The 144,179-nt window shown below is 43.5% G+C and overlaps 5 protein-coding genes across 5 annotated transcripts; 3 read left to right on the top strand and 2 right to left on the bottom strand.

The window, feature by feature from the left end:
* Positions 1 to 9,614: 9,614 nt before the first annotated feature.
* Positions 9,615 to 28,541, bottom strand: chmp1a (charged multivesicular body protein 1A). The gene is made up of 7 exons (XM_084335585.1): positions 28,411 to 28,541; positions 27,553 to 27,572; positions 27,357 to 27,434; positions 18,955 to 19,101; positions 17,578 to 17,706; positions 16,142 to 16,335; positions 9,615 to 12,416 (listed from the first exon to the last, which is right to left on the bottom strand). Exons 1-7 carry the CDS (start codon positions 28,415 to 28,417, stop codon positions 12,395 to 12,397), a joined length of 597 nt encoding a protein of 198 aa, XP_084191711.1. The 5' UTR covers positions 28,418 to 28,541; the 3' UTR covers positions 9,615 to 12,394.
* Positions 28,542 to 41,793: 13,252 nt separating this feature from the next.
* Positions 41,794 to 71,862, top strand: cdk10 (cyclin dependent kinase 10). The gene is made up of 13 exons (XM_084334547.1): positions 41,794 to 42,001; positions 51,710 to 51,782; positions 51,918 to 51,989; positions 54,700 to 54,802; positions 55,538 to 55,619; positions 56,427 to 56,494; positions 59,525 to 59,577; positions 60,435 to 60,504; positions 61,982 to 62,041; positions 63,479 to 63,602; positions 65,564 to 65,703; positions 68,079 to 68,131; positions 70,672 to 71,862. Exons 1-13 carry the CDS (start codon positions 41,912 to 41,914, stop codon positions 70,764 to 70,766), a joined length of 1,083 nt encoding a protein of 360 aa, XP_084190673.1. The 5' UTR covers positions 41,794 to 41,911; the 3' UTR covers positions 70,767 to 71,862.
* A 6,099-nt stretch (positions 71,863 to 77,961) lies between these two features.
* On the top strand, positions 77,962 to 85,972 carry LOC311244937 (large ribosomal subunit protein uL3). Its single transcript, XM_084334644.1, has 10 exons — positions 77,962 to 77,979; positions 78,305 to 78,497; positions 80,780 to 80,948; positions 81,330 to 81,465; positions 81,701 to 81,887; positions 82,030 to 82,190; positions 84,250 to 84,351; positions 84,440 to 84,535; positions 85,409 to 85,528; positions 85,852 to 85,972. The coding sequence occupies exons 1-10, from the start codon at positions 77,977 to 77,979 to the stop codon at positions 85,894 to 85,896; spliced, it is 1,212 nt and encodes a 403-aa protein (XP_084190770.1). The 5' UTR covers positions 77,962 to 77,976; the 3' UTR covers positions 85,897 to 85,972.
* A 7,626-nt stretch (positions 85,973 to 93,598) lies between these two features.
* Positions 93,599 to 110,333, top strand: LOC311245263 (proteinase-activated receptor 3-like; the record flags this gene model as incomplete). Its single annotated transcript, XM_084335099.1, has 2 exons — positions 93,599 to 93,668; positions 109,366 to 110,333. The coding sequence occupies 2 exons, from the start codon at positions 93,599 to 93,601 to the stop codon at positions 110,331 to 110,333; spliced, it is 1,038 nt and encodes a 345-aa protein (XP_084191225.1).
* Positions 110,334 to 123,465: 13,132 nt separating this feature from the next.
* LOC311244936 (tripartite motif-containing protein 16-like) lies at positions 123,466 to 126,152 on the bottom strand. The gene has a single exon (XM_084334643.1). The coding sequence runs from the start codon at positions 125,963 to 125,965 to the stop codon at positions 124,259 to 124,261; it is 1,707 nt and encodes a 568-aa protein (XP_084190769.1). The 5' UTR covers positions 125,966 to 126,152; the 3' UTR covers positions 123,466 to 124,258.
* Positions 126,153 to 144,179: the final 18,027 nt, after the last annotated feature.

Consider the following 144,179-nt stretch of genomic DNA (forward strand, 5'->3'; position numbering starts at 1 on the left):
AGCGGACGAGGCACTCCCTCCACTCCTGGCCTTCTTCGCCGAAGGTCCAGCAGCGGCGGCGGTGGTGGCGGAGGCAACGGTCGCGGTCCTCTGCCGGCGTTGCTTCTTCCGGACATCACCGGTGGCATCAGGTCGGGGGAAATGGGGTTGGAGCACGGAGCGCTCCTCCTCCATCTCCCTGCAGGCAGCCGTCATCTGTTGCATGGCCGACCCGAATAGCCCAGCATCGGAGAGGGGGGCCGTGAGCAGCGGAATCCTCCTCTGTTCCGGCACCCGCGCCTACTCCAGCCAAAGGTGGCGCTGGGAGAGAGTGGCCAGGGCGCGCTCCTTCCCGGCGGCTATCGCCTGCAGCTGGGTTAGGTGCAGGATGGATCCAGCCGCCTGGGTGTGACGAATCATATTGGTCTGCGTTGTGTTTGATGTTAAATGTAATGTCCCGAGGGGGAGTCGAACAGGGGGCTCCCACGTCCGCGGGCGACGACACAGGCCGCTGCACTAAGAAGTGAATTCACTCCTAACTACCGTACCTATGCGTCTGTTAACCCTGTCATGGGGAAGTGAGTAATTTACCAGCCCGCACTGCCACAGTCACTCGTCAACACACCTGTTTCCGTGACTGTGGACATACCCACGGGCTTCCCCGTTACACTCACCTCCCTAAACTCACGCCCCTCAGGACATCCGGGTCACGGCACCACTGTGACGAATCACATTGGTCTGCGTTGTGTTTGATGTTAAATGTAATGTCCCGAGGGGGAGTCGAACAGGGGGCTCCCGCGTCCGCGGGCGACGACACAGGCCGCTGCACTAAGAAGTGAATTCACTCCTAACTACCGTACCTATGCGTCTGTTAACCCTGTTATGGGGAAGTGAGTTTAATTTACCAGCCCGCACTGCCACAGTCACTCGTCAACACACCTGTTTCCGTGACTGTGGACATACCCACGGGCTTCCCCGTTACACTGGCGTGAAGGTATCGTTGATGGTCATCCAGCCCCGACATGTAGCGCGCTAGCTGCGCAATGTTGGAGGTCGCAGCTAGGCTCTGAGTCGCGGCGATGTACACCTGGTCACTCCAATTAGCCAACTGCCTAGCCGATTTCCCTTGGGGAACCGGCTTTCGCAACGGCTCCCACACCATTTCGGGACAAAGTATGGATGCCATCGGGCTATCAAGCCGAGGCACCCCATCCTTTAGCCCCTGGACCAAACCCACCACCCACGTGACTGGCACGTAGGCGGGGTAAGGCCAACAATGCGGGAGATTACCTGTCCCTGTGTCACGTAGGCCTCCATTGCTGGGAAGAATGGGCAGACAACGCCCGTCTCTCTCACAGGACGACGTTGCCAGAGATGACCTATCATGTCATCAGGAACAGGTGCTGGCAGTGGCTGCGGCAACGCCACGCCATTAGCGGCTGCGGCGGCCGCCATGAGCTCGGGGAACAAGGCAAGCAACTCCCCTTGCGTACCTCCCTCCACGTCACTCGCGTCCCTCGTACAGGAGGCTGCCACGGGCGCCACCATCCGACGCAGCAGATAGATGGGCATCTTGTCTCGGGGTCGGAGGTTCTAACCCAACCCTGGAGTACAAGGGACCCCAAGGAGACGCAACACTCCCTGCCACTCCCAGAGGGGGAGAGTGATACGTCTCTACTGGGGCTTCGAACAAGAGAGCTCTCGCCCCCTTCATATAATCCTGGAGATTATATGGAACAAGAGAGCTCTCGTCCGGCTCCAGCACAACATCAAAGCCAGCCCGTTCGCCCCTGCTGCTCGTCGCCTTAGGACGAGAGCGAGCTGAGGCAATGAGTCTGCATCGCAAATCCCCTGCCACCAGAGGAGCTGTCGGTCTACCGGTTGACTGTCCACTGGCGGGGGAACCAGGGGCGGAACCAGGCCATCTCACGGGAGATGGAGGCTCAACGGCCCCTCGGCGAGGCAAACTCACCACGGGGAGCCGCCCAGGCGTATCTGGCTGCCATGACCGCGGAGCCAGAGACGCCCCACGACGCACGGAGGACGCGCCGATGGTGAAGCGCTGGTGAAGGGTGACGTTGCGAGCGTCCAAACCCTCCGAAGGTGCAAACATTATTTCTTAGCTTTTCTCGTAAAATTGCGAGAGAGAGAAAAATAAGATATAATGTCCACGTAGCTCCTTTCCAACAACTATTTCGGCACTAAACTGAAAGTGGTATATACAGTCACTTCTACGGTGGTGAAAATAGGGAAGGAGCTGTTAGTATGGCCACAACCCCGCTTATGTAGAGGAGCGGATGTGGGTGTGGCCAGGCGGATGGGTGTGTACATGTGAAGACAATTATTCAGTATTAGATTGATAAGGGCTGCGGTTCCACTAGAGTGCAGAGCGTAAGCTATACGATAATATAACTGCAAATTTCAGACAGATTTCTAGTTCCAGGGATCCAATTTCCCTCAGTTTGTTTATTCAGTTATGAAAACATATCATGTCGTTTTTTTTCCAGTTTAAAATGTCTCTCCCAAAGCTGCATAGTGCTCCTTTAAACTAAACTACAGACATTCCAGACAGACCATCTTTCAACCAGACATTTCTATTGTTCAGTAGTCTATATTTAGGAATAATCAGTTAACTCAATATTGTTATCGTACACCTGTAGTATCATCCATTTATGGTTTCTATTGCTACTTTCTATTGACCATAGAAATGTATGCGCTCATTTACTCATTGGGGATGACAGTGGCTCTGGAGGTAGAGTGGTCGTCTGGTAATCGGAAGGTTCCTGGTTAGATTCTGGCTTCTCCTGGCAGTGTGTCGAAATGACCTTGAGCAAGACACTTAACCCCTAACTGCTCCCGATGAGCAGGTTGGCACCTTGCATGGTTGCCTCTGCCGTCGGTGTGTGAATGTGTGGCATAAGTTGTAAAGCACTTTGGATAAAAGTGTTATATAAATGCAGCCCATTTACCATGTGTGTGTGTGTGTGTGTGTGTGTTTGCACATGCTTAACAAACAATGGAAGTTTATATTGCTTCTTCATATCATCCAGTCAATCCAGATTGTACACACTACTGCAACAGCGTGGTTCACCAGTAGGCAAGTGTAGTTGTGGGTATAGGTAGGTATACAGAATATAGCCACCTCTTGTATATTACCCACTTAAAAGCCTACTTATTGAACCACACAGGGCCAGGGCCACAGCAGTATAGCCACCTCCTTGATTCAGTCAATTCACGAAGAGGGGTGTCTTCAAAATGTCAACGCTGGAAATGGATTAATCTAAGTTGGGAACATAAATGAATGGAAGCAGATACGGACCACTAGCCTAGCTGTTGGCCAAAAACACCTCTCCAAGAGTTTTAAGCTATAGGCTAGTGGTTCTTATCGGCTTCCATTCATTTATGTTCCCAACTTTGACAACGGTATGCACATTTCCCATCATTTGTGTTCCTTTATGTGATGATTAAGAGGGATTATTTTTAATTTTTTTGATAATTGTACTCATTATACCTTTAAAGATTAGTATTCAGAAGGAAATCACTTCATTTATTATGTAAATTGGGTTTCAATTTACATTTTGAATCGAGTGAATTCCGGGCACTCTGTATGAAAACATTGCACGATGTGAGAACTGAGACCTATCAGCAGAGCTGCACACGGTCGGTACCCACAGTATCATATTCCCCGGCCTGCCAAGTAGGCTGTCGTTGCTCATTTGTAACTTGTATACGGCGACAAAAACAACAGTGAAATGTGATACAGCCAACCATACCACTTTTAAGGGGAAGTCCTTTCTGTCAGCATATCTAGGACGGGTCACAAAGGGCTTTGTTGTACCTGCCCTATTTCTGTCTTTTATCCTGACTCTATTGATTCTGGTTTGAATTAATCGGATAACATTTTTTTTATCACAATCTGTGATTTTCCTTTACCATATGAATGTGGAGGATATTCACTTGTACATTCATGACGAGTTTGATCATCTGGAGATTTCTTGGAACTTTTTTCTGGAACTTTCTTAACCCATTATAAAGCTACTATAAAGTTTACACACATTACCAATCTAAACAAAACGATTACAGTCACAAATACAATTCAAAAGTAATATTTAACCATTGTGTGTTAGTCCTCATTTCAAGAACTCAGTCAATCAACTAGAGAATAAAACATGTCTCCATTGTTATTGCTTATTTTCTGGTGGTGGGGCTACCCATTTTGTTTTTAAACCTTGGACCTTTAATGTAAAAAATAAAGATAAAAAAGGGAGTACACGTGAAGAACAGTGCAGGGTGTAAACCACACACAGGCCCACTGCATACAAAATGACAATAACAGGCCTAACTAGTCCATCAGTAAGAATAATGCCTTTTATCACAGTGGAAACAAATAATAGACATTAATAATCATCATAATAAATTGGATTTATGTAGCACTTTTCTCAAACTCAAAGTCACTTTACACTAAGGGGGGGGGGAGAGGTTGTGAGACAAACAACAGACAAGCATAACATAATTACACAAAGATGGAGGGGGGGGGGGCTAAGAGATGGGTCTTGAGGCGAGTCTGGAAAATGAAGATGGACCCTGCGGGTCTCTAATGTCTTTGGGTAGTCAGTTCCAGAGCCTGAGAGCTACCCTGGATAAGAGCTCTGTCCCCAAAAGACTGGGGAGGTTGGACATGGGGGAGGAGAGAAGGCAGGCTGAGGTAGATCTGAGAGTGTTGGTAGGAGGAGAGAAGGAAGGCTGAGGTAGATCTGAGAGGGTTGGTAGGAGGAGAGAAGGCAGGCTGAGGTAGATCTGAGAGGGTTGGTATAGGAGGAGAGAAGGCAGGCTGAGGTAGATCTGAGAGGGTTGGTAGGAGGAGAGAAGGCAGGCTGAGGTAGATCTGAGAGGGTTGGTAGGAGGAGAGAAGGGAGGTGGAGGTAGATCTGAGAGGGTTGGTAGGAGGAGAGAAGGCAGGCTGAGGTAGATCTGAGAGGGTTGGTAGGAGGAGAGAAGGCAGGCTGAAGTAGATCTGAGAGGGTTGGTAGGAGGAGAGAAGGCAGGCTGAGGTAGATCTGAGAGGGTTGGTAGGGCGAGAGGAGGGAGGTCAGTGAGATATGGGAGGGTGGGCAGCTGGTAAAGGGCTTTGTAGGTGAGGACCAGGACAAGGAAAAACACTATATAATGAAGAACAAACAATAGTAATACCAATAAAACAAATACACATAGGATAGGCATGAAGGTGATGGGGTTTGTTGTTTAATCCATTAGTGATGATAAAAAAAATCTTTTTGCTCCCAGCTAGACATACTGTAGCTAGTACTGTATGTATCCACCACAACAACAACAGAAAAGGTCAGTAACTTCAGTGGGTATTTTCCAGAGAGAAAAGCCACCCGAGGCCAGCCGGCCTGGATACTGGGTGTCACAGCGACTCAAACAACGTAAATAAGCACTAAACCAGTAGCCCTTTATCATCCATTGTGTGTCTGTGATGTGTGGCCTATACTTTCTGTCATCAGCATGACTCAGGTCAGGGCCCTTCCAGAAAAAGAAAGAAGGGGGGTGGGGTGGGTTGGTGGAAACATTATGGTGTATGGTGGTGAGACAACCTGCTGGTGAGGCTGTTAGGGGCCCTCTCTGTGTGCTGCTGACATTTAACAGAGCGACAGGCAGTTGTTGCCCCCCCCCCCCCCCCCCCCCACACACTACCCACCCACCCACCCCGCCTGATATTTTTCTGTTGCCCTGTCCGGGTTGGCTGGCTGGTTGGATGCCTGGTTGGCTGGTTGGCTGTGGTATGATCATTTACCTCCTTGCTAAGAAAGATAGAGGGTTGGGTGTGGATGGGGCAATGGGGGGTGATCATTTACCACACAATTCACTTCCTTGCAGAGAAGGAAGAAAGAGGAGAGGGAGGGAATGAGAGAAATGATAATTTACCACCACCTCCTTGCAGAGAGGGAAGGAGGGAGAGAGAGAGAGAGAGAGAGAGAGAGAGAGAGAGGAAACGAGAAGAATAAAAAGCCCTTGGGTTTAATTCCACCCACTCCCCATCTTGACAGTTTTTCCAGTAATAGCTTCAGTGAGAAATTACAAGAACATTTGCTGTAGCCACAGATATTGTGTGACTCAAACGGTTTATTTTCTGCACACACTGAATGGCTGTGTGTGAACAGAGGCTTGTATTAGCACTAGCGCGTGAGCATAGGACCTCCAAGTATTTATTTGAAGCCTCTCAAAATAGGAGCCCTGGCAGGGGGAGGCGTGTTTCATGAAGCAGCCAGATAACTTTCCAGAAATATTATTGAGTAACCTCTGCTATTTTGTTTTTAATTAACAATGATCAAAATGTATGACTGAATCACATTCCTAAACCTAATATTCAGTTTTACAAATTCATTGACCATAGTCACACAGTGGACATTTTGCTCAGCCTTACTGTCTCAATAAAGAACCTTCTCTCCTGTGTCTCTCCTACTGTTGTCTCCCTCTCAGCCTGTCTCAATAAAAAACCTTCTCTCCTGTGTCTGTCCTACTCTTGTCTGCCTCTAACCTTCTTACTGTCTCAATAAAGAACCTTCTCTCCTGTGTCTGTCCTACTGTTGTCTCCCTCAGCCTGTCTCAATAAAGAACCTTCTCTCCTGTGTCTGTCCTACTCTTGTCTGCCTCTAACCTTCTTACTGTCTCAATAAAGAACCTTCTCTCCTGTGTCTCTCCTACTGTTGTCTCCCTCTCAGCCTGTCTCAATAAAGAACCTTCTCTCCTGTGTCTCTCCTACTCTTGTCTCCCTCTAACCTTCTTACTGTCTCAATAAAGAACCTTCTCTCCTGTGTCTGTCCTACTCTTGTCTCCCTCAGCCTGTCTCAATAAAGAACCTTCTCTCCTGTGTCTGTCCTACTCGTCTCCCTCTAACCTTCTTACTGTCTCAATAAAGAACCTTCTCTCCTGTGTCTCTCCTAATTCTCCCTCATAGCCTTTATACTGTCTCAATAAATAACCTCTCCTGTGTCTCCCCTACTCTCTCCCTATTTGCCATCCTACTGTCTGAATAAAGAACATTCTCTCCTGTGTCTCCCCTATTCTCTCTCCATATTTGCCATCCTACTGTCTGAATAAAGAACATTCTCTCCTGTGTCTCCCTCAGCCTTTCTACTGTCTCAATAAAGAACCTCCTCTTCTACAGTAGGTCCCTCCTACTCTGTCTCCGTCTCAGAGGGACACACAAATGGGGGATCCCGATGTAAACAAGACGAAAGTCTTTTTCTGGCCTGCATCCTCTTAGCAGTTGTTTTGTATTGAGCCGTACTGTATTGTACCCATTCTGCAATCTGTTAATAAAGTTTTCAATCAATCAATCAATCACACTACTGTCTAAATAGAGACAATAAAAATACCAAGGGGAGTGGACTTCCCACTCTCATTCACAAACAAAACAAGAACATTCTTTGAAATATAGACCACCGTTGCTGCTTCCCTTTTCTCCACAGCATCAGCGGTCAGGTTTCGCCCACCAGCCTCTTGGTGTGAATGGATGAATGAAGATGATCTTTTGAGAATGATCCCCACCCATCCGGCCATACTGGTTTCTCCCTCTAACCTTCTTATTGTCTCAATAAAGAACCTTCTCTCCTGTGTCTGTCCTACTCTTGTCTCCCTCTAACCTTCCTACTGTCTCAATAAAGAACCTTCTCTCCTGTGTCTCCCACACCTTCCTGTCTCAATAAAAAAAACTTCTTTCCTGCGTCTGTCCTACTGTCTTCCTTTCAGTGTTCTGAAAAATTTAAAGGGGTTTGGACTCTTTTTGAGGCAAAAAATTACCATGGTGAGACCAAACCAAACTGTTAATAACACATTCTAAAATACATTTCCATCAATACGAAAACCAACCAGCATCAATCAATTCCTTAAAAGTAAAATGTTCTATTGAGGAAATGGTTGCAAACCATACATTGTATCAAAGGTTATGAGTTTCATATGCCAGTTAGGCATGTAACTGGGCAACCTAGAGATCACCTAGAGATCACTCGTTATTTTAGCTACAATGTAGTTTGCAACCATTTCCTCTGTAGAACATTATGAAGACACATCCGATTATACTGTGAACTTCCCGTTTTAGAAAAGGATGAACCATGGGGCTAAAACACGTTTTGCCTGTATTGGAGCCTGGTGAGAGGGCGCAGCACAGTGCTTCAATTTCTCAACACTAAAAACGATCTGTGAAATGATGGCCTATACTAGTCAATATCATGTCAGGCAATGTTTAAATAGGGCCTGTCTTTTTTCAATGGGGGACTTTTACCTAGTTGACACTAGACAGAATAGGAGAAGTGTCATGAGGGGGAAGTAAGATCAAAATCTAAGAAAACAATGAAGTAGAGACTAAACTGTGGAAAGGAAGAGGTTGAAATGTTGAAACCTTACGTGTGAACATTTGTGTGCAATCTACTGTTCACATCACGCAAAACCTTACGAGTCAGACATAACGGATTTACATGCAACGTGACTAGGGATGCATTGATATCGGATATCAGCCCCGATATGACTAAAATAGCTAGATCGGGTATCGGAGACAATTAAATGATTTTCTTTATATATATATATATATTTTTTTTATTATATATAATCTATGTGTTAATTTGTTACATTTTGTTTCACTAAGTTAGGAAAGTAATGTTTTAAGTCAAGCCTGATGTTGCCTTGCACAAAAGAATGATCCCAGTCTCAAGGCATACAGTTTATTAATACAATGGGTATCGGATCGGTACTCGGTATTGGCCGATACATGTATCGGTATCGGGACTGAAAGTCGGATCGGTGGCTCAATATAAAATCATGAAACACAAGTATTCCACTGTGAGGTGCGTCTTCATGAAAACAACTCGAGTCGTAATTAAAGATGGTGCATCAGAGGGCTGTTTATTTTTTATTTTCACAGGATAAATGTACAAAATGAAAGCGCTGCAAAGTCTGCTTATCGCTGGAGTATAAATAACCCTCCCTGTGGTACAATGGAAGAAAAGGAATCTCCTGGGGGGGGTGAAGTTGCTCCATCAAGAGGCTCAGATCTCATCGTCAGTCTGTCTCCACAATACTCTCCTAGATCAAAGACTCAAAGAGGGAAGCATCAGATACTGTGGATTAGGGGAGTAACGACACACACGTTTTCAGATTCAATACCAATAGTTCAATTTTGAGGTCAAGATTCAATTTGAGATTTTATGCGTTTAAATGTATTCATGCGACAAGAGCTTTATTTATATATTATACGTATATATACACACTACACCGCTTGGTTTGGCTTGGATCAGAAGAATACACATTTTATGTACAGTATGTGTGTGTGTGTATACCGTACCCTTCCCTCCCACTCTACACTGATAGGACGCAGGCAGATGCCTATTAGTTTAGACACCAAATGAGGAAAGAGACATAGGGAAGAGGAGAGTTGTCGATGTGGTTTTAAATTCCTATACACTGTATTGAACATATGTACATTTACGTCTGAATTTTCAATTCCGTATCGACATTGTTCCACCCCTACTTTGCATGCAGCTCAATGGTCCCATGTGGATCTATTGGCACGTGAGGAGCAGAAAATCAATGAGAAGAAATCACAATCCTTTTACACTTATTTCTTGGCACAGTGTGTCCTTGACACGAGTATAACCACCAAATGTTTAGAACCCAGAACGTGACCCAAGATCAGCCTACAGTAAGTGACAACTCCACCCCTACGCCAGAGATTATGGGCTTTACCTCCACCTATACGACAGCCACGGTATGAAGATCTGGGCCTGCACTTATCAAGCATCTCGAAAGAAGGAGCGCAGATCTGAGAAGTCATATTGAGGTGTAAACAGTCACGTGAACCTGAAGAGTCTGATCCTTGATCAGTACTCCCTATTCATTAGAAGTTTGACAACTACGGGGGTCCAGGATCTGAAGTTTCTCTCAATAGGAATACAGATCGGTTTAGCCCCTCGGATAATAATAAATAACATAACCAACAGGACTCTGGCAAAGCTTTGATAAATACAGGCTCAGACACCAAACCCTCAGGTTCACAAGGATCAGGGACAGAAATGGGAATTTCTGTCTTCTATTCTTCGGTTCCGAATTCCGTAATCTTTTTTCTTTCACCGCGGTGACACGCAACATTGTGGGTGAATATGAGGCATATAACTGTACAACTAAAACTACCATCCTTCAGGCACTGTGGGGGAAGCACCTAATGCAAGCACCTGCATCCCAAAAGGCGTACAATGTTCAAAGCAAAGTATCAAAGCAAACATAGGCAATGGTTGTAGCAATAATAATCAACATCTGAATAAAAATAAAGATGATGTATAGAAAAAAATATGTATGATTGAGGATTGTCAGTCTTTTTCTGTACACAGAAATATAAGATACGTGATATTATCTGGACTTTTCTGAAAACAGACTTATTTGAATTTGTGTGCGTGTCCGTTTGCACCATATCTCGAAAAGTAAAAGGAAAAAAGGTTGCCATGAAATTTTCCAAAAGTGTGCATTCATGACCCCAAGACAAACTCCTAGAGGGAGAAACCCACTGCTTTTGGTGACCCCCATAACTGTTGCTCTAGCGCCACCATCAGGCACAAATGTTTTAGTCTGTCCATGGCAGAGGGAGCTCACAAAGTGTTTGAATTCCAGATTAGACGCTGCCCTACATCAGTGCATATACAACGCTAATCCCTCCCCAGTCTACTGTGTCAAGTCTCCCTCTCTCATCTACCACAGCCAACGCCTCCCTCTCTCATCTACCACAGCCAACGTCTCCCTCCCTCATCTACCACAGCCAACGTCTCCCTCCCTCATCTACCACAGCCAACGTCTCCCTCTCTCATCTACCACAGCCAACGTCTCCCGCTCTCATCTACCACAGCCGACGTCTCCCTCTCTCATCTACCACAGCCAACGTCTCCCTCTCTCATCTACCACAGCCAACGTCTCCCTCTCTCATCTACCACAGCCAACGTCTCCCTCTCTCATCTACCACAGCCGACGTCTCCCTCTCTCATCTACCACAGCCAACGTCTCCCTCTCTCATCTACCACAGCCAACGTCTCCCTCTCTCATCTACCACAGCCGACGTCTCCCTCTCTCATCTACCACAGCCAATGTCTCCCTCTAGTATCAAGGCGACCTCGGACTGTGTGATTTCAGAGCCGATTTGTGCCCAGACTAAACAAAGCCCACCGACATTTTCAAAACCGCACCTCAATCGCACCTGCCAGTAAGTGTCTTGCCGTTCATTCATTAATTCACACACCTCTGACTGCAAAGTGTTTGTCATTTAGAATTATAGAATGGGTTCCATTGGATCAGAATAGGTTTGACTGAACCACCTCAATCATACAGTATATAACAAATGTCCGCCTGAGAAAAAAAGCAATGAAAAAAAAAAATAGAAAATTTGAATCAACATTAAAAATAGATACAACATATTTGAACATCTTTGAACCCACCCAACACACATTAAGAGTCAGGGAGGACAACCCCCCCTATGTTAACCTGTCTAACTTGTTAGTAAAACCTCTTTCTTTTCTTTTTTATCATCATTGCACATTTTGGAAAATGTTTTTTTGTACAAAGAAAAATAGATACATCCAAGTGTGTGTGTCTGTGTGTGACTCAGGGTTTGAACAGTGAAACTGCAAGAGAACATTGTTAAGAGGTGATGGGTATGTGAGAGAGAGACAAGAGAGAGACAGAAAGACGAGAGAGAGAGCAAGGCAAGAGAGGGCAAATGGAGGAAAATAAATTGTGTGTGTGACTCAAAGTTTGAACAGTGAAACTGCAAGAGCACATTGTTAAGAGGTATGTGAGAGAGAGGGAGGGAGAGAGAGCAAGGCAAGAGAGGGCAAATGGAGGAAAATAAAGTCCTCAGAGGTCAAGACAGAAATTGTGGAAAATTTCCAAAAGAGAGGTAAGGTGAGACACAACAGGGAATTAGAAGAGAGCAAAGAGCGAGGGAGTGGACAGATGAGAATGTGAAAGAGAGAGAAAGAGAAAAAGAGGGGAAGAATCAGAGAGAGAGAGAGAGAGAGAGCAAGAACATTATGCCTTCTCCAGTGTTCTAACTAGTGGAGAATGAGAGAAAGAGACAAGGAAAGAGAGAGAGAGAGAGAGAGAGAGAGAGAGAGAGAGAGAGAGAGAGAGAGAGATATTGAAAGAGTGCCGTGCCTTCTCAGGTGTTTGGAGCGAGTGTGTGTATTTTTAGACCAGAGGGGATGGTAATCAATAGGCTCATTACGTCCTCACGGTTGGGACAGTTCGATAGAAAGAAACACACACACACACACACACACACACACACACACGCACAACACTCCCGTCTTCAGATCCGTCTGCCTCCGATCAGCGGTGAAGCTCCGCCTCCTCTCCTGAACACGCGGCCAACAGCTCTTCAGTTCCGCAGAGCAGCCAACCTGCAACGGGAGACAAGAATGATCCGACTGAAGGGTTTTGAAAATGTGTTCAGAGCCACGACACTAAGTTCATAAGTTGTCTAGTAGGGCAGTCAAACAATATCGAAGAATATAATCAATATTGAATAGTGTTATTTGAATGGAATCAATTCTTAAAACCCCCTCAAGATCGGTCTTTTAATCGGTGCCTTTCCTCGGTGGATGTGTGAAGGTTTCCGCTAAATGTTACTTCTAACTGGCCTTCTGTCCGGCTGCATATGTCTCGAGTTTGCCTTGCGCCGAGTTTACGCTGAACTCCTGCTGATCTGCTACGGAAACTCGGTTGATCAAATGACATCTTTACACGACGGGACCTTGTGAATCAAAATCGAATTGAACGGGGTAACATCAGTGCTGATACCCGGCCCTATTGTTTAGTATGGGTGGCCGTTGCAGTGGTTCTCAAACTACGGGTCGCGACCCAAATTGGGGTCGCGGTTAGGCGACAGCGCATTGGAAATCCTTTTTTTTTATTTTTTTATTATGATGTTCTGGCAACATATTTTGGCTAAATATGCCTAGTTTTACAAATGTGTATTGATAACATAGTGCTGTAATTACATTTTCTAATAAATATACATGATCAAGTTCAACAATGTGTGCTTTTACTTTGGCATTCCTTAATTCCACATTGAAATTACGCGATGTGGGGTCCCCAAAAAAATTCATAAATAAAATGGGGTAATGGTATGAAAAAGTTTGAGAACCCCTGCCGTAGAGGGAGGTTTTATAGACTATAGTTGATAGTTCTACAGGCTTTGTGATGTTTATTACAGAGGACTGTGTGAGGTCTACAAAAGCTTTCAACTCTCTGGGCCGGAGATTGCAACGGATATCTGTGGTTTCAATTAGAAGGAAACAACACGACAATGCGACTAAACAGGTTTTACCCAAGGTGTGAGAACAACATGTCAAGCCCTAGCCCTATTTTCTGAAAATCCGCCATAAAAAATACATACTTAACACATTCTGTGCCACGCCTCTTCTGGGCGACGGCTATGCGAGGCCACCCATTAAAACGAATGGAGTCTAATATAATAAACTAATATATTCTATATTATAGCTATGGATATACAATACTATAGTCATTTGACACCGAGTTTCTTCTGGTCAAGATGCAAAAAATAAAAAAAAAATCCATCCATAAGTTCCCGTTTTATACCGTGGTGAATATGAGTGTTATTTCGGAATGATCCGGGCCAATTCCTGAGAGGCTGGTTATAAGCCGCAACGTGTATTATACTAAATCCATTGGCATTTTTGTCCCTACACACGCTACAATAAAAAAATCAAATGCATAGGTATTATGTTCCATCATGAATGCATGAAAGGGTGTGGGGGGGGGGGGGGGGGGTCGTTTTTCGATGCTTGATCGTCACCAACGGAATACGTTATGGACTAGCGTTACACACATACGCTCGGATCGCAATGAAAACATTCTTGGATCAACGCAAGATTGATATCATATAGCCCTTACCTTGACTAGGATGTACGCCGAAAAGAATATTCCAATTATCTGATCGCCATTCCAAGTATTGGTGTCGATCGTGTCGCCAACATAATCCGCCATACATCATCTATCTGGAGCATTTGACGCTCCTCAAGCCGATCGGGACAACCGCTCCCCTTGCCCGACATGGAAAAGTCCGCCCGGACCAATATAATCGACGCACAGCCCAAGACACAGAGTTTCAAAAGATGTGCAATACCGGCCACATCCTACCAGGCGGCGGTATTGGACTTTTGAAATCTCAGACTCATTCCCTATGATAACACCAGGCTCCCTGGATGGAATAGGGGTATTAAAATCGAATAAAATTCTAAACGATCCAGAAACGTGTTAACACATGAATGGCACTGAATGTGTTGAAGTAAATGGAAAATTGCTCACTTCTACAGTGCCATTTGCATGTTCTTGGTATCCAGGGACATCTATGGATCTCATGGAATGTATTCCCAGTGTCAGAAATATTGTGTCTGTTACTAGGCTTGAGTAAATTTGTGATGAAACAAAGGAGAATATAAATTATGATTTTTCTTTGCATCTTTGACAGTGAATAACACCATGCTAAAAATGACCAGACATGAAAAACTGCCGCTGAGCTCGTTCAGCACATTCTTGAGATCATGTGTACAAAAAATCTAAGCAAATTAATAAAAGGGAAGATGATTAAGATATTTAGATGCAGAGCGTAAAAGTTTCCATGCCATCTTACATAATTCTACTATTCAATATAGGTCACTATTACAAGAAAACACAATCTATGTCCGGTTAAGGAAAAAGTGCTGTGTATTATACTTGAGCTCAAAACAGACCCCAAAGAAGGTTGTTTTTCCAAGTGTTGGGGTGTTTGTTGTTACAGCTGGCGAACATGAGCATGAACTGTGCCATATTCTAGAATGTTTTACACAGATAGCGCAGGGTGGCCTCTAAGGAGTACATTTATATCAGTGTTTCATCCATAAACTTTTCTTGGCAGAGGAAGGGACTCGGCACAATAGCCTTTACGCACAGGGCACTGCACAGTCAGGACACCATCTCTTCAGTGAAACCAATACAAATAGAAATGTTTCAGGTGGGTTTGCTGCTCCTCTTGATTCTGTAGCAGGTATACACCATTTCATATCCAAAGTGAAAGAGTGCAGTCGTCTTATATTTTGGAGCGATATTCAGCCCCTTTCCCAGTAAGCTAGATTCCTCGTGATCTCTAGTTTCCCGATACCACTGGCTTCACTTCACGCTAGATTAAAAACTAGGCTATGGCCTCTGAAAGGCAGTAGTGTTCATGTCGGACGACCAACAGGCGCATCATTTTTATATTATATTATAAGTTTCAGAGGGTTAAAAGTAGGCCAAGTTCTCCCGGCGTTGTCACCAGCTTGGCTGGCTGTTCACACTAATACAATTTGGCAGTATTAGGGGGTGGGGAAGCTGGCGGATGGGAATCTGGCGTTGTGGACAGCGACGCCTACAGGTCAGGTCTCGGCGCTTGCTAAGCGGGGCAGGACTTGGTGGAGATAGCGTGCCCTCCCACGCGTTACACTTCACCAATGAGAGTCCTCGCTGCCAAGTGAAAAGACGTCACTGGCTGTCGGCGCACGTCTCGGAGGAAGCGTGCGATCGACTCGGGACGCCCTTGTACCGACTCATAGGAGAACATGCATACAGTGCCAGGTAGGGGAGGGGGGGGGGGGGGGGGGGAATTGGCACAACGACTAATTGGGATGGGGAGAAAATCAGAGAAAAATCAGAAACAGATTTTTTTATTTTTTTAAAGTACAAAAATAATAAATAAAAAATAAAAAGACAATCTCATTTAAAATATGTAATATATATATCACCTTCCTTGTTTCATTCAATGCGTTTGTATTACTAGTACATTCTGATCACATATAATTTAGGCCTAATTTAAAAAGGAACACGCCAACATTATGGGAAATAATGTTGATAGATAGATAGAACAGCTTCGCTAGCTGGTCCCTATCCGCTTCCTTTCATTTGTGCTGAGCTAGGCTAGCTGGCAGTCGGATAGCTTTCTACCGAGAGGAAATTGGCATCTATGTTTCTCATAATGTTAATTCTTGTGGGAAAAAAAGGGGGGGGGGGGGGGTCTTGGGTCGGAATTTAACCCCTAAACATTTTAGGTCCAGTACCAGGCCCTACCGCCACTGCTCCACCTTCATACCTTCTGGACAGCTGGTCCTCCTTATCCTGAGCGCGGGAGCTCTCTCCTCCCAGCGAGGTGGCTCCCGCCGGCAGCTGGCTGAGCTGGTCCATCACCTCCAGGCCGCTCTCCTCCGCTATCTGGTGGATCAGGTTATCCACCTGTTCCTGGGGTGTGGTCAGCGTGGTGGCTGAGCTCATAGAGTCCTCCATCACCTGGAAGGAGGGGGAGGAGGTTAAAGACACGGTTTCGCTGTGTGTCTGGGATCAGGACCCTTTGACAAGGTGATGTCGGGGGGGGGGGGGGCACCGTTATCAATACGGACTCCTTGCGACAAAAGAACCATAGAAGTCCGTTTTGAAATGTTGTGGGCCCGGCCCGTACATGTACAGTTAAGTAACGTTAATCCTAATGACTCGTGAGTGTGAATGTGATATATTACCTGAAAGGACTCCATTTATACACTCGGTAGTACTCATTTATATATTTTTATACTCCCGTTTAATCACCTGTACATTGCACTATTGCACGTTACATTTGCACTCTGGTTGAATGCCAAACGTCTTTTCGTTGTACTGTACTTGTGCTGTATGATGCAGATACATTTCAATCTAGTCTAATTTGATCTAATCTAGTCTAATCTTATCTAATCTTTGATTATGATGTAAGCAACACTACCATTTAAAAACATTGTTAGGGAAAAGACTTAAAACACTCATGGTTGTTCATTGCAAGGGTTCAAGTGAAGTGAAGGAAATCTTAAATTTTGAGTGAAAAGAAAACTATTAATTGCTATCAATAAAATAAAATAAAATAAAACATTTGGTTTAACACGTTAGTCGGTTTTTGCTGCAGTTACTGAGTTGCCTGAAGTGCACACGCGCACACACACACACGCACACACACACACTCAAATGAAGACACATGGTGTGCATGTACACAAAGGCACACATTCACATTCACTCACTCACTCACCGAGGTGTGTACGTCCAGGTTCTGGACCTGTGTTTCACTCACTCACTCACTCACTCACTCACTCACTCACTCACTCACTCACTCACTCACTCACTCACCGAGGTGTGTACGTCCAGGTTCTGGACCTGTGTTTCACTCACTCACTCACTCAGTCACTCACCGAGGTGTGTACGTCCAAGTTCTGGACCTGTGTTTCACTCACTCACTCAGTCGGTCACTCACCGAGGTGTGTACGTCCAGGTTCTGGACCTGTGTTTCACTCACTCACTCAGTCACTCACTCACCGAGGTGTGTACGTCCAAGTTCTGGACCTGTGTTTCACTCACTCACTCACTCACTCACTCACTCACTCACTCACTCACCGAGGTGTGTACGTCCAGGTTCTGGACCTGTGTTTCACTCACTCACTCACTCACCGAGGTGTGTACGTCCAGGTTCTGGACCTGTGTTTCACTCACTCACTCACTCAGTCAGTCACTCACCGAGGTGTGTACGTCCAAGTTCTGGACCTGTGTTTCGAACTTGTCCATGACGGCAGACACCTTCTGCAGGTCCATGGAGCCCAGAGCCTTGTCCAGAGCCTTGGTCACCTGGGCCATGTTCTTCGTCACCTGACGGGAAACACACAGCGGGAGAGGGAATGTCATTCAGAACGTGTCCAGTTCATATGATGAAACACCCCATAATTACAGGGACAGCAGACACTTGAGGATGAACTGAAACCGCGTGGCTGTTGTCCCTGTAATTATGGGATGAAGAGAACTAAAAATAGAAGTTGCATTTCTAAGGCAACAATATCCTTCACACTCATATTGTGTAGTATATACAGAATCATAAACAAGTACATTTACACCTACAAGGATCTGTCTCGGTGCTTGTTCACACAAATAAGGGATGCAAAAGACACATCTAGAATAACCCAAAAAGAATAGAACTACCAACAAGAACTAGCTTAACCTCTAGCCCTAGCCATATTTTCAGAAAATTCGCCTAAAAATACATACAAGTCAAGAGTTTTATTTGTCACGGCATACAAGCATACAGTGAAATGCGGGAGGTCATGCCCGCAGCGACTGTGCAATAATACAAGTAATAAGAATAGGAACGAGAATAAGACATTTGTGCAATAATACAAGTAATAAGAATAAGACATAACAGGTATCATGTACATAAAGTTTACAAAAAGCATGGTAAGACATGCTACGGTTCCATACCTAAGTAAATGGAAGATTGCTCCACTTCGACAAGGTCAATGTGCATGTTCCTGGTATCTAGGGACATCTATGGATCTCAGGGAAGGTATTCCCAGACCCAGTGTCAGAAATATTGTGTATGTTACTTGAGTAAATTGTAATGAACCAAAAGGAGAATATCAATTTATTTTTGTTCTCCATCTTTGACGGTGAATAACACCATGCTAACATTGACCAGACGTGAAAAGTGCTGGAGGTATTGTTCAAATTAACATCAAGTTCTAAATAGAGACATGATTTTTTGTGAATGTGAAACTACTGACACAGAGCCAGGTCTCTGAGCCTGTGTTTTGGGGCCAAATTGTCATCTTGCAGGGAGCAACAGAGAAGAAGTGAGTCTGCATGTTGGGACTCATTTGGTAACACAGTGAATGACTTATGATCGACCCCCACCAAGCCCTATTTATATAGCATGTGGGTATTCTTGGAAGGCGCCTATCTTAGGGCCTCCCATTACCACGGGACTGAGTGCAGTTGCACCCGCCACCCACCCCTGCTTGAATTGATCATCTCACAACACTGACTCAATAAGCCGATTCAAGGTATAGAGCATAGAGTTCGATACTAAATGCAGGGGAGTTATAGATGGGGGGGGGGGGGACTCACCGCCTTCATGGTGACAGCGGTCTGGACTTTAGAGGCCACCGCATCGACGCGAGACGACATGCGCAGCCAATTAAGGCCCTCGTTCTTCTTCCGGATGGAGTTCTCTGCGTACACTCTGGCACATTCCACATTCTTCTGCTGGAGAGCCTGGCGATGGGACACGCAAAAAACACACACACAGTAAATAAACACTCAAATCAACTGCATCTACAGGTTTCTCTTTCATTGACCCATCTCAAACCCTGCCCTCTTGATCCTCTAATCACAAGTGTTGCTTCCCTCTGACAAACAAGTTGTGATTGGAGGACCAGGAGAAGAGGGGGGGATTGAGTTAGGTCAATTGTGTGTGCGTGTTTAAATCCCAACACTGAAAAGGCGAGGTGAGACACGAGAGCCTGCTACTTGACCTGAAAATAATAAACTTCAATTTTAGCTTCATCATCATAAAGTCTTAACTTGGTTGAAGAGGCACATGAACACATTTCTTTTTTTTATCCACTTTTTCTCCTTATTTTCTATTTTTCTCCCATCCCAATTTCGTATAGCCAATTCTCCCCTTCAATTCTCCCCTCCCCTGTCTTGAACGTTGCTAGACTATGCCTCCCACTGGTCGGCTGTAGTGAGGATAGAAGCCTTGCACCACGTGTCCCCTCTGGTACACGAGGAGGCAGCCTGTCGCATCTTTTCACCAGACAGTGCGGACTCTCAGTGGCGAGGAGTAACGCGTGGGAGGCTCACGCTGCCCCCGATACTTCCTGTCTCTGCTGTACAGGTGTCACCCGTGACCCAACCGACCTGTAGGAGTCGCTGTCCACAACGTCCAATCCCCACCCATCGACTTTCCACCCGCTACCTCTGCCAATTGAGATAGTATGACGACTGGCCCAAGCCCTGAGGGATAATGGTGCAGAGTTTCTTCCACATTCATTTAGAAGTGGTGAGCCACCACATTAAGAACTAGAGAAGATAGGACAACATTATGATTTAGCTCAATTCAACAACAAGAACTAGGACAAAAGACAAGGATGGACATGAAACCAACAAAAATGACCCCTGACCATTACTACTTTAAAGTAATTATAGACCCCTGACCATTACTACTTTAAAGTAATTATAGACCCCTGACCATTACTACTTTAAAGTAATTATAGACCCTGACCATTACTACTTTAAAGTAATTATAGACCCCTGACCATTACTGCTTTAAAGTAATTATAGACCCTGACCATTACTGCTTTAAAGTAATTATAGACCCCTGGCCATTACTGCTTTAAAGTAATTATAGACACCATTACTAGTAATTATTATAGACCCTGACCATTACTACTTTAAAGTAATTATAGACCCCTGACCATTACTACTTTAAAGTAATTATAGACCCCTGACCATTACTGCTTTAAAGTAATTATAGACCCCAGTAGGAGCCAAAGCTATATATTTAGGTTATTGTATTATATGAATGTTTATAGGTTTATTTGTATAACCTTACATTGAAACGGCATTAGGAATATTGATTACACTATGGGAAGTGTGGAGAGGGAGTGAAGCCGATGTGCTGTAGTTGTGGTGGAGAGCATAGTGTAGCGTTTAGGGGGTGTGAGGTGATGAAGAGGGAGGTCGCGGATCGGAGAGTGAGAAGGGAGGGTAAGTTGTCGTATGCTGAGGCGGTTAGCAGGGTAGGACAGGGCAGCCAAGAAAGGGTGCAGGGGGTTGAAGGAGGGCATTTGGCAGAGAGGGTAGAGCAGGAGGAAAGAGAGAGGGGAAGGGAGGAGAAATTAGGTATTGTGGCCTTTGTGGCAGGGGTAGTTACTGGTATGGCAGAGGCTAAGGGTAAAACAGCGATGGTGAAGATGATTGTTAGGATAGCGGTTCAACATCTGGGAATGGAAGGTCTGGACTGGGAGGAGGTGGTTAGGGAATTGGCTGAGGGGGCTGAGAGGGACAAAGCAGCCCAGAATAAGATCGCAGGGGGCAAGGAGGGTCCCACGGAGGGGGGCTCAGACAGGAAGTAGCAGCATTAGCTGCACTCCAATGGACAATGTAGGGGATGACGGGGTCCAGTAGAAGAAGAAGAAGAGCCCATAAAAAGAATTGCGGAGGGCAGTAATACGCCACGATGCGTCTACACTGCCGGAAATTCAAATAAGAAGAAGAAGAAGAACAGGCAGTGTGTAGCTTGAAACAGGACTGAACAGATAAGACTAAACAACATAGCCTGACGCCTGCATTTCTCAACCAAGGTGCCAAGCCTACCGTTTTGCTGTGGACTACTACTTTAAGACAATTATAGATGAAACAATGCTTACTACCATGCCTCAATATAATTAACTCTTAATTAATTAAGTAATATTACAATAAATATAGGCAATACAAAATTTGAATCTGAATATATACTATGAGTAAGAGTAAAGGTAAACAGTATACACAAAGTACCCAACTTGACATTAAGACCTCCTCATTTCAAATGCAGTCACAAATATAAACAGGAAGTGATGTGAACAATACATCACTCATAAGGAAGAATCTTGCTAGAGAGACAACAAGGGATGAGCTACTTAATCACCCAATATCACAAGGAAGTCATCCATCCTATTCTATAATAACAACAAATCATCTAATAACAAAAATACAATAAGATATTTAGTATCCCAAAGGGGAAATTGCATAACAAAAGACAGGTTTAGGGATAGGTTTATCCTAAATAATTGTATTTCCCACTGAATTATTCTCATTCAATACTAATTACAACAATAATTAAGACAATTCTCCTGAACGGAGCATGTGCTGTGTTTCTACAACAATGTAACACTGCCATCTAGTGGCTAACACCTATCACTGCTATGTCACAGCCTTCTCACGACTTTGTGCAGAGCATAACCATGCCATAAACAAAGCTCAATGTCCACAGGTATAATTTCACGATAGTCACCCCGTTATTCTATTACCTGTTGTTTGCCTACCAAGACGTCAATAAGAATTATCATCCGATCCAATTGCTATTATGGAGGATGATAGTATAACCTTGATGTAGGATGATGATGATGATTATGATGACATCATCATTTCAACAATAGGCAGAGTATATGTCATTTCTGTTTTGGGGCTATAATATGATACTAGGGTCGCCTGGTTTACAAATGACTCAGTTCCTGTTGGCTCTATGAGCTGCACCGATGAGTCACTGGCTAAATGGCTAAATAGCTGCCAGCAGCCAGTGCCACACCCCAGGCCTCACTCAACACCTATAGGCTGGATTATAAAGAGCAAGCTTGTCATGATGCATAGCCCTGCAATAGTTCTACAGTAAAGACAAATGTCTCAGTACTACAGTACCTATGTAAAGCAGGGGTTTCCCAAACCTATTTCACAGCAGGAGCCACGGCAAGGGATCCCCCAACTAAGGAAGGATCAATAAAGGAATATCTTATTTTGCTGTGTGGAGCCACCAAGCAAGCATGCAGTGAAGGAAGTAAACACGCTTGCTTGCATTACACACTAATTAGGGTCACTGGGTGAAGTAGCGCGTTACTCCACATTCTCAAAATCCAAGCGGCTAATTTAACATCCATAGACACAGTGGGGAAAATAAGTATTTCACCCCCTGCTGATTTTGTGAGTTTGCCCCCTTACAAAGAAATTAACGTCTATAACTTTCATGGTATGTTGATGTTCATCATAACAGTGAGAGACAAAATATCAAAAAAGATTATTCCCAGAAAATCACATAATGAATTTTAAACATGTATTTGTGTTTTAAAGTAAAGTAAGTATTTCACCCCCACCAACCAGCAAGATTTCCGGCTCCCACAGACCAGGAGGCACACAGATTAGTCCTCTTACTTAATTAGTACCCCTAATTAAGTACTTGTTATTGTTACCTGTATAAAAGATACCCGTCCACAGAATCAATCAATAGATTCCAACCTCTCCCCACCATGGGCAAGACCAAAGAATTGTCTAAGGACATCAGGGACAAACTTGTAGACCTGCACAAGACTGGAATGGGCTACAAGACCATTGCCAAGCAGCTTGATGAGAATGAGTCAACTGTTGGTGCGATAATTTGAAAATGGAAGAAACACCAACAGTTGACTCCTTCTCATCAAGCTGCTTGGCAATAGTCTTGTAGCCCATTCCAGTCTTGTGCAGGTCTATAAATTTGTTCATATTCATATAATGTTGTAATATTCCGTCTCTCACTGTTAAGATGAACCTACCATGAAAACGATAGACCGTTCATTTCTTTGTAAGGGGGCAAACTCACAAAATCAGCAGGGGGTGAAATACTTATTTTCCCCACTTAGTTAGTTAGGTGAGGTTGTTGGGTGAGAATTACACAGGGTGAATTCTTTCTGCTCAAAAGATTCTCCTTTACTTGGCAGGAGTAAAGGATACCTGGCTTTACACTATTTACTTTCTTCAAGAGGTGCTTTATACTCTTTACTTCCTTCAAGAGATGTGCTTTATACTCTTTACATCCTTCAAGAGAGGTGCTTTATACTCTTTACTTCCTTCAAGAGAGGTGCTTTATACTCTTTACATCCTTCAAGAGAGGTGTTTTATACTCTTTACATCCTTCAAGAGGTGTTTTATACTCTTTACATCCTTCAAGAGGTGCTTTATACTCTTTACTTCCTCCAAGAGAGGTGCTTTATACTCTTTACTTCCTCCAAGAGGTGCTTTATACTCTTTACTTCCTTCAAGAGAGGTGCTTTATACTCTTTACATGGAGAGATGGAGCCATACACCAATACGGATACTGATTTAGCCTGGTATCAGACCCATACTGATACCCCAATATAGCCTGGTATCAGACCCATACTGATGCAATTTAACCTATAAATATTTGAATAGATATTTGAATACTCATGATGACACCTACAGAGGTGTTTCATATTATACATACAGTTGAGGCCGGAATTATTAGCGCCCCAGAAATTATGGAACATTTTCCTAAAATTACCCAGTGCTATTTAGTAGCTTTTGGTACATTTTGGAATATTAAATACATTTTTTGGCTTGCTTTATATCAAATATAGTGAAAAATGCATTGGTAAAAAAGATTAGCCCCCATGTAAATTTTTGCTTTCAAAACACCTACCATCAACCGATGAACTTTCAAACCACACCTGTACAGTCAATTGGTTCAATTCAATCAGCATAAAAAGGACTCCAAGAAACAGGCCACTTACATTATTGAGAGAGCTATACTACTAATCTTACTCACCATGCCAAAGACAAAGGAAATCAGTCTTGAGCTCAGAAAGAAGATAGTGGAAGCTCATGATAATAAGGGGGCTATACTGCCATTTTCAAGCGTTTCACAGTGTCTAGAACTGCTGTACGTTGCATCATTGCTAAGTACAAGGAGACAAATTCTGTAAGAAACAAACCTGGGTGTGGTCATTAGCGCAAGATTTCAAGAATTCTGGAGAGGAAATTAGTCAGAGATGTCAGCAAGAAGCCCTAGACATCTGCCAAGATGATTGTTGTTGACTTGGGCCTCTTCTGGAGTTGGTGTTTCAAGGAACAGTTGTGAGGACTCTTCATTGTGGTGGGCTTTGTCCCAGAAGAACCCCTTTACTCAAAGAGCGGCACATCAGAGCCAGACTGAGGTTTTCCCGTGAACATTTGAAAGGTAAAGATGAGTTTTGGAAGTCTGACTGTGCTTTGGTCCGATGAGACTAAACTGGAACTGCTTTGGCACATGGATGTTGCTTATGTTTGGCAAAGAAAGGGAGAGGCCTTCAACCCTATAAGAACACAGTTCCCACAGTTAAACATGGTGGTGGAGCATCATGCTGTGGGGCTGTTTTGCAGCCTCAGGCACAGGGAGCCTTGTTCGGGTGCATGGCATCATGAAAAATTATGAATTTAATTATGTTGACATTTTGAGGGATAATATGAAGAAGTCTAGGCTTAGGTCGTCGCTGGGTCTTCCAGCAAGACAATGACCCAAAGCGTAGACCAAAATTGGTCCAACAGTTCCTAAAGGACACCAAAACCAAGGTCCTGGGGTGCCCTGCACAGAGCCCAGATCTTAATCCTATTGAGAATCTGTGGCGGGTGCTCAAAGTGAATGTCCATGCTTGGGAACCACGCAATTTGGACAAGCTGGAACAATTTTCAATGGAAGAATGGGCCAAAATCCCTCAAGAGACCTGTGCCAACCTAGTAAAGAACTACTCTAAAAGGTTGTCGTCAGTTGTGGCTCAGAAAGTACACTATAGACTATTAATGGCCCGGGGTGCTAATCATTTTGGATGTGTCATTTTTTCCGTTTCTTGTCTTAACTCAGTGCATTGATCAAATATCCTGCGACTGACCTTATTGGTTGAGTGGACTAACATGGTATTGACCTGACCAAGACTCAACTAGATCAAAACATTGTACAGAGTAAAACTGTATATTTTCTGCAGGAGTAATGGACAGAGGAGTATCTTTTATGCAGGAGTAAGGGATTGAAGAGTATCTAAGAGCTCACAACAACGTTTAGGGGCAGGCATATGGTTACTCTGTACCGATTCTGAAGCCTTATTCAGGAGGAAAACATTTGGCAGGGTGGGAAATGAAAAGTCTGTGGCTCATAAGTGTATCTACTCTTCTAGTCACTTTGGCAGGTATCTCTTTGGTTGAATATCTGGTGAATTTGTGAATCTATCAGTTCTGCAATTCGAAACTGGCCACCGTAAATGTCCAAACCCCCCCACCCCCACCTAATAGACAGTCTCCTCCCCACCGCATGTATATATTCTCTCCCCACCGTATGTATATTTCTCTCCCACCCACCGCCTCCTAATGTACAGTCTCCTCCCCACCGCATGTATATATTCTCTCCCCACCGTATGAATATTTCTCTCCCACCCACCCACCCCCTCCTAATGTACAGTCCCCTCCCCATCATATGTATATACTCTGTCAGGATCTATGGGTAACAGTACTGTATATTTGCATATCGTATATGTCACAAATGTAACAGTACTAAATACCTGTATGTCATGTATGTCCCTATGCCATAAATGTCATGTATGTTGTGTATGTCATAAATGTCACTATAAATTGAAAATGGGGGACCCTGATGTAAACAAGACAAACGTCTTTCTCTCGTCTGCATCCCCTTAACAATTGTGTGTATTGAGCTGTACTGTATTGTACCCATTCTGCAATCTGTTAAATAAAGTTTTCATTCATTCATTCAGCCACTGTGGTTACTGGTGTTTCCTGCCCTGCAATGGTGTGGCTTTGGACACTTCCCTTGTAGGTGGTCTGAGAGAAAAAACAATTAGTTGAGCAACCTAATGCCTGGCACGCACTAACCTTACCGATATTGAAACGGTGGTCTCTCTGTTTGGACCCCCGGAAATATTTTTGGAATATATACAAATATAATTTCTGCAATGTTGTGCATAGAGAGAAAAGGGAAAGAAAAAAAGGGACTCAATTTGGGTTTCTCTCTCCTATCTCAGCAACACGTGTGAGTTACAAAGCCACTCTGGGTGCTCTGTGACCACCAAGGTCTCCCCTACATTTTCCCCCTTACAGCTTTCTACAACCCCGGGTCACAGAGAAAATGTACCTGGAACGAGGCGTTGCACTGCCAACTGTTCCAACTCTTGGTTCTGTTCTGTGGTTCCCTCACACACACACTACAGGAATTTGAGTTGTAAATATTCAACATTTGTTATTCTAGACTGGCTTGCGAGCCGATCGTTAGGCTTCAGATTTAATCTGTCAACACTTTGGCCTACAGGATAATCAAGCAGATAATGGGTTCTGACCACCCTGAAATCGGGAAACGCCGACGCTGTGATTGTTGGGAGAGACCCAATTCTCCTCTAGTCTGCTGTAGCCAGTTTAGCAGGCAGGGGGAAAGCACCACAAGAGTGTGGACTATTTAGTGTTCTCATAGTCTGGATCACAGGACAGGACTGAGACTGGGTATAAGCTGCCATTAGCCAACTATTTCACTCTGAATCCCCCCCCCCCCCCCCCTTCCGCTATCTGCAACACTATTTTGGAAGGGCACCATCACTGCATCCTGGGCTTAGCAGCACTGCCCAGGATGATTGTGATTGGTTTAAAGAAATACAAACAAGCCAGAGCGTTTTTTACTTTTTTCCCCCTATACCGGAATAATAACAGGTTCAGCCAGACCTCTCTCTCCAGTGCTAACGTTGTGTGGAGACGGGAGGTACATGAGACTAGTGTTCTCATGACGTGCCGTGCATTTCCTACCAATAAGGCAAAAAGCCACACACACAGCTCATTGGCCACAAATTAATCTGTTGTCATTTGATTTTACAATCACCAAGATGTCTGCAATATGACGACGTGCTGGAATACTATGGATAATAATATATCATAATATACCAAAAAATCATTATGAGACTTCTGTTTCTCACCTTCTTGACTTTGGCCTGTTCCTTCTCGGAATCTTTCTCCGCCTTCTTGGCCAGCCTCTCCAGCTGTTTAGCTGTGAACTGTGCACGAGAATACGGAGACAGGAATTAAATCACACCACAACACCATCGACAACAGCTCATCTATCTCAGATCATATTGAGCCCAGAGTGCTCTCACATTGGCTGGGGGAACATACCTTTAGTTGGAAGAGCGTTTCTGGGAGAGAGGGAGGAAAATGTTATTAAATATTAGAATGTCAATTATATATTGTTGCCGTCAGCCCTTTGTTTTGAGTGTAAGGGGGTCTCCTAAATCGATTTTTACTACTTTGCTAGACATTGTGTCTGGTAACATCTTCCGTTACATTATGGTCTTTAAATTTCTGACATGGCGAATCTCATTCCTGAGTAGACAGTAAATGACCTAACCCAAGAATACACAAGACCCTCCTCTTGGAACCAACAACCAAGTATGGTTTCGTCAATATTCCAATGTACAGTTTTGCTTGTACAGTTGTACAGTTTCCCCCACCCACCCCGCCTGGTATGTCATAAATGTATAAATGTAGCAGTACTGTCTGTATGTCATATATGTTATGATGAATTGAAAATGGGGGACCCTGATGTAAACAAGACGAAAGTCTTTCTCTGGTCTGCATCCACTTAACAATTGTGTGTATTGAGCCGTACTGTATTAAACCCATTCTGCAATCTGTTAATAAAGTTTTCAATCAATCAAGCAATCAAGACAAGACAGGCCCAACTGGGCGAACGTTAGAGACTGGCTGCCTGGCTGCACAGACTCTCTAGCCAAGCTGCTACTGTTAAAGCAATAACTCTCCAACAAGCTGACCGGCGCTTCGCCAAATTCAAACGTGAACGACTTTGTCAGTCAAGTACATTACATTACGTGACGTCATCAATTAACGTTGAATGAAGTGAGAGGTTTAGCAGCTAGCTAAGGTTAGCTGTCATTGCAGTTAGCCTGTGACAGATTCATAGCGAAAAAGGCAAATCTAACAACATAATATGTTCTACTGTAAAACGCTACATACCATCCATCGCAGTGTCCTGATAAATTCTACTTGATAAAAGTCAAATGTACAGTATTTCAGCTCGCCAACAAGGTGTGTTCTTGATTTGTTTTGATTTCCCGTGTCTCCCGACACCGCGCTTCCGGGTTCAGTGGTCACGTGGGAAGGGGCGGAGCACATTGAAAGCCACGTGGTTTTTATTTCTTGTTATAAATAATGAATAATTACAGTATAAACTATCACTGGGAAAATTGTTCCCGCATTCTTCAATTCAGGATTGGCGATAATTAATAACTTAATATTGAGTTTATTGAGATAACTGATCTATAACAAACTGTATATAACTATCTAATAAATATACAGTTATAAGAGTTTATTTATAGCCTATTTATAGCCTTCGTATTCTATTTTTAACTTCTTCTTAATATAGCCAACACAATACAGGATTTACATTTTAAGCGTTACTCTGAGTTTTCTATATTGCCTCGATCTCCAAAGAGCACTCCAAGTATAGATCTGTATGCAATGCATGTATTTTTGTATGTTATTCATAACGTAGGAAAACACCTACGTACCTTTTCGTTTTTTCGTATTTCCGTTTGAAACGAAAAACGAACTATCAAAACGTACACGGACCAACTAACACGTCTGAGATTAGAGTGGTGATCCTTTAGAGAGAGAGGGGGGGGACTCAGAGAGAGAGAGAGAGAGAGAGAGAGAGAGAGAGAGAGAGAGAGAGAGAGAGAGAGAGAGAGAGAGAGAGAGAGAGAGAGAGAGAGAGAGAGAGAGAGAGAGAGAGAGAGAGAGAGAGAGAGAGAGAGAGAGAGAGAGGAATTAGAGATTAGAAGAGGTATAACAGTCCGCTGTCACAAACAGGCTCTGGGTGTTCTAAACGGCGACTTTATAGATGACTGAAGCCTAATGGGGACTGGACTCAGCCGGCAAGAAAACACAGGTAAGGAAAAACATATCTGAATCTATCCACCACTTAAAAGTAAAGCAATTGTTTTATATAATAATGTTGTGTATTTTATGAATGGAATAATCCTCTGTTTTAGGATAATTCAAGAGCATTTATTAGGCTAATGGTTTGTGGACTAGCATTTTGGAATCAAACAATTCACAATGCATATGTTACCTTTAAGAAACAACAACTACACAAAACCGTTTTTTAATTATTTAATTCTGATTTCCCACAATATTTATATTATCATGCTGTTAGTATTCAGTCAAAAGAGAAGTCAAGGGACGGTACACAGCTATATAGCCCTGACAAAAACGTGTCATGCATGGTAGTTTGATGGTCATTTTAGTTTTACTGTGTTATCTATCGGCCATTATATGAATAATTTACCATTGTACTGCCATAGTAAAAGACATGTATTGAGATGAGATATAGGAAAAAATTATCGCACACTGATATTAATCAAAGGGAATTTCCACACTGAGGTTGAGGTCAATATCTATATGATCCTAGTTGAGCAACTATGGGAGATTCTGAAACAGAGAGAAGTTGCCATAATGACAGAGGGTCCAGATGGTCACTCAATCAGTAGCTATATTAACATCAACCTTTCCATAGATTAGTGTGGACAAAAACCAGTACTGTACATAAAAGCACCTGACACCACAATCACAGATGATCTTTTCCCCCTAAAGCATAGGCAATCTCCCCATGGTCTTTTCTTTATTAAGACAATACAGAGGCTGAGATGGAGACAGAGTAGGGGAGACACAGGAGAGAAGGTTCTTTATTGAAACAGTAGGGAGGCTGAGAGGGAGATGAAGTAGAGGAGACACAGGAGAGAAGGTTCCTTATTGAGACAGTGGGAAGCTGGAGACAGAGTAGGGGAGACAGGGGAGAAGGTTCCTTATTGAGACAGTGGGAAGCTGGAGACAGAGTAGGGGAGACAGGGGAGAAGGTTCCTTATTGAGACAGTGGGAAGCTGGAGACAGAGTAGGGGAGACAGGGGAGAAGGTTCCTTATTGAGACAGTGGGAAGCTGGAGACAGAGTAGGGGAGACAGGGGAGAAGGTTCTTTATTGAGACAGTGGGAAGCTGGAGACAGAGTAGGGGAGACACAGGAGAGAAGGTTCCTTATTGAGACAGTGGGAAGCTGGAGACAGAGTAGGGGAGACAGGGGAGAAGGTTCCTTATTGAGACAGTGGGAAGCTGGAGACAGAGTAGGGGAGACAGGGGAGAAGGTTCCTTATTGAGACAGTGGGAAGCTGGAGACAGAGTAGGGGAGACAGGGGAGAAGGTTCCTTATTGAGACAGTGGGAAGCTGGAGACAGAGTAGGGGAGACAGGGGAGAAGGTTCTTTATTGAAACAGTAGGGAGGCTGAGGGGGAGATGAAGTAGGAGACACAGGAGAGAAGGTTCCTTATTGAGACAGTAGGGAGGCTGAGAGGGAGACAAAGTAGGGGAGACACAGGCGAGAAGGTTCTTTATTGAAACAGTAGGGAGGCTGAATGGGAGATGAAGTAGAGGAGACACAGGAGAGAAGGTTCCTTATTGAGACAGTAGGGAGGCCGGAGACAGGAGAGAAGGTTCCTTATTGAGACAGTATGGGAGGCTGAGAGGGAGACACAGGACAGAGGGTTCTGGCGGAATCTGATCCTAGGGCAGTAGGGGTACCTGTGGTTCCAGGGGCAGGGGCCATAACCACTACACCACCTCTGGGCTCCTGGTGGATTTTCTGATGCTGCTGTTTCTTTTATGTTGATACTGTCGTGCCGAGAGATGAGAGTCAGAGCCGGTGGCTCGAGGCACAGCGAATAGCATTTATTAAGCACGAGTCGACTGACTCCTCTGAGAGAATTGCCGAATATATATATATACGTACACACATGTTCTAGAACATTGGTCATGACATCATACGGGGACATCACCAATGTTCTAGAACGTTCGGCTATGACATCACCACAAATGTTCCAGAATGTTCGATGTTCTAGACTGTTTGGCTATGACATCATCACAAATGTTCCAGAATGTTCGGGCGGTTCCGTGGGTGAATTATGTACCATTACAAGCACTACAATACTATGTATAAGGATAGTGCCACATTATACCTACAGTATATACTCCTCATTTACCTCTCCACTGCTATATTTAACAGTGGAGACAATGAATGCTCAGTAGTGAACACCACTGTCTCCAACAAGGTGGAAATGTTTCCATTGGATACCGCTATTGTAGTCAAACATATAGAATTATATGGAGATGGGATCACACCCACCACCTTTATACAGAAACCTACATTATAATTGTCCCAAAGAAGGAAAGTTGGGGGCTTGACGGGCCAGCAGGACCTCATCAATGTATTTGAAGTGTTTACTCACTTGAGGGTGAGTTTACTCAAGAGGCAAGAATGGAAATTGGTGTTTGTGTGCCCCTGTTTAATACATATTATAATAGTATTGCTAACAGGTCTGAATTTAAACCTAATTTGGGTGTAATAGCTCACATAAACACTTCAATGGGCCCACAAAGTCAGTGAGGATTCTCTATGATTTCTAACTTCATGACAGAGTGACACACGTTCACAAACATTGATTGAACTGTTCTGGGGCACAGGAATAACATATAGGAATTCTTAAAAATGGGTGTCATTCCCCTTTAACTACCACTATGCAAAATGTCTAAACAGTATGGGACACTGAATGCGTGAAGTGCAGTTCTCAGCAGATGAATCACTATCATTCTACTTAGGACTTGTGTGATGCTAGCGCAGGACTAACGCTCTTAAGATATTAGTACAATCCATTAGCCCCTGTTGCGTCTGTCCGGTCGCTAAAATGAACTAATTTGTCCCTGCTGCCATTGTTCTTTTAAATAAGTCAATGTGATTAGGTTAGGTTAGGTTTACTTTATTTGTTCAATGGGGACAGTGTACATTAATAAAACATTTTACAAATGTAAATGCACCCAATTTTAGCCAAAAGGCTAATTTCCATTGGCAGTCCCCCTGCCAGAAGGTATAGGCTAAAATCCTGTGTAAAAAAAAGGGTTAGCAAAAAAAACAGAATAAAATCAAATCAGAATAAAATCAAGATAAATAACATTAGAATAAAAACACAACAAAAGCACATAGACTGTGAGGTTTTGTCCGCTGCTCACCTACTCGCTCTGTTCCTTTAAGCCTGCTGCTCACCTACTCGCTCTGTTCCTTTAAGCCTGTTGCTCACCTACTCGCTCTGTTCCTTTAAGCCTACTGTTAATCATTGCATTCTCCTCACCTCACTAGCCCCCACCCTCGCGTTCGTTTGCTCTTCAGCAACCACACCCTTGGACTACCTGTCATTATGTGTTTGATTGGTCTGGTGCCGAACACACACTTTTAGTTCGATTATCAATTACCTCCCGCACCTGATGTGTATTCTAATTAGCACCCCTGTGGGCTTTAAGTACCTGGCTCTTCCCCTCTGTCCCTTGTCGGGTCGTGCCTTATCATGCCGTATCATTCCTTATCATATTCTCTATCACCAAGACTCCTTCGGGAGGTCCTCTGTCTGTTTATGCTGTTTTCATCTCCGGCGTGAGATGCGCTCCAGCCTTCGCCTCCTGTCGCCGTTGCCTGAGGGAGACACTGGACTGCGCTCTCTAAACTTCCACGGGAGGTATCCCAGTGTTCCACTTCAGACCTCCGCGCAGCAGACGTCCTGACGCGCATCCAGACCTCCGCGCAGCAGACGCGCTCTTCACTCCAGACGCGCATCGCTTCCTAATACTCTACGGGAGGATGCGTCTCTCCGAGCCAGGCGCGCTCTTCCGCGCTGACGCGCATCCAGACCTCCGCGCAGCAGACGCGCTCATCACTCCAGACGCGCATCGCTTCCTAATACTCTACGGGAGGATGCGTCTCTCCGAGCCGGCGCGCTCTTCCGCGCAGACGCGCTCTTCACTCCTGACGCGCATTCAGACGCACTCCAGATGCGTCCTCCGTACCGCCGCGTACTCCAAGCAGTCGCGCACCACTCAGACCTCCGCGCCAGATGCGCCCTTCGTACCGGCGCGTACTCCAAGCAGTCGCGCACCACTCAGACCTCCGCGCCAGATGCGCCCTTCGTACCGGCGCGTACTCCAAGCAGTCGCGCACCACTCAGACCTCCGCTTGGACAACCCGTTACCCCGTGGCGACGCGCTCGCCCCGTTTTGATCCAACTCTCTTTACGCACAGCGCCTGGGTGAGTTTTTATGACTGTCTTTGATCCTATTCGTTTTTCGTGTGTTTAATGACACTGAAGATATCCAGCTTTTTGTCAGACTGTCACTCACCCAGCGTCAGCTTTTTGGATAGTTCATTGGGATAATCTTTGGCCTTAACATTCGCTCACTGTGTGTATACTCACGAAGATATTATTCACTTGGATTGTATTTTGGGACTTCACTCACAGTGTGTATATACACCGAAGATTCTGTTCACTTGGATTACTCTGTTTTTGGGACAAGTCACCTCTCCTGTCACCTGCTCTGTTCCCAAATGAACTCTGAGCTAACCCGCTCCCTCTCTCCCTCTCGGTCCCGTTTACCACCCTCGGAGATCTGCCGAGAGAGATCTGCAGAGCGGTTCTGACGTCCACCGTCTGCTTCCTCAGACGAACCATCCCGGGAGAAGCTGCAGAGCAGCAACATTCATTAATGCTCTTGTTCCAAGGCCTTACCCTGTTTTCTCTGTCCCAGTATGCAGCTCCAGCCCTCGCCCTGTTCCAAGGCCTTACCCTGTTTTTCTTTAGTCCTCCCTGTCCCCAGCCCGCCTCCGCGGGCCTCTGTCCCTGTCTCCCCTCTCTAGTCCTCCTAGTCCTCCCTGACCAGTCCTCCTAGTCCTCCCTTTCCTTCCTTGTCCCTTGCCCCGGCCCTGTTCCCTTAGCCTTCCCTTAGCCTTCCCCTTAGCCAGCTCGCCTCTTAAAGGCACTGTGCCTTTTCCCATTCTGTTTATCCATAATTTTGTGTTCTCCCTTAAAGGGACAGTGCCGTTTTCCTTGTGTTTTCAATAAATGCCCTGTTCTTGGCTTACTCTCATACCTGTCTTGTGTTGTGCGATTGGGGTCGGTTACAAACCATAACAGTACGACCCGACCAATCGACGACCCCAGCCAGCACAGACGGTGTGGTTGAGTTTGCCTTTTTTTTTTGTTTCTCCCCTGTTAGCCCCGTTAGCTCCCCTGCAGCTTGTTTAGGCCTCTACTACCAGCTTGGCCCCTGTCTGCTAGCTTAGCCCCGGCTGCTAGCACAGCCTCTATGTTAATGCAGCCCTTGCTGCTGGCATAGGCCCTGTAGCTAGCCATGCCCAGGCAGCTAACCCAGTCCCTCAGCATGGCCCCAGCCTGCTAGCTTAGCCCCGGCTGCTAGCACAGCCTCTATGTTAATGCAGCCCTTGCTGCTGGCATGGGCCCTGTAGCTAGCCATGCCCTGGCAGCTAACCCAGTCCCTCTGCATGGCCCCAGTCTGCTAGCTTAGCCCCGGCTGTTAGCACAGCCTCTATGTTAATGCAGGCCTTGCAGCTAGCATAGGCCCTGTAGCTAGCCATGCCCAGGCAGCTAACCCGGTCCCTCTGCATGGCCTCCACTTTTTGTGTAGTTTTCCCACTGCTAGGACTGCCCTTTCAGCTAGCAAGGTCAGTTTTTCCCACTGCTAGGACTGCCCTTTCAGCTAGCAAGGTCAGTTTTTCCCACTGCTAGGACTGCCCTTTCAGCTAGCAAGGTCAGTTTTCCCACTGCTAGGACTGCCCTTTCAGCTAGCAAGGTCAGTTTTCTCCCACTGCTAGGACTGCCCCTTCAGCTAGCAAGGTCAGTTTTCTCCCACTGCTAGGACTGCCCCTTCAGCTAGCATGGTCAGTTTGCTCCCACTGCTAGGACTGCCCCTTCAGCTAGCAGGGTCAGTTTTCTCTCACTGCTAGGACTGCCCCTTCAGCTAGCAAGGTCAGTTCCCCACAGCTAGGACTGTCCTTTCAGCTAGCTTGTTCTCTCATGCTGGTCCAGCCCTGTCTGCCAGCCTAGCTCCGGCAGCTAGCGCAGCCTCTATGTTGATGTAGCAGTGCAGCTAGCATAGGCCCTGTAGCTTTCAGTGCCCTTGGCTGTTACCCCTCAGCTCCTCTAGTTACCCCTCTGCTCCTCTGGTTACCCCTCAGCTACCATGGTTACCCCTCTGCTCCTCTGGTTACCCCTCAGCTACCATGGTTACCCCTCTGCTCCTCTAGTTACCCCTCAGCTCCTCTGGTTGCCCCTCAGCTCCTCTGGTTACCCCTCAGCTCCTCCAGTTGCCCCTCAGCTACCATGGTTACCCCTCAGCTACCCTAGTTACCCCTCGGCTTCCCTGTTCTTTTGCTAGCCCCACTTTTGTTGTGGCTTCCCCTGCTGGCTTGGCCCAGTACTTTTTGTTTTTTGCCTTGTTTTGTCCCCTGCCACTCTGTCTGTATTTTTGGGTCGCCGGGTGGCTCCCGTGGAGGGGGGGGTACTGTGAGGTTTTGTCCGCTGCTCACCTACTCGCTCTGTTCCTTTAAGCCTGCTGCTCACCTACTCGCTCTGTTCCTTTAAGCCTGTTGCTCACCTACTCGCTCTGTTCCTTTAAGCCTACTGTTAATCATTGCATTCTCCTCACCTCACTAGCCCCCACCCTTGCGTTCGTTTGCTCTTCAGCAACCACACCCTTGGACTACCTGTCATTATGTGTTTGATTGGTCTGGTGCCGAACACACACTTTTAGTTCGATTATCAATTACCTCCCGCACCTGATGTGTATTCTAATTAGCACCCCTGTGGGCTTTAAGTACCTGGCTCTTCCCCTCTGTCCCTTGTCGGGTCGTGCCTTATCATGCCGTATCATTCCTTATCATATTCTCTATCACCAAGACTCCTTCGGGAGGTCCTCTGTCTGTTTATGCTGTTTTCATCTCCGGCGTGAGATGCGCTCCAGCCTTCGCCTCCTGTCGCCGTTGCCTGAGGGAGACACTGGACTGCGCTCTCTAAACTTCCACGGGAGGTATCCCAGTGTTCCACTTCAGGCCTCCGCGCAGCAGACGTCCTGACGCGCATCCAGACCTCCGCGCAGCAGACGTCCTGACGCGCATCCAGACCTCCGCGCAGCAGACGCCCAGACGCGCATCCAGACCTCCGCGCAGCAGACGCGCTCTTCACTCCAGACGCGCATCGCTTCCTAATACTCTACGGGAGGATGCGTCTCTCCGAGCCAGGCGCGCTCTTCCGCGCTGACGCGCATCCAGACCTCCGTGCAGCAGACGCGCTCATCACTCCAGACGCGCATCGCTTCCTAATACTCTACGGGAGGATGCGTCTCTCCGAGCCGGCGCGCTCTTCCGCGCAGACGCGCTCTTCACTCCTGACGCGCATTCAGACGCACTCCAGATGCGTCCTCCGTACCGGCGCGTACTCCAAGCAGTCGCGCACCACTCAGACCTCCGCGCCAGATGCGCCCTTCGTACCGGCGCGTACTCCAAGCAGTCGCACACCACTCAGACCTCCGCGCCAGATGCGCCCTTCGTACCGGCGCGTACTCCAAGCAGTCGCGCACCACTCAGACCTCCGCGCCAGATGCGCCCTTCGTACCGGCGCGTACTCCAAGCAGTCGCGCACCACTCAGACCTCCGCTTGGACAACCCGTTTCCCCGTGGCGACGCGCTCGCCCCGTTTTGATCCAACTCTCTTTACGCACAGCGCCTGGGTGAGTTTTTATGACTGTCTTTGATCCTATTCGTTTTTCGTGTGTTTAATGACACTGAAGATATCCAGCTTTTTGTCAGACTGTCACTCACCCAGCGTCAGCTTTTTGGATAGTTCATTGGGATAATCTTTGGCCTTAACATTCGCTCACTGTGTGTATACTCACCGAAGATATTATTCACTTGGATTGTATTTTGGGACTTCACTCACAGTGTGTATATACACCGAAGATTCTGTTCACTTGGATTACTATGTTTTTGGGACAAGTCACCTCTCCTGTCACCTGCTCTGTTCCCAAATGAACTCTGAGCTAACCCTCTCCCTCTCGGTCCCGTTTACCACCCTCGGAGATCTGCCGAGAGAGATCTGCAGAGCGGTTCTGACGTCCACCGTCTGCTTCCTCAGACGAACCATCCCGGGAGAAGCTGCAGAGCAGCAACATTCATTAATGCTCTTGTTCCAAGGCCTTACCCTGTTTTCTCTGTCCCAGTATGCAGCTCCAGCCCTCGCCCTGTTCCAAGGCCTTACCCTGTTTTTCTTTAGTCCTCCCTGTCCCCAGCCCGCCTCCGCGGGCCTCTGTCCCTGTCTCCCCTCTCTAGTCCTCCTAGTCCTCCCTGACCAGTCCTCCTAGTCCTCCCTTTCCTTCCTTGTCCCTTGCCCCGGCCCTGTTCCCTTAGCCTTCCCTTAGCCTTCCCCTTAGCCAGCTCGCCTCTTAAAGGCACTGTGCCTTTTCCCATTCTGTTTATCCATAATTTTGTGTTCTCCCTTAAAGGGACAGTGCCGTTTTCCTTGTGTTTTCAATAAATGCCCTGTTCTTGGCTTACTCTCATACCTGTCTTGTGTTGTGCGATTGGGGTCGGTTACAAACCATAACATAGACATCTCATAGACATCTCATTGTGTTTTGTATTTCATAAACTAGATAAACCGGGGAATGAAATTATGTTAGTTTTATATGTCAGCTGGTTAAATGTGTGCCTTCACCAAAAAACCAATGCAGATTTTTTTTGCACATAATCTCGCACACATCCAACAACTCATTTAGTTTGACAGTTATTGAGAAATGTGTTAAAATATGGCCACCAGTGATGTCATCAAGGACATTGAATCCTTGTTTTGTATTAATTACAGCTCAATTAAATTATAAGGTAGCAGTCCCTATAAGACAAGGTATTGCTATTTATTTTTATCTACATCATTTTGTGGAGCTGTAATTAGGATTGTGTGTCTTAGCAGGTGAAATCGGTTTTCTGCTCAAACATTGTTCACCTACCAACCAAGGACAATTAGATAGAGAATAGAACTTTCTTATGCATGTTTCCCACAAGCAATCGTGCAGATGCACCTTTTTAAGTCCAGTGCTTACCAGTGATGTACTTTTCATTTGCCAGGAAAACATAAATTCAGCATGGGGAAAAGAAAGCATTCAAAACTACCAATCGACTAACAATGCCTTGGTCAACTAAGACCAAACCAGAACGATTAATGGACTAAGAGGGGACAGCCCTAATACAGACCAAACCAGAATGATTAATGGACTAAGAGGGGACAGCCCTAATACAGACCAAACCAGAACGATTAATGGACTAAGAGGGGACAGCCCTAATACAGACCAAACCAGAACGATTAATGGACTAAGAGGGGACAGGCCGGACAGCCCTAATACAGACCCTCACTGACTTCCCCCCCCCCTCTCTTCTCTTCTGAGTCTGTAAAAGGATATGGACGTGACAAATACACTTGAAACTTGAGAGGCACACTAGCATAACAGTGGTTTAGGTAAATCACTTTTACAGTACTCAGAAAGTGCCATTAACAACATCTAAAAGGATAGACCTTAATGAAATCAATCAATATAGTCAATAGGATAGACAATCTGCTATTCAGAAACTATAATGTCATCAACATTTCCGCTCTGTTGTTTTCATCCAATAGATAAGTTGCCTTCATTTCAAAATAGAAGTGAAGGCGTTGAGTCATCGCTGTCTGAGCCCAACATCGAGTCCGACATCGAGTCCAACATCGAGTCCAACATCGAGTCCAACATCGAGTCCAACATTGAGCCTCCTCAAGCCTCTAGCTCCTTTATTTCCTGTCCATCCATCATCATCACGGCTCCGTCTAGAGAGGACCTCTTCGCATCAGAGCACTGCACCACTACTATAGCCCAGGCTAAGAAAGAGACCCGGTCCGACTCAACTCCTGTCTGTGTGGGGGGACGGGGGTCCCCTATCAGGAAGAAAAAATAAAGGACACAGTCTGAAGGTACACTATAGGCTCAGAATGAAGTAGAAATAAGCAATGGAAAATTAAAGGGGCACTTCACCAAAAAACAATGCTCATTTATTTTGCACATAATCACACACACATCCAAGTTCAAGTTTCAAGTTTCTTTAATAGTTGTCATACAGAAGTACAGAATACTTTTATACAAAATGCTTCTTACTGTTACGCTCCAGAGACTGTGCTAGACAAGATAGTATGAAATAAAATAGTATAGCATGTAAAATAGAAGTACAAAAGGTCACAGTGTTCAGTATAGACATATGTACAATGTTCGATGCAGAATAGAAGTAACTGAGTTACCATACAATATACAATATTCTATGCAATGTACTAATATACAATACTATATAGTGCAGAGCAGAAATGGGATGAGGTACAATTTAGGTACAATTTACAGTAAGGTGTACGAGTTGTAGTGCAAATCCTTTACCAATAAATATAAAGTGTAAAGTGTGTTTAGGTGATCTAAAGTGTGTAGAGTGGGTGCTGCAGTGTGTTGTTTGTTTAAGTGAGTGTGTGCGTGTGGGTGTGTGTGCTGTGTGCATTTGATGGTTGTTGCATAGTGTTTATTGTTCGTTGAGCAGCCTGATGGCCTGGGGATAGAAGCTTCTTCTGAGTCTTTCTGTGCTCGCCTTAAGACTCCGGTTTAAACGTTTAAGCAGTTTTGCACACATTCATTTAAGTTATTGAAAGTAAATGAGTTTGAATATGGCCACCAGTGATGTCACCGGGGACATTGAATCCTTGTGTTGTGTTAATTACAGCTCCATGAAAAGATAAAGTAGCAGTCCCTATAAGACAAATGATTGCTATTTTTTTCAAACCATCTATACATCATCTCATGGTGCTGCAATTAACACAACACACACAAGATTCAAAGTCCCCGATGACATCATTGGTGGCCATATTCCAACTAATTTACTCATGTATAACTGTGAAACTAAATTAATCTGTGCCAAACGGTTTAGTGATTTTGAATGTGTGTGAGATTATGTGCAAAATAAATCAACATTGTTTTTTGATGAAGTGCCCCTTTCATTTATCGTCTTTCAATGGGATCATATTGTGATGAAATCATAATATCTAAATAACGTGATACAAAATGCTGTTGTCTGAATTGATAATAACGAGCACATATTTGATCTGTCATTTGAAAATTGCAGTTTTGGTTTTATGTCACACTTTACATTACCGCACAGTATGAGATTAACATCAATTGGTTGACATAACCCGTGATTTCACATACACCAGCAGATATTCTGATATCGCTATAGAGGAAAAAGTCCTTATGATTATCTTGATATGGATTTCATCCATATCTCCCTAATCTGAGAAAAGGTAGAACATTTATTCTGTACAAAATCAAGCTATAAGTTTACCACCAACATATTCAACTTCCAAATGTATAACTTGTTATAAAGGGTAGGTTTGCCCCCCCCCCCCCCCCCCCTCCCCCTTTTAAACCCAGGCCCTATTTAAACATTGTCTGTCATAATGCCTGACTAGTACAGCTTTAGTATTGAGACACTTAAGCACTGTGCTTCATCCTCTCAACAGGCTACAATCCAATCGGGCACGTGTTTTTATACTGTAGGCTTCAAAATGCATGTCCTTTTACAAAAAGGCAAGCTCTCTGTATAGTCAGACGTGTCTTCATACTGAAGAAATGGTCACAAACATTGGTACATTGTATCAAACATTATACATGAATGAGTTTCATAGGACTTGTGCTATCTATAGGTTGCCTGGTTCAATGTGTAACTGGCATAGGACAATGTTTAAATGGGGCTTGGGTTAAAAAACTAAAAACAAGCTGAAGACAGGCATACAACGAAGCTTTATCTATAGCCATTTTAGTTACCTATGTATATAGACTAAAATTGAATGATCAAGTCAATCTATTATAGAGACAAATAAAAGTATTGATTGATTGATTGAAAACTTTATTAACAGATTGCAGAATGGGTAGCCTACAGACAGTACAGTACGGCTCAATACATTCAATTGTTAAGGGGATGCAGACCAGAGAAAGACTTTCGTCTTGTTTACATCAGGGTCCCCCATTTTCAATTCATCATAACATATATGACATACAGATAGACAGTAGCCTACTGCTACATCTATACATTTATGACATACCAGATTTGCAAATACAGTACTGTTTGTGATACAAAAAGAGTCCAGAAAAGAGAGTATATATACATTTGACGTAGAAACTGTACATTGGAGGAGGTATCATTGGACAATGGAGAATTAACGTCGTATTATTTTTATATATCTTATTATATATATATATTTTTTTTTGTTCTTCCCAGTCTCTCAAGGACAAGCCAACACAGACAGTTCCAGAACTTCCAGTGTGTGTAACCCTCCCTGACCCCGCTGGAACTCCGGGAAAGCGCACAGTCGTCCTTTTTTTTGCAGCCCTATAATAAAAACAGTAACACGATGGACGCGCCCGCTGCCTGTAGCAGGGTCTCTCTCTGTCTAGTATCTCTGCTCCTCTAGTCTACGGGGACTATTCTTGGTCGGGCTCAAACAAGTCTATCAGAAATATAATGGACGCCGCTGGAGATGACGAACCGGAGCCCATAAAGTTGAAATCCATAAAGAACAACAGAACATTCACAGTGCCGCAAAAAGACAGGGTAAGAAGAAGAATGGCTAGCTAGTAGCTGGTTTGGCTACCGTGAACCCGTGGAGTTGTTATGTGGGTCACTGTCGGGTCGGCTAACGGCTTTACGTCCTGGGCTCCGGCAGTCTGATCTGATAACACCGGCAGCCAACAATTGGATCAGTTTACGAGTTGACGTTAGCTGGTAACGTTCACCCGCATTATGATGAGAGGCTGGGAGACAATACCATAGTGGGCCGCCAGACGTAAAACTAAATGTTGTTGGTGCAAAGGCGCAATATTCACCCGAATAGAACACAGGGTTCCATAGCTCAGTGGTTAGAGCACTGGTCTAGTAAACCAGGGGTCGTGAGTTCAATTCTCACTGGAACCTGAAATCTTTGTCTTTATTTATGATGAATTGAAAATGGGTGACCCTGATGTAAACAAGACGAATGATTGATTTATTCAACGATTCAACATTTTATTAACAGATTGCAGAATGGTTACAGTACAGTACGCCTGTATATTTTCCGCGTGATTTTTTTTCCGTAGCCGCATTTCTCGGAGACTCTCTCTGATTGGCCGACGCCTGTTTCTACACTGGTTAAGCTTAGGCACTCTTTCGAAGTTGGTTACGGTTAGAGTTTGTCTTAGACTTAGAGCATGGCGATAGAACGCCAGGTAGTTTGCAGGCTGTTCGACGCGGAAAGTGGCAAAGACACAGCTCGTCACGCGATTGGGCAAATCAGAGAGCTTTCCGAGAAATGCGGCTACGGAACGCATATTTTCCTCAACGGCGTTTCACTTCCGCGTTCTGTTTGCACGATCTGATTGGCCACTGACGTTTCTCTCAGCTCCAATCGCGTTACTCCTAACAAACTGGTTAAGCTTGGCGACTCTTTCGAAGTCGACTTTCGTCTTGTTTACATCAGGGTCCCCCATTTTCAATTCATCATAAAAGTCTTTCTCTGGTCTGCATCCCCTTAACAATTGTGTGTATTGAGCTGCACTGTATTGTACCCATTCTGCAATCTGTTAAAATGTAAACATTTCAATCAATCAATCACATTACTAAAGGCCAATGTTTAAAATACATCCCAGAACCGGCTGCATTATGTCTGTTCCTCAAACGGAGCCATTTTGATTGATTGAATTGATTGATTGAAAAGTTTATTAACAGATTGCAGAATGGGTACAGTACAGCTCAATACATACAATTGTTAAGGGGATGCAGACCAGAGAAAGACTTTCGTCTTGTTTACATCAGGGTCCCCCATTTTCAATTCATCATATGACACACACGACATACAGATAGACAGTACTGCTACATCTATACATTTATGACATACCAGATTTGCAAATACAGTACTGTTAAAGTGAGCTCCGTTTGAGGAACATTCACATGCAGCAGACCGTGCTGGGATTATAAACATTGGCCTTTACAAAATTATAAAGTGAATATTGCAATTTAGCGCTGACAAAATATTGTTGAAGTCATTATTACATTGGCGAGCATTTGTTTTCTGGCCTATGGTAATTAATGTCTCCCTTGTTATATTACAAGTCACATTGTAGCACCCAGCAAGTTGTGGTCACTTGCCAGGTGTCATAACCCCGCTGGGCAGGGCAGGAGGGCAAATGAAGGCTGGCCATTTGTTTAGGAAAGCTATAATGCCGGACCTGTTGCAGAGGTCTTTATTCGGCATGCAACGACACTCAATGTTTTAGTGGTACACACAGCGGTTAGTTTAGCACACACACCGGAACACACACGCATGCATTGTCTCTTTTAGGATCGCAGATGCGATTTGTCTCTGCGATTAACCCATGACCATGATTAACCTATGACACTGTATGCAGGTATCCTGTGCGTCAGTGTATTCCCCCTGTGCCAAGCCATTGGCAATGCTTTGCCTGCATGGGATCCGTTCCCATTGACATTGAAGTCTAATTGTATATGTGTACAGACAATGTGAAAATAAGCCTGTTCAGAGCCTACTGTACTCTGTTTTATACTGCCCACCTCTGGTGTAATTATAGCACAGCAAAAAAAAAAAAAAAAAACTGCATGTAGCATAATGCATTTAGGATCCTCCTTAAGCTCCCAAGATGGACTAGTGCAAGCTATTTGTTTGTGACTAAAAATGTCCCCACCTTCCATGCTCTGCTGAGGAACTTGATGTTTAAATGTATGTGTCGACTAGAGTAAAAAATACAGAACAATAGGTGCCATTACTGATGTCAAACAAAGCGATACAAGGTACTCCTCTGGTTTGTGGAAACATTGGAATTGATGCCTTTATGTATTTTAATCTATGTTGTTGACCTTGTTTCTTTTTTTTGTATTGTTTTGTATGTGTGTAATATGGACCTTGAGTCTGGAATAAAGTCATCATCATCATCATCATCTATAATTTCAGTTAGTGCCAAATGCACTGTATTTTGAAGTGAAGGCCACTTAGCTGGTGGATGGGACCATGTAATGTTAGCCAATTGGAAAACTATAGTTTCTGAATAGCAGGCTATCCTATTGATTATATTGATTGATTAATTATATCCTTTTAGATGTTAAGAGAGCACTTTACGAGTACAGTAAATGTAATGTACCTACCTACACCACTGCTATGCTAGTGTGCCTCTCAAGTTTCAAGGGTATTTATCCTTTGACAGTATATACTGTATATACCTCCAGTATAGAGCATAGTACAAAAGAAGCAATACAACAGTGTAATAGATTAGATGTAAATCAATAGCTGGGACAGGGACAGGGATAAAATAGCACTGGTTTTCATAAAATAGCACTGGTTTTCCTCAGTCACAGCCTCAGGCTGGTAGCCGGCCATTCGTTTTATTTGTTGTTGGTTCTGACTGCCTGGTGGGATAACTGTTTGCAAGTGTAGCTGCTGTATAATAAATGAGTCAAGTCGGGTTGTGTCTCAAATGCTGTGTATTGCAGAACGCAGGTAAACATACCACACCTTTTACATGACGTGAGACGGGTATATATATATTACAGGCACAGGCTCAGTAATAATAAATAATAATAATAATAAATTGGATTTGAAGAGAGAAGCGCCTTTCTCAGACTCAAGGACACTGTACAAGGAGAGAGAAGCTATATAAAAGAAAGGGTAGATAAAAATATATAGTAACAACAGGAAAAAACAAGTAAGGTAAAAAAAAAAGGAAGCAAGGTGCTGTCGGACCCATCTCAAACCCTGCCCTCTTTTCTTGATCCTTTTCTTGATCCTCCAATCACAACTGTCGCTTACCTTTTTCTCGGAGGATCAAGAAAAGAGGGCAGGGTTTGAGATAGGTCTATTGGATGAAGTGGTAACAAGAAAGTTAAAAAATAAAATAAAAAATGTACGCCCACAGGGTGGAGCTGTAGACCAGCCTGTAACCATAACTGTCCTGGAGTCTGCTAGTCCGGGCTTTGAGACTGTGGTACCGTTTTCCAGACGGCAACGGCTGAAACAGTTTGTGGTTGGGATGGCTGGGGTCCTTAATAATCCTGCGGGCTTTGCTGCATTGTATTATTGTATATCCTGGATGTACAACCACTGATGTTCTGGGCTCACAACCACTGATGTTCTGGGCTCACAACCACTGATGTTCTGGGCTGTTCACATTTAATTTAATTTGTATTTATTCGTACATTGTTACAGTCCAACAGTACATAGTTCGCTTAATATGATCCACTAAATCATAAATCACATGATCCTCTGTAGCGCTTTGCTGTTGAGGTCAGAGCAGCTCTCCCTATAATATAACTCTATATGGCCCCTCCCTGTGTCTCTCCCTATAATATAACTATATGGTTCCTCCCTGTGTCTCTCCCTATAATATAACTCTATGGTCCCTCCCTGTGTCTCTCCCTATAATATAACTATATGGTCCCTCCCTGTGTCTCTCCCTATAATAGAACTCTATGGTCCCTCCCTGTGTCTCTCCCTATAATATAACTATATGGTCCCTCCCTGTGTCTCTCCCTATAATATAACTCTATGGCCCCTCCCTGTGTCTCTCCCTATAATATAACTCTATGGTCCCTCCCTGTGTCTCTCCCTATAATAGAACTCTATGGTTCCTCCCTGTGTCTCTCCCTATAATATAACTATGGTCCCTCCCTGTGTCTCTCCCTATAATATAACTCTATGGCCCCTCCCTGTGTCTCTCCCTATAATATAACTCTATGGTCCCTCCCTGTGTCTCTCCCTATAATATAACTCTATGGCCCCTCCCTGTGTCTCTCCCTATAATATAACTCTATGGTCCCTCCCTGTGTCTCTCCCTATAATAGAACTCTATGGTTCCTCCCTGTGTCTCTCCCTATAATATAACTATGGTCCCTCCCTGTGTCTCTCCCTATAATAGAACTCTATGGTTCCTCCCTGTGTCTCTCCCTATAATATAACTCTATGGCCCCTCCCTGTGTCTCTCCCTATAATATAACTATATGGACCCATCCTATAATATAACTATGGTTCCTCCCTGTGTCTCTCCCTATAATAGAACTCTATATGGTCCCTCCCTGTGTCTCTCCCTATAATATAACTCTATATGGTTCCTCCCTGTGTCTCTCCCTATAATATAACTCTATGGTCCCTCCCTGTGTCTCTCCCTATAATATAACTATATGGACCCATCCTATAATATAACTATGGTTCCTCCCTGTGTCTCTCCCTATAATAGAACTCTATATGGTTCCTCCCTGTGTCTCTCCCTATAATAGAACTCTATGGCCCCTCCCTGTGTCTCTCCCTATAATATAACTCTATGGTCCCTCCCTGTGTCTCTCCCTATAATATAACTATATGGACCCATCCTATAATATAACTATGGTCCCTCCCTGTGTCTCTCCCTATAATAGAACTCTGTGGACCCTCCCTCTGTCTCTCCCTATAATAGAACTCTATGGTCCCTCCCTGTGTCTCTCCCTATAATAGAACTCTGGTCTCTCCCTATAATGGAACTCTATGGACCCTCCCTGTGCCTCGGATGGTTCGTTAGGATTCTATCAATATACCGATACTTTTATTGATACTACTCTCCATAATTTGGTGCAAAAAATAAAGACAGGACGTGAAAAGATTAAACAGCTATTTTATTATAGCCGTTATTATATTATTTGTTTATTTATTTATTTATTATAGCCATTATTTGAGTTTCCTGTATACATCATCAGGGAAGAGCCATCTCTACAAATGTCTGGTCAACAAATGTCTGGTGTGTCTTAATGCTGCTCTATACCAGAACACTGGCTATAAGTATAGACTGTGAAGGATAGACCACAAGGGGGAGCCAGTTGACCTGACATCTACTGCTCTTGTGTAAGATCATTTAATACATTTTTATTTGACATTTAAAAAAATTCAAGATTCCAGAAAATATCAAAGATGAAACACAAAAAAAGTCAAGACTTATTTCCATTGTGGTCCTTGGTCTTAGACAGATAAGCAATACAAAACATGACTACAAATAATATGGCAAACTACATAGACATGTCAATTTTAAGTGCAGTACAAACGTAGCCACAGACAACAATGTATCGGACAACATTTTCATACATTTTAAAATCTAGTTTTTAACATTGTCGAGGAGCCATGATTTGACTTTTTTCTTAAAATTGTGTCTGCTACTAATGCATTTTAGCTGTGAAGGTAGCAAATTCCAATTTGTGGCTCCGGCCAGAATCTAAAAGAACATTTGCCCATATTTGTTTTGAGCCTTGGAATACACAGGTCAGCAATTAATGATGAAGAATGATGTTTCATAATGAAGTTGATACAATGACTTATTGATGAAAATAAATTGTTTGCTTAGAAAAGACTTAATGGGGCCAATTGGTATAGTCCAGATTATATTAACAGCTAAGAGTATTTTTTTTTTTATTTCTTTATTTCAGATCCCCATTAGTCACTGCCTCAGCAGCGACTATTCTTCCTGGGGTCTGGATCCAAACATATAAAATTAAACAAGAATAATCAATATTAACAACATAAAAACAAAACAAATATCAATAAAACACCAATAAAATATACAAACAATTATAGAACATTAAACCAATTAAAATCAGACATACAACCAAATATGTATGCCAAATTTTCTAATATAGAACAAAAACAAATATCAATAAAACAACAAATATCAATAAAACAACAAAGACAACAAAGACAACAATAACAAATATCAATAAAACAACAAATATCAATAAAACAACAAAGACATCTCAGAGCAAACTAAAACGTGCTCAAAAACAGCACAACATTCCATACACTCATACTCTAATACTCTTCATAACCACTAGACAAACACATTCCAAAACAACACATAACCCAACACAAGAACCCATTCATTAGACACAGATTAGACCCAACCAAAATCAACCTCTTTCTGCATTACAGCCACTCGTAGTCTTCTCTTGAATCCCACCTTACTGGTAATTGAAACCAAATATTGTGGAAGTCTATTCCAGTAGGACATTGCCCTGTACATTACAGTTTTCTTTAAGGCTTCAGTTCTGGGTCTCGGCAGGGCGAACCGACCCTTCAAGGCTTGTCTAGTGCCATAGCCATGACCATCACTAATAAGCACCAGCTGCAAAAAGAGGCACACAGGTTTATGCAAAGTATAAATATTTCTCATAAACAAAATAAGACTACACACTAGTCTCTCATTGACTCTCATCCATGACAGTTCCTTGTGCATTTTCTCAACACTGTTTCTAATTGAGCTATGCAATGCAAGTCTTGCAGCTCTATTTTGAGTAAGCTGTATTTTATTTAAATCTTGTTTGGATGCATTTGACCAGATTGCTGGACAGTAGTCCAGATGTGACAAAACTAGTGATTGTATGACTTGCTTGGTAGCTGTGTCTGTTAAAAAATAGGCATTCCGTCTAATAATTGAAATACTTCTGCTCATTTTTGTTACAATATTGTTAATGTGAGTTGACCAAGAGAGTGTTTCATCTATTATAACTCCAAGCAATCTGGCCTCCTTAACTTGCTCAATATCTGCACCCTGCAAAGAAATATTTAATCTGTGATTCTCTCTCTGAGCATGCTTTGAACAAATAATTAGACATTTTGTTTTGGATGCATTTAGTTTCAGCTTATTTACCGTGACCCATTCAGAAATCTGCATTAACTCGCTTTGAAGAAGACTGCTGAGGTCTTTGGCATTGCTTGCCGAAGCATATATTGTAGTGTCATCTGCATAAATAGAACTGCTTGCATTTCTTAAACTTTGTGGCATATCATTCACAAATATTGAATATAATAATGGTCCAAGGCAACTTCCTTGAGGAATGCCACATTGTAGCGTTTTAAAGCTTGATAAAGTTCCATTAAACAGGACACATTGTTGTCTCATGAATAAATAACTTTTCATCCAGTTAGTAGCTGAGTGTTTGAAACCATAATCAGCTAGAGTACAATGTAGCCTACATATAGCGATGCTGTGTCCACCAATCACTATATTATTGCTACCTTTGATACATTCGGTTCGTACCCTTTATTTGACTGATTTTATTCCTAGTGAGAGGGAGAATAATCCTTTCCATATTGCTTTCAGCTTTATCTCCTCTCTTGCCTACATTGTTTTCTAAGTTATTTTAGTCTAAATAGGAAATACCTTCGCAGTTCTGAAATTAGACGGTCAAGTGTCAATATAAATTTAATTTAATAAAGTTATTATTATTATTATTATAATATTAGCACCGTTTGTCCAAGAGCTTATCAATATATCAGTACTGACCAATTAGTACCAAATCAGGGCTTGCCATTAACTTCTTGATATTTTACTTGTCCGAAAGCCAAACGTACTTGTGAAAATAAAGGCAAAAAAAAAAACGACAAGAGATTTAGACAATTATTATGATTTGATAACTTAATCAGTGTGTATTTGTGTGTGTGGGCGGTATATACTGTATGATCAGTCTTCCAGCTAATCTTTACTCCCCATCAGCAGCAGCTCATTTTCCTCATCTCCCCTCTCTAAATCTAAATGTCGTTTCTTTACTTCTGTCGTCTATAGTTGTTATTGCCATAAAAAACACCATTCAAATGATTAGGGAATAAATAATTACATTTTTTATTTGAAATAATAATTTATTTTAACAACATTAGATCAACGGGTAACAACAAAACAACCAAAACAATAACAATATTGAAACACCTTTCTTATATTATTGTCAGAGTAATACTGTGTGTGTGTGTGTGTGTGAGAGAGAGGGGGATTAATGTGAGAGAGCGAGCATCAAATCTCAGTCTCAGTTGCCTCAGTCTTTGTTTCTGTAGAGAAAGAGAAAATAAATTGATTTAGTCAAAAGGCTCCCAGAAGATTTCACAATCATCATGATATAAAAAAATATACATTGTTAGTGTTAATGATATCTTGTAGATTCTTATGGATATTTGCAATTCTTATTTTAACGACTGATGGGATAGTTTATGAAGTAATAAAACATGTAGTGAAAAGTACAGAAATCCAAACTGGCATTTTCGGTGGCAGCATAGTCATTACAACAGACACTGTGATGTATTGGTTTTTAGTTTGAGCCTCTTGGATTCCGTAGTTGAGTGATGTCATGTCACACTAGGAACTCAAGACACACTGTTCACTGTTGTAAGCCTGATGCATGAAGCGACATGTTTTGATTGATTGATTGAAAACTTTATTAACAGATTGCAGAATGGGTACAATACAGTATGGCTCAATGCACACAATTGTTATGGGGATGCAGACCAGAGAAAGACTTTCGTCTTGTTTACATCAGGGTCCCCCATTTTCAATTCATCATGACATTTATGACATACACAACAAGTGACGACATACAGATATACAGTACTGTTACATCCAGACATTTATGACATACAAGATATTAGGGGTGGGGGGGGAAATCGATACGTAGTAGTATCGCGATACTTTGCGTGGCGATACTGTATCGATACAGGGACGCCAAGTATCGATATTTAATTATTCATATTTATTTTTGTATAAGGAAGTTGCATTGTTCATTTCAATACCTGTAATAGTACAGTAGTCCACACACACACACACACACACACACACACACGTGCATTCAGTTAAGTTGGAATATGACTAATACAAACAGTTCAGTTTGTCAGGTACATGCAACACAGATTACAGTCTTTACATCTGTCTGCTTGAGAAAATACCATGTTCTGCAATAAAAATTATTGAAGTGAGATGAACAGACTGAACTTTATTTTATTAGATAAAACATGTTGACAAAGTTTTACTTTGCAGTTGAAAAAAGGTAATAAATAAAATGTTATCAATTTTGGTGAGGCCTGGGGTGAGCAAGGGACACGGTGTGACCGGAGCAGAAAGAGTTTTGTGCATAATGACTTGAGCACATTAGTGGTGGGGAATCTTTTGGAATCTCGCAATCTTTCGATTTTAAAATCTATTCTCAATTCATCACGATAATCCTCTAGGCAATTCAATTGATAAGATTCCAGATTGTAATTACCGACCTTCATGTAACAAAGCTTGTATATTGTGTGTCTTTTCTGCTTGGCTAATCTTGGCAATCTTTAGGATTTAGCATCACGGTAACAATTTATAATTCTAAGATCATGAGATAGTTTAAATCATATCACAAGCAAAACAAAGTCTATAGGAAATGGGATAGGCCATGGGAAACACTGATTGACAGGTTTTTGTATTTGTAACAAGGCTTTTTCTTTTCATCCTCCTTGTATTTCAGCTTGGAAGCTGTCGAAGTGTCAAAGAGTTTGAGAAATTCAACAGAATCGGAGAAGGAACCTATGGCATTGTGTGTAAGTTACTTTTTTTTATTCACATTTGATCTTGTTCTTTACTTTTACTCTGATATCTTTATTCTCTGTATTTTATCATTTTGTAATCACATCTGTTGAGTACTGGAAACCACTTGTGTCTTTTGTCTCCTACAGACAGAGCCAGAGACACCAAGTCAAATGAGATCGTAGCCTTGAAGAAGGTCCGGATGGACAAAGAGAAAGATGGTAAGTACATAATCCTAGTTAGAACAAGCTGACGCTTTTATCCAAAGCGACTTACATGTTCTGTACGACAAGCCATCAGGAAGGGCACAACTCTATCAGCTGAGCAACCATGTTCATCAAAGTGTTGAGTGCTACAGTGTAGGTTAGTTTATTAGGACAAGTGCATGACAGTACGGTTAGTTAGGGTTAGATTTTTTATTTTATTTTTTTAATTCAGATAATGGTTGAAGAAGTGCGTCTTTAGTCGACGGCGAAAGATTGGACGTGATTCGGCTGTCCTAACTGGGGTGGGTAGTTCATTCCACCATTGTGGGGCAAGGACTGAGAATAGGCGACTTCTCTTTGATGACCCTCCCGGAGCTTGGATAGGAGTAGGTCTGAGGCGGCCAGAAGATGCAGAGCGTAGGGGTCTTGAGGGTGTGTAGTTAGAGACCATTGACCGGAGGTAGGCGGGAGCGGTTCCCTTTGCCGCACGGTATGCTAGGTCGAGGGCCTTGAAGCGGATTCGTGCAGCAATGGGGAGCCAGTGCAGGTCCCTAAGAAGTGGGGTGACATGGGCCGACTTCGGTAGGTTTGAGATCAGGCGGGCCGCTGCGTTCTGAATTAGTTGAAGAGGCTTGGTGGCAGTGGCCGGGAGGCCAGCAAGCAGTGCGTTGCAGTAGTCGAGGCGGGAGATGTTAACCGATATCCCGCCAATGGTTCGATTATTGATTAGCTGTTACTTACTGACTCTAGTGGGCTACATTTCTAAGCTAGTGCAATGATAGTGTTATATGGAAATTGAGACATTTGTCTTTTAAAGGTGCTATAGTTAACATTCAGCCACTAGATGCCCCAATAGAGCACCAACATGTCATTGATCTAATCGGGTGCATTCCACATGGAAATGGGAAGTAGGAAGGGGATACATGCCTGCAACATGTAAACAACAACATTCATTTTGTACCCGCAATTCTTTTTTAAATTATGCATTCATTAACACATTGGGTGCCACGCCACTTCCGGGAAGTGCATAGGCTCATGCCACCCATTAACCCCATGTAATCGGTCACCTTGTTTGTAGAGCTAAACCTATATTTTATATTATAGCTATGGATCCAATATCATTGTCAATTGACAGTATGAACCTTGCGTTCAATATGCCATAAAGAAATATTTTTTCCATTGATATGTTCCAGTTTTATACCGTGGTGAATATGAGTGTTATATTGGAATGATCTGGGATCATTCCTGTGAGGCTATTTATAAGGCGCAATGCTAATAACGTTAAATCCATTGGCGTTTCGTCCCTACACACGCTACAGTTAAAAATCCAAATGCATATGATCGGTATTATGTTCCATCATGAATGCGTGAAAGGGGGGCGGGGCCGGGGGGGGGGGGGGGGGGGTTGTCGTTTGTGATTAATTGATTGCCAATAACGGCATTCGTTATTACCACAACATACACTGAACTGGGGTATGGCTATGAAATCCTTGCACGATCAAGCTGAAATTGACGTCAAATTGCTCTTACCTTTGGCCGGTTGGATTCCAAAAAGAACTTTCCAATTATTTGACCGCCATCTGGTAGATCATAAGTCCATTTGGCACACGCCATAACGCTATACATCTATAATGAATCCGGTGTCCCAAAAAGTATTCCATGCGATCTGGTGAAGCCATCGCTTCAGGCCAACAGAAAAGTCCGCCCAGAGCGTTGTCAGTGTGACACCAGGTCTGCAACAGGGGTTACTGCATTCTCGAGACAGCGCCACTACCAGGATCTGGCCGGTACTGCACCTTCGGAGTCCCAATATGCCTTTTCCAGCCAAAATACAGCTCTGTGACATGAAATAGGATATTAATATAGAAAAAAAACTAAACAGAAACGAGAATCTTTGTTTCCGGCACTCAACCGCTGGGCCACAGAAATGAGAATTCTCGTGAACGTGAACCTGTGTTAATCAATACTTTTTTTTTGCAATACTTTTATTCTGCACTTTTCTGAAAGCTCTATGGATATACTAAAAAACTTTACTCTACATACAATTGTATCTATAGCACCTTTAATGTATTTCTTTTTCATTTATTTTCTACATGTGATGCAAGACAAATGATCTGTATGAGGATATTAAAGGTACATTAAGGCTATAACACTTTAACACTACAAGCCTTAGTGCTCATTTCTTATTTATTTTGGTTTGGCTGTTCACATTATTAAAAAAATGGAGGACGCTGAAGTCACCGTTTATGGTTTAAGTTGATGCAGTGGAGGCCAGCTAATTTGCGAGCAGATGATAATGGGGGCGAGGAAGAGGTGAATGAGTGCTATTTCTTCTTTCAATATGCTTTCAAACACAGACCGGTTATGATACATCCCCTCAAGTTTAGCTTGTACAGAAGTATCACCCCAAATAGTTATAAGGTAAACACCTCCATCACAGCCGTCTTCCATGTCTGTATTGACCGAGTGACTCCCGTCAGCGCAGAATTGTGAAGAATGCTAATCTCGAGTGGTTTAAATGTTGCATGAATTCCGATATGACTGTGTTCAGACTGAAATAATTCTGAAGAATTGAAAAGATCAGACTCCAGGTGATTTGTGCTGTTCACACTGTTGTGAAAAAACACCAGTCACAATATGAGCAGATTTTTTTTTAGATTTGAGCCACTTTTGCCTGCAGTCTGAACATGGCGTAGTCTCTGATGCATATCTGTGTGTGCGTCAGGGGTCCCTATCAGCAGTCTCCGGGAGATCACCCTGCTGCTGAGACTGAGGCATCCCAACATAGTGGAGCTGAAGGAGGTGGTGGTGGGACATCAGCTGGAGAGGTAGGACACACACACTGCACACACACACACACATATACACACGTGTGTGCGCACACACACACACACACACACGCACACACAAAGACACACACACACGTGTGTGCGCACACACACTTACACTCGCGCACACACACACATACACTCGCACACACACACACACTTACACTCGCGCACACACATACACTCGTACACACAGCATTTTCATTCAAGGCAGCTTACTTTTTTTTTTTTTTTTATAGATGTGAAGCACCCCAGAAGTGACAATGTCACTAACTCACTCACATATTTGACTCACATGTTCACTCACGGTTTGCCACTCTGCCCCTAGTGGCAGATTACAGTCATGGCACTTTGTGTAAGACCAGATCAACTTATTTGAGGATGCTTTGCATGTGTCCATGTTCATATTTTATCGGGTAATTGGCAAATTGGACAAAACGCAGATTGGGGCTACTGTTTTTAGCATGTGTTTGTTAATTAGTTCATTGTTTTGCTTGCATTAGAATGTGTCCTCCTCACAACTAAGTTTACAGTGATATACTACTAATGGGTAAATCCTATTATAACCTCTTTCAGGTGTACAGTCTCTCTTCTGAGGTATAATTTTGAGAAGTAAACATTCTAACGATGTAAGAGAACAACCGGTTAAAAAAGGTTCAACAGCTTTAAATGTTTAAAAAGTGTTTAACAGGTGTTTGTCTGTCTTATGTCTTGTCTGTCTGTGTGTCTGTACAGTTTGTTTCTGGTTATGAGTTACTGTGAGCAGGACTTGGCCAGTCTGCTGGAGAACATGCAGACTCCCTTTTCAGAAGCCCAGGTAGGACCGATGTTCAAGTTCAAGTTATTTATTGTCAAATACACAACAATACAGGGACATTGCAGGTAATGCCATTTTTGTGTTTCGAGCTCAGACTCAACAGTGCACAATTAAGAAACAACAATGAATACAAGAATGGTAATAATTAGTAGTAGTAGTAGTAGTAGGATAATATAAAATAAAAAAAAAAGTACTCCAATCCAGTCTTTTGTCTGCATTATGCAAATCTTGGTCTTGTATTGGATCTCGACATATTTTGTCACATATTTAAAATCCCAGCATGAAGTGTTTCTATTGCTATTTTGTTGTTTTACATTCTGGTAAAAAAGATAATTAAAGACAATTTTGGCAAGGGTCTGGAATTATTAATTAATTATTATTGCGCTGGTCTTTGGCTTGACCCTTGCCTGGATTCAACCCCTGAATGACTAGCTGCTAGTTCCTACTTTTACATTATTTTGTGATTCAGGGTCTGGTCATGCTACCATGATTAGTGCTTTATATAGTTAGAACTTCAATCGGGCCAATCAGTGTCTGTTTCTAGGCAGAGTCTACTTATACCCATCAGTTGACCAGAATTGTTATACCTTAAATCAGCCAGACTGGAAACACTTTCTGACTGATTAATGAAGTGAAACTGAATGTTATCAAGTCTTGAGGATCAGGCAGACGTGGCCCAGTCTTGATTTTTGTCTTGGGCTTGACTACGTTGGTCTTGAGTGGTCTTTTCGCCCTGCCTAACAGCACAATACTACAATACATATATTTATACGTGATGTTGATTTGACGAGAGTTATCTTATGCCAGGTGAAGTGTATCGTCATGCAGCTGCTGAGAGGTCTGGAGTATCTTCACCATAACTTCATCCTACACAGGTCAGTCTGAGAGGCTCATACCAGATGCTCAGTGAATGGAATGTGTTATTATGCAGTCGGTGTAGAAGCATTTTCATTACTTAGCATATATTATATTATAAACATAATCTTTTTTATAAATCATACTGGCAAATATAGTGTAAATTAAGGAATTTTGTTACAAAGTTAAATAAGAAGAAGAATTGATTGTATTATGAAAAATAGGTTTAATGATATTAAAAATGATAGTAAAAGATGATGGAAAAATACACTGAATGATCTCTAAATCATCCGGTTTCCGGTGCAATGTGCAGAGATTTTTATAAGCTCATATTTTGCTAATAACACTTAAAATAATTGGTAAACTAAATAAACATAGTGCTGAAAATATACACTTTGACTGTTGTTTCGATAGAGTTAGGGTCTTTACTCTTGGCTACACTTGAAAAATAAACGCAGCAACATCACTTAACTCATTGGACGCCAGAGGCCGCTGTGGGCGTATATGGCCGTGTGTGCCAGCGCTGTAATGAAATGGGGGTACATGCCGGTGTTTGTAGTGCTAAAACTATATTAAATATTGTAGTGCTAAAACTATATTAAATATTATAGCTTTTCATCAATACATTCCCGTTTTATACCGTGGTGAATATGAGTATAGTTTTAGAGTGATCCTGTGTAATCCCAGGAAACTCCACCAAACAGCGCTTTACTGCATTTCACTATAAATCGTGTCATTCCTCGCCTGGATCAATAATCAATCTGAAATCAACGCTAAATTATCGGTATTGTTTCATCATGGATGCATGAAAGCGGGGGGGGGGGGGGGGGAGCCGCACCTCCGTGCTTTGATCGCAACCAACGTAACACACCACACAGACACACACACACCACAGACACACGCTCCGATCGCGGGGAAAGAATTATCGGATCAACGCAAGATTGATAACATATAGCCTTACCTATATGTCTATGATGTACTGCAAAAAGAATAATCCAATTATCTGATCGCCATTCCAAGTACTGATCGCGAGTGTGTTTCCAACGTAATCCAGCATTGAACATGAACGGGGGGGGGGGGGGGGGTGACCCTCGTCGATACACCCGTTATAACCGCTTGTCCTGCCCGAGTATTTAGACCCCGCACGCACGCCGCAGCTCGGCCCAGACACAAAGACACATTGTTTCAAATGGAGTGCAATAGCGGCCGCAAGGCATTAGGCGGCGGTATTGGACTTTCTTTCTTGGACGATCTCAGACCCATCCCCAGTGATAACACACAGCTGCCTGCATGTTTATGAATGGAAATAGCGAATGAAAGAAATAACGATCCAATAACGAGTATACTCGTTGTTGGCAGTATTCGATTGGCGGGCTATAATGAGTCAACTCGTCTTTGGCGAGGAATGAGTTAACTTCCCTAAGAGGACCGTGTCAAATGCCTTTTGTAGGTCTAACATCACCATGCCACAGAGATTTCCTCCGTCTATCTCTTTCTTAATGTGATCTGTTAGAAACAGAAGACAGGTGTCTGTGGAGTGGGACTTTCTAAACTCTGATTGAAATTCATATAGCAAGTTATGGGATGTAATATATTGATCAATTTGTTCATATATAATCTTTTCTATGACCTTGGACATGACACATAAGATGGACACAGGCCGGTAATTACCATGGTCCTGCTTGCTGCCTTTTTTTTAAAGTGGTATATTACTCTGGCCAGCTTAAGCTCACTTGGAAACGTTCCCGATTCAATGGAAAGATTCACAATATGCGTTATACTGGGGGAAATAACCTGAGCTGCATCCCTAAGGAACCTAGCGGGCATGTTGTCTACTCCTGTAGCTTTAGTAGGGTTGAGCTCCAGAAGCTTTTTAAGCACCGTCTCCTCTGTCACTTTTTTAAAGGAAAAGGCATTTGTCTGTACCCCCTTTTTTGCATAGTGATCCTGGATATGGGCTATTCCATATCGGTCTGTCTGAATGGGCAATTTAGCGACTAGGTTTTTGGCCACTGTTGTAAAATAGTCATTCAGGCTGTTTGCTACTTAAATTTTTTCAGATGTTGTTTTCCCATCGATCTTCAGGCTAGTTACTAGTTTTGGTGTTTCATCTGTTACTGTATCCCAACAGTTTCAGGGTTTTCCACATTTAGCTTGGGTTGTTTTTGTTCTCCATAATCTTGTCATTAAAAAAGGTCTTTTTAGCATCATCAATTAATTTACTCACTTTATTTCTCTTTCTTAAATTTAATCCAATGCTGCTCTTCCTTCGTCTTCATAAAAAAAATGTAAACTAGCATTTCTCTCCTTTATGGAATTTAAAATGACATCATTAATCCATAGTTCAGTTCTTTGTTTAATCCTGACTATTTTCTCTGGTGCCAGTTTATTTACAGAATCCAAGAACATGGTTTTAAAAAGCCCCCAGGCGTTGTCTACCTCAGCGCATTGCAAAACAGTGGCCCAGTCTGCTTCATTAAGATTATCTATAAAAATCTCCTTGGAGTATCTTTTGAGGGGTCTGATCTTGATGGAGTTATGACAATTAAAAACATTTCTAGGGATCTTCCTTGTGCAAAAAACAAGACAATGGTCACTAACTTGGTAGTTAACCACTCCACTTTTAGAAATCCTCATCTGGTCTGATACTATCATGAGATCAATGACGGTTTCAGATGTTTCACAGACCCCAGTGGGCTCTTTAATTAGCTGTACAAAATCAAAAGCGTGACAGAAATGATCAAGTGCCTAGAAAATCTGACTGTCCTGTTTTAAGTGTCTGAGTTAAAATCACCAGTGATGATTACTTCTGAGTTGATCAAATCTGAACATTTAGAGCATACTTCTTCAAGTATTTCATAAAAGTTGTTCTGGTTAGGGGGTCTGTAACATGCACCAACTATCACTGGTTTGCTTTTGGGTAAGAGGATGTCAACAAACACTGCTTACATTTGATCATGATCTAAATCTGTTCATTAGTATTTTTCCTATTTATTTATATATATATTATTATTTTATTTTATTAATTTATCTATATATTTTGGTAACAGGGATCTGAAGGTGTCCAATCTACTAATGACTGACAAGGGCTGTGTCAAAATAGGTAACACACACACACACACACACACACACACACACACACACACACACACACACACACACACACAAAGCTGAGTCATCACCACCATTATTCTCCTAATTACTTAATATATCAGTTACTACTACATACCTTGATTTAAAGACATTGTTGGATTAGGAGTACCATGCTACTCTAATGTGTTATAGTTGTGAGTCTCTTTAAAAAAAAAAAAGTATATATCCCTATAAAAGGAGTTCCTTCCTATAAATGTCCCTTTGCACCTGCATGTACAGTAGGATACTTGGTTCCAAATTCATATTGATGTATTTTCAACATGAAATAAAATATGTCAAATTCAAGAATGTTGCAATTTTCTATTTATTAAAAAATGTCATGTAGCACCTAGACCTGCTTTATAATAAAAAAAGAAATGCAAATCTCCCTTTCTACAATATGGGACCTTTAATTTGGCCCCCATGCTGAGACAGTTTAGTTAAGCGGGTTAAAGGGGAACACCAACCAAATTAAGAATTCTAATATGTTATCTTGTGGACCCACAGAGTTATTTTGTGGACCCACAGAATGTCTATTTGAGTTTCTATACCCAAATGAGCTTTATTATATAGTGATGTCAGTTCTTAAACAGAACATTAACCTATATACTCAGAACATTCTCCTGGATGCTCAGTGTCATCTTTACCATGTCTCCCAATTCATTGTCTATGAAGCAGCTTTGGACTAATATACCTAATTACATCACAAATCCATTTTTATCACTCTAGTTTTGGGATTTTGGAGAGAGTTGTTTGTTTCCCCTAATACCTTTGGACTGTCTTAAGAGACCAGAGGAATAACATGAGCTGTACCTCCTCTTTCCACAGCTGACTTTGGCTTGGCCAGAATGTACGGCATCCCCCTGCAGCCTATGACCCCCTGCGTGGTCACTCTGTGGTGAGCGATGTGTTTGTAATGTCTACGGCTGGGCGACATGGGGGGGGGGGGCGGGGGGGGGGGTCAAATATTTCGGGAATAATTTTGTGAGAAATCTGACTCAGTGTTTGCATTTCAATATTGATTTAGGAAACAAAATGGTGTGTCACGAATCATGATCCACTGTATAAATAGTACGATAACATAGTTGGACGATATTCCATATATATCGATGTATTACCCAGCCCTGTGTGTGTGTGTGTGTTTACGTGCACCTTTCTACATAATATGCTTATGGATGTGTTTGTTTTGTGTGTGTTTGGCCCATGTGTGTAGCATGACCCTGCAGCCTAGAACCTCAGGGGTGACTGTCATAAGTGCTTGATGTGTAAAGAGACTGTTTTTTTTTTTTTTTTTTTTTTTTTTTTTTTTAATTATCTTTTTCCCCCTCCTTTTTCCTCCGATTTTCTCCCATCCCAATGTTAGTCGTTATGCCAATTCCCAATCCCCTTCCTGGTCGCTGCGCACTTACCCCCCACAGTCGGTCTGGGAGAGTGGAGGCTATCACGTGCTTCCTCCGACACACGTCTAGCCAATCAACCGCTTCTTTTCACCTGGCAGCGTGGACTCTCACTGAGAGGGTGTAACGTGTGGAAGGATCACACTACCCCCCTTAGATCCTATCCGCGCTGAGCAGGCGCCCCGACCGAACTGTAGGAGTCGCTGTTTACAACGACCCGGACCCACCCCGCCAGCTTCTCCCACCCTCTAATACAGCCAATTGTATTAGTGTGAACGGTCAGCCAAGCTGGTGACACGCCGGGAGCTGGATTCGAACAGGTGAATCCAGCGTCTCCGGCGTTGGTGACGAACGTAAAGAGACTGTTTCAATGTTTCAGAACTCTCACCCAAACTCCAGGGTCTGTAGCACCCATTTGATCAATACCATCATTAATGAGGCAACATAATCAAAACCCTTTATAATAAAGAGACACAATTATGATAGTCTCTTGGTAACAATTATAGTCTTTAAATTAGTTTTTTACAGGGGCATCATAATCTCTATGCATTGTCTGAAGTTTCAGGGGCATTTGCTCCAGGCTCCCGATGATGTCCTACCCTGCTCTCTGCATGTGTGTGTGTGTGTGTCTTTGTTTTTCTACCATTGAGGGGGCCAAATGTCCCTACAAGTGATGAAAACAAAACATGTCATTGTGGGGACATTGGCCAGGTCTCCATAAGGTGAAGGAGCTATTTTAGGCTTAGGCTTTAGGCTTAGCTTAGATGTAGTTGCTATGGTTAATGGTTAAGGTTACAGTAAAGATTTGGTGAATGAATACAAGTCTATGGAATGTCGCATGGAAACATGGCTGTGTGTGTGGTGGTCCATGTTCATGGTGTGTGTTGTGTATGTTGATATGTTGTGTGTCTCTCTCTCACCCATTCATTTCACTGTTCATTTCTATCTATCTCTGTCTCTATCTCTCTCTCTCTCTAGGTACAGAGCTCCAGAGCTCCTCTTAGGGACGAAGACTCAGACCACAGCCTTAGATATGTGGTGAGGCTGCACAGCATAACGATACAAATCATCATAAAGTGAAGTGTTGATTGTGTTGATATATTGAGTAACTCCTCTGTGAGGACATGTCAGAACTCACCAGCACCGTCACTATTCTACTAACTGGGTTTGTTTTAACCCTTTCACTGCCACACTACAGAAGGTTACCCCTTTACTATTAACCGTCGGTAGTGTGATAGTAAAGGGGTAACCTTCTGTAGTGTGGCAGTGAAAGGGTTAACCTGCTGTTGTGTGGCAGTGAAAGAGTTTTTATGTGTATTGTCTCAGTGAAAGGGTTAACCTGCTGTTGTGTGGCAGTGAAAGGGTTAAAATAGAACTTCAGAATCTCCATGTTACCTGCCAAAGCGCATGGTAGACACTCTTGGAAATAAGAAGAATTGAGGCCTTACATGGAATGTTTATGTACAGTAGTTAATTTTTCTTCCAAAATGGCTACCTGTCACCATTGGTAACCACTTTTGAAAGAAAATGCCTAATTTCTTTAAAACACTGGGAAAGCGCCATATTGCCGTTCCACTGCGACTTTGTTTACGAGTTCCAGTAATAAGACACTAAATTAATACATTTCTGTTAGGGGTGTAAAGGTACGAGTATCTGTACCGAACCAAACAGTTTCAGTGTGTACCGTACCGAAAGGCTGTGTAGTGTACCGAACGAATACAACGGTATACGGTTAACCACTAACGACCGCCCACCGGGGGCTGTTTTTTTCACAATCTAATATAATTTGTATTTTTATTTTTTTAAGTCTATTATTAATTTCAATATAGAATATTCGTTGACAGCCCTACAAGTACAGTTGGTTACTGCACACTACATCACCCCTGAGTGGAACATGGAAAGCCAAACTTTCCCCCACTGTACCGAAAACCCGTACCGAACTGTGACTTCAAAACCGAGGTACGTACCGTACCGTGGTTTTTGTGTACCGTCACACCCCTAATTTCTGTTGATATATTTCTCGTACACAGTATATCAACACATAACTGTTGTTTTGCATATAGTAACCGTTGTTTCTTCCAACATGGAGGACAAATGGGCATTCCAAACATTCTGTGAGGCTTCAATAGAACTTGCACAATGTATTCATAATGTGTGTACATGCTGAAGATGCATGCATAATGTGTGTACAATACATTCTGAAGATGTATTCATATTTAATGTACATGCATTAAAATGAATATGTTTTGTGTTAATAGCCCACCCTTGACAGTTGATCATAGTAATGAATGAATAGCTGCTTTTTACTAGTACTAACATGACTCAAAGCACTTTACAATGAAACAACTGCATGCATTTTTGTGTGGCCCCAGTGGGAACGGAAGCCCTGGCTGTATTAGTCCCATGGAGCTCAGAGCACCAAGCACTCTGAGCTACACAGGACCACACTGATGTGACCCTGATGTTTCTACCCAGGGCGGTGGGCTGCATCGTGGCTGAGCTGCTGGCCCATAAGCCTCTGTTGCCGGGGGGCTCTGAGATCCAACAGGTGGACATGATCGTTCAGCTACTGGGCACTCCCAACGAGAACATCTGGCCTGTAAGCATTCACTTCTTAACTACCGCAGCCTCCCAGGTAGTGGTTCAACCATGAGTTGGTTCACAATTACAACTACATAGAAGGAGAGGAATGTGAAATAACTGACCTATTCTCAAGCCCTCTTTTCTCGACAAACGAAGCAACAGTTGTGATTGGAGGATCAGGAAAAGAGGGCTTGCGATAGGTCAGTTATTTCACATTCCTCTCCCAAAGCTACAGTATGAAGTGCACCCTTTTAAAGTGCAAGGAGCAACAAAAAAACTATAGAAACGGTAGAAACGGAGCAGAAATACCAGTACATATTTAGAGGTTTATTTAAAAATGTATGAATCTAGAATAATAATTTATTCTAATTTAAAACATTGTATAAAATGTTGTAATCCCAGGACATTCCATTAACATGGTGATCTGTGTTTGAGATAATCTAAGGATGTACTGTATATTGAAGGATAATAGAATAAATGAAGACTCATAATTCAGTCTGCAGTAGGTTAGAAGAGATCTATTTTATTTGTTTTACTTTACAATTGTAATTGAGGAGTTTTTCTTATACCGTAATTCCTCTAATAGTAACCCCGGCTTGTATTTGTTTCAACTGTAGCGGATACCAGGCTTGTATTAGGAGGAGGCATGTATAAGAGAGAGGCCTATATTTCAAATTTTCAAACGGATCATAATGAATAAATCAACATTTTGTGTCAGTTTGAACCCAGTAAAATGTACTGGGTTCATTTATTGAAACCAAGTACTGTATGAAATACGGTAGTAAACAGTGCAATTACAGGTGGTCAAAAAAAGTAAAATAAAGTAAAATAGTGCAATCACAATACTGGTATAATAATAATAATAATAACTTCGTTTTATACAATTCTGAGGTAGGCTTGCTCTCTTGGTAAACATTAACACCATACCATTATATGGTATTTACTGCACAGCCAGGCCAGCATATGATATAACAACAATAACAAAATATATTGCCTATGGTAAATCCGTTGAGGGAAATACCGTAATTCCTCTAATATACATGAAACCCGGCTTGTATTAGGAGGCTGGCTTATAATTGCTTAGCTCAACAGCGCACCCGGTCATTAATAGAGACCCGTTTTTAATTGAATACCGGTTACTATTAGAGGAATTACGGCATTTTCTTTGGGCTGCTACTCCTATTTTTACTTGTATTTTTCTAGATAAGTACTCTTACTACTACTTTTTAAATATTACTGAAGTAACTGAGTACTTATACTTTAGTAATATATTTCACTACACTACTATGATTCATACTGGTTCACTGTCTACATAATGGTGATTATCCTATAAGATAACTGAAAATGTAAATAATATATATATTAGTGCTGTCAATAGATTAAAAAAAATTAACTAATTCATCTCACAATTTTCTGTAATTAATCTAGATAAAAAGAATTCTACTTAAGACCGAAGCTTGTAACAGATATTTACTTGAGTAAAATCATGGAATTAATGTAAAATCAACACAAAGAAAGTATATTTAGATTCAAAGACTGCTAATAGCTTTCTTTGAATACAGTTTCTCTCCTGTGAAATACAAATGTTCAACAAAACCATCAACATTGACTCAGCTAGACCTCTGAACAAGCAAATATACTGCTGAAAGTTCAGAACGTTGAAGATTTTTCACTCCATAGATTAATCTTCTAGATACATTTATTTTAATGCTTCAATAATTTTAATTAATCTCAAATTAAAGCATTCATTTTGACAGCCCTTAGGGCTGTCAAAATTAATGCTTTAATTTGAGATTAATTAAAATATATGTACTTAATACATGACATGTTGCATTTTTTATACAATACGTAAATAATATGGCTATAACATAACGTACATTATGTACCCTTTTTCTTGTGGTCGATTAATACTTTTATATATTTTAAGCGAGATCGGGCTGTTAGATCATTTGTAAAAAAATATGTGTGTTTTTTCAGGGCTTCTTGCGCCTCCCGCTGGTTGGCCAGTACAGTCTGAGGAAGCAGCCGTACAACAATTTAAAGAACAAGTTCACCTGGCTGTCTGACGCTGGACTACGACTGCTTAACCTGCTCTTTATGTACAACCCCCAGCGCAGGTAGGACACACACACACACTGTTGGGATGCTGGTAGCCATTTCATAGTAGAAGAAGGACACAAAGGTTCGATCTCATTCCACCCACTCCACCCTCGGCTTGCCCTATCCATTACGCCTCTGTTCGTGTGGAGAGTTCTCCATACTGAAGGGTTCTCCATACTGTAGGGTTCTCCATACTGTAGGGTTCTCCATACTGAAGGGTTCTCCATACTGGAGGGTTCTCCATACTTAAGAGTTCTCCATACTGAAGGGTTCTCCATACTGGAGGGTTCTCCATACTGAAGGGTTCTCCATACTGGACTACTGGAGGGTTCTTCATACTGGAGAGTCATCCATACTGAAGGGTTATGCTGCACTAATAATACCATGAATTATTCTAAAAGTTATAATTATTTTGTCTCGTCTTAAAATGAAGAGAGATTTCGGCAAGATTTAATTTTGTAAACTACATTTTGTGTCGTCGTTTTTAGTCAACGACATTGCATGAATTATTTAGTCACATTAGTGTCACATGATCTCCATTAACGTGACGTCTCGTCTCGTTGTCGTCAGGGGGAAAAAGCTTTGTTAACACATTCGGGGCCATTGGGATGTGTCTAATAAATCTCTAGAGGACCGGCAAATGTACACAGACGTGGGGCTGTTTGTTGAGCTAAATCTATACTTTATAGTATTGCTATCTGTCCATTCTCATTGTCAATTGGGACCATAAACCGTCCCTTCAAAATGGATTAAAGAAATAATTTTTTCATCAATACGTTCTCATTTTATAGCGCCGTGAATATAAGCGTTATAGTTACTAATAGTTACTAACGTTATATCCAATGGCATTTCCATTATACAGATGCTACAGTTAAAACTCAAACTGCATATGATCGGCACGATCCTCAAGCATGTATGCATGAAAGGGGGGGGGGGGGGCGGGGGACGTCGTTTCTTATTATTGATTACCAATAACCGTGTTCGTCTAAGTAGCCACATAGGCCGATCGTATCGTATCATAACAAGGCTTGATCGGGCTGTACTTTACGTGAAAAAGATCTTACCATGAGCCGGTTGGATCCCCCCGAGCATTTCCCCATTATCGATCGCCATCTGGTAGATCGATATGTCCATTGGCTGATGATAAATCCCCTTATTGCATAGTGAAATCCGCAATTCAAAACGTATCCCGTGCAACAGACAATAGCTATCGCTTCAGATGAGTAGAAAACTACATTAGAGATAAAAAAAATAAGACAACTTCTGCCACAGGGAACACTCCATTATCGCGATAGCGCCCCTAAGAGGATCTGGCCGGTATTGCACGTTGGTGAATTCAAAGAGTAGGGTACATCTGCAGTGCCGCTCGGCGACCATGAATAGGTTATTAAAATGGAATAAAAGCAATAACAACTTGCCATGGATATATCCGTGCTTCTGTCCACAACGGGTGGAATCGAAACACGGAGATCTCCGTGGTCGGGCGTAGTCATCATTTTCGTTGACTAAATGAACACTGCATGGAACTCACTTCCAGAACAGATTGGTAAAGCACCAACTGAAACAATAGCAGCCCCACGCCTGTAAACACTGGGCTCGGCTACTGGTTGCATGGTAGACAGATTACATCATCATTTTGGGGACATTAGCTAGCAATTTCAGTGATTGCCAAGTTCAATTTCAACACACACCTATAGTTACTTTTATTTTAATTTGATTCAACTTTTATTTTAGTAAAAGAAAAAAAATTGTTTTGTAAGGTTTTAAATTAATACACGCATTTGAGTAGTGGAAAAGGTGTAGGATTTAAATAAGTGTATACTTCTTCCTACTCCTTTTCGAACATGTAAATTGAGTTATGTTTTGCTTTTGTTTATTATATATATTTCTTTCCATTTAATTTCTTGATCAATGATTTGTTTTGATTTTATATTGTTTGTATTTATTTACATGTTCGAAATAAAGATTAAAAAAAAAAAAGGTAATAGGAATATCAATAGTCTATACAAATAAGTGGTAAGAGCTTACTTTCTATGTATGTCTATGAATCAGGGTAAAAGACTAGTGTACAGTTTCTCACTGCTTGTGCATTTAGTGCAGTATATTAATATATACTGTTATATATACTGTATATATATATATATATATATATGTGTATGATTCCATATGATTAAAATATAGGTTTACTATGTATAGTAAGTATGTTTGAGAGAAAGGATATTGTCACTTTCTGCTTTTAATACCACTTGTTTGTTGTCTGTAAATGGAAGAGTAGAATCTTAGTAGAAAAAGAGGGGATTCTAATAAAATCATAAGTTTGAAGCTGCTAGGTGCAACTTTAGTTTAGTAGTAGTATTTAGTATGTACTGAATCATCTTTTTCCTCCATGTAGGGCTACTGCCAAGGACAGCCTGGATAGTTCCTACTTCAAAGAGAAACCGCTACGTAAGTATGAAGATAGAACATTTTTAGTTAACAAATTGGGATGAAGTTGAACCAATACCACTTTTTCACTGAAGAATCTAAGCACTTTAAGCATCAGTCAATTTCGAGCACCAATCCGATAAATTTTTACTTAATTATTTTTATATATATATATCTCCTCCCCCCTCCTTTGGATATGTGAAGGATGGGAGATACGTCCATCACGGAAGGAGTAGAGTCAATTAGGTAGATGATTAGTACTGATGGAACACACCTGCACATCATTAGTCCAGCCACATCTCACGTGCACACACCCAGTCCCACACACTACATTAACACTAGGTTAGAGAGGAGTAAGTTGAGCGGAGTTGGAGTTGTGTTATTGAGAGAGAGAGATTGAGTTTTCAGAGTTGTGATGGTGAGAGGTAGTGAGAGGTGAGGAGAAAGCGAGTAGGTGTTTTTTGTGTACTTGACCCTGGACTGGCTGAGATTCCCCCTTGTGTACTGACCCTGGACCGGACGACTACCCGGAGTATTGAACAATCCCTTTTTCTGTTGGCGAGCCTGTTTTGTGTTTTTGACCATCGGATCTATGACCATTCTCTTGCTTATCAAACTGGATTTTTGCCTTAATTCAATAATATATATATATATATATATATATATATATATATATATATATATATATATATATATATATATATATATATATATATATACTTTCTCTTTTTCCCCCCTTTCTTTATCCGTTTTTCTCCCATCCCAATGTTAGTCGTTATGTCAATTCCCAATCCCCTACCTGGTCGTTGTGTGCTCTGCCCCCTACCGTCGGTCTGGGAGGGCGGAGACTATCGCATGCTTCCTCCGACACATGTGTAGCCAATCCCCACTTCTTTTCACCTGGCAGCGCGGACTCTCACCGGGGGAGTGTAACGTGTGGAGGACACTACCTCCCCCAGGTCTTTCCCTCGCTGTGCAGGCGCCCCGACCGATCTGTAGGAGTCGCTGTTTTACAATGACCAGGACCCACCCTCGCCGGGTTTAGTATGTTAGTATGTTAGTATGGACGGTCGGCCAACCCGGAAGCACCACAGCTGGATTCTATCGCACTGTCTCTGTGGTGGTGGGCAGATATTGTATTGATTGATATTGCTCTTGTGTGGACCTTTTGAATTTGTTTGTATTTGAACCGTGGCGAGTCTGGTCCCCACCAGATTCGTCACAATATATATATATATATATACTTATAACATAACAAAAAAATAATTCTTCTTTCAGCTTTAAAGGGGACATGCATTGCTATTCCTTGCACTATTTGGGCAACTTTACACAATTCCTGTGAGTCTATTGAACACATCTGTAAGGTTTTTTTTCCAAAAAAATTCATTGTTTTATAGTTCTAATCAAGTACTCAAAAGCCACATTTTTCTCCCTTTGGATTTCAGGCTGTGTTTGCCTGGCTCCGCCCATAAGCACTTTGAGTGACAGTCATCCACACAGTCTGCGACTGACACAGAGAGAGAGAGAGAGAGAGAGGGAGGTAGAGAGAGAGAGGGACACAGAGCATAAAGTTATCTCTCCACTGCTTCCCCCGCGCGGTCCAGGTTGTGTGTGTAAATGCGTGTGTGCCACTGCTTCCCTGCACGGTCCAGGTTGTGTGTGTAAATGCGTATGTGCCACTGCTTCCCCGCGCGCGGTTTGTTTCCCCGACAGAAGCTCCTGTCTCTCTCTCTCCCTCCCTCCCTCTCTATCTCTCTCTCCCTCTCTTAATAATAATAATAATAACTTAATTTTATATAGCGCCTTTCAAGAGACCCAAGGTCGCTTTACATAGGGGGGGGTATAACAAAGTAACAGACAGTGGACAGACACAACATATACATATGCCTGTTCTCTGCCTCGCTCTGTTTGAGGAAGTGAAGATATTTCCACTCGCTTTGCTGTCGCTGTCAACCATAGAGGGGGCGTTAGTTATGCAAATCAGTGCCATATTCACGTCAGCAATACCGTCAAATCAGAACAGCTCGTGAACTCGAGACTAGACTGATTAGTCAATATGATAATTAACGACACAGACCACATTGATATAATCCCCAATTGCTAGGATACAATGTTAAACACTGGAAAATGCCATTTATAATGCGTGGGACCTTTAATACATTTGTTCTCTATTGGAGAAAGCTAATAGCTTCCTTTGTGTGAGAATGAAGTCACCTTGCTTTCTAACATGCTTTCTGACATTAGTCGGTAGGAAGACTGAGAGGGAGAAACAGTACAGAAGGTTCTTTATTGAGCCAGTAGAAGATTGAGAGGGAGAAACAGGAGAGAATGTTCTTTATTGAGCCAGTAGGAAGACTGAGAGGGAGACACAGGAGAGAAGGTTCTTTATTGAGCCAGTAGGAAGACTGAGAGGGGGACAGAGTAGGACAGACAGACACAGGTCTGAACCTGGGGCAGCTGGGGTACTTGTAGTTCCAGAGATGGGGCTCTTAACCACTACACCACCTCTGATCATGGCCTCCAGTGTATATTGATTAATCTGTCTTCTCTTCTCTTTCCAGCTTGTGAACCAGAGCTCATGCCCACCTTTCCTCATCACCGTAACAAGAGGGCGGCCCCTCCGGTAGAAAGCCAGTCAAAGCGAGGCAAAGTGTGATGATGTAATATTGGATTGGACGGATGATGACCGTGCTCTCACCAGTGTACAGTACATATGGATGGATATCTGTTGTCTTGTGCAGAGAATACATGCTCATTAACACACACAGTCCTGTATGGCTCCATGAACAGAGCCGCTAGGGGTTCAACTCCCCCTGGTTGACACGTCACTAAGAAACCTATGCGCTGTAAGGTAGGGCTGGGCGATATGGTCAAAGTATTATCATAATTTTAATTGTATTTTTTTTTCAATGGTATAACAGTATTTTACTATTTGTTTCAAATCTCACTGTGATGTGACATCTTTTTGTTGTTTTTTTGTTCCGTCACAGACAGAATTTCATTATGAATAGTTGTTCTGACTCAGTTTCCCTCTCAAATGTTATGAAAAATACTTACCGCAATGTTCAATTCATATATTGGATAAGATAAAGATAATAATATTGTATTGCAATAGTATTGTAAAAACACATATCTTTGTGTGTATGCATGGCGGTATACCTTTGAATATCTCCCAGCCCGACCGTGAGGCACTACGGCTAAAAACATCAACCAAATGGCACACTGCATGTTCAGGAGTGCGGAATGGCAGCTTTTTACATTTAATCGTCATATTAATAGTTTTATTATGCCATTTTGAAGTGAACACATAGTCTAGAATTCGGTATGTCGTGTACTGTGTATGGGGGGGTTTCAGACACTGGATTCATGTCAATGAATGTTTAGAGCTCTGGTCCCAGTCAGCACTAGGAGTAGTTTACTTCTACACCAATGACTAAACCTGTGTCATATAGAAACCTTGGTACAGTACTGTTTTTATTCACACGTCAAAGCAGTAGAACAGAGAGACAGAGTGTTGGTCTCAAGTCAGTTGTTTACTTTGAATAAACTGAACATTCTTATAGGTGGCCTAAAATCATTATGTTAAAGTTGAAAGAAAGACAACAAACTTTGGTTTGCTGTAATTATGTAAATACTGTCGACTTTTTTATGTTTCTTTAAAACCCTTTATAACTGAGCTATTAATTTCAATAAAAAGCTTTTCAAAGCATCAATGTCAGAGTCTGTACCTCTGTTGCAGTCACTAAATGTGCACAGAAATTTATCATTATTTGAACTGTTAACTGCAGTAGTTTGGGCTGTCAAGGAAAATAGTCCAGCAATGCCAGTGAAAAACGAGCCATTATTTGAAGTCAGCAACTGCTTCATTTGAAATGTCTTGTTTTAATTAATTCAGGTTAGCTTAGTAGTCATGATTATGATGGACATGATGGACCAGCAATACTATCCCAAGGGATATTTCAAGATGCAGGAATACCCAGTTCACCAGAATATGAAAGATGATCATGAAATAACTTACAAGTATCACTTTTTATGGCTGGACTACCAAGGTTTGATATAACAAATAATAATAAAAATAATGATGTGAAATTCGTTTTTGTTATCTGGCTTACTGAGTAAACCTGCTCTTTTTAAATACCTGCCCCAAAACATCAATGCACCATCAACACCTTTTAGTTTACAACACAACAAAGACACTATTAGGGGGGAAACCCCAGCACTATTTTGCAAGGTCACCATTGCTGCTTAGCGCCTCCCAGGATGATTGTGATTGGTTTAATAGTATACCTGTATCATGGGGGTATATAATACCAGTATAGTCTAGTCTATTCAAGTGTTAGTCTATAATTAATGTTCCCCATATTATTAATAACACTTTACAACTCTTTAAAGCATCAGTGGCTCTCAAAATAAATGAATAAGCAACCCTCCTCTTAACACGCAACGGCCCGTATACTCTTGAGGACGATTTGCCCACCAGCGCGACACGCCACTTTGGCGACCTCTAGCGGCTCGGGCATGCATATTTTTTAATATATAGATTGAATTAAAGCCATAATTTGTTGCCTGTCGATAGCCGTTTCAGGCGACAAAATCCATTCAGCGGTTCTCGAGTTACATGCCGATATGTGAGGCGTGCGCCGAAGTAGACTGCAGACTTTATTTTTTCAAATACCACTCCTGACTCCTGAGCCTCTACCTCCGTCAATCATTTGGCGATCTCTAAATTTATTGGACAGGGTTGTAACCAATGAGTAGGGCTTTCCAATGGTACCCCACATGGGAATGAGCGAATCAGGGATCTAGGTGAAAAGTCACAAGCTAAAACAGGAAGAGAATTCTCCGTTGAATGCATTGAAGTCTATGAGAAAATCGTTTTCTGATAATTTTTTTCCCTCACTTTTTACAAAAACAGCTTCTAATCACTCATTTCTGAACGGATCTTTATGGAATTTGGACATGTACTACACAAGACTTCAGGCTATGGACCCAGGGTGGAAAGTAACAAGTTTTTCTACAACTATTTCATTAGCACTAAAAGTGAATTGTCTTTATTGTATCAGAAACTTCAGAATGTCATCTTTCAAAAGAGACAAGACTCATGCACGTGCTATACGTATAAAGTATAATAAATCGCAAACTACTTTGGGTATGCTATCGTCAGGCATTTTTATGCAAAATGTGGGGTATGCTTAAGGGGTTAACCCCTAACTGCTCCCGATGAGCAGGTTGGCACCTTGCATGGTTGCCTCCGCCGTCTGTGTGTGAAAGCATGGGTAAAATGTGAGGAACAAATTGTAAAGCTCTTTGGATAAAAGCTGCTGTATAAATTCACCATTTACTCCCCCATGCTACCCTGTCCCAGACCTGCTCTCCACCAGGCTACCCTGTCCCAGACCTGCTCTCCTCCATTTACTCCCCCATGCTACCCTGTCCCAGACCTGCTCTCCTCCATTTACTCCCCCATGCTACCCTGTCCCAGACCTGCTCTCCTCCATTTACTCCTCCAGGCTACCCTGTCCCAGACCTGCTCTCCTCCATTTACTCCACCAGGCTACCCTGTCCCAGACCTGCTCTCCTCCATTTACTCCACCAGGCTACCCTGTCCCAGACCTGCTCTCCTCCATTTACTCCACCAGGCTACCCTGTCCCAGACCTGCTCTCCTCCATTTACTCCACCAGGCTACCCTGTCCCAGACCTGCTCTCCTCCATTTACTCCACCAGGCCTGTCCCAGACCCTTAGATTAGATTAGATTAGATTAGCCTTCATTGTCTCCCTTAGGAGAAATCTGTCTCCGGGGAAACGGGTGACGTAGCAGCAAACAGCCTCTCCATATAAACACAACATACATTTGTAATGTCAACAGGAAATGTCAAGAAAGTGAGATACTGTACAGATGGTTTGGGAGAGAAGCCGTTCCAGAAGAGTTCCTATTTAGCCACAGGAGACATGTTTCCTGGGAAAGGGGAGGAGACTTTTGCTTATAATACATGTTGAACGATGCTTCTCTTTTTTTGTGATCAAATCTTTTTTATTTTTCATTTTTCAAACATGAAACAACACAACTCGCAACACAATAATAACAATAATACATAAAAGACATCCAAAAACATAAACTAACACAACAATGATTAGACAATAAATTAGACAGATTATACATTTACATACATAACCAGTCAAAATAAGTTGTCACAAAGTATAAGGAAAATAAAACATTTACTATAAAACGGGCTTCCTGAGCCCCCTCCACCTCCAGGCCCGGCAGCCGCAACCCACAACCCCGGAGGACCCACAGCCCGGCCCCCCCGCGAGCCAAAGCACCACGCCTCTTTAGTGCCTCGACCCGCAGAGACCCCGAACCACGGCCAGTCCGAGCCCACGACCACCAGACCCAGATCAGACTACATGAATATTCGCTCGTTCTCTCCCCCCCCCCCCCCCCCTCTCGCCCCAGGACCCCAACGTGAGACATTCACATAATACCTTATTCAGTACTCAATTTCCAAAGTCATATGCGTTCTTTTAGCTTTTCCACCACAGCCAACCAGACCGCGATATTGGCTTCATTAACACCTATGACACGTGCAGTGGAAATCGAACAATGCTTCTCTTATAGCCTCTGCTTCCTATCACCCTTCCTGTAATATATATATAATACATGTTGAACGATCCTTCCCTTATAGCCTCTGCTTCCTGTAATATATATATATATATATATATATATATATATAATACATGTTGAACGATGATTCCCTTATAGCCTCTGCTTCCTGTCACCCTTCCTGTAATATATATATAATACATGTTGAACGATGCTTCCCTTATAGCCTCTGCTTCCTGTAATATATATATAATACATGTTGAACGATGCTTCCCTTATAGCCTCTGCTTCCTGTAATATATATATAATACATGTTGAACGATGATTCCCTTATATAGCCTCTGCTTCCTGTCACCCTTCCTGTAATATATATATAATGCATGTTGAACGATGCTTCCCTTATAGCCTCTGCTTCCTGTCACCCTTCCTGTAATATATATATAATACATGTTGAACGATGCTTCCCTTATAGCCTCTGCTTCCTGTCACCCTTCCTGTAATATATATATAATACATGTTGAACGATGCTTCCCTTATAGCCTCTGCTTCCTGTCACCCTTCCTGTAATATATATATAATACATGTTGAACGATGCTTCCCTTATAGCCTCTGCTTCCTGTCACCCTTCCTGTAATATATATATAATACATGTTGAATGATGCTTCCCTTATAGCCTCTGCTTCCTGTCACCCTTCCTGTAATATATATATAATACATGTTGAATGATGCTTCTCTTATAGCCTCTGCTTCCTGTCACCCTTCCTGTAATATATATATAATACATGTTGAACGATGCTTCTCTTATAGCCTCTGCTTCCTGTCACCCTTCCTGTAATATATATATAATACATGTTGAACGATGCTTCCCTTATAGCCTCTGCTTCCTGTCACCCTTCCTGTAATACAGTGGTTCTCAAACTTTTTACACCAAGTACCACCTGAGAACGTAGCTGGCTCTCCAAGTACCACCATATAACCGGCGTTAAAATACAGTCTATTCAGCTATGCACAGTTCACACAGGAGGCAAATGTATTCCTATAATACCATTATTTATTGTTAACTTTTGTCAGACACAGCCACAATGTACAAAGGGATAGCACTAGAACTAGCAAACACTTCCACACTACTCATACAATGCAAGGGGCACACACACACACACACACACACATACACACACACACACACACACACACACACACACACACACACACACACACACACACACACACACACACACACACACTTATTTTGTTACAAATACTTAATTTCCTGCGTTCTGGTGCAGGAACTTTTGAGATTTTACCCTTTAAATGCCAGTTTGTGTGATGGCATCACAAATTATTGTTAAAAAAAACACAAAGTAAAATATTTTCAATATATCAAATACAAAGTACATTTTCTGGGGGGGATTATTACAGGCTAGGCATGTGTCAATGATTAGCAGCAACACAGATTTTGATGGATTTTTTGTAATGTCAGATTTAACACCAACTCTTTTCAGAAAAGTGGGAGTATTTCATTTTGTATCTGACATTACAAAAAAATCTAAAAAAAATAAATGGTTATGATCAGGGCTGAAGTTGAATTAAAAATGTATGACTGTTTAGACTGCATTACGCTCTGTCACAGTGATCTCCTGGTTGTTCCCTACTTAGGTTATCTAACTATCGCGCCGCCGCAACCAGAAACACTACGCGGGACGCGTGTAGCTGTTTCGCAACAGTAAGTGACTTCCGGGGTAGGCCTGATTGGCCCCGACAGGCACGTGACGCGCAACTTTCTCTGCCGCGCGGCACGCTCCGCGGAGCCCTTACGGAATTACGTAACCGTCCAAATACGCCATGACTCTCATTCGGCGCTATAGCTCACCTCGCAGAGCAGCGGTCCTGCGATCCTGCGGTCCGTTGTTGGTGAGTTCGAATCCCATCAAATCTTTTTTTTTTAACGTGATTTTTTTTTTAACGTGTATTCTTTCGCCGGTTAAGGTTAGGCATGGTTAAGGTTAAGGTTAAGGTTAGGCATTGTTTCGGAGTTGGTTAAGGTTAGAACGGTTAAGTTTAGGCGCTGTTAAGGAGCTGGTTAAGGTTAGAGTTTGTGTTAGAGAATGGCAATATTCTTTCTATGGTTAAGGTTAGGCATGGTTAAGGTTAAGGTTAGGCATTGTTTCGGAGTTGGTTAAGGTTAGAACGGTTAAGTTTAGGCGCTGTTAAGGAGCTGGTTAAGGTTAGAGTTTGTGTTAGAGAATGGCAATAGACAGCCTATTTCCGCGCGACAGCTCTCAGCAGCCTCGTTGCGCGTCCTGAGTTTGCCGCGTCACGTGCCTGTCGGGGCCAATCAGGCCTACCCGGAAGTCACTTACTGTTGCGGAACCGGTACACGCGGCCGGGACGTGTCTATATTAAAGGCAGCCCAAGAGTGCTTCCGCATTCGCCTGATTGGCCCCGGTAAGGGCCCTAGCGCACGCAATGCGCATTTTCTTTTTTGCCACTGCCTAATCGAATCGCAGTCAGTGACGTCATGACCCTTCCTTCTTTTTGTAGTTTCCTTGTCGGAACAGTCTCGCAGAGACACGGCTGAGGTTTGGACACTGTGGACTAGCGGGGGGACTGGCCCGCATTGGGAAGCATGAACATGGACTGTGTGAATGTGGGGCAGAGGAAACTGTGCAACATGTGTTTATGGAATGTGCCAAATACGCATCAGAGAGGAGGGTGCTTTTCACTGCAGTACTGGATGCAGGGCTGCCTTGCATCTCACTGAGGAGTTTGTTAGGACCTGAGGAACAGCAAAGGGCAGTGGTGAAAGCTGTCATGGAATTTCTTGTGGACACAGGCCTACATCCTAAGGTGTAAGGCCACAGAATTGTTGGGGGGTAGGACAGGAGTGAGTTAATTTATTTGTTGTGGTTAGGTTTAGGTTTAACTAAGTTTAGGATTAAACTATTAGGTAGGATAGGGAGGTGAGGTTAGGGCTGGGTAGTGTTTGTTTATCCTGGGTTTATGTTTTGATTTTGATTTTGTTTTGTTAATATTTTCTTTTATTTGCCGGAATCTTGCCTTATTGGCTCAGCGACAGGAGGTGGCGGTATGCGCCTTTCTGTCGTTGCGACCCGACATTAAAGAAGAAGAAGAAGAAGATCGAACAGTTACTGCCGGAAATCACAAGAAGAAGAAGACAGTCTCGCAGAATCCCGCGATGTTTTAGTCGTATAAATACCGCAGCTTCCCGTTAGGAAGTCCTTTCAAATCGGATCCGAGACAAAATGGTGAGCATACGTGTTAGATTAATAAAGACGGTACTTGAAATGGCCACGCTGTCTGAGTCCTTATATGAAACACCACCTAAGCTTTACCACACATACGACATCATTGTGGGAAGACCGATGGCCAGAATCTGTTTGTTAAGGAAAATAAAGTAATTTGAAGTTGAAGGACAACAGTCCGCTCTCTACCATGAGGGCTCAAACTACCGAGTGTTGCGTTGTCTCTAGCCTACTTGACTGACCTCCTATCATCACAGTGGCTGCTGAATAGCGATGAGCTTTTCCATGATGACTAATGGGTTCATTTGAACAATTGTCTCGTCTACAGTCTCACCGTAAGTTTTCGGCTCCGCGCCACGGGTCCCTGGGCTTTCTGCCCCGCAAGAGGTGTCGTCATCACCGCGGTAAGGTGAAGAGCTTCCCCAAGGACGACCCCAGCAAGCCCGTGCACCTCACTGCCTTCCTCGGCTACAAGGCTGGCATGACCCACATTGTCCGTGAGGTCGACAGACCTGGATCAAGTGAGTAATGACTTATAAGATTTGGTCCCCCCGGGTGCATCGTTTGACTGCTCCCTAGTGGTTTAATATCATATGGGTAAAATGCTAAGAATAATTCCACCGTGGGGATTGAGTTACACGTTAGACTGCAATATTTGGATTTGATGCACATGATAAAATGAGCTGAACAATGCATACCTTATTGGCCAATTAGGATCCAAAGTGCAATATCTAAATCGCTCGAGGACTATAGACCACTACACTGGCAGGTTAGCTCAGTTGGTTAGAGCATCGTGCCAATAACTCGAAGGTCGCGGGTTCGATACCCGTACCAGCCAATGATTTTCCTGATGAATTGAAAATGGGGGACCCTGATGTAAACAAGACGAAAGTCTTTCTCTGGTCTGCATCCCCTTAACAATTGTGTGTATTGAGCTGTACTGTATTGTACCCATTCTGCAATCTGTTAATAAAGTTTTCAATCAAACTTCCGCGTTACATTGAAATCTGGGAGGAGATTGCGGGGGGGGGGGGGGGTCAAATGAATGAATGTGGATGAGAGCCTTGACATTAAGTGATTGCAGATACGGCTGTGGTGGTGCTAGAAAGACCCTCACCACCCCAATAACAGCCTGTTTCAGCTGCTGAGGTCAGGCAGACGCCTGCAAATCCCAGCTACTAGGACAGAGCGGCTTAGGCTCAGCTTCTTCCCCCAGGCCATCAGAGCCATGAACAATGTACATTGAGTGCTCAGAACATTGAACTGTCCACACACAAGCACACATGAACACACACACGACACGCACACTGTGCACGCTCACACACGAGCAGCCACTTAACACTTTAACATGAGCGGGCACACACTCATGTCGCACACACGCACACTTATGGCCAAAGGAAAGGACACTTTAAATTAGAATAACAGGAACAGTGTATTGCACTACCAAAGCTAACTAGCATGTCACACATGCGCTGTAAATAACTATGTACAGATACCGAGATGTCACTCCATGTTACCTGCTACCTGTTACTGCACAATGTTGTTTCTTCTTTTGATTCTATTATATGTACCACTGTATTGCACATCGTTGCGGGCAAGACCACCCGCATTTCATTGTATACCTGTATGCCGTGACAATTAAAACTCTTGACTTGAGAGACATGATCGAATAGACTTGTATGCGCCCGAGTCTCCTGAACACGGCGCGAGACATTCCTAATCGATCAGAACTAAATTGGCAGCGAAAAATACCGTTTTTAAGCATCGATTTCCCCATGCGCAGATTGGCCACGGAGTGTGACACAACGCACATCCACCTGGAATGTTCCATTAGAGGGGGTGTTGTGTTGTGAGAATGATAAGATAGAATTAAATATACAGAAGTCTACACTAAGTGTAATATTGCAGTGTTGTGCATTTATAATCAGTAGCTTAGGTCTAGCAGTTGCTGGTATAGACTAGTAATGTTGATTTTCAGTCTATGACATTTTTTTGCCTATACCAGCACCTGCTAGGATAGGCTGTTATTAGCCTACTATGTAGCCTAAGCTACTGATTATAAATGCACAACACTGCAATATTACACTTAGTGTAGACTTCTGTATATTTAATATTTAATTCTATCTTATCATTCTCACAACACAACACCCCCTCTAATGGAACATTCCAGGTGGATGTGCGTTGTGTCACACTCCGTGGCCAATCTGCGCATGGGGAAATCGATGCTTAAAAACGGTATTTTTCGCTGCCAATTTAGTTCTGATCGATTAGGAATGTCTCACGCCGTGTTCAGGAGACTCAGGCGCATACAAGTCTATTCGATCATGTCTCCCGCACCCCCACAGCCGTATCTGCAATGTCAAGGATCTCATCCACATTCATTCATTTGACCCCCCCCCCCGCAATCTCCTCCCCGATTTCAGAATCCCCGAAGTGTTGCGGTGGTCTATTGTCAATACTTATTGTTGCAGGGATGATTTGTTCTATCGCATTCTACAGGCTTGTGTTGTATTTCAGTACACAAAACGATGCTTTTCAGTAAAAATGAGAAGTGGCAACAAAAATGCCCTCTAATATTGACTCGTATCACAATGGGTTTTGGATATTGTTTTCCAACTACTGGATGTCACTTGGACATGGTGTTCTGCCTATGATGAGACACTCGACGGGCGGACATATTGGGTTTATAGCCCTTGCTGAATGTCGAGCACTGAGCGCAGTTTACCTTAATCTATTGTATGTAAACTTGGATGGTTTGACATGGAGAGCCTCAAGCATAACCTGTTAACTGTCTCCTCTGCAGAGGTGAACAAGAAGGAAGTGGTGGAGGCCGTCACCATTGTGGAGACTCCTCCCATGATCGTGGTCGGTGTTGTAGGCTACGTCATGACCCCCCGTGGCCTGCGCTCCTTCAAGACTATCTTCGCAGAGCACGTCAGTGATGAGTGCAAGCGACGCTTCTACAAGAACTGGTGAGACTTGTGTTCTGAAATTGCCTTGAATGAGTGACATTCTACTATATTAGTTTAGTTGGAAGCATGATGTTTAACTGCTCGGTTGCTGTCATGTGTTTTACTGAGCACGTTTTAACATTACGATGGCCCCTGGTCGCAGCTCCGCTCGGGTACCTCGTGTCCTGATGAGCTCCGGGCTCCTCTGGCCGGTGGAAAGGGCTTCTTAGAAACCGTGCCATGAGCCGAACCCCCCCTGTACAAGCCGCTGTTGCCCCCCCTTGTATGAGGACTGGGCACGCCGCTGAGCGCTGTGTCCTTCCGCTGGCCCTCCGGGGTTATGAAGGGCCTGTGCCAACCTGTGTTTTGTACCCTGCTATCGCGCTGCATGCATGCTCACAGGTACAAGTCCAAGAAGAAGGCCTTCACAAAGTACTGCAAGAAATGGCAGGATGATGAAGGCAAGAAGCAGCTTGAGAAGGACTTTGCTTCCATGAAGAAGTACTGCCAGGTCATCCGCATTCTCGCCCACACTCAGGTGAGCATTTTGGGACCCCAAACCCCCCCCCCTCTGTCATCGGTGTAACTTATTTCTACTTGTATTGTCGGTGACGAGACCATGGAACACTGCACCAGGCATGGTGTCCGATACGCATGAGGATTGTTTCCAGCTGCCTTCCTTCTGAGACTACACAAACTACCTAATCACTTAAGTTGTGTGTTCATCTCCGTTGCAAGCCTGCTCATTGCCGACTTGTGTCCCACGCCTACAGATGCGCCTGTTGCCCCTGGCGCAGAAGAAGGCTCACCTGATGGAGGTGCAGCTGAATGGAGGCACCATCGGTGACAAAGTGGACTGGGTCCGTGAGAAGCTGGAGCAGGCCGTGCCCATCACCAACGTCTTCACCCAGGACGAGATGATCGACGTCATCGGAGTCACCAAGGGTCACGGGTACAAGGGTACGCTTTGAATTGTAAACTTTGAACTAGTTTTCACACATGGATGTACTTTTTGTGTGAGATGCCAGAGGTTGTAGCCAGAACCTTATGCATGTGCCTCACTGTAGTTTAATCCTTTTGGTTCCGTTTGTTTTGTTTTTAGGTGTCACCAGCCGTTGGCACACAAAGAAGCTTCCCCGTAAGACTCATCGTGGTCTGCGTAAGGTGGCCTGTATCGGAGCCTGGCATCCTGCCCGTGTGGCCTTCTCTGTGGCCCGTGCTGGTCAGAAAGGCTACCACCACCGCACAGAAATCAACAAGAAGGTATGTAGTTGGAGCACGGCTTGAGGGTTATCGACACTGATTATCCAATAGTGCTAAAGATGTAATTTGGTCAACGGTAGTTCAGTAGAAACTGCGCAAGGCCAACTAGGAACATCTGGATTTCTGGCCCTTATACGTTGTAAAACTGGCACCTTCCGTCAGGTATTTATAGCGGCAAATCATTTGATTGTGCTTTCTCACATGTCCTTATAGAATAGTACCGTACTTTTGGGACTATAAGCCGCAGCTTTTTCGACCCTGCGGCTTATATAACGGTGCGGCTAATTTATGGATTTTTACAGCTAACTGGGCGCATACTCTCAGCTCTGTGACCGTCAGATCAGACTCCTAAATCTGCTGCAGCAGTGCACGCCTTTCCCCTCCTCCGCCTCACATAACCACGTCAACAAAAACCATTACGGCAAGAGGAGTGCATGAGCAGCTCGGAGCTCCTCTTTCAACATAACTGAAGCATTAAACAAAATTACCCAGTCAACGAACTATTCACTTTAGTTTATTAATACATGAGGCGTTGTCTAATGTTATCTAGCTGCTGATGGCTCCTGATATCATCAGTTTGGATTTCGCAGGTGCTGGCTAACTGGCTATCGTTATGAGAGCTAACGTTGCTAACTACTGTACCCGGCGCTGGGCTATCGTTATGAGAGCTAACGTTGCTACCTACTGTACCCGGCGCTGCTAACTGGCTCTATCGTTATGAGAGCTAACGTTGCTACCTACTGTACCCGGTGCTGGCTAACTGGCTATCGTTCCTGTTTAAACAAATGTTAATAAATGGGAGCTTCCTCAAACGGCCATCTCTTTCCCGACAATCCCCTCTGCACGAACCCTTACATAATATGGTAATTAAACATTAAAACACCTGCAGCTTATAGTCCAGTGCGGCTTATATATGTACACATCATTCAATCTAGCTGCTGCGGTTTATAGTGCGAAAAGTACGGGTATATGTTAAGAAGCTTAATAAAACAGAAATGCATGCATAAATGTGCATTTTTCACATGTATTCCTTACAGCAAAACCTGCAGAATACAATGGCCATTTACAGTTTCCTTGCACATGGCATGGCAGTCTTGTGAGAATTGTAGCTGAATGCCTTCCCAACATTAGCCGTAGGAGTCTTTGCTTCGGTCGTCCTCACGCACTGATCGTAACCTGGCTCATCATCAGTGTGAGCTTGGGTTCCATTCCAGTGCTACAGCAAAGTCCATATAGGCAGGGGAGCATTGGGCTTTTGTGCTCGCTCCCTGTTCACTATCTGGGAACATCGTCCCTCTGCCAACTCGTGTACGGGAATTGTAATGGAAGATGGTGGCATTTACATTGTAAATGAAATGTGTTAAGATATGGTTTGATGACTAAGTTATCCCTAAATTTGGAAAAACGAAATGTATGATATTTACTTCGAAAGGAAAGGGACAATGTGGCATTATGTATTTGACAGAGTATCGGAGTTAAAATGTTTGGGTGTTATGTTGGATGAGAAATTGACATGGAAGCCACATATAATAATGTACACATAAAAAAGAAGGTAGCAAAGTGTTTTTGTTTTGAACAAGGCGATGAATGTGCTTGATTATATTGTTCACTCATCCTACCAGATATGAGTTGGTGTGGGGTAACGCGTATGAAACCAACATAAAGCCATTTATATTACAGGAGAGAGCAGTAAGAATAGTTCAATGTAGATTCAAGAGAACATGCCGATAAATCCAGGCTATTGAAACTTAGAGTTAGCTGAAATACAGACTTTATTAGTTTTTGTTTAGAGCATTACCAGCAAATATAGAGGTTGTTCGTTCCCTGTCCAGATGACTGCAGAAGGAAATTCAATTTTAAGCACCATTTGCACACACAACCTTAAAACAAAGGTGCCACCTCAGTTATAGGTATCAAACTGGAACTCTTACTATTCCTTTATAATTAACTACAGTAGTAACTTTGCGCAAGGCTAACTAGGAACTTTTGGATTTCCGGCCTGTAGTTGTAAAACTTGATGCATTCTGTCAGGTGTATTTACAGTCTCTCCACCTCACAGATCTACAAGATCGGCCTGGGCTACCACACCAAGGAGGGGAAGCTTGTGAAGAACAACGCTGCTACAGAGTACGACCTGTCAAACAAGAGCATCAACCCCCTGGTGAGTGGTGCTCTGGTGTCTCTGCCATTTAATTTCTGTCTTTCAGCAGCAATGTGAACCTTAATTCTCTCCTCCTCTCCCTCCCCAGGGTGGCTTTGTACATTATGGAGACGTGACCAACGACTTTGTCATGATTAGGGGATGCGTGATTGGGACCAAGAAGAGAGTGCTTACTCTGCGCAAGGTGTGTTGCTAAATGATTATTTTGAAAGACAATTTTACTTCTGCCCTTGAGAGTTTTTAGTACAACCTCTGTCACTCCGACACTGGCCATTATAGCTTTTCTAAATGGTGCAGCTGCACAAGTTGACCATTTGGGAGTTGAGTGCTTCAAATGGTTTGTCCTAGTCTAATTTCTTTTTATAAAGCACCACAGCGGCAAATCATGTATGGTGCTTATATAATAGTGTACGTTAAGAAGCTTAATAAAATGGAAAAGCATGAATTTATTTTTCACATGAGTTCCTTACAGCACAACCTGCAGAATACAATGGCCATTTACAGTTTCCTTGCATATGGCAGTGTTGTGAATTGTAGCTGAATGCCTTCCCAACATTAGCCGTAGGAGTCTTTGCTTCTGTCGTCCTCATGCACTGATCGTAACCTGGCTCATCATCAGTGTGAGCTTGGGTTCCATTCCAGTGCTACAGCAAATTCCATATAGGCAGGGGAGCATTGGGCTTTTGTGCTCGCTCCCTGTTCACTATCTGGGAACATCGTCCCTCTGCCAACTCGTGTACTGGAAGATGGTGGCATATCACTAATTTGCAGTTTCCTTGCACATGGCAGTGTTGTGAGAATTGTAGTGGGCAGAAAGTGTTGTAGAACAATGTGTTTTTGAATCCTTCAAATAAACGGGACTGCAGAATTTTCAGCTTCCTAGCATTGAGCAGTTTCTGTGATAAAATTATGCTACAATTCCTTTATAATGACAGTCTTAGGGCCCAATAAAATGGATGTGTATACACCCATTACAGCAGCTACATATTGGACTGAATAATTTGAATTGTGCCCCTTTTTAAACTAGTGTTGACCAGAAATGCGTTTTTCCCCTCAGTCACTGCTGGTGCAGACGAGCCGCCGTGCCCTAGAGAAGATCGACCTAAAGTTCATCGACACCACTTCCAAGTTCGGCCACGGCCGCTTCCAGACGTTGGAGGAAAAGAAGGCTTTCATGGTAAGATGTGTGCAGATGGAACTTGACGCCATCAAAATGCACATTTCTTGTCGTCCCTGTAATATTGGTACAATGAATGCCTTCCCAACATTAGCCATAAGAGTCCTTTACTACTGTTGTCATCCCGCACTGATCGTAATCGGGCTCATCATCAGTGTGAGCTTGGGTTCCATTCCAGTGCTACAGCAAATTCCATATAGGCAGGGGAGCATTGGGCTTTTGTGCTCGCTCCCTGTTCACTATCTGGGAACATCTTCCCTCTGTCAACTCGTGTAATGGCAGAATGTGGCATATCACTCATCTTTCTTTTTGCCTTTCCACAGGGACCACTCAAGAAGGACCGCGTTGCCAAGGAGGAGACTGCTTGAAGTCTCTTTCCTCAAGCTCCGTCTGTAGTGTCGTGATTTATTTATTTATTTTAATAAAGGACCAAATACAAAAACACGTTTCCGTCTTTGTTTCTTTTGGCTTCCTGCTGACAAACTGTCTTTATGGATTCGTTGATGGGGAAATAATTGGCTTAAGTTTGTCATGGAGTGCTTGCAAGCAACTTGGATAATGGATTAAGTCAATTGACTTTGAATTAAAAACCTCACTTGTGTCTGACAGAATGTACTGATTGTCCCTGAGGCGCTGCTGGAACGGTATGATACACTTGGGCCAGTCACCACTGACCTTGTAGATTTACCTGAGTCGGCATGTTTAGGAACCTTCAAACGACTGCTTGGTCAATGAATTCAGCAGCAGAGGTTAATTGACACAGTGCAGTTGCTGAAGGCACTTTGAAAGAGGATTCTGGTCTGATCTTTACCCATGTCTTACAATGGTGTGAATACAAAAAGGAGCTAATGAAAATGGGATACATTGCTCTATTGTAAGGGAAATTGCCTTAAACAAAGTGTATAATTTCCTAGTTTATGGCGCCCGCTGCTTCCTTAGAACCTGTATGAACTGATCTGACTTCATACCGAAAGCGGCCATCTACGCAGAACTGATGGACAGCCAGTCATTGAGTTGACTGACTACATGTCCTTGGGACAAGCATCTATTGACAGATTCAGAACTCAACCAGCCTCTGCAGTAATTAAGCCCCAAGCACTGGCTCTGACTCTTCGCTACTCTAACTTTCACCTCTTCAGCAGGTAAGAGGAACTGGGAGGGCCTCCAGGGCCATTTGGTGTCCCTCAAGAGAATTCTGCATAATATTCCGCACTCTGCAAAAAAGGGATTTTCAAGATCCCACGGACCCTTATTTCCCATTAACCTAAAAGTATTGGGAGCTTGAACAATTGTACTGTACAAAGCGGCATTTTAAGATTTTCCCTTTTCCCCCAAGCAAAGCGGTTCTCGTCACTTGAGGTGGGGTTCCCAAATGTTTCAGGCCAGGACCCAGAAAATAAGGCGTCAGAGAGCCGCGGCCCAATGCACATTGTCAGGTTTTTATTTTTTTTTTGCCATCGACCCATTTTTTTAAAGCCAAATATCACTTCAATCCTATTAAGTTAGTTTTCATTTATATGTGCTATTTATGAGAGGGCTAACTTGTTGCAAAATAATAATAGCCTCATTAAAATACTGTTTTCAGCGGCGTTTTATGTGCATTCGTTGAAATAAGTAGATTTTTCATTTTTATTAAGTGAATATAAAACCATATAGTCACATTTTAGTATAGAATTTTTAGAATACAACTAGAAACACTGTCCTGGCCTGCTTCTAAGTTCAGTGGCCTAAAAAAAATATATATATATATTTGATTTGTTTTTTGGAAATCATCTCGCGGCCTGCTCGCGGCCCACCTTTTGGGTCGCGACCCCGACTTTGGGAACCACTGGTCCAGAGGACGGGAGAATAACCTTAATGCCGATATTCATTTAAGCTTTACATCACCCCCCCCTGAAACGTGATTGTGCAGTGACTGCCTGTTCCTGGGAGGTGTAGAGGCGGGCCTGGCTGGAGTGTAGCAGGATGGAACTCTATCACTGGTGTGTGCATTGCATGTGTGTACTGTGTGTGTGAGGGGGTGTCCTGGCCCGGCAGACTGGCTCAGAGTCAGCACTGGGCTTCCCTGCAGAGTGAGGGAGCTGGCTGTGTGGAGCTACAGGTGACAGGCTGTCGGGGAGGCGTGTATCCTTTCCGCAACGGAATTCGTTTTCCGGGTTCCTCTGATTGGCCGCGATCTCACGTGACCCGCCCCCCTATCCACCGCTGCCGCGCGCGGCAGAGCGAGCAGCCGCAGACTCGCTCGCTTCCTCAATTTATACGCATGGAAGTATTGACTGAATGAATGAATGAGAACTTTATTTAACAGATTGCAGAATGGGTACAATACAGTACGGCAATACACACAATTGTTAAGGGGATGCAGACCTGAGAAGGACGTTTGTCTTGTTTACATCAGGGTCCCCCATTTTCAATTCATATAGAACGACTACTGGAATATGTTGTGCCTTTACACATATGTTGGATTATGTAATTGGTTTGTCATGACAAACAAATAAAATATCGCATCGCCGGCTGTCTCTGGCTTGCTCCAGCGGACACCAGAGCTCAGCCCGTGGCGAGAATGTGCTGCCGCGAGCGGCATCGCTGAGCTCTGGCTCTGACTACATGCAGTCACACTAGCCAGCGGGTAAATCGCGATTTTTTAATTTGTTTGTCATGACAAACCAATTACATAATCCAACATGTGTAAAGGCACAACATATTCCAGTTAACGGTATATTTTTTTTAATGATTTGTTACGGTGTAGTCGTTCTATATGAATTGAAAATGGGGGACCCTGATGTAAACAAGACAAACGTCTTTCTCAGGTCTGCATCCCCTTAACAATTGTGTGTATTGAGCCGTACTGTATTGTACCCATTCTGCAATCTGTTAAATAAAGTTTTCATTCATTCATTCATTCAGTCAATACTTCCATGCGTATAAATTGAGGAAGGAAGCGAGTCCGCGGCCGCGAGCGGCAGAGCAGAGCGGTGGATAGGGGAGCGGGTCACGTGGGGGTCGCGGCCAATCAGAGGAACCCGGAAACCGAATTCCGTTGTGGAAAGGATACACGCGTCGGGCGTACCACACACTCAGGATCATTATTACACATGGATAGAGGCCACAGGCTCCACTACTACTGGACCAAAGGTGTCTGTCTCCCCCCCCCTCTTTTTCTCTCTCTTTCTCTGTCACTATCTTTTCTCTCTGTGCCTCTGTCACACTTTCTCTCACTCTCTTTTGCTCTCTCTGCCTTTCCCTCATCTCGCTCTCTCTCTCTCTCTGGCTCTCCCTTTCTTTCTGTGTCAGCTTCTGACCAGGGGTTTGTATGATAAATGACGGGAGCTCTCACACTGTAATATACTGATACCACAGCAGGAATGAAAGCCAAGTCACAAATCATGAGGTCCTGCTAGGCCAGAGTCTGAGATGTGGGCGGGCTTTCGGGTCGTTTTGATGAAAAACGAGGCAAATGTGTTTTATTTCACCTGCCTGTCAACACACACAAGTATGTGTACATGTTTTTTTCTTTTTACCGTGATTCATTTGCATCCACAACAGTGGCACGTCCCGAGAAAAATCTATAGCGCTTCAAAATGTATTGTAACACTAATGGAGAGACGACGACAGGCCGCAAAGGCAATAGCCCTGAGACCGAGGAAAGGACAGCCAATCTGAAGGCCTTATAGTCTTTGCTCGAGTCTGCCAGACTGCAGCTCCCCCGCACCCCTGCACTGTGGCATCAGTATTCCAAACCCGTCCATGGACATAGCGTTCCTTGAGCCGACAGGGGCGCGTCTACATTAAAGGCAGCCCAAGAGTGCTTCCGCATTCGCCTGATTGGCCCCGGTAACGCACGCAATGCGCATTTTCTTTTTTGCCACTGCCTAATCGCCATTCAGCTGTCGCCTGTACATTGTAACGTTAACACAGCCCAGCTGTCAACTGTAACGTTATGTTATTTCGGGCATTCATAACGTTATTTCGCGCAACTGTACATTGTAACGTTAACACAGCCCAGCTGTCAACTGTACTTTGTAACGTTATGTTATTTCGGGCGTTTTATTCATAACAAACATTGACGCGATTCCGCCAACACATATGTAATATTAATAGGTTTTGCTATGCATAGAATAACAGAACAGATTGACAGGTGGTGACAAAGCACTGGGCATTTATTTAAAAAACATACATACCCTAAGGTGAGAGCTGTCTGCTCTAATAGACACACACACACACAGACACACACACACTGCAAGAATACATTGATACAATGACCATAATCTTGTCGTACTTGGATCAGCTATTAATCAGCTATTAATCTCAAATCTACACATGGGTATATTATAGAGATGCCCATCTGTTATTCAGATTGTCTCATACAGGGTCATCATGCTATTGCAGTGGCCATACTGTACCCTTTGTGTAAAAAAATAAAACATGTTCTGCATATATTACCATCTTTCACAGGCTTCAGTGGGCGAAGATCAAGGTAATGGAATAAGGGGTTAAATATTGCTCCAGAAGTCGAACCACAAAAGTCTCAGTTTTACAACGATGCCCGAAATAACATAACGTTACAATGTACAGGCGACAGCTGGGCTGTGTTAACGTTAAAACGCCCGAAATAACATAACGTTACAATGTACAGTTGACAGCTGGGCTGTGTTAACGTTACAATGTACAGTTTCTGACAGCTGGGCTCGCGAAATAACGTTATGGCGTTATGAGTGAATCGGGTCCTCGTTTGGATAAATATGTATTCCATTTCCGCGAGTGGCGAAAAAAAAATGCGCATTGCGTGCATTACCGGGGCCAATCAGGCGAATGCGGAAGCACTCTTGGGCTGCCTTTAATATAGACGTGGCCTGGCCTGCTTCTAATGGTGCGTTCACGTTAGGTGGGAAGAAGCGGACGAACCAGATGACATCTCGTTGCTACAACTAGGAAGCATTCACGCGTTGAACTCGAGGAAACGCCCACATCCAAGATGGCGATCGTAAATTACTGCTAACCTATTGCTACAAGTCGTTAGCAAGTTACTTTAAAATCAACTGTAGACGAACAGCAGCAAGTATAGCTAGTTTTTCATATGAAGAGTACAGCAGTATGATTGTATTATTCTGATTATGTGATCAAAGTGATCATTTTGATTTGTATTTACCTTGTATTGATTGCCGACATCGCCGTCAAGCTTGCTGCCATGATGGTTGATACTTCCGCATTTCGGGACGCGAAGTGGGAGATATCGGGGTCTATAAAAAACTCCCATATGACCTAGTAGGAATTACCACTAGGAGGCTGACGTGAATGGTTTTTCCCAGTCGGAAGCTGGTTCTTCCGCTTCTTCCCACCTAACGTGAACGCACCATAAGTTCAGTGGCCTGACTGCAAAAAAAACTTTTTTTTTTTGCTTTTTTGTAAATGTTTTCAAGTACCACCAGCAGTACCACCACGTACCACGAGTGGTACGCGTACCACAGTTTGAGAACCACTGCTGTAATATATATATATATATATATAATACATGTTGAACGATGCTTCCCTTATAGCCTCTGCTTCACATCACCCTTCCTGTAATATATATATAATATATGTGACCGAGCCCAGCAGTTCGTGGCACAAGTCTCCCTCTGTCATTTTTCATATTTTTACAGATTATGAAAGTACAGAATGTAAGCTTGAAGAAGATATGCTTATTTGAATCTAGTTAAACCTCATGTCTCAGAGCAGAGAAAAACTGAAAAGATCCAATCTAAAGTTTGTCTGCATTTTTAACACTTTGGCAGTCAGGTATATTAGGTGTCACAAACTGCCTTTTTTTAAACAAAGGTTTTTATTATTTAGAGATACTATAACTGTTAGCTGTTACAGACAGTAAATATCTTCTTAAAGGGGAACTATTTTACTATTTCTTTCACTATTTGGGCACTTTTACACAATTCCTGTGAGTCTATGGAACACCTCTGTAATATATATATATTTTTTTTATTCATTGTTTTGTATTTCTAATCAAGTCCTCAAAAACAGCATTTTTCTACCTCAAGATCTCGAGCCGTTTTGAGGCTGGGCTCCAACCACTGTGTGCAGCTCATCATGTACCTCGCCATTATCATGCAGCGGTGTCTTTCTGACATCACAAATCATCACATTTTCAAATGACTCAGTTCAGTGAGGGTGAATATTGTGAGAGGAGAATTGGAAGAATGCGCCAATATGAGAATTAGAGACATAGATCATATTAATATAAGTTCACATAGCTAGGAAACAATGCTAAACACTCAAAAAGGCCATTTATAAGATAGTTCCCCTTTAAACATTCAAACTGTGATAATATGGAAAATTCATTTTCTCGCAATCTGACTTCCAGACATGAGTCTCTTGCCGCTGGGCCCGGTCACATAGTCAACTACACCTCCAACAGTAGTTGAGAAGTGAACCAGTGTTGGATGCTTGATGCACAAGCAGATGTTATATAGGCCATAGATATATATCACTAGATGACTCACCCGCGCTGCTGGCCAACGGAGACCGACGTTGACGTTGCCACATCTTGGAGCACGCCCACTCATAACATGCACGTCTATGGTGCATGTACTATTGAAATAACCATAGCTTGCTAAATTTTTAACCGTTTGTTTGTTAACGTCAGAGATGTAGTTATCATACTGCATACTTATAATGGACTTTCATATGAAAATAAAAAATACAAATAAAAAAATGTATTCCAAGCGAGAATCATAGCCACATTAATAACGTTTGTAAATCTGTCCAGATTTCAGCGAGTTAAGAGTATTTTTGTTTGTGCAGATCAACACCATAACTCATTCCCCGCCAACAACGTTTATATACTTTATTGGACGCCATCCTTTGAACGCCAACCACGTATATATACCTTATTTGATCGTTTTTCCTTTTTTTTCAATATTTTTATTCATTATTCATCCGGGGACCTCTGTGTTACCATAGGGAATGAGTCTGAGATGGCCAAAGTGCAATACCGGCCGTATCCAGCTAGACGGCGGTATCAAGCACCCTTTGAAACCTTGTATCTTGGCCTGTGCAATGGTCAAATGTCACCGGGAGCACTTTTCTTTGTCGGGCAAATGGAGCGGTTATAACGATCCGATTGAGAAGCGTCAAATGCTCCCGATGCATGATGTGTGGTGGATTATGTTGGCGACACAATCGACACCAATACTGGGACTCGCGATCAGATAATCGGAATATTCTTTTTGGTGTACATCCTAGTGAAGGGCTATATGATATCAATCCTGCGTTGATCCAACCATGTCTTCACCCCGATCCGCCTTGAGCCATCTAGTAGTGTTTACTTTATATATATATATCTATGTATTAGGGCTGTCAGTTTATCGCATTAATTAGATTAATTAATTACACAGCAAATTATCGCGTTATGAAAATTAACTCAAAATTCATTTATAAAAAATAAAATAAAAGATTATTTTTTATAATATTTTTTTTTAATCTCATTCATTCCATAAGAACGTAGAATAAACATTTACAAACTTTTTTTTTAATGGCCCATTTGCATGTTCTTGGTATCTGATTCTAGGGACATCTATGGATCTCAGGGAATGTATTCCCAGTGTCAGAAATACTGTGTCTGTTACAAGGCTTGAGTAAATTGTAATGAACCAAATGAGAATATCAATTCAATTCAATTCTTCTTTTTTTTTACTGAATAAGACCATGCTAAAATTTACCAGACCTGAAAAATCTAAGCAAATTAATAAAGGGAAGATGATTAAACAGAAGGTTTTGTAGATACAGTACTGAATTCTGCCATCCGGACACATGCTATTTGAAATATGATTATATAGAATATAAAATATCAGGCCTAAAATGGTTATGTGATTAAAATGTGATTAATTAGATTAATTAATTACAAATCATGTAATTAATTAGATTAATTTTTTTAATCTGACAGCACTACTATGTATATATCTATGTGTCGAGCTCTCTTCCTCTTCCCAGTTCTCAAGCAGCAGTCCTGGGAAAGGGGAGGAGTCTGTGCCTCCACCGCTCACAGACAGAGAGAGAGCATGTTCAGTGTCAGACATCATGCCAGGGAAGGGTTTGCTGCTTCTGCTTATCTCCTCTGTGTTCCTAGGAGTGGTGGTCCACGCTGAAGGTAGGGCTGTTACTGTACCGTTACTGTTTCTGTACCTTAGTTACTATTGCTACCGTGTATCTATGTATATGCGTTTCATTTCATGTATATATTGCTAGGTTTTAGTGAGTCGTTCCATATCTTCATTTGGGGAAAGTCTGGGACTGTTGCATATCTGGATTTCATTTTGTTTTTGTTTTTGTTCTTGTTGGTCCGTTGATGTTTCTCCTTGAATCTGCAGCCCATGGGGGCAATGCCTTGTGATCTCAGGCTATATAAATACATTTGATTTGATTTGATTGACGAGTAAGATGAATACATCAATGCAGGGCAGGGGTGGAGCGGTAGAGGGAGAGCTCCAGTTTATAGCAGAAAGTAACATCAGGGAAGGAAGAAGTGCTCGGTAGAGGGGGTGCAGGTTGGCCGCATTGATCAGTACCTCTTGAGAAGTCAGCCAGTTGAAGTCCAGCGACAGGTAGAACACAGGTTGCAGGATATCAGTGACCCTATCACTGAGGAGGAGGATACATTTAGAAGCTATGGCAGCTCTTCAGCCTTGCGTTCTACAGCCTGTGATAACTCCTCTTGCGAGTCGCGCTGTTTCTATGTAAACTCCGCGAGCAACGGGTCCAATAAATGTCTAAAGTCCAAAGCACACGGCAGGCGAGCGAACGTCGCTCAGCAACAATCGCTGATAGATTGATTAATTGTAGGGGTTTAACGGTACACAAAAACCACGGTTCGGTACGTACCTCGGTTTTGAAGTCACGGTTCGGTACGGGTTTTCGGTACAGTGGGGGAAAGTTTGGCTTTCCATGTTCCACTCAGGGGTGATGTAGTGTGCAGTAACTAATTGTACTTGTAGGGCTGTCAACGAATATTCTATATTGAAATGAATAATAAAAAATAGAAAATTACGGCCCCCGCTGGGCGGTCATTAGTGGTTAACATACCGTTTTCGTTCGGTACACAGCCGTACTGAACCTAAGGTCCAGTACTGAAACGGTTCGGTACGGATACGTGTACCTTTATACCCCTAATTGATTGATTGAAAACTTTATTTTATATTTTATATACCCTCGTTCATTCACAAACCCAAGATAAACATTGCCCCGTTTCAAAATAATCCAGGCTGGTTTTCTAGATCGTGAGATGAAGCGTTTTGTGCAGCGTATGCGCAAATCTCGTGGCTGCTCGCTTGAAACCTATATTATTGCCAGGTCAAAGGTAAACACATTACCTTGTTTCTTCACAAGGCCTGGGAGGGGGGAGGGGGGGGGGGTCGTTTATCCGACGCTGCGATCATATAAACGCATGTTTTATGATGGAGTACACGTAAAATAGACGTTACCTTTGGTTTAGAGGTACTGTACTCCATTTCTCACTTTGAGTCCAAAAGTGTCTTGAATCAGAACAGGATCAATACATATAACGTTAGGTAGCCCTCATCCGTCTTCTTCATCTGCTCGGCCAGACTATAGACGGAGCCGAATAGGTTTCCTCATCAGTCGGTTTGATTATAGTTTTTTTTTTACGTTTTACCAGTAGTGCTGAGTCCAACATAGTCCAACATCATAGTCTGGTGGAAACGCACTTTATCATCCATAATCATCATCCATATAATCCGTTTAGTCTTCTTCTTCATAATATCCAATAATTCGCTCGCCATTGCATTGCAGGTTACTATTGTGTGATCGGGCCAGACTATACCACGGAGCTGAATAGGTTTCCTCATCGGTCGGTTTGATTATATATTTTTTTTAACGTTTTTACCAGTAGTGCTTAGTCCAATATAGTCTGGTAGAAATGCACCTTATCATCCATAATCATCATCCATATAATCCATTTAGTCTTTTTCATAATATCCAATAGTTCGCAGTCTAGGCGATCGCGATTGTCGAACGTGCGTGTCCTTAACGTGTCTCTTCAAGGATTCTATTATCTAAAGTCTCAGGATCGTATAGTGGATCTCTATCGTATCTCTGCTGTGGTACTCACACGTTTTGTTCAAATGTTCTTATAAATGATTTGGAGTCGGAGCCAGGCGCGAAAGGTACAAAGACAGTCTAGCCGTCGTTTATTGGAAGATCCAAACAGCTTAAAGTTCTTGTCAACTTTTCTATGTCTAATCAGCATCTGCAGCACGTCTCGATTGGATAGTTTTCAGCGTAGGTTTTGGGGGTCGTCTCAAGATGATGCTCTCCGTGCGTCGACGTGGTCTGCTGGTCTCCGTGCGTCGACGTGGTCTGCTGGTCTCCGTGCGTCGACGTGGTCTGCTGGTCTCCGTGCGTCCTCTCCATGTCTCTCAACCTGTGGTAAATATAGGAATCACCCAAACCCCGCCCAGTGGTCGAGTCTCTGCCCCGTGATGTCACAGAACAGAGACTCCGGTTCCTGCTCTAATTGGCTTAACACGAAAGAACTGGGTTCCCTGACCAATAAGGAAGTGAAATGACTATTTTCGGCTCGTTCTTCCTTGTAATGAAACGGACTAACATTGAATTTTAATTGAATAAATGAATGAATACTTTGCTAACAGATTGCAGAATGGGTACAGCACAGCACAATACATACAATTCTGCCAAGGGGATATAGATCAGAGAAAGCCCTTTTGTCCATGTTTACATCAGGGTCCCCACTTTTCAATTCATACACAACTTTCCAACAGATGAGAAATACAGTATTATTATTCTAGTTTTACCAAATGCTTTTTACTGTTACATTCCAGACTGTGCTAGACTATATAATCCTAATTCGGAATTAGACAATTGAGGTCACAGTTTTTCTGTGAAAACATGTGTACAATGTTTGATGCATAAACTCCATAGTTAATCAATGTATCAGGAGAAAAGGTAATAGTTGTTTTAATCTTACTTTGTCTTAGTTTAAGTTCTAAACCCTATTTTGTTTAACTTGGTCTCCCCTCTAAGTGATTTGGGTCTTACGAAGCAGCGTTACAAGGTGACCTTACAGAGGGGATGTGAACTAGTTTCCTTTTAGAATGATTTACCCAAGTGTCCCTGAATGCGACCCTCATACAGATGGAAATATAGTACCCACTCAACCTAACAGTGGGTATTCCAGAAAGGTCTGTTTGGACTGCTTAGCTAAAGTAAACAGAACTCTGGTGCCGGCCTTCAGGCCTGACTTAAAGTTAAGTATTGGGCCCTCCATCCCACTTTGTTGTGTGGGGAAAGAGGTTTCATCTGTTTGCCATTTGATCTGTTCTTATTTTTATGGTACTCCGGGCTTTTTCCTATAGCTACTAGGTGAAGGGTGAAAGGTTGCACTGTTAGCCTTTGACTGAATTCTCCTATGGCCTTTTCCAGAAACCGCTAGATGATTTTGATCCCTCCTGTAATGCTTATACGGGTCATTTTGATCAATTTAATTTACGACACCTGCTCACTGCTGCTCACAATGAGTACCTAGTTGTTTGGGGGCTGTGGGGCTGGTACTAAGCTGGCCCATGCATGTTCATAAGGTAGGCGATACTGCCACCTGGCGAGATTCGATCGTCATTGCAATTCCAACGTAGGCAGATGTGCCAGGGAGCTCCGGCTGAGTGTTTAGAACGGGGATCAAAGGAAAAAGATCAAAAGATCCAAAAACAAGTATACTCGTTTTTGGCGCTCAATCGTTGGCGGCGAAACACGAGTATACTCGTTATTGGCGCCCAATGAGTTAAGGGTATGCAGACCAGAGAAAGACTTTTGTCTTGTTTACATCAGGGTCCCCCATTTCAATTCATAACGCTTAGCCCCCCACACCACACACAACCGTCCAGGGTCAACAGCTCGGATCGTATCGTTCCTTGTAGTTCTGAATAACTGTGATACATTTTTCGTCATCCATGTTTAACGTTAGCTAGTATGTAATGTATAATGTATGTAAGCTATTTAATGTGTAATGTATCTTCTCAATGATTCTATGTTATAGCTATATGATCTTTCTCTAATGTATAGTGGAATAGCTTACTCTGCTCGTTGTGTTTCCCGTTAAAGTAACAGTTCATTCAAATGTGGTCCTTTGGAAATCACGTGGAGGCGGAGACAGCGCTGCGGGTGAAAACGGTTCTGACCGTTGTTTTATTGGAATATCCAACAGCTTAAATTATCTGGTTCACAGCATCAATTATTTTCTATCTCTAATCAGCTTTTCCCGGAGGGCTTCTTAGTGGCGTCTCTTATTCTCGAACTGGTGGGGTGGATTCTCCGTCTCTGCTTTTCCGTTCTCCCTGCGTGTCTCTCTGCGTCTCGGTGTCTCCGTGTCTCTGTGTCACCTCCATCATTCAACCTGTAGGTTTTATAGAGAAGAGAGAACCCCCCCCAGCCCTTGCGCCATCCAGTGCCGTCACCCCAGAGAGCCTGCTTTCCTATTGGCTAGAAGGTCTCCCCTCTCAGTGATTTGGGTCTTGCGAAACAGCGTTACAAGGTGACCTTACAGAGGGGATATGAACTAGTTTCCTTTTAGAATGATTTACCCAAGTGTCCCTGAATGCGACCCTCATACAGATGGAAATATAGTACCCATTCAACCTAACAGTGGGTATCACAGAATGGCCTGTTTGGTCTGCTTAGCTAAAGTAAACAGAACTCGGATGTTGGCCTTCAGGCCGTCACTTCTTGACTTAAAAGTTTAGTTATTTGGCGCACCATCCCTGTTCGTTGTGGAGGAAGATGTGTCATCTGTTTGCCATTTGATCTGTTCTTATTTTTATGGCACTCTGGGCTTTTTCCTATAGCTGCTAGGTGAAGGGTGAAGGGTTGCACTATTAGCTTTTGACTAAATTCTCCTGTGGCCTTTTCCAGAAACCTCTAGATGATTTTAATCCTTCCTGTAATGCTTATATGGGTCATTTTGATCCATTTCGACTGAGGCCAGTTAACAGCCTTCTTGTTGACTCAAATGTATGGTTAACCTAACAGGTGATTTGGCATGGCTGTGAGTCTCTATTTTTCTAAGAGAAAATAACCTAGTTCTTTGCTATTTCATATATGTGCATAATTTCTATTGTTTAATTTTACAGGTTTTATTTAGATAAATATACGACAATCCACCCTTAGTGGGTTTCATAACCCACTATATAGCACCAATATGTTCTAAATTAAACATGTTAAACCATAATTATCATTTTTGCTAATATTTTCAAAAAATTCAAAAAATCCAAAATTTACACAAATCGAACTACCAAACCCATTTCCGTCTGTACAGTTACAAAATCATCATTCACTCTTTCCGTTGGCTTCTTCCCCAGTCACACACAATATCAGTTATTACTATGACTTTAGACTAAGAAAGCTGTTCCTGTTTTTACAAGGAAACACTCTTTCAATAACAGCTTTTTTTGTTTAGACTATTTTATCCATGTTTACTTAGCTTCAATGTGTCTGTTTTGTGTAATTGACTCTGCAAGAAAAGATTAATACATCCTACCCAAAAGATTAACACTCTAAACATCTAGGGAGATTCAAACAAGCAAACATAAATCATCTCTTCTCCTTGAAAAGACCACTGAGGCCTCAATTATTCTTCGCTTTCATCCCTGTCAGTTATCCCTGTTTAAACCTCCTGAGGTCTTTACGGCTACCTCGTTTTGACTGTTTTCTTCTTGTTGTATTTTGTGCTAACCACAGCCTCTTCTTTGTTGTATGCAGTTTTTGGTACTGCTCCGATTTTCCACAGAAGGAAACGATTTTCCCTCTGTCCTTTTTTGCATTTTGGATTGTTATTTGCAAACACACAATGGATTGGAAGGTCTCATTTTCGCACAGATACATTTTTACTGTTCTGTATTTGACAACACTCTTTTTCCAAATTCGTTATCTATATATTCCACAGCTTCAATTGTTAATATTCAATCAAATCACCTTTGTCTCATTCATTTTTGTGCTGTACTATCTTACTAGATCAAATATCTCAAGTTCAACACAATCACCACTCCACCCTTGAAAGTGGAATAACCATTTATTACACTATCAATACCTTGTTCCCAGACAGCCTCCTCGGTCCGGACAGCCAGCTCTAGACGAGGTCAACCACCAACAGAACCTATGTGCATGGTAACAACCCACAGTCCCTTTAAACACACATCCCACACACTCTGCCAGCCCTCAACAAGCCGGTGCAGAGTCCCCCATAAGCCAATTATCAATTTCACACGTCTGCACCCTACTTGTAAACTATTTGGCCAATGGTGACCAAAATCTACAGAGCTTACCTATAAACAGAGAAACACGTTCGCCCAACACTTACCAAACCCAAAAAAGTGACACAACTCCCCAGAATCCACTCCTGGACTCTCAATGAGCGGAAAACTAAATCATGAACCAGCTCCCGTCCACCCTTAGTTTCCAGCCCATTATATTAGACATTCCTACCAGTCCCGCTGTGTCACCACCACCTGCTATCCCTGACCGGCGAGAGATCCCTCCCAGCCAGTCAGTTCCTAAAAAAAAATAGAGTGTCAAACAAAAACAAAGAAAATTGCAAACAAACATAAACAAAAATTCGTGAGTGCCTTCATGCAACACACCCATCAACAGAATTAAACTATCAGCTAGAGGCATAAATACCCCCGCATAATCACTAAGAAATAAAAATTAAAAATTAAAAAGAAATGAAGTAAAGAAATTAAATTAATTTTTTTTTTTTTTTTTTTTTTTAAAGTCTCCTTGACCACCATTGGATCAAGTATGTATCATCACTACTAAAATAGTCCTTTGTTATTAACTCTGTTTAATATTATGTCTAATATCAACTGTTTAACCCTTCTCTGACACCGTCTGGGTCAGAGTTCACATGACCACAAGAGCCATTGCGGTGACCATTTTTCTCTCTCTCTCCAATCTGTGCAGCCGGGCCAGGCTGCACAGGTGGGAGATACCAAAAATCGTCCACCATACCATTCTCCCTTACGTTTTCCTCACTGCCACAGCAAGAGTTGATCAGACACACTGTAGCAAAAAGGAAAACCCATGATTGGTCTATTATTTAACTGTTAGTACGATTGGCTCATGCATCTGTCAGTCATTTCACCTCTCCCTGTTAGTTGCACATCCATCTTAGTCGCTTCCACTCATAATCTAATGTATCAACGCTCCTATATATTTTTTATTCTATTTTTTGTTCCAATCAGTCCTTCTTCCCATTTTAACTTATTAATAACTCTATTTTCCCGAGCACTATTAGCTCCGCTTGTGCATTCCTGCCTCGTTCTTAATTAACCTATGACCTATGCAGACACCCCCTCTGACAATGTCCCAACTCTCCACATTCCCAGCAACCCTGTTTGGACTCTTGCTTCTTTCTGGACGTTCGCTGAGGCCTCCACCCTTTGTCACATGACCGAGCGAAATGGCCAACCTCCCCACAACCCCAGCACACAGCCGACGCCGGCCATCCCAGGGGTTCCAGTTCACCCAGTTTACCACAACTCCCACAGTCTCTCGGCTGGCCTCCCACCGTCCTCTCCAGGTCCACCCCTCTCCTGTCCTCTGGTCGCATGTCCTGTTGCCTGGAGGAGAGAGGGGCATACCTGTCCTTTTCTGCTGCCTCTCCTCGGGCCTTCTCTTGTTGGGAGGGGCCTGGAAACTCACCCCTCCTGCGGTTCTGTTCACCCTGTTGCGGCCCAGTTCCCTGTCCGGGCAACGGAGCACAGGGCACTCTTTGATCACAGCGGCCTAGGTCAGACGCCCGAAGCATGATCTCAACAGCTGTCGCTTCTAGTAGCACAGTCTTTCTCGCCAGTTCTCGTCCCAGTCTCTGAGTCTCGTGTGCGGCTTGACCGATCTCCAGCTGTGTCTTCATCAGATCTCGATGAACTGCCTCGTGTTGTTCGAACGCCGTCACAAACGCTCTCTGTTGTCTATAGTATGTTGCCTCTTCCCCCATCTCAGCACGGGCGGCTTGACGTCCCATCGTTGGGCTCCGCCTCCCATCTTGGCTTTGGTGCTGAGGGCAGGATGGATGTGGGAAACGGGTGGGCTGTAGAAACTGTTCGTGTATTCCATACCTGCTGTCGGTCTCAGTTCCAGCCCTCCGGCCAGAGTGGACTTCGTGGGACGGCTGTAACCTCAGTCTCTTTTTCTGCCCCTTGGTTAAACCGCAGTCGCCTGCAATGGACACTCCAGCTTGAATCGGTTCTGGTTGGAGTAACACCGTTGTCACTGGTTCACTCCCCTGTGTTGGAATCAAAGTCATCATTCCAAGTCCTTCTGTCGTACTGGTCACATGAGAGAAGTCCATATTCAAATCAATCAGATCATCACTGGTATAGTCTATCTGGGAAATGTCTGCAGAGGCCCTCGGCCTACTCCCCCCAATGGCCCGATCACTAAGGCCCTCCTCCATATCGTTGTTGTTGTTATCCTATTGTTACTGCATTTAACGCTTCAGTTGTTCCTATCAAATGTCCCACTAAAGTGAACTTCCTATGTTACTGTCATTCATTCCACTTTCAACACACTCTTGTAATCACCGTTTGAAAAAACAAGTTTCTCTGTCTTCCACTACTTCTACTTACTTGAGTTAAAACACTCACACTGTCAAATTTTTACCGGTGCAGACAGGGATTGACAATTTTCTTATCATTCATACTATACCAAGGCTCATATAGCCATTTCCCCAATTGGTATTGAAATCGCCAGAGCCCTAGTCCTCGCCGAGCCTGTGCAAAAAGAAAGCAAAAACATAACACTTAATACAGTGGCATTTCCCTTGTCATTTCCTCAATATTTATGCATTGGAAATGTCGGGCATTCCTATACTAATTCTTCTAGAGAGATTCGGTGTGATCTACTTGAATATAACGATACGGCTTTACTTGTTTTTGTCCGTTTGTCCAACCGGAAACTGGAGGTTCCAATCCTTTGTGTGTTCCCTTCACCTTTGGTTCTCTGGGGAACATAATCATTAAGTTCCACACAACCTATCAATTCTAACAAATGGTAAACTTGGTTAGCCATCTGTTCCAATTTCTTTTTGCCTTGTTGAAATTGTCATAATTTATACTTTAAATGACTGCTCCGCGTATTAACTATGTATAAATGTAATATTAACTTCCCTACTTGCTTTCTACTATGAAAATCAAAAACTATACTTCTTCCTACATTTCTCACCACATTTACATCTCACGCCTTCATCACATTCTTCATACAACACCATTCTACATTATATTTCCACACATACCCCCTCACACCACCAAAAAAAACCTTTTGGTGGCGTCACTGCTTCCAACCACTATCACGGGAAAAAATTTATCTTTAGCAACTTAGGTCACTAAACCCCTGACCGTTACATAGCCCAGTTGCCCACGTTATTAAATTCATGAACCCCAGTACTATACCCACCGCAACATTCGCCATGATCCCTGAATCCACAGAGACCCGTCATCTCACAGCCCAAAGCATCTTCCCTCAGTTTCGAACCTGAACGAAAACACCCCAAACCCCCTTCCAAGGAATATCACAACTCGTCCAACCATCACCTGTACCGGCACCTATTTCACATACATAACAGCTACGTAGTTTAAAACAACCACCCAACCAATAACACACAACAAGACGCAAAGCCAACCCTGCCTCCAAGGACCCCAACCGAAGGGGGAAACTAGGGGACTGGCACCTTCCCTAAAATGAAAAACAAAAAACACGCCACAACCGTCTCTAACCAAAACCAACCTAATGTAAAACCCACCTCCCTTATAACAAATGCTCCAACTCCTTGCCCCCAGCCCAAACACACACGCCACACTCAAGAGGGCCAGTCTGGGGGTTGGAGGGACCCCAACCAGAAACGGTCCGTAACGTACCCACAATCCATTTGAAGGCAAGGCATCGAGGGGGGCGCACGTGGAGAAATGAAGGGAGGGAGAGAAGGAGAGACACAGAGAGAAACACAAGGAGAGACAGAGGGGGGGGAGAGACATACATACGGAAGAGGAGTTCCCAAACGACCATGAATATTAACTTATCCTTCCGTAAAGTAAACACTATTTTAATACAACCACTGCCTCAAGCCCACCATAAGGGCAACCTAACTCGAATACTCTAACTAACCGCATGTCATGTATGTCCTGATGAACCGAAAATGGGGGACCCCGATGTAAACAAGACGAAAGTCTTTCCCGGTCTGCATCCCCTTAACAATCGTGTGTATTGAGCCGTACTGTATTACCCATTCTGATAAAGTTTCTAATCCACCAATCAACCAACAAAGTCCATCTGGGAGAGAGGGACAGACTGAGGGAAGGGGAGATACCGGGAGGGAGGGAGGGAGGGAGAGCGGGAGGAAGACAGGGAGGGAGAGAGGGAGGACAGATGGAGGGAGGGGGGGCACAGACAGATGAAGGGAGGGGGGGAGCTATGACGGGAGACTTATTTATTACCTTTCTATTTCCAGAATCAACCAGCAGACTTCACCGTATAGCCTGGTCCAGTTAACCCACAGCTTAATACAACTAATGGTCTTTGCATGGAGTTCCTAAAAGCCACCACTATACCCCAAGGGACGGAGAGAGGGAGAAGGGAATGGGGGAGGGAGGGATGCAGGGAGAGAGGGAGGGAGGGAGGGAGAGAGGGAAAGAAGAAGAGAGACGGCGAGACGAAGGGAGGAGGGGGGGACGGGGGAGGGAGAAGGCAGGCCGAAACTCCACCTGTTCAAAAAGGCCTTCGACTGTCAGCCTCCTACTTTAACTTTATCGCCCTCGTTTTTTAAATCCTCCGTTTATTCTATGTTTCTAATTAACCATGTTCTATTTCTTCCCTATAACTGTTTTAAACCTGTAGCGTAGCACTCTGGGATCCCATCGAACAAAAAGCGCATCACAAATCCAATCCATTATTATCACTATCATGTGTGGCTGCCGTCCTGGCGGACATCTGTGCTCTACCGAGTGCACCCTTCTAGTCCAGCGAGAGCGCCGACGCTCCGTATTTGAGCAGGGTTGCCGTCTGTCAACACAAGTTGGAACCCTGGAGGAAGCGACATAAGGAAACAAATTGCCAATAACTGTGAAGTTATCTTCGAACCCGTATCAGGAAACAAGCCTCCACACACCTGGTTAAATTAAATGCGAAACAAGACCTCCTGTGCGTCTCATGTTACAAACTTGTCCCCGTGAGCAGAGCGCATCACAACTACATCTAAAGGTGCATTGTTTGCAAACATTAGAACAGACACGTGACTCATACGCACACAGGAACGGGAGAGAGGGAGGGAGGGAGAGAGGGAGGGAGAGAGGGTGGCAGGGAGGGAGGGAGGGAGGGAGGGAGAGAGAGGAGAGGGAGGGAGGGAGGGAGGGAGGGAGGGAGGGAGGGAGGGAGGGAGGGAGTGGGAGGGAGGGAGGGAGGGAGGGAGGGAGGGAGGGAGGGAGGGAGGGAGGGAGGGAGGGAGGGAGGGAGGGAGGGAGGGAGGGAGGGAGGGAGGGAAAAGAGTACTATATCTGCATGGGGGGGCACACACTATGGTATAGAGGGAGATGATATCTCATCTCTACAGTGGGGCGGGGGGGGGGCACACACCATAGAAGCTATGAAGGGAGAGACTACAAAAGATTCCAGAGAAGGAGCTGTACCATAGGGAGCTCACACCATATAATAAATGGAAGGACGGAATGGAATGTGGTACCCACTATGATAGTGCAGGATGGATGGAAGGGGGGAGGGGAAGGGGGCACACACTATGATAATGCAGGATGGCACCCGTTCTAATAGCGCAGGAGGGGGCATACTGTGATAATGCAGGATGGCACCCATTATAATAGCGCAGGAGGGGGCATACCCTATAGGGAAGACTACAGTGGAGAGGGGGGGCCCTGATGAAACTTCCAGTATCTTCTCATATACTGTACCATTTTAGCCATAAAAGGGGGAAAAAGGAGGGAGGGAGTGGAAATGGGAGGGAGGGATGGAGGAAGAAAAGGAGGTGAGGGAGGGAGAGAGAGAGAGGAGAGGAGAGGAGAAGGAGGGAGGGAGAGAGAGAGGGAGGGAGGGAGGGAGGGAGGGGGGCAACCTAGGGAGAGAGGGCGAAGCAACAGCAGAGGTGTATCCATTTCAAAGACAACACCGCCCCCTGCTGTCTCTATTCGACAAGTGCGTCATCACGCAGCCACTCCTCCCATGACGTCAGCCGACGTGCTCACACAACATGAACCCCAATTCCCAGAATTCCCTGTACCGAATCGTAGTCCGGCATTAAGGATGGCTTCCCGCGAGACGTCGCCACAGGCTTACGTCACGTTTACACACACAAGGTCCCGCTGCCAGCCAAAATAGCATCACGCGATATTCCCCGAGACTCCCAGCATGCAACATTGTTAGCACAGGTAGCTTTAGCATGTTAGCATAGTTAGCTTAGCATTTTTAGCATAGTTAGCTGTCCACTGCTAACACCATAGATATCTATATAGATATCTATGGCTAACACCATTAGCGTAATACTGTTAGCCCAATTAGCTTAGCTCAATGTTGCTATCGCTTGATTAGCCTAGCACGGCTAGTTAGCTTAGCCTAGCCCCTTACAATAGCGTTTCCTACACGGCCCATTATCCTGTTGATTTGAGCGGCACAACACATCGCGACGTTTTGCACAACCCAGTCATACTTTATAACATCATTTTAAATTTATTAAGCATTCGTTCATAAACCTTACAGTATCATTTTCTCGTTTGCCCGCCCGTCCGGCCCCGGCCTGCTCCGTATTTTAAATCTAACGCTCCCGATCTAGCCCCGTATTACAAATCTAACGCACCCCAAGCTCCGACGCTCCCTATGACGTCACCAGCTCTAAAATCCCCGTTTTCTTTGATCTTTACTACATTACTTTTAAACTTCTACAGCCCTGATTTGAAAAATTTCAACGCACATTACACATCTCCTAGGTTCCATCTCACATGTCATTCATTCAATTCACTCGAAAACGCAACACAGCGTCCACACGCTAGTCCCGTCGCGCCAGCTAATGCTGGCAGGACAGGGGTGTGGTTTCTCCGTTGCAGCCTTGGCCACCAGCTGGTTCATAATAATACAAAAAATACCTTGACATTTACTTCATAAGTCATAACCTCTAGCAGACTCATTCACACACATTCTCTCTCATCCGCACAGTTACACTCATACTTCCATTCAGCAACATAATCATTCTTAGCACTGGTCAACCTTGCACATCATGTAGCATCATTTGGTAGCCTTTTTCAGCCACCATGGATGAAGCTATAAGTTCCGTCATCTCAATACAACAGTCGTACTAAACATTAATAACCCCCAGCATTCCCCGTTAGCTTGCAACGTAGCTTAGCATGTATTAGCCCTGCTTTGTATAGCAGTAGCTTCCCGGGTATAAAACGGCTTTATTCCGTATACTGCAACAATATAGTAATCCGCGACGTTTAGCGTTATGATGACGTACTTTTGATCATAGCTATGATACCATGCATGTGCCATCCTATTTCATCCAAACAACATATATACATTGTTACATACTAAAGTCCTTATATAATGCCTCATCGCTTCTAAGTGCAGTTTTTTAGTTCGAACATAAGCGCAGATCTTTATAACCCCCCAGTGCACAAGTGCTAATTTTTCCGAGGTTTAAGAGGACTACCTTACGCGCTCCAGAGCTCTTGTTCCGTAAGAACTAAACGGATTCGTACGACGTCGATTTGTCTTTAGCAACGTACAAACCAGACGTCTCCAGTTATTGTCATTGCATTTGAACCTACGATTCTAAACAAGAGTATCTGTCGCCTAACCTGGCGCAATCCTCTAGCCCCTCAGCAGTGCGCGACCTGAACTATTTTATTGTCCAACCCGATCGCGCCAATCCCCTTCATTTCATTAGTGCCGATACGGCTGTGCGCTCAATCGTTTTAATTCGATCGCGCCAATGCAACCATTCTCTACCCCTGTTCGAAATCTGCCCAAACAAACCCCGACAATACAGACACATCTTCAACTCACCGTTTGGCCTCTGCTGGTTGTTGTTGCTCGAGGATGGTGTAGTCAGGCGTCGCTGCTCTGCTCTGAGAGTTTTTGAAGTTCTGTTGTCCTTGTCCTGGGTCCCGTTCGGATGTACAGACCGGTAGTCACGGCGCCAGATTAATGTATCTTCTCAATGATTCTATGTTATAGCTATATGATCTTTCTCTAATGTATAGTGGAATAGCTTACTCTGCTCGTTGTGTTTCCCGTTAAAGTAACAGTTCATTCAAATGTGGTCCTTTGGAAATCACGTGGAGGCGGAGACAGCGCTGCGGGTGAAAACGGTTCTGACCGTTGTTTTATTGGAATATCCAACAGCTTAAATTATCTGGTTCACAGCATCAATTATTTTCTATCTCTAATCAGCTTTTCCCGGAGGGCTTCTTAGTGGCGTCTCTTATTCTCGAACTGGTGGGGTGGATTCTCCGTCTCTGCTTTTCCGTTCTCCCTGCGTGTCTCTCTGCGTCTCGGTGTCTCCGTGTCTCTGTGTCACCTCCATCATTCAACCTGTAGGTTTTATAGAGAAGAGAGAACCCCCCCCAGCCCTTGCGCCATCCAGTGCCGTCACCCCAGAGAGCCTGCTTTCCTATTGGCTAGAAGGTCTCCCCTCTCAGTGATTTGGGTCTTGCGAAACAGCGTTACAAGGTGACCTTACAGAGGGGATATGAACTAGTTTCCTTTTAGAATGATTTACCCAAGTGTCCCTGAATGCGACCCTCATACAGATGGAAATATAGTACCCATTCAACCTAACAGTGGGTATCACAGAATGGCCTGTTTGGTCTGCTTAGCTAAAGTAAACAGAACTCGGATGTTGGCCTTCAGGCCGTCACTTCTTGACTTAAAAGTTTAGTTATTTGGCGCACCATCCCTGTTCGTTGTGGAGGAAGATGTGTCATCTGTTTGCCATTTGATCTGTTCTTATTTTTATGGCACTCTGGGCTTTTTCCTATAGCTGCTAGGTGAAGGGTGAAGGGTTGCACTATTAGCTTTTGACTAAATTCTCCTGTGGCCTTTTCCAGAAACCTCTAGATGATTTTAATCCTTCCTGTAATGCTTATATGGGTCATTTTGATCCATTTCGACTGAGGCCAGTTAACAGCCTTCTTGTTGACTCAAATGTATGGTTAACCTAACAGGTGATTTGGCATGGCTGTGAGTCTCTATTTTTCTAAGAGAAAATAACCTAGTTCTTTGCTATTTCATATATGTGCATAATTTCTATTGTTTAATTTTACAGGTTTTATTTAGATAAATATACGACATGTGTTCTATGTTAGTGTTGATGCTGACGTTATTATGTGGAGTTGCGCGTCCTTGGGGTTTTGTTGGGGGGCACGCGCCTGTGACAGGTCCGTTGTTGCGTTACTGGAGTATTGGAGTATTTTTCCTTTATTCCCCTCTTTCCTATTTCCACTCCAATAACACAACAACGGACCCATCCACACTCTTGTTCTGCACCAAACTACACTTTTGTATTATTAATTATTATTATTATTATTGTACATTATTATATGATTATGTTATTATGGTTGATAGTTATCCAGTGTTCTTTGGCTTCATTCTAAGAAGGCATCTACTGTAGTACAACCTCCTATGTCTTCTGTTTTTAACAGGGAAAGGGGGAAAGCAAGGCAGGAGGAATGTCTCTGAAGTGGCCTTCCCTGGACCCAGATAATTCAGAGGGGAACCAGACGTCATTCAGGCCAAGTCCCTCTCTTTCCTAAATGGGACACAAGCACCATATGTATCTCTCCCCACCCCTCATGCCCCTCCAGCTCTACAGTTGCTAAGCAACAGCACAGCAGGGTACCTCCGTGGTCCTCTGAGTACACAGGTCATCCCTGGTATCTATATATTGATTATTGCTGTGGGAATCCCAGCCAACGTTGCCATCTTATGTGCAGTGGCCACTAAGGTGAGGAAGGTGCCCGCTGGCATCTTCACCTGCAGCTTGGCTCTCTCTGACCTCCTCTTCCTCATCTCCCTCATCTTCAGGGCCCAGTACCATCTCCATGGCAACGACTGGGTGCTCGGAGAGACTGCCTGCCGGTTGGTCACCGCGTGTTTCTATGGCAGCCTCTACTGCTCTGCCCAAATGCTCGCCACCATCAGTATCTCACTGTACCTGGCTGTGGTGCACCCGTTCCTCTGCAACAGGCTCCCAGAGAAGGCCTTCCCTACCTGGGCCAGCTTGGTCGCCTGGGGGTTGTTCGCCGCTGCTGTGGTGCCTGAGCTCCTGGTCCGGCAGACCTACCAGCGCAAGCAGCTGGACAACATCACCACCTGCCACGATGTACTGCCCCCCCTGGATTACAGCTCCCACGCTCCCCTGCTCTACTTAGTCTACTACAACCTGGGCCTGGCCCTTCTAGGCCTGATGGTGCCCCTGGTGGTCACGACCGTGTGTCACACCTGCATCATCTACAAGCTCAGTCGTTCTGACTACAAATGGAGTAATTACCTCAAGGCCAGCTCTCTGGTGTTCCTCGTCTTCCTGGTGTGTTTCTCCCCCGCTGGACTTCTCCACTTCCTGCATTGTGTGCATCTGTTTGTGGACGGAAAAGAGAGCTTCGATATTTACTTCAACGTGGCTGTGTGTTTAAGCTGCCTCCACTGCTGTCTGGACCCCTTCCTCTTCTTCCTCAGGTCCAAGGCTGCAGGCTCCAAACTCTACTTTCTGGTCTTCAAGAGCAGACCCGGATGATTATTACATATCTCGATGTGATCTATCAAGAAATATCTACAGCAAGAATTTTGGGGTCTCAATGAATCCAAAATGACATTGTGGTTAGAAGTGGTGGAGAAAATAAAAGCTAGCATATAATGGTAATGTCTGGTTGGGAGCGAGGGAAAATGGATGGATTATCCAATGGGGGGTCCGGGAGGGGGGGGGGGGGTACGAGCTAGAGCATATGTGTGTAGGTTTTTAGATAACAGGTATTAAGGGTATATCCTATATAAGACAATTAACTAAAATGTGATTTCATTGGATGTGCACTGTCAACTAATGCTTGTATATCTTATCGTCATGTTTGTTTATGTGTTTGTTTAAAAAAATTATAAAAAAATAAAATACAAAAGAGCAGACCCGAGCCATATCATCATCCAGCAGGATTATGATGGTCAAGTACAGAATCCATATGATCTTGGATGGTAAATGGACTGCATTTAGCTTGTATCCAAAAGCGCTTTACAATTTTGTTCCTCACATTCACCCATTCACTCACACATTCACACACCGACAGCGGAGGCGACCATGCAAGGAGCCGACCTGCTCATCAGGAGCAGTTAGGGGTGAAGTGTTTTGCTCAAGCATTATCAGACGACCGCTCTACCTCTTGAGCCGCTGTTGCCCCCAACTGGACTCTGTGTTTCTCTGTAGGTGGAAAAGATTGTCAAGATGAAGATGAGCTACAGATCTGTAACACAGTATGTTTGAAAACAACCGTCCCTTCCTCGTGTGTTCATTTGTTTATATGGAGAGGTGCTGCGTGCGTCACCTGTGTCTCTGGAATGCCCAAGACAAACTTCTCCTAAGGGAAACAATAAAGGCTAATCTAATCGAATCGAATCAATCAATCACTCAATCAATCAATCAATCGTAGTTGCCTCATTTGGTCAGCCTACATGCTGATAACATGGTGTGGGAATGAGAGCAAGGCTGATGCAATACTTGCCACAATTCACAATGTACAGTGGTTTCATGTTTACTTTCACTTTCACATTCAATCTGTCTAAAGCAGTTCAGTGAAAATGTCTTTCAGGCCCCTATTTACATCACTGAACTCATCCGTCCCTACACCAACACCCGCTCACTCAGATCTGCCGATCAGCACCTCCTGGTGGTCCCCAGGTCCAGGCTGAAAACATGGGGTGATCGAGCCTTCGAGGTGACAGCACCAAGGCTCTGGAATCCCCTCCCCCTGGACCGGCGAACTGCCCCCTCAGAAAACTCTTTTGGTCATATATAGGCATCCTTTCCTTTGTCCTCACTGTTCCTATAGTTTTTAGTTATTGACTGATGATTTAATTTTAATAATTATTTTTTAATTTTATTTTTTTTGGTTCACTGTTTTTAACTGCTGTCTGTTATTGTTGTCATTTATATGTTTATTTTTATATGTTATGCTGTAGTGTAAAGCACCCTGTGCACTCCCCCAATCTGTGATTTATTTTGGCCTCATTTACTCTGCAAAATTTACTGTGTAACTTTATTATTTTATTTTTGGATTTGCACAATAGAACAAATAAAAAAGACATGAAACAGATTGTGAAAGTGAGATTAAACCCCCTGGAGGTTTATAAAGGTATCTCTCAAGTAAATAAGAGAGATAATTAAAAATATATATTTTTTTATTGTTATTGTACATGTTGTCTAGTGTATAGTGCTTGTATCAAGAGCTCAGTCAGTCAACTAGAGAATGACAACATCAGCATAATTAGTTCTTCTCAATTCTTATATTTGGTGGTGGGGCTTTCCATTGGTTGATGTTTGGATCGCTAATTGGGTCTTTAAGGGGGATTGTGCCATTCATATTTATGTATACACACTTCTAGGAGTTTGAATAAGAGAGAAAGGATAATCTGTCTCACCTTACATAAATAATAATAATACTATACCACTGTACATATATCTGCTTAGCATTATATACTCTAGTTTAATCACCTGTACATTGTATATTGCTATTGTACTTTACTGTTACATTTGCACTCTGGTTGGATGCCAAACTTATTTTTGTTGTACTTGTGCTGTATGATGACAATACATTAGAATAAAATCGAATTGGGTAGAGAGTTGTTCATGTTCACTAAACCTGTATGACCATAAGAATAACATGTATGACTGTCTTAGACCATAAGAATAACATGTATGACTGTCTTAGACCATAAGAATAACATGTATGACTGTCTTAGACCATACGAATAACATGTATGACTGTCTTAGACCTGAAGAATAACATCTATGACTGTCTTAGACCGACAGCTATGAATTGTATAAGTAACAGAGTTCAGTACCTGTCGAAATACTTCCCAAAGGTCATTGAAGTCCACGACCACAACACCTGAGGGAGTTCCACAAATGACGTCCAACCCAGATTCAGCTCAAACAAGGGACTAAACACGTTTCGCAACTATGCCACAATAAAGTGGAACGCTACCCACAGCGGTAAAATAATGTGAATCCCTACCCTCCTTCAAAACCTCTCTCAAAGAGCACCTACGGGTGGCTGCAATTAGAAACTGGCCCCGGTAAATGTCAAAATACCCACTGCCTGGACTGGCCATCTGGCATACCGGGCATTTTCTTGGTGGGCCATTATAATTTGATAAAAAATAATAATAATAATTACATTTGGTCAACGACCGGCCCACTACTATGCTGGGACAGCGGCCCATTGGTACTGACTGACACTGGGCTGGCCCAATCACATCTCTTACTAAGCACCCCCCCCCGCCAGTCTTGTGGTACATGACCTGAGAGGGGGGCTGGCACATGACTGAGATGGGGCTGTGGTACATGACTGAGAGGGGGGCTGGTACATGACTGAGAGGGGGCTGTGGTACATGACAGAGGGGGGCTGGTACATGACTGAGAGGGGGCTGGTACATGACTGAGAGGGGCTGGTATACAGTACATGACTGAGAGGGGGCTGGTAGATGACTGAGAGGGGGCTGGTACATGACAGAGGGGGCTGGTATACATGACTGAGAGGGGGCTGGTATACAGGACTGAGAGGGGGCTGGTATACATGACTGAGAGGGGGCTGGCTGGTACATGACAGGGGGCTGGCTGGTACATGACTGAGAGGGGGCTGGTACATGACTGAGAAGGGGCTGGTATACAGGACTGAGAGGGGGCTGGTACATGACTGAGATGGGGCTGGCTGGTACATGACTGAGAGGGGGCTGGTACCATGTATTGTGCATCATTGTACTGTAGGTCAAACCATTAAAAAGTTAATTTCCACAGCAGCCATTTTGGATTTTGGTCTCTCACAAATTTTCCCTGCCTTTTAAAAAAATGCACCCCGGCAGGGCGGCTACGTGGTGCAGTGGGCAAGGCGCTCACCACGAATACTGGAGACTGGGCTCGAACAGGTTCGCCTCCCTGTTCGAGCCCAGCGCTCCACATTGCTTTCAGTTTAGCTGGTCGTCCGCACTAATACACATTGGCAGTATTAGGGGGAGGGAAACTGATGGGTGGGGATCGGGCGTTGTGGACAGCGACTCCTACAGGTTGGTTGGTGCGCCTGCGCAGTAGAATCAGGAAGCGACGGGGGCGGGGCCCCTCCAAAGCCCAGACCCCTGACGCTGAAAGATCGAGCCGCGCAGGTGGAAAGATGCGACTGCTGTTACCTCGAGTATCGGAGGGGACTCGTGCTATGTATGACTTAGTCCACATTGCAGCCGGCTTGTGGGAGGCATGAAACAGCGTTCAAAGACAGGGGAGGGTTGAATTGGATGATACGAAAATTGGGATGGGAGAAAAATAGAAAATGGGAGAAAAAGTGGATAAAAAAAAGAAAATGCACCCCGGCTAAATTTGTTTATTAACCCTCCTAGATGACAAATCCATTGACAAAAGGACCTTCGCTCTCCACGGTCACGGATGTGCCACAGATGACCCAACTACTAGGTCCATATCGTATCATCATAATATTATTTAAAAAATCATTAGGATAAGGGTTCCCTTGATAAAGATGCATGAAAAGGCTGTATAATATACAACACCTGTAGCTCAACTGCAAAAACTGCTTTTTTATTTGATTTGTATTTGGAAATTAAAAACACATCATAAAAATGTATTATCTTGACCAATTTGTATTCCTGAGGATATCACCTAAAAGCATTAATCAAAACACTTATTTCCAAGGTGGTCCTCGATGGAAGACATAAAAACATAAAAACACAGCACATATAGCCTACTCAACTGCAAATGTTTTGCTCAACTGCAAAAATGTATGCCTACTTATGTATTAGCCTACAGGGAAAAACACATTCACAACAGGCAGCAAAGTTTATTTTCAGCCAAGTATGGTAATAAGGTAATTATTAGGATATATATGGTATGGATTACTTACTCTTATAACTTATTACTATCTGTGGTAGCTCTAGTCTCCACCTACACAGATAGTTTTTGTGCTGTCCATTGAGCATGCACCTTCACATGGTAGGCACATTAACTGTAGGTCAAACTCTCCAAACAAACAAGCACACCATTGATTTAATTGCCATATAAATCACATACAAAGCTCTAACTATTACTCCTCTCTGAACATGAATATAAAACAAAATTGTGATCTATTAACTCTGTAAACCTTATGCAATATTCATCATTGATATTTGAATACTTGAAATCTGTATGAACTGAGATGGAACAGCTCCATGCATTAATTGAATAAACAACTATTTGCTCATTACCAGTATGGTATTGTTTAAATTGTACAGCTTTTTGCACATCTTTGTCAGGGAATTCCAACAATTCTGGACCTGAATGTACCAGTTAATTGTAATCATCTCTCTCCTTATGTCTAGTCAAGCCAGGCTGTGGAGGAGAGAGACAGGGATGAACAGGCTATAGACTACTTTGCCCATCCTGAGCCTGCTATGATGCAGATGTTTTTACACACCACCCAAAACAAGATTCAGCCAAGAGCGAGTGAGTACACTGGTCCACTTGCACTGGTCCACTTGTCCATGGCACTTACTACCAAGCTTTGTAGTGGTTTGGGGGAATAGTACAGTAGGTACGCATATTTAACCCTTTACCGGCCAAGTAACAATTTTTGGCCACTTCCCCATACAATATAAATTATTTAGCCAGGTGGGCAATGGGGATCTTTAATCTATGAAAAAAACTTCTTCCAGCCAATCAGCACAGGTCAGGCTATGACACAGATATTGTCACCATCCCATCTGACCAATCAAGATAGACCCTGGGGATCTGCAACTTCCTTCTTTTCACCACATCAAAAAAATGCAAATTTTTGCACCTGCTTCTACTCTTCAAACTCCATTATTTCCTCAACAAGTCATGGTGAGTTGATAACATTTACTAATTTTTGCAGTTGAACAATCATTGTAAAGGATGGGATAGGTGTTTTTTTGCATAGGATTAGTGAAATCAGGATTTGTTGTTAGCTAAAAAGTGGTGAGGCCATAAACGGGCATATGCCCCGCCCCCTTCAGGTGAAGTGACATAGTGTCCATTTTTAGACATATGGCCGATGCATCTAGTCAGTCACACTTAGGGTATTACTTCTACCCTGTAGTGCCATGTAGCACCATGTAGTGCCCTGTAGTACCATGTAGTGCTGTAGTGCCATGTAGTACCCTGTAGTGCTGTAGTACCATGTAGTCTGTACCATGTAGTGCCATGTATTGCCATGTAGTACCCTGTATTGTCATGTAGTACCCTGTAGTGCCATGTAGTACCAAACAAAATTACAAACATCACAAAACAAACTACTGCTTGACCTTACTCCTAGAACCCACCTCACCCTGCCCACTTTGACTACCTAGGATGGCTTAGAGTAAACAACAGAGTACAGCAACTTGCAATGGGCCTGGTCTACAAGATACACTACACGACGAAGGTACCCATGTACATGTCAAAATACTTCCCCAAGGTCAGTGAATACCACGACCACAACACCAGAGGAAGCTCCACAAATCATGTTAAACCCAGATTTGGCTCAAACAAGGGACTAAACATGTTTCGCAATTATGCCACATCAATGTGGAACGCCCTACCCACAGCTGTAAAGGAATGTGAATCACTACCCACTTTCAAAGAGCACCTACGAGAGACTGCCATTCGAAACTGGCCCCTGTAAATGTCCTAACCCAACCCCCTCCAATGTACAGTAAATGTCCTAACCCAATAATACACGAGAATCCAATGTACAGTTACCCCCCCCCCACCCCGCCTATTTAAAACCAGATGTGTTCGGGGTGAAGGAGGTTCTTTTTGCATATTACCTCCCAAGGGATGTTTGTAACTTGCTTTGATGGACATTACATGTATATTTTTTGTAGGAATGCTTGTCATTGTGTTTTAAATCCTTTCAGTGCACAAGGTATGGCCAACATTGTCACATGACATATCTGTATAAAATGTTTTGGCAAATAACTGCCCATTTCTGACTAGATGTAAAGTATTATTTATTTAATCATTTGTATTGAGTTTATTTCTCCTGATATGGCCTTATTCAATCTATCTATAAAGTATAAAATACACTAATTGTGCTCTAATTAACCATCTCCAGTACTGTTATCACTGTTGCAAATGACCAGAGCAGCCAGTCCTGTAGGGGAGCCCCCCCCCCATGTCCCGACTCCTTAGCTTTACTGTGGTTCACCTCCTCATTTCACCACTAGATGGCCTCGTGTACAAAGAACCCTGTAATGTGCCTCATAATAATAGGACAGAGCGAGGTTACACCCATTTTTCCTCACTACAAACAGGCTTTGGAGGCAAGAAAGCTACTGTACTGTATATCAGCCCACATGTGATTAATGACAGCAGGTGATTATAATAACAGTAAAGTAGATAGTTATGATAAAGTGCTCAGATATGCAACTCTGGGACAGGACTTTTAGAAGTGATCCCTTCACCTCCTGTCACCTTCTCATTTTATTTATTTCGTTTTTATCATACAGATAAAATACATATCATACATGTAGCAGAATTCATAGCAGGAAAATCTAGTTCTATTACATTTTTCTCACATTGTAATGGCAATAGTGTCTGGGCAATGATCCTACCTGTACAATCAATGTTAGTTATTTGATTTCTCACTGCAATAGTGCGGTATAAATAGTGAGATATTGGTAACACTTAACAAGAAAACCTAATGATTTAAGACAGTACATAGTAACTAATGAGGAACTATATGTTAACAAAGCATGGGAACATATGTACAAATAGATTCAACCTATATTTTACAATGATTTGTTAATGGTTTTGCAGATTGCAGAATGGGTACAATACAGTACGGCTCAATACACACAATTGTTAAGGGGATGCAGACCAGAGAAAGACTTTCGTCTTGTTTACATCAGGGTCCCCCATTTTCAATTCATAATGAATTGTAAGTAAGGGTGCAATTAGCACCGTGCAATCCATTCTTTGTGGATCCCACCCCATACTGGGACAACATGGGAAAGGTGCCTGCAAATGAAGGCGATCTAGTCTAATGATTGTATGATGAATAGCGCCATCATGTGTCCATGATAATCTGCCACCAGTTTATACTGTAAATAAGTGAGAGTTGCCAAGTGTTACAATGGCTGTCCAAAGATATCTTGTCATTTTATTGACTATAGGGCTTAAACCACTACACACATTCAAGATCCTTATATTTAATGGTTATCGTGTGCAGTATCACAATTAATACGCTAACACACCATTCGCCAGGCCAATATTGTCACGGTGTAGTACTGAACCCAATATGCAGACAGAGAGATCTTGTGAAAACCCAATATGGGTATATTTAATAGAATGGTCAATGTCCAGGCAGGGGTCGATACACTGGGGTGATACTCATATAGTCCAGGGTGTGTGCGGGGACAAGAGTCAGACAGACGGGGGTCAGAGCAGGGACAGGGATAGTCAGCCGGGCAGGTGAGGAGAGAGGACGAGAGTACAGAGTTATACATGGTCAAAGAACACGAGATCCAGGCGAACAACTAGAACCAACAGAATAGTGAATACGAGCAAAGTAACACGACTAACTGCCTGGTAACGAGAGTTTACGATCTGACAGCTTCTCCGCGTCTGGGGCGGGGTTATATACCCTGATGTAATATGCCCACAGACCTCAGATGAGCTTCTCCGCGTCTGGGGCGGGGTTATATACCCTGATGTAATATGCCCACAGACCTCAGATGAGCTTCTCCGCGTCTGGGGCGGGGTTATATACCCTGATGTAATATGCCCACAGACCTCAGATGAGCTTCTCCGCGTCTGGGGCGGGGTTATATACCCTGATGTAATATGCCCACAGACCTCAGATCAGCCGCCTCGCTGAACACCACACCTGCACCTACTTGACCATAATGAGAGCGGGAGAAGGGGGAAGAGAGATAGAGAGAGAGGAAGGAAGCACTGCCTGGCAGGAACCATGACAAATATACAGATTACAAAACATACATTAAAAACTAAAAATCTCTAGCAAATCTAGTAAATTTACAAACGAATGAGCTTCTAGATACAGTAGAAAAAAATACAGCTGAGTATGAGCTTCTAGATACAGTAGTACATATGAGCTTCTAGATAGACAGTAGAAAAGATATGCAGCCAGTATGAGCTTCTAGATAGACAGTAGAAATGATATGCAGCCAGTATGAGCTTCTAGATAGACAGTAGAAATGATATGCAGCCAGTATGAGCTTGCTGCATACTCATGGCATTAGTGCAGAATTTGACTACAACTGTCTCATAGGGACGAATTCTGGAATGGCATTTTGAATGGCAGGCATAGTTAGACATAAATGAAAGCTCTCATTGACTCCGACAGATTCATAATGGCATCGAAAGACTGTCCAAATTACCTTAGTTCTGACAATTGTTTACACCAGCGTCTGTATTCTTTCCATTGACTCCATAGGTAATTATACCGTTGCTCAGCAGACACGCAACAGAGTAGAGCAGTCGTCTGGTAATCCGGAGGTTCACGGTTCGATTCCCGCTCCTCCCGGGCAGCGTGTTGAAGTGTCCTTGAGCAAGACGCTTAATTGCCCTGATGAGCAGGTTGCCTCCGCTGTCGGTGTGTGAATGTGAGGAACAAATTGTAAAGCGTTTTTGGATAAGTGAACTGAAATAGAGTGCAGGTGTTGCATAACTTGTCTCTCATCATTACTGCACAAATGTTTATGTCAAGTCCTGTTGGATACTTAATCTACATACTAATAAACTATGAACTTGTGAAAGTGTTGTTCTTTTTATATACCGGTATGTATATACACACTATACATTGCCCTTTATATTTTATGGATAACAAATTGTATGATTAATTACTTTATACGTAGTAAATGTTTATATGAAGACATGTACAGTCACCTTATACAGTTATTCTTTCTCTAATTTAACACAAAAAGAAAATAATTGACTAGTCGAACCCCAACTATTTAATTATGCATCATATTGAAACAGAAAAGTTATCTGACGTATTCCACCAAAGGGAAAAGTGATCGTATCCAAATGTGTGCATTTTTTATTGGCTAGTTTGAATATGTTACAGGTAATTGATCCAAACATACATGAATGTGTGTAGCTCCACCACCGGACATAAGAATGGAGCTCTATTCTCATATCCTGCTGACTGACCAACACTAGACAACAGTAAGCTGCTTGTATTTGTTCTGTGGCTGAAACACTTTGGGTATGTTGGCAATGTTTGCAAACATTGTAGTAAAACTGATCTATATTACGATTTACAATAGGTTCAGAAAGTTCCAAATATCTTATGTTCCATGTACAGATCAAGGCAGACTTAGTATGGAGTACTGTATATATTGCACAGGATAGACTTATTTTTGTAATTATAGTTACAGTATATATATATTGTACCGGGAGTAGACATAAGATAGTTAGGTATATTTGTACCGGGGGTAGACTTAGCATAGTTATTTGTATATTTATAACAGGGTGGGCTGTAGTGTACGTACACATATTTATATTATTGATATTGTAGAGTATACTTATATGTTTCTATGTTCATTCACTCACTCAGAGATCCAGAGTAGATTTCAAGGGCAAGCAGCCGTGTGTTTACTTGGTTTTATTGTATTTTCATTCTAATTATCCTAGCTTGTTTGGATCTAACCTGTGCATCTACTGTGCTTCATTGTCTTTGCTGGTGCTGCTTTGATGCCTGAACTCCCTTACGGGGTAATAATAAAGGTTTATCGTATCTTATCAAACGTATAGTCAAGAACAAAAAATAAAAATAACAGATTGTGTTTTATAGCAATATATAAAGGTCATAATAAAAAAGATGTTTCCATATTGTGAAATTTCATTCTGATGGGATGAAAGGATATTCTCCCCTATTCACCTGCAGAGTTTCGACTCCTGCCATCAGGGAGGAGGTACTCTCCCTAGGAGCGCCACATCAAACTTTTATTTTAAACCTTTATTTACCCAGGGTATGTTCTCGGAGCATGAATGCTCTTTTTCAGTAATGCCCTGCTTCACACTCACACAGTTCCATTCACACCTGGGAGCCGCCCAGTACAGCCAGTCTGAGGCCCTGTCCACACGAGAGTTTGGATTTAATATGACCGAAGTTTGAAAAAATAAAACTCCGTCCACACGGTGAACACAGGTGGACAACCGTGTATAACTGCGTACTCACGGGCAGAGCTGGAACCCAGAAACCGATACATTTAGTACAATGTAATACAATGCCAAAGCAGTAGGCGGCGATGTTGTTCAGACATGAAGGCCATTTCAACCAATCAGAAAAGACTGAACGCTCACTAAACTTCCTGTTGGGTCGCGATCTGCCATTAATTAACTGAAGAAGAAGAAGTAACGTTACCGATATGAAATGGATGTAAACGTTATTTAACAGATTGCAGAATGGGTACAATACAATACGGCTCAATACAAACAATTGTTAAGGGGATGCAGTCTGGACTGGGTTCCTTATAAGTTATAACAATAACTTGACAACACATGAGTTTAGTTTAGCTGCAGCTACATGTTTACTCTGAGCGTCAACAGACATCAGTCGATCACAACACTCTTCAACACAGACGATACGTTTTCAATCATTTTCATATAACGCTACTTGGGACAGCTCTGCTGTAAACACTGGTGTAGTTGGCTCTGCTCTAATCTCTCTACCCTGCGGTCTGCCGTGAACATGGGGAATAATTGCGACAGCTCTGCTGTAAACACTGGGAATAACCTCGGTTGCTATGCCCACACGCAACTGCAAAACCGCACAACTCCACCCTGGCCACCGGTTTCAAAAGACCGCGGTTGCAGTGTAGCAAATCCCCGGTTGTGTGTGGCCGAACAGTGCAACTGCGCACATACAATCACGGTTACATTAAACCCAGCGTTCGTGTGGACGGGGCCTGACACCGTTGGCCACTGAGCAACTCCACTGGAGCAGTTGGGGGTTAAGTTCCTTGCTCAAGGGCACTTCAGCGGTTGGTATTGAGGGTATGGGAGAGAGTTATTCATTCTCTTCCCCAGCCCAGATTTTTAGGCCACCGCTGCCCAAACAATTGCCCTCAGCTCTTGGGTTCTTAAACAATTGTAATAGTAACAATGTTAACATTTTAAGTATTTGCCGCTGATTGGAGATGATCTAGATATCTAGAATTAAACCAGAATTGGTTTGGAACTCTAACTCGTTTCACTATTGAATTTCAATGGTAATGACAGATTTCGACTGAATTTCTCGTGTAGCACATGGAAAATAGTGAGTTGAAGTAAATTCCTTTGCGTTTTGTTCAAAGTTCTATATTGAGGTTCAGTCGGTGAAACGGCAAGTTTCAAGCAAATATCCACACGGGTCCTTCTGGGTTTTGACGTCCACATTTATTTAGTAAGAATAAAAGAACAAAAGACAAAATGCACAATATTCAATGAATCTGGTCATTCTTCCTAAGCCAGCTCCTATCTAGGTCCGTCTCCCCGAAGGTCTGCCACCAGAACTCTCTCTCTCTCTCTCTCCTTGAGCTCTTTTGATAAAGCAGATGAGTCTGTTCTAAAACAAAATAATTGCATTTACGACTGACCCATACCCCACACATCCTGGCTATGGGTTCAACCGAAGGCCTTGAAAATAGAGTGTCCCGTATGAAGTGTCCCGGCTGCCCAGAGATAAGAGGTGAGGGAAAAGGTTATAGGCTGAATCAACCTCCTCCATGGAGGTCCGGCCACCACATTGTTACCAACCCCCCCTGGAACAGAGAGAGAAGAGACAGACCCAAATCCCACAGTAATTCAAAATGACCAAAGGTGATCGAAAAACAAATACAATGGTTGCATATTGTGGTCCAAGTCCAACCTATACCGGAGTATGAAAATAAAGATTTTTACTTCCCCACATGCAAAAGGAACAGAGGTATATTAGGAATCAAATATGTGAGTATGCAAATATCCAACCAAACAAACTTTACCCCAGTAGGCTACAAACTAGAAACAAAGCAAAACATAGTGTATATACATGTGTGTGTGTCCCTCAGAACAACGATAGAGTGACTGAGTGAATGATGTAACTCCTAATTACCTATTACTTGACCTTACCCCTAGAACCCACCTCACCCCTGCCCACTTTGACAACCTAGGATGGCTTAGAGTAGACGACAGAGTACAGCAACTTGCAATGGGCCTGGTGGTCTACAGGATGCACTATACGACTAAGGTACCCATGTACATGTCAAAATACTTCCCAAAGGTCAGTGAATACCACGACCACAACACCAGAGGAAGCTCAACAAATCATGTTAAACCCAGATTCGGCTCAAACAAGGGACTAAACACGTTTTGCAATTATGCCACATCAATGTGGAACGCCCTACCCAAAGCTGTAAAGGAATCCCTACACACATTCAAAACCGCTCTTAAAGAGCACCTATGGGAGGCTGCAATTCAAAACTGGCCACCGTAAATGTCCAAACCCCCCCACCCCCTCCTAATAGACAGTCTCCTCCCCACCGCATGTATATATTCTCTCCCCACTGTATGTATATTTCTCACCCACCCACCCCCTCCTAATAGACAGTCTCCTCCCCACTGCATGTATATATTCTCTCCCCACCATATGTATATTTCTCTCCCACCCACCCCCTCCTAATGTACAGTCCCCTCCCCATCATATGTATATACTCTGTCAGGATCTATGGGTAACAGTACTGTATATTTTCATATCGTATATGTCACAATGTAACAGTACTAAATACCTTGATGTAGGGCTGGGCGATTAATCGATTAATTCGAATTAATGATTTAGGACGAATTTGAAAAATTTAAATCGATTTCCAAAAAAAATAAAAACTTTTATTTTACAAAAAGTAATGTTTGGTGAAAGTTAGATTTGCACTTTATTAATCCCAATAGGGAAATTCATTCTTGTTTGATGATCAAGAGGCACCTTTTATTTGTTTTAAGTGAAATTTGGTGAAAAGGCAAGTTATTGCACTATTAATCCCAATAGGGACATTCATCCGTTTGATCAAGAGTAAGTTAACCTTTTATATATATATATTATTATTATTTTAAGTGAAGATTGGTGAAAGTTAGGTTTGCATTTCAATCCCAATAGGGAAATTAATCTTGGTTTGAGACTTTTTTTGGCGTTTCTAGTTTAAGAGAAAAAAATTATTAAAATCGTAAATCAGATTTAAAAAAAATAAATTAGATTTTATTTTTAGGCCATATTGCCCAGCCCTACCTGTATGTCATGTATGTCCCTATGCCATAAATGTCACTATGAATTGAAAATGGGGGACCCTGATGTAAACAAGACAAACGTCTTTCTCTGGTCTGCATCCCCTTAACAATTGTGTGTATTGAGCCGTACTGTATTGTAACCATTCTGCAATCTGTTAAATAAAGTTCTCATTCATTCATACCTCATCTTTCACAACTCAGCAGCTTCAAGATCAATTTAAATCCCAAACCCTGGGTAGAGGAGCTCTGCATGTCACAGATCTCTCACAAAACTCAGCCTCCAAGTTATATTGAAGCCAAATTCCAGGATAGAGAGGCTGAGTGAATGTGGTGTGGACTGTGTGGAGGAGGGTCATTGTGTCAGAGACGCCATAGAAGGACAGAGTACCTGCCCTGTGATCGAGGTACACTCCTATTCTGGAGGACCAGGGGCCCGATACTGTTATGTTCTTGTTATTGTGGCTGAAGAAGTAATTACTTGGACTGGACTCTAAAGCCCAGGATTTGGAATTGCATCCAAATCCACAGTCCTCCTCAGTGCCTGTTCTACTAATGTCTTTGTAGGAGGCTGCTACAGAAACCCCTTCACTCCACTCCACCTCCCAGTAACAGCGTCCAGTCAGACCTTCTCTACCCAGAACCTGAGCCCTTTCAATGAATCTTTCTGGGTGATTAGGATATAAATGCTTTTGCTGCGTCCGTGTTGCTTTTCTGTTCCCCTCAGACAAAGACAGATATCCGTTTGTTGTGTTTGGGTCCAGTGTGATCTGAGAGTAATATTGTAAGAAGTCAGCTCTGGTCTTGGGCTCTGGTGGCAGTAAAACATTAACTGCATTCACTGTTGTTGAGATTCTGGGCCACTGATCTTTCAGAACGTCCTCTAGTTTGTCTCTCAGCTTAGACACGACCTCAGTCACATCTGCAAAGTACATGAGAGGAAGGACACTGATGCTGGGTAAGTCTGTCGACTCACTGGGACTGGAGAGGGAGGGGTAACTCAGTAGAAAGTGGATGTGGTCCTCTGTGTGTGAGAGCTGCTCCAGCTCAGTGTCTCTCCTCCTCAGGTCAGCAAGCTCCTGCTCCAGTCTCTTCTGCAGTTCTTCAGCCTGAGTCACTGTGGTCCTCTGTTGGGCTCTGATGACCTTCTCCAGCTCAGAGCACCTCGTCTCCAAGGAGCGTATCAGCTCAGTGAAGATTCTCTCACTGTCCTCCACTGATTTATCAGCAGAGCGATTGAGAGAATCAACAGCCTGTTGGGCCTCTTTGAGTTGCTTCTCTCTCTCCTGGACTCTCTGGTGGACTTTCTGCTGACTCATGCCAAGCTCTTTCTGTCTCTCCGTCCTTTCTGCTGCAGCTGAGACTGCATCATGGCCTTTATGTTCATCCATGTAACACAAATAACAGATGCACTGCTGATCAGTACGACAGAACATCTTCATAGCTTCATCATGACGAGAGCAGGTGTTCTCCTGAAGCTGTGTGGAGGCTTTGACCAACTTGTGTTTCTTTAATGGAGCTACAGTATAATGAGGCTGGAGGTGAGTTTCACAGAAAGAGGTCAGACATACCAGGCAGGACTTGAGGGCTTTCCACTTTCTCCCAGTGCAGAAATCACAGGCCACGTCTCCAGGTCCAGCATAACAGTGATCAGGAGGAGCAGCTTTGAGCCCTGTCTTCCTTAGTTGTTCTATCACTTCAGCCAGCATAATGTCTTCCTTCAGAGCAGGCCTCGGATTAAAACTCTCCCGGCACTGAGGACATGTGTAGATCCCCTTCTGATCATCTTGATCCCAGCTGTCTTTAATACAGACCATACAGTAGCTGTGTCCACAGGGAATAGTTACCGGATCCTTCGGTAGATCCACACAGATAGAACAGCAGAACTGGTCGCGGTCCAGATCAACTCCTTGATGCGCCATTTTAACAATGGCGCTCGTAAATTTTGTTTTCTCAGGAAGAGTAAACTCTGAACACGTGTCCGGGAGTTTGTCTTAGAGCGTGACGGCAAGTTCTTTCGACGGTTAAGCTTAGGCACTCTTTCGAAGTCGGTAAAGGTTATAGTTTGTCTTAGAGCGTGACGATAGAACGCCAGGTAGCTAGATATCTGAGTAGGGTCGACTCGAGCTGCAGCCTCGGAGCCTCGGTCCAGATTGGTACTTCCGCCCTGCCACAGGACTATTAGTCCTATGACAGGGCTATGCGCTGATTGGCGGAAAGTACGGAAGTATCTCGAAGTACGTCTGACGTATCTCGAATTACGTCTGACGTTTCTCTACGTTTAGCGAACATTAAACGTTGTATTCATAAAATAATATAAAATCAGCAGCATGGGGAGGGCCGGGGGGAGGGGAGGTACAGGTAGTAGAAGACATAGAAGAGGTACAGGTCACATAATTATAGTACAGTGGAGAAGTAAAAATAGAATAAAAAGGCAGTGTAAACAATATACAATATTATTAACTCTAATAAGCCGTGGGTCTGCATTGTATAGAGCGGATCCCCCGGCCGTATTCAAGCGCTGGAGCGCTTTGCGATGGATCAAACTGTATTAATATAGTAGTTGGCTAGTTGCGCGCTTCTGGCCACCTCCCGCAGTGCGCGCATACACACATACTGTCTGTAGCTATACAGTACGTGCAAAATTAATTGTCAAGAGCCAATCGCACAGGTTGCCTCATCTCATCTGGCTCTGCAAATAGATCTAGAGTCTGAATATCATATATACTGTAGCCTGCTGATGATCTCTCTCGAGTCAAATCCATTCTGAGAACGGAATGCAGTGCCCGCGACGAGGGTCTTGATTGATTGATTGATTGATTGATTGAAAATTGTATTAACAGATCATGCTGGACCTACAAAAGGCCTTTGACACTGTCAATCACTCCATTCTTGATTGAACATTTTATTAACAGATTGCAGAATGGGTACAGTACAGTACAGCTCAATACACACAATTGTTAAGGGGATGCAGACCAGAGAAAGACTTTCGCCTTGGGGGGGGGGGGGGGGGGGGGGGGGTCGGGTAGGAGGGGTGGGGGACACTGTACAACTGTACAAGCAAAACTGTACATTGGAATATTGACAAAACCATACTTGGTCATTTACTGTACATTGGAGGGGGTTGGGTTACAACACAGGAGCAGAGTATAAACAACAGTACAGACTCCACCCTGCATCACACTCTTCATCAGCTCCACCCTGCATCACACTCTTCATCAGCTCCACCCTGTATCACACCCTTCATCAGCTCCACCCTGCATCACACCCTTCATCAGCTCCACCCTGCATCACACTCTTCATCAGCTCCACCCTGCATCACACCCTTCATCAGCTCCACCCTGCATCACACTCTTCATCAGCTCCACCCTGTATCACACCCTTCATCAGCTCCACCCTGCATCACACCCTTCATCAGCTCCACTCTGCATCACACTCTTCATCAGCTCCACCCTGCATCACACTCTTCATCAGCTCCACCCTGCATCACACCCTTCATCAGCTCCACCCTGCATCACACTCTTCATCAGCTCCACCCTGCATCACACCCTTCATCAGCTCCACCCTGCATCACACTCTTCATCAGCTCCACCCTGCATCACACTCTTCATCAGCTCCACCCTGCATCACACTCTTCATCAGCTCCACCCTGTATCACACTCTTCATCAGCTCCACCCTGTATCACACTCTTCATCAGCTCCACCCTGCATCACACTCTTCATCAGCTCGCTCCACCCTGCATCACACTCTTCATCAGCTCCACCCTGCATCACACTCTTCATCAGCTCCACCCTGTATCACACCCTTCATCAGCTCCACCCTGCATCACACTCTTCATCAGCTCCACCCTGCATCACACTCTTCATCAGCTCCACCCTGTATCACACTCTTCATCAGCTCCACCCTGCATCACACCCTTCCGTTATGAACAGTGATGCCAGTAACTAGGGGTCAGGAACCTTTTTGACTGGGAGAGCCATAAAAGCCAAATATTTCTAAATATATTTCATTGAGAGCCATATAGTATTTTTTAACGTATAATAAATTAAATATGTCTTACTTTTAATGCGACTTCTGGTGCTGCATGGTTTTGCTGATGGCCTTGTAATCTGGTTCATACGTGGTGACTAGGTTGAGCTTCATGCAGGCGTTGAGGCTTCCATCAGTTAAAACGTGAGCGTAGGTTGGTCTTAATGTTCCTCATATGCGAGAATGACTGCCCACATGCATATGTAGAGCCAAACATGGTCAATACGGCAATACTCACGCTGCATTGTGTGGTATGTCACAGGAAGCTCGTTCCAAGTTTTAAGAATCAGCTGGTCTTCAGGCTGCTCGCTATATCTTCAGCTACAGATACTATTAGCTGTATCTTTTTTTTTTTTACTCAAAAAATTCTGGGAGCCATATGCTGTCACCAGAAGAGCCATATATGGCTCGCGAGCCATAGGTTCCCGACCCCTAATCTGATAACTTTTTTCAGTAAATAGTCATCTAACTTGTTACTTTTTACAAGCCAGTAATCTGATTACAGTTACTTTTCCAAGTGGCTGTGCGTTACTATTTAGTTACTATATCTCATAATGCCGATGATAAGAGAGCCAGGGTTACAGTCAGCGAGACCGGAGATGGGATGTGCGCTCGCACAGCCAATGAGCAGCCAATCATGATTTATGACATATATGCACTTTCAATAAAGTATTATAAAAAATAAAATAAAAACTGTTGTGGCAGCAGCAGGGGGGACGACGACGACTTTGTAACCTAGTTACTTTCAAAGTAACTTAGTAATCAAGTAATCAGTAAAGTAACTAGATAACTTTTTAAAGGAGTAATCAGTAATCAGATTACTTGGCATCACTGGTTATGAAATACACATTTGGAACAGGATCCATGTCAGAAACATGTGACGCGTGTCGTGTCCAGTGACAGAGACGGAGGAGAACAGAGGGACGTAAACACTCGAGTACAACCAGCTAGTGGCTCTGATCTCCAGATGCCCTTGGGCTGTGCAACAGCTCAGCTCTGCTGGGGAAACCAGCTGCGACACCCTCCACTCTCCTCTAGAGGGCGACACAGCCACAATTTAAACTAACTAGGCCCAGTGCTGAACACTATGCCCATATACATTTACATACATATAGAGTAGTTTCCACTTGTCATTGTATGTGGCATCATCATCGAGACACAAAAGGCACAGTTATGTATGTGTTTATTCACTTGAAGGGGGGGAAAAATGCATGAAAACAGTATGACCATGAATGGCTTTCACTTGGCATTGTATTGTTATTAAGGTCATATATTACCTTAGTAACACAACACAGGGTTATATGTTATATATTATCTTAGTAACACAACACAGGGTTATGTGTTATATATTATCTTAGTAACACAACACAGGGTTATAGGTGTTATCTATTATCTAAGCAACACAAGACAGGGTTACTATCTATTATCTAAGCCAGTGTTTCTCAACTGGTGGGCCATTTTGAGTGGGTCGCGGATGTGTAATTTTCTTTTTTTTTATAATATCTTTTTTTTTACTACCTATCTTTGTGAAAGTGGCTTCTCAGCTCTGGTCCAGCTGAAGACAAAGCAGAGGAACTGATTGGACAGTGAGCATGACCTCCGAGTTGCTTTGTCTACCATCACCCCAGACTTTGAGACTCTTGTCAGGAGCAAACAACATCCCCAGTTATATTTCGTATTGCATCGCGTCCCGCTCTGAGCCTTACGAGATACTCCTATCTCCTGTGATACCTAATGTATCTCCCACGAACAAAAACACATGCACCCCACCTGTATGGGGCCCCGCCCCTTATGGTGGTACCGCCCATATAACCATGACCCTGGTCATGAAACACCCTTCCTCTATTTTCGTCCCAGCGTATTGGATGCGTGCACCATACGAGCTAGCGGAATGAAAAGATTAAGGAAGATTAATAATGTTGGAAGCTTACCGGAGGTTGCTGGCCCCTGGCATCTTCAACGCATGTTTTCGGCGACACGACGGGCCTGTGATGTTCCTCGTTTGATGACTGCACATCGAGGTTCAGCTGTACAAGGCTGGCTGTCGGGCCAGCTTGTACTCAGGTAGGCCCTGTGTCTTCAGGCATGGGTATTAGTGTTAGTAATGCTGGTTTGTGTTGTTAACACAACCTTGTTGTGTGTTGGCGCCAGGGGCAAGATGGTTTGGTGAACGTTCTCTGCAGGGAACGGTTTCCAAGCTGTCTTGGGCGTGCTGCTAAAACATCTAAAGCTATGCTAACATGCTATCGCTTCTGCCGCATGCTATCACTACTGCTAATTGCTATGCTGTTTTAATGTCTCCGCCGTGAGATGTTGTCACTCTCCCGCCTCTTGCCCGGTTCATCAATGAAGGTCAGTCGGTAGCTGTTGTGGGGTTTTGAGTTCTATTTACCTTTTTCGGGTAAATGGGTTGACAACGGGGTAGGTCGTGGCTAGGTTCTAGCCAGGTATTACCTTGTGTTCCGGCGGGGTTTGTTGAACGGTGTTCCCATCTGGGTTGGCGTCGGGTAGTGGGGCTATGGGTCCAGCCGACATGGTAAACATGTTGCGTGTCTGTGCACAGGCAATTGTTGTCTTGGGTTCCACATTGCCTGGCGTTAGGCTGCAGTAGTATAAGGGCAGGGCCGCTTGGGAGAAATGTGAGGCCCTGTGCGTGTTAGACGCGAGGGCCCCCATCTCCTGGGGCGGCCCTGTGTAGGGGGCTATTGTTTCATTTTGTCACTCTGCTATGAGAAGGTCTGTCTTGCTACAGCTTTCTCTCCTCTCAAACCATTCATACTGATGGTCAATCGGTATACTGGGGGAGTAGTGCGGGGGGGGGCTTTGTTTACCTTTTTTGGTAAATGGGCTAAACTAGGGCTGGTGTTCTGTTGTGAATATTTTGAATGAAGACGGGTCTGGTCCGTCTCCCCTTAAACTTTGTGTGTATGGGTTTGCTCATTCTACAGTTTTTGTGGTTTAGCTCTTTTATTCATTTAACCTTTTCATGGTCCACACCACAGTGGAGGGTGCTGTTTGCAATCACCACTGGTGCTCCATGTTAACGTCAGTCCTTTGTTTTTGATATATTGAAACAATGCCCCGCCCGGCCGACACCATGGGTCGGCCTGGCGAGTGGCTGGTGGGCTGTTAAGGCTTGTACCGCCACGGTATGGAATTGGCAACGATTAGAACTGTGTTCGAATTGGTGTTTTTTCTATTAAAGAAATGGTGTCTGAGGGCCGGCCGACGTCGACACATCGCGCAAGGTTGTTGACGTTATTAGCTTTGACCCAGCCGCAAGCTATAACCGCTCAGGGTTCCCCTCTCCGCAGGGGATTTTGGTCTTCTGCTGGAGCGCGGGCGGTATTGTCCTAGGCCCTACACCGCCTCACACCGCGCAGCCAGAAGAAGAGAGAGCACGGCCTCGTCAGCGGCGATGACGGGGCCCTCGACAGGCGGCCATGTTTCCCCCGCCAGTGGTGCCCTGGTTGGAGAATCGACAGGGTGTCGCGAGGCCGACAGTCTTGGCGGCCGAGGGATCGGCCATTTTGGGTGATTTCGGTGTTGGTAAACCACTCCGTCGTCATTTTGCCGCGAGCAGCCCGCTCCCCGCTCAGTCCGCTTTCTGTTACCCTCAGAAGCGGGGCTCTGGGTGTGTTCCTTTGGCTGCGGGCCGCGAACCTTCTTGAAGCGTATGCGGCCCCATTCTTCGCTTCTCATGGAGACAGGGGCTGACACCCAGTTGATGGCTGAGCCTGGGTCTGTCCGTGAGAATGTTGTGCTGTCAAGCGGCTCCCACACCTTGAACTGTGTTGGTTGAGCCTGGTGTTACGTCTGTCAACTTAAGTGTTGTCAGCAGGGGGGCTCGAAACCTTTTGAGGCACACAGTGCGGGCTTCCCCGGCCTCGCCTTCGCCAGGCCAGGTATCATGTTGGTGCTCCCACTCCTGGAATATTGGCAAGTGGTCGCAGCTCACATGGTTTGGGGTGGTAGTGATATCACTGCAGGGCTACGGTGTGTAGGAACCCATGGGGGCCTTACACCTTGCATGTCCGGCTGCAGAACAACTCCTTCAGCATGTTCTGGAGGGGTGTTCAGTGGGGGGGCTTTTTTGATCGGAAGCCCCCCGTATCAGACAGGCCCTTTTTCTGTCGGGGTTCCCCCTTGGGTGCGATTGCCTCGTGGGTGGTGTCAGGGTCAGGTGTTCCGACACGGAACGCGCTCCTCGCACGATTCCAGGGTTGTCTTCGCACAGCGGGGGGGACCGGGCCAACTATCTACAGTTCCTGGCGGACCTGCGCCACGTGACGGCGGGTGCGTTGGGAGTGTCGTCACATATGACTACGGCAGTACCATATGTCGAGGTAGATGGAGAGAATGGTGAGGCGGGGACTTGTGTTTACACAACCCCACCCGTTTTCAGGTTTGGTACAGACCCTGTTGTCGGGGTCTCCAGCAGGGACAGCTCTGGTCGACGAGATCCAATCTCTGTGGACGAAGCAAGCCATCGTCGTGGCGTTCTCCTCCCGGTGTTCTCTGCCGAGAAGTCGGGAGGGAGGGGTGTAAGACCCAGGCTGGACCTGTCCCATGGGAAGGTTCAGCATTTTTTGGATCGTCTCCTACCTGTTGAACACTGTCAGGTGGGGGTCTGGTTCTCCTCCATAGACCTGTAGGATGCGTATGCGCATCCCCGATCTTCCATCCTAGGGCTTACCTACGCTTCCTTTGCAGGGTTAGCGTATGAGTACCAGAGGCTGCCGTTCGGTTTTCTCTGGCTCCCCGCATCTTCACCAAGTGCATGGAGACCGCACTGGGGCCTCTGCGTCATCCGGGGTTACGGAGTGTTCTGCCCTGATGACGTTCTGGTCCTTCGCGGTCAAGGTGGATCGTCAGGTCTCGTACCAGGCAGGTCTCTACCAGCCTGGGGTTGCTGTAGACTGGATGTAGAGTGTTCCTCTTCCCAGTCAACGGTTGGAGGGCTATGGGCATCCATCTCAGAGCGTGTTGTCAACACGCTCGGGAGGTTCCGTCCTAGGACGGTTACGGCGCTGTCTCACGTCGCGTTTTCACCGACGCCTCCCTCGCTGGTGATGCGTCGGGCCAACGCAGTAGGGGGCAGCTGGCAAACCATGCTGCCCGGTCTGCGCTACGTTCAATGTGTTGGTGTTGAAAGCGGTCCTTCTGGTCCACAAATGGTGTTGATCAGGACGGACGATACGACGTCAGTGTCGTGTATCGACAGACAGGGAGGAGTACGCTCCCCCTGTCTGCACCAGGCGGCGGGCGGCTGGCTATGGGCGTCCTCCATCTGCGCGGCCTAAGGGCTCCCCACATCCCCGGCAGGGAGAATGTGGGTGCAGGTGTACTGTCGCGGGGCGGCCCTCATCCTGACGGGTGAGGATTGCGTCTGGACATGGCCAGGCAGGTCTGGGACCGATGCCGTGCCGCCAGGGATTCTTCCCCATACATCTGTTAGGTCAGTTGTTGGGACGGGTACGTTGAGGGGCGCAGGTTCTTGATCCTGATGGTGTTACCATCTGGAATGCGCATGCTCCCTCCACTGTCGCGCTTACGCGGGCAGATGACGTATGTTCCAAGTGTGGTGTAAGGCGGGGGGCCAGGACTCAGTCTCCTGCCCCCTGGTTGCTGTCCTTAGTTACCTCCAGTCTCTCCTTGATAGACTGTCGGCTTCGACGGTGAGGGTATATGCAGCAGCTATATCCTCCTATCATGAGGGGTTTGAGGGGATGTCTTGTTCAGCCACCCTCTTGTGAAGCGTTTCCTGCTTGGCGCTCGACTTGGGATCTTCAATTGGTCCTCGGTCGGTTGTCCTTGGCCCCGTTTGAGCCGCTCGAGCGGGCGCCGTTGGGACAGCTGTCCTTCAGGACCGCGTTCCTTCTGGCTGTCACTTCCGCTAAACACGTAGGTGAGCTCTGTGCTCTCTCGGTACATCCAGAGTGCCTGTCTTTTCGGACCGATTGCGGTGTCACTCTGCGACCTAATCCTGCTTTCGTGCCTAAGAATATCCGGAGTTCCTTCCGCTCCCGGGATATTGTGGTTCAGGCGTTTCGTCCTCCTCCTCACACTGGTGAGTTAGATGCGGGCCTTCACCTGTCATGTCCAGTCCGTGCTTGGGGATTTACCTCAGCCGTACTCAGGATTTCAGGGTTACCGACCAGCTTTTTGTCTGTTACGGTGGGGCTCGTGCTGGTAAGGCACTGTCGGAGCAGCGCCTGTCCCATTGGTTGTGCGAGGGTGTTACCCTCTGCTACACGCTGGCTGGGCAGGATCCCCCTGGGGGCGTCAGGGCGCACTCCACTCGTGGGGTGGCTGCCTCTGCCGCTCTCCTGGGTGGGGCCTCGGTGGAGGCCATCTGTGCTGCAGCTTCATGGTCCTCCCCGGGCTCCTTTGTAAGGTTTTTCCTCATGGACATGACCGGGGGTTCTGTCTCCCAGGCGGTTCTGGGGTCTGTGGCCTTTCCTGCTTCCCGTCCTTTGGTCGGGTAGCAGGAGTGTATGGGTATGGGCCGCAGTGTGTTGAGTCACACGTGGTTCCGCCTGTACGGTGTGTTCAAGGGGTTCTGGCTCCCTCTTGTTCGCATTCAGGTGGAGTTGACTGCGCCCCCCCTTCGTTAGGAAGGATGGGGTGACAGGGCTCCCCGCACCCCTTGATGTGGGCTTACGGGTCCTCAGGGGGTACATCTGTCGGGTCTCGCGCCCGCTCTTCCCCATTATCTCGTAAGGCTCAGAGCGGGACGCGATGCAATACGAAATATAACGATAGGTTATGTAGATAACCTAGTTATATTAGTATTGGCTAAGCGTCCCGCTCTGCGCGCCCTGAGTTCCCTCTTGAGGGATCTTTTCCTGGGACGGGTTTTGGCGAGGAAGGGTGTTTCATGACCAGGGTCATGGTTATATGGGCGGTACCACCATAAGGGGCGGGGCCCCATACAGGTGGGGTGCATGTGTTTTTGTTCGTGGGAGATACATTAGGTATCACAGGAGATAGGAGTATCTCGTAAGGCTCAGAGCGGGACGCTTAGCCAATACTAATATAACTAGGTTATCTACATAACCTATCGTTATCCCTTTAGTTCCCTGGGATGTTAAGCTAAGAAGTCTGCTAAGAAGGATATATTATTTATTATTAATATTATTATTTTATTTCATTGGGTTTTTAGCCCTAGTTGCACTTTTGTTGCAACCCCAGTTATCCCATTAGTTCCCCCAAACTTACTGTAGGTCTGTTATGTTAAGCTAAGAAGTCTGCTAAGAAGCAAAATTATTTATTATTATTATTTTATTTCATTGGGTTTTTAGCCCTAGTTGCACTTTTGTTGCAACCCCAGTTATCCCATTAGTTCCCCCAAACTTAGGTATGTTATGTTAAGCTAAGAAATCTGCTAAGAAGCATTATATTATTTATTATTATTTTATTTCATTGGGTTTTTAGCCCTAGTTGCACTTTTGTTGCACTTTTTTGTGTTTATTTCATGTTTTTAACAGTGCATGAAAGATTGTGTATTACTGCAAAAAAAAAAAAAATGGAAATAAATCATAGTGGTTAAAGAATTTGGGTCGTGACTTAATGACTAGGAAGATGTTGGGTCCCGAGGCTAGACCAGTTGAGAACCACTGATCTAAGCAACTCACAAGTGTTATTATCTATTATCTTCTAAGCCAGTGGTTCTCAAACTTTTTACACCAAGTACCACCTGAGAACGTAGCTGGCTCTCCAAGTACCACCATATGACCGGCGTTAAAATACAGTCTATTCAGCTATGCACAGTTCACGCAGGAGTCAAATGTATTCCTAATACCATTATTTATTGTTAACTTTTGTCAGACACAACCACAATGTACAAAGGGATAGCACTAGAACTAGCAAACGCTTCCACACAACTCATACAATGCAAGGGGCATTGAGAACATAATAACTAACATTCTCACATACAGTAGCAAATGAGAAAATTAAGAACAACTGTATTTCAGCAATTGTCCGTCATTCTCTCTCACTCACTCACTCACACACACACACACACACACACACACACACACGCGCACACACACACACACACACACACACACACACACACACACACACACACACACACACACACACACACACACACACACACACACACACACACACACACACACACAATTATTTTGTTACAAAAACTTCATTTCCTGCATTCTGGTGCAGGATTTTTAGAATTTTTACCCTTTAAATGCAAGTGTTTGTGATGGGCATCACAAATTATTGTAAAAAAGAAAAGAAAACACATATTCAATACATTTTTGAATGTTTACCCTTTAAATGCCAGTTTGTGTGATGGCATCACAAATTATTGTTGAAAAAAACACACAAAAAGGAAAATATTTTCAATATATCAAATGCAAAGTAAATTTTTCTGGGGGGGATTATTACAGGCTAGGCATGTGTCAATGATTAGCAGCAACACAGATTTTGATGGATTTTTTGTAATGTCAGATTTAACACCAACTCTTTTCAGAAAAGTGGGAGTATTTCATTTTTTATCTGACATTACAAAAAAATCTAAAAATAAATGGTTATGATCAGGGCTGAAGTTGAATTAAAGATGTATGACTGTTTAGACTGCATTCAAATCAAATCAAATCAAATTTATTTATAAGGCCCGACAACACATGTTAATGTCCCCATGGGCCGTACAGGTCTTCTTTAAACAAGTCAAGAAGAAAACATAACAATAAGTCAAGAACAGAACAAGAACACCATAAGGTCCAAAAAATTTAAGATAAATGCAAATAAATGAAAGAATGCAAGCACTCCCAGACATACCCCACGCGAAGGTAAGGAAAAACTCACTAAAACCTAACAATAGGGAAAAATGCTCCACAGGCAGTGTGGAGGAGAGAAACCTTAGAAGGGCCATTCAAGGGGGGATCTCCCTTCTTAGATGTCGGTGATAGTAGTGTTGCAGACTTACAGTTGGTAAGCATGCACTCAAGTGTGTAGTGAAACACAGATGAGTGCATGCAATAGCAACTGAACATTTTGAAAGATTGAAGATAGAGCTGATAGCGGATCTATTTGAGGCACAGGGGCGGCGCAAATAGAGTCACGTCCTCCCCATCTTAGTCACGGGACATTCAACACTCCGGTCATTGCTCAGGGACAGCCGGAGACAGGGAGATAGGGGCGGCGTAGAGAGGGTCGCGAACTCCCCGACATCATCGCGGGACGTCCGGCACTCTCCTCCCGAGACAGGGGGGCACGCAGAGGGGGTCGCATTCTCCCGGCCTTCATCACGGGACGTCCGACACTCCGGTCAGCACTCCAGGACAGCAACTCACAGGGGGACAGGGAGACGGGACAGGCGTTAGACAGCTCATGTGATTGTAGTGGGCAGACATAGCAATAGATACAAGTGGTAAGCATATATGTGTCACCTCACAGCGCTTTGTGCCAGATCTCTACATTTCAATTTTTCAGATTATTCCAGATTGCTAAAGTACAGAATCTAAGCTTTCAAATGATGTGTCATATGTTGAAATCTGAGAATGTTTTGAACACGATGTGCTCAATTATAACTTCTAAAACTGGCTGTGTTCTAGAATACCTAAGAGGTGAAAAGGCGTCTCAAAGGAAAGCCACTTTTCACACTTCAGACAGTTTCAACTGGGCGTCAACAAAACCCCTCCAGCAACGCCCCTCACCTGAATAACATTAACATAATTAAGTGCTGCCATCAGAGTTCTCTCTCCTCAGGACCCCTGTCTCTCCAGGACCCCCTATCTGGACTGTATAGGACTGTGAAGCTATGTACCCCCCCCCCCCCCCCCCCCCCCATGCTGCTTTGACACCAGAATTATTGTTAAATCTATGTCACAACGAGAAAAAGCAACAAAGTCCTCACTCAGTGGCATGGGCCATTCTCTGATGCATAAATAATAAAATAATGTATGATTGAAGTGATGTATGTCAGTGTCACAGTTACACATACACACAGTCCTCATATCCCTCCTAGTTACACATACACACAGTCCTCATATCCCTCCTAGTTACACACACACACACAGTGCTCATATCCCTCCTAGTTACACACACACACACAGTGCTCATATCCCTCCTAGTTACACACACACACACACACACACACACACACACACACACACGCGCACACACACACACACACACACACACACACACACACACACACACACACACACACACACACACACACACACACACACACACACACACACACACACACACACACACACACACAATTATTTTGTTACAAAAACTTCATTTCCTGCATTCTGGTGCAGGATTTTTAGAATTTTTACCCTTTAAATGCAAGTGTTTGTGATGGGCATCACAAATTATTGTAAAAAAGAAAAGAAAACACATATTCAATACATTTTTGAATGTTTACCCTTTAAATGCCAGTTTGTGTGATGGCATCACAAATTATTGTTGAAAAAAACACACAAAAAGGAAAATATTTTCAATATATCAAATGCAAAGTAAATTTTTCTGGGGGGGATTATTACAGGCTAGGCATGTGTCAATGATTAGCAGCAACACAGATTTTGATGGATTTTTTGTAATGTCAGATTTAACACCAACTCTTTTCAGAAAAGTGGGAGTATTTCATTTTTTATCTGACATTACAAAAAAATCTAAAAATAAATGGTTATGATCAGGGCTGAAGTTGAATTAAAGATGTATGACTGTTTAGACTGCATTCAAATCAAATCAAATCAAATTTATTTATAAGGCCCGACAACACATGTTAATGTCCCCATGGGCCGTACAGGTCTTCTTTAAACAAGTCAAGAAGAAAACATAACAATAAGTCAAGAACAGAACAAGAACACCATAAGGTCCAAAAAATTTAAGATAAATGCAAATAAATGAAAGAATGCAAGCACTCCCAGACATACCCCACGCGAAGGTAAGGAAAAACTCACTAAAACCTAACAATAGGGAAAAATGCTCCACAGGCAGTGTGGAGGAGAGAAACCTTAGAAGGGCCATTCAAGGGGGGATCTCCCTTCTTAGATGTCGGTGATAGTAGTGTTGCAGACTTACAGTTGGTAAGCATGCACTCAAGTGTGTAGTGAAACACAGATGAGTGCATGCAATAGCAACTGAACATTTTGAAAGATTGAAGATAGAGCTGATAGCGGATCTATTTGAGGCACAGGGGCGGCGCAAATAGAGTCACGTCCTCCCCATCTTAGTCACGGGACATTCAACACTCCGGTCATTGCTCAGGGACAGCCGGAGACAGGGAGATAGGGGCGGCGTAGAGAGGGTCGCGAACTCCCCGACATCATCGCGGGACGTCCGGCACTCTCCTCCCGAGACAGGGGGGCACGCAGAGGGGGTCGCATTCTCCCGGCCTTCATCACGGGACGTCCGACACTCCGGTCAGCACTCCAGGACAGCAACTCACAGGGGGACAGGGAGACGGGACAGGCGTTAGACAGCTCATGTGATTGTAGTGGGCAGACATAGCAATAGATACAAGTGGTAAGCATATATGTGTCACCTCACAGCGCTTTGTGCCAGATCTCTACATTTCAATTTTTCAGATTATTCCAGATTGCTAAAGTACAGAATCTAAGCTTTCAAATGATGTGTCATATGTTGAAATCTGAGAATGTTTTGAACACGATGTGCTCAATTATAACTTCTAAAACTGGCTGTGTTCTAGAATACCTAAGAGGTGAAAAGGCGTCTCAAAGGAAAGCCACTTTTCACACTTCAGACAGTTTCAACTGGGCGTCAACAAAACCCCTCCAGCAACGCCCCTCACCTGAATAACATTAACATAATTAAGTGCTGCCATCAGAGTTCTCTCTCCTCAGGACCCCTGTCTCTCCAGGACCCCCTATCTGGACTGTATAGGACTGTGAAGCTATGTACCCCCCCCCCCCCCCCCCCCCATGCTGCTTTGACACCAGAATTATTGTTAAATCTATGTCACAACGAGAAAAAGCAACAAAGTCCTCACTCAGTGGCATGGGCCATTCTCTGATGCATAAATAATAAAATAATGTATGATTGAAGTGATGTATGTCAGTGTCACAGTTACACATACACACAGTCCTCATATCCCTCCTAGTTACACATACACACAGTCCTCATATCCCTCCTAGTTACACACACACACACAGTGCTCATATCCCTCCTAGTTACACACACACACACAGTGCTCATATCCCTCCTAGTTACACACACACACACACACACACACACACACACACACACACACACACACACACACACACACACACACACACACACACACACACACACACACACACACACACACACACACACACACACACACACACACACACAGAGTTCTCATATCCCTCCTAGCCACCACAACCTAATGTTATGTAGCTCTGCAAGCTGCTTACACACACACTTACCTGATATGCTAAGAGTTAAAAAAGAAGAAGAGAGTATTTGATGAAGAAACTGTACATTGTATGAGGTGGGGTGGGGGGTAGTTACACATACACACATCAAGCTGCAAGCAGAATTATTGTTAAATCTATGTCACAACGAGAAAAAGCAACAAAGTCCTCACTCAGTGGCATGGGCCATTCTCTGATGCATAAATAATAAAATAATGTATGATTGAAGTGATGGATGTCAGTGTCACAGTTACACACACACAGTCCTCATATCCCTCCTAGTTACACACACACAGTGCTCATATCCCTCCTAGTTACACACACAGTCCTCATATCCCTCCTAGTTACACACACAGTCCTCATGTCCCTCCTAGTTACACATACACACAGTCCTCATGTCCCTCCTAGTTACACATACACACGGTCCTCATGTCCCTCCTAGTTACACATACACACGGTCCTCATGTCCCTCCTAGTTGCACATACGCACGGTCCTCATGTCATGAGGTGATGAGCATCTTAAACTATCTGGACTCAGTGGTTAAGAGGTGATGCAGCATCTTAAACTAGCTGGACTCAGTGGTTAAGAGGTGATGATACAGCATCTTAAACTAGCTGGACTCAGTGGTTAAGAGGTGATGCAGCATCTTAAACTATCTGGACTCAGTGGTTAAGAGGTGATGCAGCATCTTAAACTAGCTGGACTCAGTGGTTAAGAGGTGATGCAGCATCTTAAACTAGCTGGACTCAGTGGTTAAGATGTGATGCAGCATCTTAAACTAGCTGGACTCAGTGGTTAAGAGGTGATGCAGCATCTTAAACTAGCTGGACTCAGTGGTTAAGAGGTGATGATGCAGCATCTTAAACTACACACACACACACAGTGCTCATATCCCTCCTAGTTACACACACACAGTGCTCATATCCCTCCTAGTTACACACACACAGTGCTCATATCCCTCCTAGTTACACACACACACAGTGCTCATATCCCTCCTAGTTACACACACACACAGTGCTCATATCCCTCCTAGTTACACACACACAGTGCTCATATCCCTCCTAGTTACACACACACACAGTGCTCATATCCCTCCTAGTTACACACACACACAGTGCTCATATCCCTCCTAGTTACACACACACACACACACACACACAGTTCTCATATCCCTCCTAGCCACCACAACCTAATGTTATGTAGCTCTCCACCTTGCTATCTGATGCTCATCACCTCTCTTAGACACTGATGTAGCAGTACTGTCTACCTGTATGTCATGTATGTCAATGTTATGATGAATTGAAAATGGGGGACCCTGATGTAAACAAGACGAAAGTCTTTCTCTGGTCTGCATCCCCTTAACAATTGTGTGTATTGAGCTGTATTGTACTGTACCCATTCTGCAATCTGTTAATAACATTTTCAATCAACCCCCTCAAGACCCAACACACACACAGAGATACAGATACAGTGCTGAGATTATAAACTTGTTGTTATTACACACACACACACACACACATGGACCCTGCATCCATACACTTTCGTCTTGTTTACAGCTCTCCACCTTGCTATCTGAAACAATAGCTATCAATATAACGTTAGCAACTTTAACTTACATGGCTGTGTGGCTAGCTAGCTAGCTAGCTAACGCTAACGTTAATGTAGCATGGGCTCGTCGTAATAACACAATAAACGTGACATGGTTGGACTTGTGGTCGGCAGAAAAACTTGGTGTAGTTTTATCAAAGATGCGGAATTGTAAAGAGTTGGCTGCTACTGTAAACAAACATTCTTAAACTTACCCATGCAGACGCATCTCGACCGATCTCATAGTTAATTCCGTTGAATAGCGCGGTGTTTTCACCGGTGAGCCGAGACTGAATCAACTGGTTTAACAAAGTTCATGTACTCGTTCATTAGATCCGATGCATTCATCTCTTTCTGATCCAGAGTGCAGCTGCTGCAACGTAATGATAATCCCATTGAAAGTGTAAACAGACAGCCAGTGCGTCGCTCTAACACTCCCCCAATGTAAATCTCTGCGGGTTTGATTCACATGCAAATACAGTAATTACGCCCCCGTTTCATTGAAATAAAGTCTGTGAACAACCAATTTTTAAACAAAGGAATGATACTATTTTAGATATTCTAACTGTTCGTTTTTATAGTAAACAAGTACATACATTCAATTTATAATAATGTGAAAAAAAAACAAAAAAAACAAAAACAAAAAAAAAACTCTAGAACGTCTAGACGAGAAGGGGGCGGGCCGAGTTGTGGTCACAAGCACTGTTATTAAGATTGGAAGAGTTTTATCTTGATATAATGTAATTTAGCTTCTTGGTGAATGCCACATGCAAGCCCCTAGAGGATTTTTAGGCAATTCTCCTACACATCCCTTGTGGATTATATTGTATTATATATGTAATTGTTTTTATATGTGTAAATAAACAAACAAACAAACAAGTATGATGTCATAATAGAACATTCTAGAACATTTGTGATGTCACAGTATGATGTCATAATAGAACATTCTAGAACATTTGTGTACAGTATAACAATTCTCTTAGATGATCTCAGATCTCAGAAGACCAAGTGAAGATATCACTTGTTGTTTCCGGCTACTTGTCTGTAAACTTGAATATATTCTGTAGATACAATTTAAAATCACCACATGGAAAAGGAAACAATGTCCTGTACAATCCTTAATGAGCTGCATCTGGAGGGAAGGCTCTGTGATGTGGTTATTAAAGTCAACAGCACTGAGTTGAATGCCCACAAGGCCCTCCTGTGTGACTGCAGTGACTATTTCAGGTAAGTTTAGCTTGGTTCAGGTTAGCTTGGTTCAGGTTAGCTTGGTTCAGCCTAGCTTGGTTCAGGTTAGTTTGGTTCAGGTTAGCTTGGTTAGTATTTGTCAATTTCCGTAACATCCATAACGCTGTGTATTTTGTCACCTATCTCAAAATCCAGAAGGTCAAAACATTTCTTACTGTAGGCTCTTTATCTCAATAAGTGTAACTAAAATGTGTAAATTATACTTCCAATTCAAATCGATGCCTTGTCAATGTTAAGTTAAGTTTCCAATGTTCTCTCTGAATGTAACATACATAACGTTGGAATTGCCCAAGCTTTTCGGACTCACTGAACACATGATGAAAACTCTGTGAATATCTTTTTCAAAGAATAACATGTTTACTATCGCTTTGTAGGGAAGGCTTTGAGGTACCCAAAAAGCACATTCAGGAAAACCTGGCATTTCCTCTCAAGGAATGAATCACAAAAAAGTGCCGTTATGGATGTTACATTTTTGCGTTATGGATGTTACACGTCTGAAATAGACAAAAAACACTAAACACTAAAATAGGGCTTTACCCACATGTGTTTGACTTCGGTGGACCATTTTGAGGGTCAAACCAGTCTGGATTAATGTTGTAGTCTGAAAAAATGCCAGGAAATGCTGAGAGAATGATTGAATATATATAGAACACAAATGTTCTAGAATCTCGATTATGACATCATACTGTGACATCACAAATGTTCTAGAATGTTCTATTATGACATCATACTGTGACATCACAATTTTTTTTTTTTTTGTCTTAAATAGTTTCAAAATATCAGTCACTTCTGAAAATAAATTACAAAACGTTTTTGGAAAATTGCTCTTTATTTGATAAACATAAAAAAGTTTTCTATACAGA

Source organism: Notolepis coatsorum (assembly GCF_963971535.1).
Source record: "Notolepis coatsorum genome assembly, chromosome: 18".
Taxonomy (NCBI): Eukaryota; Metazoa; Chordata; class Actinopteri; order Aulopiformes; family Paralepididae; genus Notolepis; species Notolepis coatsorum.

Excerpts from the sequence above, each read along its gene's own strand:
- chmp1a (XM_084335585.1), bottom strand. Across the intron at positions 27,435-27,552 it reads AAACGCTCTTCCAACTAAAG|TTCACAGCTAAACAGCTGGA; the intron begins GTATGTTCCCCC and ends TCTCGTGCACAG. Across the intron at positions 17,707-18,954 it reads CCGCTGTCACCATGAAGGCG|GTGACGAAGAACATGGCCCA; the intron begins GTGAGTCCCCCC and ends GTTTCCCGTCAG.
- LOC311244936 (XM_084334643.1), bottom strand. The coding sequence starts at position 125,965 with ATGGCGCATCAAGGAGTTGATCTGGACCGCGACCAGTTCTGCTGTTCT.
- LOC311244937 (XM_084334644.1), top strand. Across the intron at positions 82,191-84,249 it reads GCACAGAAATCAACAAGAAG|ATCTACAAGATCGGCCTGGG; the intron begins GTATGTAGTTGG and ends TCCACCTCACAG. Across the intron at positions 84,352-84,439 it reads ACAAGAGCATCAACCCCCTG|GGTGGCTTTGTACATTATGG; the intron begins GTGAGTGGTGCT and ends CTCCCTCCCCAG.
- cdk10 (XM_084334547.1), top strand. The coding sequence starts at position 41,912 with ATGGACGCCGCTGGAGATGACGAACCGGAGCCCATAAAGTTGAAATCC. Across the intron at positions 54,803-55,537 it reads GTGGGACATCAGCTGGAGAG|TTTGTTTCTGGTTATGAGTT; the intron begins GTAGGACACACA and ends GTGTCTGTACAG. Across the intron at positions 56,495-59,524 it reads CATAACTTCATCCTACACAG|GGATCTGAAGGTGTCCAATC; the intron begins GTCAGTCTGAGA and ends TTTTGGTAACAG.